The 137,091-nt window shown below is 54.4% G+C and overlaps 6 protein-coding genes, 2 long non-coding RNA genes and 2 other non-coding genes across 14 annotated transcripts; 7 read left to right on the top strand and 3 right to left on the bottom strand.

Annotated features, from left to right (window-relative positions):
* Nucleotides 1-67,630: 67,630 nt before the first annotated feature.
* On the top strand, nt 67,631-77,116 carry PPP1R26 (protein phosphatase 1 regulatory subunit 26). Its single transcript, XM_040083410.1, has 2 exons — nt 67,631-67,720; nt 70,449-77,116. Exon 2 carries the CDS (start codon nt 70,510-70,512, stop codon nt 74,455-74,457), a length of 3,948 nt encoding a protein of 1,315 aa, XP_039939344.1. The 5' UTR covers nt 67,631-67,720; nt 70,449-70,509; the 3' UTR covers nt 74,458-77,116.
* A 1,816-nt stretch (nt 77,117-78,932) lies between these two features.
* On the bottom strand, nt 78,933-79,866 carry PIERCE1 (piercer of microtubule wall 1). The gene is made up of 3 exons (XM_040083411.1): nt 79,731-79,866; nt 79,578-79,659; nt 78,933-79,423 (listed from the first exon to the last, which is right to left on the bottom strand). The coding sequence occupies exons 1-3, from the start codon at nt 79,793-79,795 to the stop codon at nt 79,223-79,225; spliced, it is 348 nt and encodes a 115-aa protein (XP_039939345.1). The 5' UTR covers nt 79,796-79,866; the 3' UTR covers nt 78,933-79,222.
* A 120-nt stretch (nt 79,867-79,986) lies between these two features.
* On the top strand, nt 79,987-81,657 carry MRPS2 (mitochondrial ribosomal protein S2). Its single transcript, XM_040083332.2, has 4 exons — nt 79,987-80,039; nt 80,119-80,184; nt 80,343-80,472; nt 80,770-81,657. Exons 1-4 carry the CDS (start codon nt 80,012-80,014, stop codon nt 81,311-81,313), a joined length of 768 nt encoding a protein of 255 aa, XP_039939266.1. The 5' UTR covers nt 79,987-80,011; the 3' UTR covers nt 81,314-81,657.
* Nucleotides 81,658-82,152: 495 nt separating this feature from the next.
* LOC120761737 (uncharacterized) lies at nt 82,153-85,307 on the top strand. 3 transcript variants are annotated; one of them, XR_005703729.2, is made up of 5 exons: nt 82,153-82,376; nt 82,944-83,053; nt 83,752-83,785; nt 84,375-84,571; nt 85,150-85,307. It is a non-coding gene; the product is annotated as an uncharacterized LOC120761737 (long non-coding RNA). The 3 variants fall into 3 exon arrangements; XR_005703728.2 differs by having other exon boundaries at nt 83,681-83,785; XR_005703730.2 differs by having other exon boundaries at nt 82,944-83,104; nt 83,681-83,785.
* On the top strand, nt 83,292-83,425 carry LOC120761921 (small nucleolar RNA SNORA17). The gene has a single exon (XR_005703766.1). It is a non-coding gene; the product is annotated as a small nucleolar RNA SNORA17 (small nucleolar RNA).
* LOC120761920 (small nucleolar RNA SNORA17) lies at nt 83,816-83,948 on the top strand. Its single transcript, XR_005703765.1, has one exon. It is a non-coding gene; the product is annotated as a small nucleolar RNA SNORA17 (small nucleolar RNA).
* A 1,326-nt stretch (nt 85,308-86,633) lies between the features above and the next one.
* On the bottom strand, nt 86,634-93,063 carry DIPK1B (divergent protein kinase domain 1B). Its single transcript, XM_040083622.2, has 5 exons — nt 92,932-93,063; nt 90,559-90,693; nt 89,254-89,361; nt 88,951-89,127; nt 86,634-88,415 (listed from the first exon to the last, which is right to left on the bottom strand). The coding sequence occupies exons 1-5, from the start codon at nt 92,992-92,994 to the stop codon at nt 87,603-87,605; spliced, it is 1,296 nt and encodes a 431-aa protein (XP_039939556.1). The 5' UTR covers nt 92,995-93,063; the 3' UTR covers nt 86,634-87,602.
* Nucleotides 93,064-103,488: 10,425 nt separating this feature from the next.
* Nucleotides 103,489-111,566, top strand: AGPAT2 (1-acylglycerol-3-phosphate O-acyltransferase 2). The gene is made up of 6 exons (XM_040082954.2): nt 103,489-103,727; nt 106,862-106,995; nt 107,433-107,608; nt 107,775-107,870; nt 109,382-109,454; nt 109,902-111,566. Exons 1-6 carry the CDS (start codon nt 103,540-103,542, stop codon nt 110,051-110,053), a joined length of 819 nt encoding a protein of 272 aa, XP_039938888.1. The 5' UTR covers nt 103,489-103,539; the 3' UTR covers nt 110,054-111,566.
* Nucleotides 111,567-112,011: 445 nt separating this feature from the next.
* Nucleotides 112,012-127,560, bottom strand: EGFL7 (EGF like domain multiple 7). 3 transcript variants are annotated; one of them, XM_040082952.1, is made up of 10 exons: nt 127,422-127,560; nt 124,333-124,401; nt 119,126-119,294; nt 117,492-117,614; nt 117,248-117,360; nt 116,580-116,675; nt 115,145-115,309; nt 114,292-114,356; nt 113,871-114,027; nt 112,012-112,284 (listed from the first exon to the last, which is right to left on the bottom strand). In XM_040082952.1, exons 3-10 carry the CDS (start codon nt 119,203-119,205, stop codon nt 112,262-112,264), a joined length of 822 nt encoding a protein of 273 aa, XP_039938886.1. In that variant the 5' UTR covers nt 119,206-119,294; nt 124,333-124,401; nt 127,422-127,560; the 3' UTR covers nt 112,012-112,261. The 3 variants fall into 3 exon arrangements, with proteins under 3 accessions (XP_039938886.1, XP_039938887.1, XP_058279062.1); XM_040082953.1 differs by having other exon boundaries at nt 117,492-117,608; XM_058423079.1 differs by lacking the exon at nt 112,012-112,284 and having other exon boundaries at nt 113,890-114,027; nt 117,492-117,709.
* On the top strand, nt 121,360-127,428 carry LOC120761590 (uncharacterized). Its single transcript, XR_005703700.2, has 3 exons — nt 121,360-121,680; nt 125,637-125,793; nt 127,101-127,428. It is a non-coding gene; the product is annotated as an uncharacterized LOC120761590 (long non-coding RNA).
* Nucleotides 127,561-137,091: the final 9,531 nt, after the last annotated feature.

Raw genomic sequence — 137,091 nt, 5'->3', positions numbered from 1 at the left:
CCGACACCTGTGAGAAAAAAAAGGTTGAAGAAAAAGACTTTTAAAAATAAGGAATTTGGGGGCTGTGGTTGCAGTCTCTGCTGCTGTTAATGCTGGATAATCCCCAAATTCCTCCTTTTCAGTAGTTTTGCTTTCAGGGTTTTTTAGGGAGGTTCTTGGCTGCCCTAAAACAAATTCCCAGCAAGCTGGGGGTGATGTCCCAGTTCCTGAGGTTCCATTCCCAGTCGCTGAGGTCCCATTCCCAGCCCCTGAGGTGCCATTCCCAGTTCCTGTGGTACCTTTCCCAGTTCCTGAGGTTCCTGTCGGGTCAGGAGCAGATGGCACCGTCATTCCTCTCGTTGCTTTTATAGCCTCAGAAGGGAGGAGAGCAAAGGCCGTTCTCCCTGGTGCTGGAATTTGGGAAGAAGGGATCAGGGGTGGCAGAACTCCGAGGGCTGAGGTGATGTGAGGCTTTAGCTGCTGTCCCCTTGGAGAGGAAGGGCTGGGAGAACCAAAAGCTGTGAGCCCCAGAGGGTGTGGGGTGTTCGGAGCGGCACCCCAAAGACCCCCAGGAAAAGCCCAGTGATTCCTGTCCTGGATTTAGAGCCCCTCCAGTGCCTTTCAGCCGTGCTGTGAAACCATCTTTCTCCAAAAACCCAAATTTACCCTCCTCTCTCCCATCCCTTCCCTCCCCCGGCCAGCAGAGACCCGCAAATTGCACTCTCTGGCCCGAAATTAAAACGAACCTCTCACTGCAGCCTCTCATCGTTAAGTGTTCATCGCTTTGGAGTGTCTCCTAAGGTCAAGAGCGTTTTGCCAGAGCTGTTCATCAGCCCGGATCCCGGTGCGTTCCGCGGGGCTGTCCCTCAGGCACCGAGGTCGGGCAGAGATGTGACCTGCTCATCACTCTGGGAGAGAGCTTTTTGTCGAGGAGCGGCCCTCAAGTGAGCATTTAATTTGGGTTTAATAAGGCATCTAATGTTTGCTTAAAAGGACACCGCACCTTCAAGGTGTTTGTGGTAATTGGATGGAGGATATTTACCCACTGTGTTTATTAATAAGCCCCTCAGAAGATGGAAATTGAAAGCAGCTCCTCTAATGTCTTTGGAACCCGGGAGGATGGTGATTGAAAGCAGAGGAATCCCAGCTCCCAGGGGGCTGGGAATGCTGGACCGGGATCGGCTCTGGCTCTGATTCGTGTCACCTGTGCAGGGACATGGGGACACCTGTATGGGCACCCACATCCAGGGGCTGGGAATGAGCCACCCCCAGCCTGAGCCTGCAGGATCTGCCCTGCAGGGGAAAAAAAAAAAAAAAGGGAAAGCCCCGAGTTTATTTTTGGCGTCTCTCCTTCCACACCTCTTTCGAGGCATCTGTGCCAGGGAGCTGAGGTGCCTCTGCCCCCGTTCCAGGGCTGGTGGTGATGCCTTAAGTTTTATTTTTCGTGTATTTCAGTTTTTGTGCTGCCCAGGGTGCAGCTCTGAGCTCACACTCAGGGTCACTCAGCTCTCTGCACACAGCAGCGACACAAAACAAATCCTGTTCCTGCTGCACACCAAGGACAACTTTCAGCCCCAAAAGCACAAACAAGGGTGGCTGGAGGGAGGAACAAGGATGGGACCTGACAGCCTGGAGCTGGAATGGGACAATTAAACCTCAGTGTGCAAATGGACCAAAACTGATCAAAGTGTGAGACCTCATGACCCTTTGTCCATTTTATGACCATTTTGTGCCCATTTTGTGTCCATTTTGTGACCATTTTGGGTCCCCCTTGGGTGCAGCCCTGGCCAAGCTCTTGTCCTGCCCAAGGTGTGTCCTTAAAGGATTTTTAACAAATCTCTGTTTTATTCTCCAGCTCTGTCCAGTCTCTGCTCCAGCTCAGCCTCCCCAAGGCATCAGTGGTGGCACCACGAGGAATTCCAGGGAGTGTTGTAGAGATGTGCCAGGGAATATCAAAGCCTCGTCGCATTTTTGTTTTCCTCGGGATATGGAAATCTTTAGGACTTGAGAAAATGGAAAGATAATAATAAAAAAAAGGAAAATAACACTTTAATGTGCTGCCTCAGGCAGCATCCCCGGTGAGGTTTGTACTCCAAAGGAGCAGGGTGGGGTCAGGGCTGCACTTAAAAAGGGACAGGATTCAAGGTGTGCTGCAAAAGCCGGGAATATCCCTTTGGGAATGGCACAGCCTGCAGAGGAACCAGCCCTGCACCCATCCCACACCTCAGCGAGGGAAAAAAATAAATGATCCATCTCCCAAATTAGAGCTACTTTCCACCAAGACCCCACTGACCTGGCATGCTCATGGTGGCAGAGCAACAAAACATCCGATCCTCCCCCAATAATTCGCTTTATTTTATCCACTGCGAAGTGACAACCCCTTGTGTGCCATCAACACACACAAAAAAAAAAATTAAAAAATAAATGAGCTGATATTTAACTCCAGAATGACGTTGCCAAATCTCAGAGATTCATCCCGAGGATCATTAGGAAGAGTCCTAAAACAAGCCAGACTAATTTCAGGCTGTGTTTGTTTGGGGAAGCCCTGACAGAGAGATGGATGCTCTGGGAAACCATTAGGAACGGCAGTTCATTTTTAATCCCATTACCCTGCCACACGTCAGTTTTTAAATCAAGGGCTGCACCTTTCCAGATAATTCCTGCTGTTATTAGGTGCCGTCTCTTGCTCAGGGGGTTGGGAGGGAGAACAGGCAGAATTAATCCTAAATATGCGCTATAATGTTAGATTGATCCCTTTATTAGCGCCTTTTACTGTCGGTTCTCCCCGCGGAAGGGCTCTGTCATATCTCCTGCCGACAGGAAAAAAAAGAAAAAAAGAAAAAAAGAAAAAAAGATGGTCAGGATGGCTTCAAACGAAGGCAATAAAAGGAGGAATTTGTGAATGCGGGGTTTTTAACAGCAAATCGTTACGGATGGGCCACCAAACCGGGGGAGCAGGGACTGGACTGAGGCTCCCGAGATCTGACACCTTATTTGCAAGATAAAAAGCAGGCCCGGCTTGGGGACCGATGAATAATTTGGAGGTTTTAGCTGCGTTCCGAATGGTCCCTTCAGCCGCGGGCCGCTTTGTTCTCGGGTGATGAATCACCCCGGGTTTCATTGTGTCCTCCCAGCGCTGTCCCCAGTTTTGTCCTCTCTCCTCCACCCCGTTCCAGCAAAGCGCAACCAGAATTATCCCTCAGATCAGCTCGTATCCATCCCAGATCCCAAGGGCCGCGGGTGCGGCTACAATTTATTAGCAGCATCAGTGTATTTTACTGCTCATCTAAGAATATCATTAATATTCTTTCATCACCTTCTCCACAGCTTTAAAACCTCCTTCATAACATTGAGCTCACGCCTGCTGAGGAGTGAGCGAAATTTCAATTTTTTTTTTATCGCTCAGAAAATCCCCGTGTTTTCACATTTTGCCGTTTTGTCATAACATCTCGGAGGATGGGATGTAAAAATACCCCAAAACCAGATTTCACGCGCCCTGGAACATTTCATTTGTGATTTATTTATTTTTTTTTTTCCCTCACTAGTGCATTTTCTTACTCCAAAGGTGAAATGATTTGGAGGTGGTTGATTCAATTACCCCACTGTCACCGGATTCTGAGTCACTTCAAGATTGGTTTAATATTGAAAAATAATATTTCCCTCCATCAGCACCTTCCTGCTGAGGGTGCCCAGGACCTCGAGGCTTTCGTCATCCCTGTGCTTGGTTTAAAACCCTTTTCTCCCTTATTTTTTTTTTGTGCAGGAAAATGACAATTCCCATGGGAATGTTGTTTCATGCCGTGGATGTGGATTTGTAAGGGTTTATTCCTGCAGTGGGAGCTCCTCAGCAGGACCCCAGTGAGCTGCAGCACACAGGAGGGAGGGATGCAGGGATGCAGGGATGCAGGGATGCAGGGCAGGCAGCTCATGGCCAGGAATTACACATCCCTCACCTATTTTGCACTTGGAGACAGCTTTCCTAATTGTTTTTTCCCCTCATTTTGAGCTCAAAGGGTTTTGTTTTTGTTTTTTTTTTTTTTTTTTTAAGTGGGGATCCGTCCCCATCCTGCAGGAATTGGGCTGCTGGTGGCTCTGGGGTGTGTTTGGGGCTCGGGAATTCTGGCTCAGGATGATCCATGGAGGAAACACGAGGCCTCCCATCTTCCCCACAAGCATCTCTTAGGATCTCAGGGATCATCCCTGATGAGCAATTTCCCTCAGACACCCCCTGGGCTCCCCAAGATCACCCCAATTCCCTTGGGGGAAGCACTGCTCTTGCTCCCTCGCGTGCCGTGGGGGATTTGGGGTGTTTTGGTGGGATTCCCAATGGGAACGGGAAAGGACAACTCTCCAGAGGCCAGAGCAGCTCTGCAATCCGGCAGAAATCCAGGGAGCAGGGATCTGTGTACTTGTCATGTAAATGAGTGTCCTCAGCAAGCCTCGACACGGAGCCGGGTTTTAATTCCAGAACTCGGCAGGAAAGGTCATCCATCATCCTGAGTAATGCATTTCCTCCCGCTAACAGCCCTGCTCCCGCACTTTCCAAGGGCAATGTCTCCACTGTCCCTCCTCCCTGGAGCCTCTCCGGGGAGAGAGAGCCTCCCATGGAGAGGGAGAGGTGGCTGGGATTCCTCCCGGAGTGCAGGAATTGCAGCTGAGCTCCCTGTGCTGCTCCGAGGGAGGAGGGGGAAGAGTTTCCTTGTGTCCTCCTGAGGGACAGGGGAATGGGGGAAGAATTTCCTTGTGCTGCTCAAGGGAATGGGGGAAGAGTTTCCTTGTCTTCCTCCTGTCCTTCTGAGGGACACGGGAATGGGGAAAGGGTTTCCCTTTGCTGCTCAAGGAAATCGGGGAAGAGGTTCCCTGTGTTCCTTGTGTTCCTCTGAGGGACACGGGAATGGGGGAAGAGTTTCCTTGTATTCCTCACGTCCTGATGGACACAGAAATGGGGAAGGAGTTTCTCTGTGTTCATCCTGTCCTTCTGAGGGACACAGGAATGGGGAAAGAGTTTCCCTTTGCTGCTCAAGGAAATCGGGGAAGAGGTTCCCTGTGTTCCTTGTGTTCCTCTGAGGGACACGAGGATGGGGAAAGAGTTTCCTTGTGTCCCTCATGTCCTGATGGACAAAGGAATGGGGGAAGAGTTTCCTTGTGTCCCTCGTGTCCTGATGGACAAAGGAATGGGGGAAGAGTTTCCTTGAGTTCCTCGTGTCCTTCTGATAGACAAAGGAATGGGGGAAGAGTTTCGAGTTTCCTTGTGTTCCTCTGAAGGACAAAGGAATGGGGGAAGAGTTTCCTCGTGTTTCTCGTGTCCTGATGGACAAAGGAATGGGGGAAGACTTTCCTCGTGTCCCTCTGATGGACAAAGGAAAGGGGGAAGAGTTTCCTCGTGTTCCTCTGAAGGACAAAGGAATGGGGGAAGAGTTTCCCTTTGCTGCTCAAGGAAATCGGGGAAGAGGTTCCCTGTGTTCCTTGTGTCCCTCTGAGGGACAAGGGAACTGGGGAAGAGTTTCCCTGTGCGGATCCCTAGGATGGAGATGGGAAGAGCCACAGCAGCAGCGAGCAGGGAGGAGGGCTCCAGCAGGAGCTCGGTGTGATTCCTGCAGTAAAATCATCTCTCTGTTGGAGCCGGGCGCCTCCTCCCACTGAACACGGGTTGGGAAGGGGCTCTGGCCCTCTGGAGTGGGAATGGCCAGCACCTCCACCCACGGGGCTCTGCCCGTCCCCTCCATCCCGGCAGGAATTGGATCTGGTGCCCGGGCAGAGCCTGAGGGAGGAGATTCCACCCCTGGCACCAGCAGAGCTGTGGATTTTATGGATGATCCAGGCAGAAAACCGGGAGTCCCAGGAATTCCGAGGCCCAGCCCGGAATTTGCCCACAACCCATTAATCCCCAGCTCATTCCCATTCCGTGTAAAACCCAGGGACGCTGCTGCTCCTTGGCTTTGCAAGACACGACTGATTCTTGGGGGAGTGCTGCGGGTGCTCTGGGTGAAAGGGAACGTTGTTAATTGCAAAGCAACGCCGTTAAGTGGCAAATTGGATGAAACCTTCCCCTAAACGAACTGCGCTTCAAAACACGGCCTCTGCAGAGGCTGCTCCCGCGTAAAACGAATTTACTTTTTAATGTTTCTCGCTTTAATCCCGGCCCTCAAAGAAGATTTACAGTCTCATCAAGTCCTGAGAGTCAATGTTAAATTATTGTAATTTATTCCACATTATGTTGCGTTAGATTTTGCCACATATGGTACGTTACATTAATTTAGCTAATGTATGCTAATTCTGAGCTAAATTTAAGCCGCAGTACCCAAATAGTGCGGAGATTGATGGCTCAGAAATTAATGTCATAATAGGAATAATTAATAGTAATAATATGGAGGCTTTGGCACGGCTGCTTTGGAATCCTGAGCGTTCCAGCTGAGTTTATTGTGTCTTTGCAGCGTGGCTCGCCGACTACTCAAAGAGGGAAGGAAGAGACCTCGTGTCTCTTTTATGGGGCCATCTATCAGCCCCATAAAACACAACCCCAATCCTCGGCAGCCCCGCTGCAGCAGGAATTGTTGGTCCCCGTGGCAAAGGACCTCCGAGCTCAATAATCTTTTACTCCTCTAAACTCCACAACAGTTGGACGTTAAATCTCTGCGTTAATTCAACAAGTTTCTGCATTTCTCTCCATCCATGGTTTTTTTTTTCTTTTTTTCCCCCCTAGGGAATATTCGATGGCAGGGCAGGGCTGTGGCTCTCTCCAACCCCTGGAGATGGGATTTTCCATCCTCCCCACCTCTCCCAAGGGGGCTGTGCAGGGGTAGAACACCCACCCAGGCTCCTTTTCCCCCTCCTGCCTTTTTCTGGTATTCCTCACTCACCAAATCAGGTGGAATTCTGCACGGGGAGAGCTTAACTGGTCCATTGTGGTGGCTCTTCAGAAAGCCCCAAATCACCCCAAAAACTGCCTTTTCCTGGCTGAAATTCCGCTTCCCATTCAACCTGCCCCGCATCTCCAGAGTTATTAGCGTGCACATTAATTACAACGGGCTTTGATTAAAGGCAGGGACCGGAAAAGCAGATTAACGTCCTCCTGATTTTAAGCTTCTAGGTGAAGCCAGCTCAGAAAGGAAAAATCCCGTTGTTTGTGGACAAATAAATCCTGCACCTTGCTGCGGGCAGAGCCTGACCCACCCTGTAATCCCGTGTCTCTGGGCAGGGCTGAATTAAGGGAACCTCTGGAGGATTCCCTCCGTTGCTCTAAAGCCTTTTCGGTGTTATTATTTTGGAATATTTAATCTCGGGGACAACGAGGAAATAGGAAATCGTCCTTTGTCCCACTTTGGTGGCTGAAATGCTGCTGTTGGCCAGGGGGGTGGGAGGAAAGCCGGGGCAGGGAGTGGAAATCCTGCCGGGAAGGGAAACTTCCAGCGGATCTGCGGCCGAGGGAGAGGAGCTGGAGAGGGCACAGCCCCTCCTGTGTGCACCAGGGGCGAGAAACTGGGGAGAATTTAGGTTGTTCAAACAAACCTGGACAAAGCACGCTCCGAGCTGTGCCCTGGGGCTCTCTGGCCCGTAGATGTGGTGGTGGCAGGGAGGAAGGAGCAAGAGGATGCTCAGCTCCTCTGCCTTCCTTCTCCCCAGGGCATCTCCATCCCTGTCCCAGCCCGGGGAAGCTGCGGCTTTAGGGAGAACCACAGATTTGTTCTTTGATATTTATAACTGCAGGGCAGGTCTCTTGGCTGCCTCAGAGGAATTTTTGGGCCCTGTGCAGGCTTTTTTTGGGGAATGTTTTGACCTCTCACTCCTCTGCACAATCCCAGCTGGCATCGCCAGAGCATCCAGGACCTCCACTGGTTCCTCTGCCACATGGAGAACCCACAGAGCAGCAAAATCCCTTTTCAGCCTCTCAGCAGGAGCCCTCTGAAGCCTCTAACACACATCCCTTTGTTTTTTCAGGTTTTCTTCTGCAGAGGGGGAATGGCTCTTGTTCCAAATATGATATTCGCAAACTCTCAGAAACCCGTTCCCTGGAAGCCCAGGCTGATGTGAATAATGGGTTTTAAAAATTCGGTGCAGGCAACCCAAGCGTGAGGAGGGGGAGAGAAGATGAAAGGAGCAATAAAACTTGGCCTGAGGCCCAGGTCTCGGTGGCCCTGCAGGAACTCGCCTGGTGACAGTGACAGAGATTTTATAAATGGATCTATTTGTTATTGGCAGGCGCCAGCACGAGCAGGAGAATCAGGCTCCCAGCAGACACAGCCCTCTCTGTCGTGCAAAATATTGTGTGAAATACGTGTGGGGACGTGGAGCAGCCTCAGAGAGCGGGGCTCATCTCAGCTGCCTCTTTGGGGGACTGAAAAAAAATCACCCTGAATATCCAGTGTGGGCCTGGCTCCTCCCTTTCCCAGGTGCCGGGTCTGCGCTGGGATGCTGGATTTGCTCCTTGCCCTCGCTGTTGAGGACAGTGAACCCCAGTGAGCGGTTTTTTTAGAACTGCACGCCAGAAGAAAAGACTCTCTGAGCAGCCAGGCTGGGAATAACCAGATTTTCCAAGCTTTGGCCGATTCTCCAGCCTGTGGGGAGATAAAGACCCCTCTGGGCTTGGTTTTTGCTGCAGATTTAGGCACTGACAACGTGGGCTGGAGCAAAGCCTCCTGCTTGCCCGGGCAGCAGGAGCCTGATGGAAAATCCAGCTCCCACCTTGCCTTTATTCCTCCTCCTGGCAAAGCCTCTGATGGAAATGGATTTCAGCTCCTGCTGCCAGATGGTGAAGTGAACCGCTGGCTGCAGACAGAGATCGCCTCCAGGCTGAATTGCAAACGCCTCAGTACATTTTATTTTTGTCCAGGATGCCTCCTAAGAGCCCGGCTCAGCCAGGCCAGAGCAATCCCCAGGAGGAGCAGGGAGCTCTTCCCACGGAGATTTTCCCTGCTGCAGCCGTCACTGGTGGCTTGGATTCCCTCAGATGGCTTCAGTCCCCCCAGATGACTTCTCAGGCTCCTGATATGACAGGACAGCTTTTCCCCCTCTCCTGAGGAGCGGGGCTTGGGCTCCAACCCCTGGATTCCCACCTGGTGCTGTCAAGAAGATCTAAAACCAAAACTCCTTCATCCCTTTGGAATGATTTACAATCCCCTGATTTGTGCAGCTCTGCAGCTTCCCAAGGGAGAGCTGGGGACGGGTCAGAACCTGCCAAAACCCTTCTCCAAACCCCTTCTCCTCCCACCAACCCACTGGATGCCCTGGGAAGGGAAATTCACCCTCAGCAGAAGGGAAAAGGGATTTATGGAAAGCGAGGCTCTGCTGCTCCCTCAGTTTTCCATGTTTCCCTCTCCCCTGCAGGATGTTTGCTCTGGGGCAGAGGCTCCTCCTGAGCTCAGGTGCTGTCACGAAGTCGTGTCCCCACGTTTATGACATCAGCAGTTGCTATGGCACCAGCGTGGGGGAAAAAAAAATAAAAAAAAAATCCTCTTTTCATTATGTTTAAAGGGAATTATTCAGTGCGTCCCAGATCAAAAGCACCGGGATCTTGGGATGTGCCTCTGAGGAGAAGAGAAACTCAAACAGAGCCCCAAAAATAGCAATATTTGGATAAGCTGGGTGACAGCCAGACTGCCCTGTGCTCATTTCCCCGTCTACATTATTCAGGGCCCTTTTTTGAAGCTGCAGGGAGCTAATTCAGGGGATGAGAGGCATCTTCCCGGGAGTTTTTCCATGAGTTTTCCGGGAGCTTTGGCATGGAGCCACCTCTGCGTGGCCCAGGCTGGCTCCAGCCTTCACTTGCTCACCTGCCAGCACGGCTGGACTCAAGGAGAGTCGCTTTCTGTCTGGGCTGGATGAAAAGTGGTCCCCAAATATTGCAGAGAGCAGCACCTGGGCACTGACAGAGTGCAGGAAACTCCTGGAAAACTCATCCCTGGAATGTTCCAGGCCCGGCTGGACGGGGCTTGGAGCAGCCTGGGGTGGTGGAAGGTGTCCCTGCGCTGGACGATCCTTCCAAGCCAACCCGGGAATTCTGCGAATCCCCGTGGTCATGGCTGGGCTCTGGGATCCTCAGCTGCTGCCTCCAAATCCAGGTGTTTTGCTGCCGGAGGCCCGGAGCCCAGGCTGGCTTTAGCAGGAGCTGTTTGAAGCGAGGTTTTGCTGGGAACACCAATCCCAACTCCTTCCCTCCCCGCTCTCTCCCATGGAGCCACCGGAATTTCCATGACTTCCCTGGAGGCCTCTTCAGAAAGTGCTGCTGATAACGAGGATGACTCCTCCTGCCAGGGATGGGATGCCCAGCACCATCCACACCCGACAGCCACCGTGGTGTCCTGCTTCCAAACCCGCTGGAAATCCGATTTTCCAAACGGTTTTGATCCCATGGATGGGATATTGTTGGAAATGCCACCCACACTTCCCAACCCTCTGCTGCAGACAACCCCCAGGGCTGGGTGTAGCGTTCACCAGTTCCTATTTCCTAATTTCCTTTTCCCTGTTCCCTTTTTCCTACTTTAATCCCATCAAAACACGCAGGGCCAGGATCTGTTTCCTCTTTAACTAAAAGCACTAAAGCTGTGTTAACCCAACTCACTCTTGGGCTCCCTTCTCCCAAATCTCCCCAAACTGTCACCCTGGGCCACCTCTGCAGGAAATGGCAGATGCCAACGGGATGGATATTCCACAGCCTCCTAACCCATTGGCGCCATCTGAATTTTATATTTCATATCAAAAAGACCCCCCCCCCCAAAAAACCCCTGCGGCGTTCCAGCAACACAAAAACACACATCACCACCCATAATTTTTTTTTTCCAAGTAATCAGTTGTTTTCTTTCCATAAATGAAGGGTAATTTCTTGCTAAATTAAACCCTTTCCATTAGGAAAATATAAAGTGTGGAAGGCTGGGAGGGTTTGTGTGCACACCGGGGCTTTTTTTTTTTTTTGAGGCAAAACGTTGGAATTACTACTCATCATCAAAAATAGAGAGCTGCTCGGAGGCTGTGGGTGAGAAAATTGCCAGCTCTTATTGAATCTCTTATTTACTTGCAAAGGAAAGGGGAAGGTAAATAAGGAGCTCTGCAAAAGATCTGCATCCCTGGCAATTTCCTTGTGGGCAATCACAGCTCCCACCCACGGGCTCAGCAGCAAATTGGAATCCCAGGCGTTGCCTTCCTCTCCTTCTGTACATCCATTACGTTTCGGATCAGCAATTTTGACTTCCACCCACCTTCGTGGCTGGGCGGAAAGAGCGGGGAGCGGGGAATGAATAAAAATATTTTAAAAACCCCCAAAACGCTGTCGAGTTTTCGGCAGGACAAATCACAGCCGATGTTTTATTTCCAGAGCTGGAGTGTTCAGCGATAAATAAATGTTTGTGTTGTTGTGTCTCCAGTGCGTATCTGGGTGTTTTATCTCAAATTTCCCTGCACAAGGTCTGTGGTTTTGAGTCTGAGCTCAAATCCTGACTTTTCTACTTAAAACCTCTTTATAAAAGGAGGGGGTTTTGCCTTCTGTCCAATTCCATCAGCTTTCTGATGGTCCTGGTGTTTTCCTCCTTTCCACAACCCTGTTTCAGGTCTGGAGCAGGCACTGAGCACGATTTGAAGATGGGCAGGTGATGGAGCCTTGTCTGGCTTGAGACCTCGGCTGATTCAGCCTTGTCTTCACTGCTCTCATTCCAGTCAGGATCAGTTTTCCCACATTTCTGTGCCTCTGGCTGCATCCCACCCAGCCCAGGTTGTTCCATCAGGCCCCCAAATCCAACACATCACCTCAGGTGAGCCCGGCCTCCCTGGGTCTCATTTGCAGCTCTATTAAAATTTGTCAGATTAAAGTTTGCTGAAGAAAAAAAAAAAAAAAAAAAAGATAGGCAGAAACTTGGAGGGATCAGAAGAAGTTTAAATTGAAATCCCATGTAAAACCTGTGCTAATCCTCCCCCACTGACAAATTTTAATTACCCGGAGATGTTAAGGAAAAGCCGTGGTCTGTGCCTGCAGTCTTTAATTATGATTTTAGGCTTCCTTAAAGGGACAGCCCCAAAGGGAGAGGTTTAAATCAGTGCTCTGGGATGAAAATCAGCTTCCTCTCCAGTCCTTTTCCTCATCTCTTTTGCTTGGGTTTGTCTTTTGTAGGATTCCCCTTGCCACTGGATCATTCCCTCAAAAGTCAACCTCAAAACCCATCCAGGCAATGAAAACACCACCAGGAATGAAAAATACCCGGATTCTCAGAGTCTGCACGATAAATATTCCTTGTGGAAATTTCCCAGGTGACCCGAGCAGGGCCCTGCTGTCCCCTCTCCCGGTGCTCCTGGTGGGATTGGGCTGGTGCCACCCTGGCCTGGCACCTCTGGCTGCTGCACAGCGGGAATTTCACTCCCAGCCCCAACAGCCCGGAACCAGAACTGCTCCATTTCAACCCTCCAAGGGTTTCCCCTCGCTTCCCATCAAGATTTTGTGAAGAACCACTCAGCTCTGTCCTTTCCCTGCCGCGCTCCTGGGGCTCAGCCCCGAGCAGGAGTTTCCATACAGGGAAAAGTTGACGTTTCACCCCTGGCCATGTTTATAGGGTAAAAGAGACAGAAACCTCGATGCTCTTTTCCCCATAATCCACCAGGTGCCAGGCAGAGGCACCAGCTGGACACCTGGACCTCAAAACCTGTTGTGAATTTCATTGGGCAAGGTGCCCAAAAGCCCACCTGGACCTTCGAGCACTTAAAAAAGACTGCACAGAACTTCCCTGGGCATTTTCAGACTGCTTTAGCCAGTGCAGGAGCTCTCTCTGTGCTGTGTTCAGATTATATTTCTTTTGTGTGATACTATCTGTTGTTTTTGTCATTATTAATTTTTTTTTTCTTTTACAAGGCACTTCTGGAGAAGTCATCTCGCTATTATTTTAAGCCGTTTCTCTGCTTAAAATTTTAAGCTTAAAATAATTTATTCTTAATTATTTTTATGACCCAAGTGAAGAACCAATCAGCTCTGTTCTTTCTCCCGCTGCACTCCCGGAGCTCAGCCCCAGGCTCTGCCCGGCATCAGGAGCTGACAAATAATTAATTCTTAATTATTTTAAGCATTTCTCTGAGGGCTGGCCACCTCAGAGGTGACGGACCTCACGGGGTTTATCACACCTGACCCCACGCAAGATTCCACCAGAGGTTAAGGAGCTCACAAGACCTGGCAGAATCCTTATTTCTTTTTTTTCCCCTTCCTTTTTGACATTCCGGCTTTTCCCGGAGCTGTGGGAGAGGAGCCCCGTGGGACCGCTGCTCACACACCGAGCGCCCACGCTCGCCCAGGAGGTGGTGGGGAGTTTCCCAGTGCCATTCCCTGCGCTCAAAGGGCGTTTCTGCTGCCAAAACTCCCCCAGACAGAGGGGCAGAGCCTGCCAGCGAGGCAGGAGCGGGTCCTGTGCCCCCCTGACTCCCCATCCCGACCCAGTTTGCAGCTGGATGAGCATCACTGGAAAGCTGCAGCTCCGATTCCAGAGATGTTGGAGGTTGTCCAGCCCTGGAGCCACCTCGCTGCTTTGTTTGCTTGTGTGGGAGCCACAGGAGGGACTTTGAGGAGCCGTCCTGCCTTCTGCAGGCTCGCCGTTGGCTCCAGCTGGAATCCAGTGACGGGGCTTTATTCAGTGATTTACTGCATCCCGATCCAGGCAAAACCCCCGCCAGTGCCTGTGGATGCGCCCCATCTCGTTCATTTGATGGTGGTGGTGTTTGGAGGGAAGGGAAAGGGAAAAAAAAAGGAAATAAAAACTGCCTTTTCCCAATCCGTCTCTCTCCCGCACGCACGAGTGATCCCGAAATTAAAGCACTGCAAGGGCTCTTAGCTTCACATCCTAATTGCTTAATTAAGCTGTCTTGATCCAGGTAATAATTGCAAACTTTCTGTCTGAGGAAGGTTTGCCGAGTTAAGCAGGAATTGATGAAAGGTTTGCGGTTCTGACGGAGCCGCCCGCTCTTTATCTCCTTCTGTTTCCTGGGAAAAGCCCCTCCGAGCCAAAATCTGATTTTCTTTCACCCAAATCGAGGTGTGGGACCGATGCCGGTGCTGGGGGAGCCACAAAGCGCTCCTGGCACTGGCATTCCCTCACCTGGGAGCAGGAACAGCAAACCCAGCCAGCTCTGCACTCACCTGAGAGTTTGGCACTTGAGCAGCAATAAAAACAGATTTTCAAAGGTATTAAAACACCCAGAGAAACGGCGCAGTATAAATTTGTCTGCTGCTCCCCTCCCAAATTAACCAGGCTCCTCTGTGTCGTCAATGCTTTGTGTCAGAAAAGGGGAGGAACAACCAAAAAAAAAATTTTTAAAAATCCCAAATAAGCCCTTGCAGGGTCGGGGGTGTGTTCAGAGACCCCCTCTCAGCTCATCGGTACCCGGCAAAGGGACAACGACACGCACAGGAATTCCCACCGGGACTGTTTGGTCACTTCCCTTGGTTTCCTGCACCTCGTGGCCGCAGCAAAGCCGCTTGGAGTGGGTTTGTTTCAGCCCCGGTAGCAGCAGAAGAGTCAAGAGACAAAATTCTGCCAGTGTAAATTCCAATCTGTCGAAAGGAGGTAGAAGAAGGAAAGAACGGGGCCAGCAGTGACATCCCTCTTGTTTGCAGGGGAAGGGAAGAGCTGCCTGGAATGCATGCAGGAGCATGAGGGAGCCGGCAGAGCAAATATTGGCTCCTGCCCCTGCGTGAAAAGGGAATTGGAGGCAGCAGAAGGGCTGCAAAACAAAGCCAGTGCCTCCTGCATCCCACAAGGTGACAGACATCCCGCTCCCGGGCGTGCCCGGCGCTCCAAATGCCCCAAAGTCCCTCCTGTGGAAGGAGAAAGTTGTGTCCAACACGGGACAGGGTTGGAGAGTGAGAGGAATGACAAGATTTGTCTTCACAAACCAGCCCTGGGTCTGCTGGTGGATAAAACCAGCGCTGAGAGATGAGAGAAACGATGGGAAGGATTCTACGGATTGATGAATGGAAAACAAGAAATTTGCTTTACAAACAAAGTGTAGGTTTTTTTGTAAATGAAATTGAATATTGAAAGATGAAAGCAACAATAGGGAAAAACCCATAAGTCCCATAAAAATTAAAAATTAGGGGGGTTATACATTAAAAGGGGAATCTTAGGCATTTTGGGAAGTCTGTGCCTCTCAAGTGCCTCAGCCAAAAAGAGAGGGAAATGCAGCTGGGAAATCAGGATAAAAAGGAGGCTGCGTCCTCCAAAAAACTGAGAGACCCCAGGGGAAATGCCCCATGGCCTCTCCCTTTATTGGAATAAAGTAAAAGGACTCCTCTGTCTCCTTTTTGGCCATCAACCTCTGGTGTTCATGGGTTAATTTTCCTAACAAGAGTCCTGCCAGGAGCATTTCTGTGCCTGGCAAGGGGCAGAGACAGAGTTTGGGGATGAAAAGGGTCAAGCAGACAAGGGAGGAGGCAGATTTCAGGGACAGAGACAGAATTTGGGTATAAAAAGGATCAAGCAGACAAGGGGAGGCAGATTTCAAGGGCAGAGACAAAATCATCTCCACCAGTTCTCAGTAAAATCAGAATTATCTCAGCGGGTCCCTCCAGCAGCAGTGGGACCACATCAGCACCGAACTCCTGTGGAGTCTGGCAAGGGAAAGCTTTGCCAGTTTTCATTTTATTTGATTTTATTTTCCTCACAAAGGCCATTGAGCAGCCAGGGCAGAGGCAGCCTTAAGTGCTCGCTATAGATTTTCCCCCTTATTGATGGAGCAAGGGAGCAGAGAGGTTTGTGACGAGCTGAGTTCAGCCAGGGCACATTTAAGAACCAGTTGTTGGCTGAAAAGAAAGGCACAGGTCAGGCAAAACCAGGCCACGGAACTCCAAAGCGCTCAGATCCGAGAGGAAATCTGAGAAATCTCAATTTCTCCACCGTAAATCAGGATTTCTCTTCAACCAGGGCAAGGTGGGGTTTTCTTTTTCCCCATTAATCAGGGTGAGGAGCTGCAGAGGCCCCATCCGCGGTGGCAGGGAGCAGCCTCCAGTCCCTGGGGCTCTGGTTTTAACTCCTCTATTCCCATCCTCCCCTTCCCTGTGCCCTGTCCCCATCCCACAGCCAGCCCTGGCAGCGGGTGACAGGAAACTCTCGTCGTCACCGAAGCCACCGCCAGCATCATGAGGCCACTGGGGGCACACGGCCCTGTTTAGAATCTCCCCACCAAGTCCATTGAGGAGGATTTACAGCAGCCCCCTGCCATAAAACCCCGCAGACACCGATGATTTTCACCTGATTTACACCCAGCGGCGTCTTAGGGGAGTTTGGAGTCCGGCACATTCCTGCTTTTCTCCCTCGGTGTGCTGCCCCAGAAAGAAGCCCAGCATCTGTAGGATAACTCAGAGGAACCCCCCTGAGCTGTGGGATTCAGGAAAATCCCTTTTCCAGCAGCTTCTTCCCACTGCCACCACCTTGAGAGCCTGGGGGCATCTCCAGCCCTTGAGAGGAGCAGCCCCAAACCCATCACTGCCACCGCTGCTCCCGGGGAAAGAACCCAGGCACAACACCCCAGCACCTGCAGGGAGAGATTCCAGACTCATCGTCCGTTTCCCAACGATTTTCTACAGCCAAGAAGCCAAAAAAAAATTAAAAAAAAAAAAGCAGCATCTCTTCTCCAGTCGGGCGAGAAGTTCCCTTCAAAACCCGGCCGTCAGGGATGAAATGCAAATAGGTGCACGCAGGGCAGCAAAGAAGTGATCTGATGCCTTTGATTGTTCCTGCCTGAGCCTCGTAAATCATCGCTGCCTCAGTCCTGTGCCCTGCTTGCTAATTCCTGCCATTACTGCTCCATTTATCCGCCAGCGTGGTTGGCTTGAATTCGAAATGTTGGTTTAATGTGGTGCTGATGAGACGGCAGGCATTTACGAAAAGCACAGCGGCAACCTGCTCTGGGGAGAATACAGATTTTTTTTTGTATTTTTTTCTCTCTCTCTCTCTTCTCCCCCCACCTTCAAAACAGTAATAACACAAAAAGAAATAGCATCTCTGGCAGCAGTTCCAAAGGCAATCGGAGCAATTTTGCTGAGGATTTTCTGCTGTCTGTAATCATGTACTTTATTTTTTTTTTTGATTTGCCCTCGCTGTGATGCTCCGAGCTCGTCACTGAAGGCCGTGCCCTGGGGGAACGCGGCCCCTCACCTGATTTATGCGATTTATGTCCCACACGGGGTTTGGAATCGCATTTAAATCCACTCCCACACGTGCTTGGCTTCACTTCTGGGACGGGAGGGATGCTCGGATGGGCTTTGGGAACTCTGACAGCTCTGGGGGTCACTCCTGGTGTCCCACGCCGCCGAGCGTCACCTGAGTGAGCTGAGAACTGACCTGGTGGATGGCGTGAGCGAGGAAAAAAGAGCTCTGGGAGCCACCTCCCAGGGCCACATCCCCTTTTCCCATCTCCCTCCCCGCCCCGCAGCCGCGGCGCTGATGGAGCAGAGTGGAGGTGGCTGCACCCGCTGCTCCCTGCGATCAGGAGCCGTCTGCAGGCTGATGGAAAAGCAGGAAAAAAAGCCAAATATCAAACGGGCTGGAGGCAGCTGGGAGCGGGGGAGTTCATCCCCCCCTGCAGCCCCTTCCTGCCGGAGCAATCGGCCCCAAAGCTCAGTTAATTTCCCATCGACCGCTGTCTCCCGGATTAAAGCAGGGCTTTTGATCCGGGCTGCTGTGAATCCCTCTCACGCAGGAGGGCCGGGGCTGCTCCCCAGGGATATCGATCCCTGTCCTGCCCGCAGGCAGCGGGGCCGGAGGGCAGGGAGCGGGGAATGAGCTGCTGAGCATCACAGCCGGGTGCGATTCCAGTTTTTCCAAGGCAGGAACATCACAGACAGGCGTTATTTCAGTTTTTCCGGCGGGGAGAACATCGCAGCCAGGTGCGATTCCAGTTTTTCCAAGGCAGGAACATCACAGACAGGTGTTATTTCAGTTTTTCCGGTGGGGAGAACATCGCAGCCAGCTGAAATTCCAGCTTTTCCATCAGGGAGAGTATCACAGCCAGGTGCGATTTCGGTTTTTCCAAGGGAGAGCCTCACAGCCAGGTGTAATTCCAGTTTTCCAAGGGATGAGCATCACAGCCAGGTGTAATTCCAGTTTTCCAAGGGATGAGCATCACAGCCAGGTGTAATTCCAGTTTTCCAAGGAGGAACATCACACCCAGGTATTATTCCAGTTCTCCAAGGGATGAGCATCACAGCCAGGTGTAATTCCAGTTTTCCAAGGGATGAGCATCACAGCCAGGTGTTATTCGTGTTTTCCAAGGCGGAGCATCACAGCCAGGTGTAATTCCAGCTTTCCAATGCAGGAACATCCCATCCAGGTGTTATTTCAATTTTCCAAGAGGGGAGCATCACAGCCAGGTGTTATTCCATTTTTCCAAGGCAGGAACTTCACAGCCAGGTGTGATTCCAGCTTTTCCAGCAGGACACGGGCGGGCTGAGGCCGGGGGAGCAGCGGCAGGTCCCCACCAGCCCCTGAGCCGGCTGCCCTGGCAGGGGACAGCAGGCTGGCAGCGTTTCCAAACCGAAAGGAGAGGAACGCTCCCGTGGGGGCTCGGGAGGTGAAGACTCGGAGGCGATAATTCACATCGGGCTGCGCTGCGCCGCCCGCCCTGGGTCACTCGTCCTCCCTGCAGGTCCCGAGCGCCAGCAGCAGCCTGTGACTCCGGATGGGACGTGTCCCTCCTGAGAGGAACGACAAGATTTGTCTTCACAAACCAGCCCTGGGTCTGCTGGTAGATAAAACCAGCACTGAGAGATGAGAGAAACGATGGGAAGGATTCTACTGATCGGTGAATGGAAAAGAAGAAATTTGCCTTTACAAACAAACTGTAGGTTTGTTTGTGAATGAAATTGGATATTGAAAGATGAAAGCAACAATAGGGAAAAACCCATAAATCCCATAAAAATTAAAAATTAGGGGGGGTTATACATTAAAAGGGGAATCTCAGGCATTTTGGGAAGTCTGTACCTCTCAAGTGCCTCAGCCAGTGGGGAAAGAGAGAGGGAAATGGGGCCGGGAAATTGGGATAAAAAGGAGGCTGCGTCCTCCGAAAAACTGAGAGACCCCAGGGGAAATGCCCCGTGGCCTCTCCCGTTATTGGAATAAAGTAAAAGGACTCCTCTGTCTCCTTTTTGGCCATCAACCTCTGGTGTTCGTGGGTTAATTTTCCTAACACTCCCATGTGGCCCCGAAGGTGGGACATTGCCGAGGGGCTGGCGCCTCGCACCCGGCGCTGCCGCGGGTTTCCAGGCACGGCCGCAAAGCCAAGGAGAGCCGGGCTCCCGAAAAGCTGTTGTGTTTTATTTCCTTGGGCTAGGGCCGGGATTAAATGCGCGAGGGGGTGTTTTTTTGTTTCTTTGTGCTCAGATGTTTGATTTTTATCTATATTGCAGTCTCACAAACAATGAGTTCTACAGCGCTTCTAACTAACTAAAAATGGCTTTTATTTCTCTCTCTATGAGGCTTTTTAAGGATCAACTGTCCCGTTAAGAAATGGCACCTAAGTTATTTTTTACTTTTAACCCAAAAACCAACCACTCGTGGTCCTCAATGCTTTTCTATTTAATTACAAAACACAACTTAGACCTGTAAAGAGAAAGGTGAAAAAGAAGGATTAGCTTTGCCCTAAAACCTCTATCTTGTTTTGTATATATATTACTATATTTTAAACCTTTAAACCTTAAGTTTTTCACCCTGTGATATAACACACTTTTTTCAAACCACACACCCACAATCCCAGCTCTGTTATTCAATTTTGGGAGTTTTTTCCAAGGCCTCAGGTCCAATGCAGTGTTTTCTTGGGGGTCAGTGCCTGTCAGCGCAGAAATTCTGAAATCCTCAGTGCCCGGCGTTCCAACGTCAAGCTGCGGGTGTCACCCGGCCGTGACCCTGCAGTGACTCCTGTCAGGTCCCTGTGGGTCGCTTGTCGTGTTCCCTGTGTTTTTTCCAAAGCCCAGAAGCTGCAGGGATTCCTTTTGCTCAGCCTGGAGGCGGTTGGTGCCCGCAGTGCTGCTCCCGGAGGTGTTTCCTGGGATGCTCACGGTGCCAACATCCAGCGGTGCCCCTTCCCCAGGCCAGAAGCAAACCCAGGGAGCAGCAGCCATGGGATAACTGCAATAAATGTCCTGATAAATGCAACAAATGTGCTGATAAATGCAATAAATGTGCTGATAAATGCAATAAATGCTCTGATAAATGCAATAAATGCGCTGATAAACGCAATAAATGTGCTGATAACTGGGCGCAGCAGCCCCTGGCAGACTGGGATGGTGCTCTGCAGTCCCCAGCTGACCTGGCACTGATTTGTCCATTAAAACCTGAGATTCCCAAAGGGAATCTTCAGGTGCCCACAGTGCAACGCAGAAAGGGAAAGCGAGGGTGGGATATTTCCCAGCAGCTGCGTGGCAAAGGGATTCCCCAGGAGCAAACCGAGCTGGGCTCCACCTCTGCCGGTTTAAAATGCCTCAGGTCAATTTGCATCACCCCAAAACCTGCTCCAGGCCGGAACACAAACCTGGAAGAGCTCGCTTTGGAAATAACACCTTCCCCAAAAGCCCAGAACCGGTGGCTTCCCACCTGCCTCAGTTTCCCCGCTTCTCCCACCATCACCTGAGCAGCGCCAAGGGAGACATAAACCACCTCGAGCGTCTGGCAGGAGGTTTTGCATGCAAACATTAATCCCTGCCCCAAGAATGATTAATTAATTATTCTCTATCATTGTTTGTTTTCCATCAGCATCCTTAGCTTTGGTTCTCTGCTGAGTCCCACTCCTGATGCCAAGCCAGGGATATTTTAGGAAATGCAGATTATATAATATTTACATCTGTGCCGCTTGTTTATTCCTCTCTGTCGGTTAATTTTATTACTGCTCCTCTCTCACGAAGGCAGTGATTTGCAGAGCCAAAAGCGGGCTACGTGATTTCAAGGATGCACTAATTTTAATAATTAAAAAGCTGCTGCCTTCCATCTGCTTGGGAAGGGGAGGCAGCGGGAGGGTATGAGGCTCTTGTTGGGAAATCCCCCAAAAAAGTGATGGGTTCTCACCCAGCTGTGAGGGTTTCGCTTGCTTTTCTTCTCTGGGAAGGGGAAAAAGACCCCAAGAAGGCAGAATAAGTAATAATGGGGATTTTTGAGGGCTTGAGGGGGAGACGGACACCTTGGGCTGAAATAAATCTGCGTTTCCCGCTGGTCAGAGCCCTCTCCTTTGACAGAAACGTGACATTCGCAGTGAAGCCAAGGTTCTGCTCCTTGGCGGGGCCAGGAAGGAGCAGCCAGCTGGAGAGAAATGCTCCTGTCCCCATCAGACACACCCTGGGGACCCCAAAATGCAGCCCAGCCCCGAGGGGGCCAGCCCCCCGAAAGGACAGGGACACTGGCACTGGGCCGTTCTGCAGGGGACAGCAGCCCCACGGGGGAACAGCAGGGCACAGCAAAGTCCCTTTGGCACTTCCAGAGCGTGTCCAGAGGGTCAATGAGTGGTTAAAAAAGCCCCAAAACTGTCAGATCTGGACCAGCCCTGGGGCTCCTAGGGCTGCTGTTGGGTTGGGTGAGTGAGTGCTGCGCTGGGGACTCCAAACACCAGAACCAACCAGTTCAGACGGTCAGGGATCACTTTCTGAGGATGGAAATCCCACAGCAGTCCGTGGGTTTGCTCCTTTCCAGGCCGCCCCTCGAGGCCTTGGATTGCTCATCAAACCCAGCCATTCCCACATTCCTGCTCTTCCCTGCTGGAAAAGCTCCAGGCATCGATCTAAAACCCCACAGAGCTGCTCAGCGCCGCCCCAGAGCCCTGAATTCCGCCTCCAGCCCTCTCCTGTGCGCGACAGAACTCCTGCAGGATTCCCGCCCCGCTGACAAAAGCAGCATCTGCAGCACCTGGGGAGGGCTGGGACAAAAAACACAGCGAGAGGAGAACAGCATTTCAGAACATGAACCCCCCTGGCGCTGCTGCCACACCTGAGCAGGGAACGTGGCGAGCAGAACCTGCAGAAAACACAGAAGGTGCAAACCGGAGCGGGCCAGGGGACGGTGGGACGCGCGGCACGGGCTCTTCGCAGAGGAGCAGATGTCCGCGCTGGCAGCCAGGGGAAAGAGGGGATTTGTTTGCCGAGAGGGAAAGTAATCTTCTAATTTGGCTCGTGCATCAAAACCCGAAACTTCATCCCCCAAAGACACAAATCGCTGGCGCTGGCGGCAAAGCACGACAAACGCTGGGCGGTGGCAGCGCCACCAAACATCACCCGGGGGACATTTTGTGGTGCCCAGCACTGCAGCATCCCGCACACCGCTGCTCCAGCCTGATGGAGGGCACAAAAAAAAACCCCTGGGCACGGTGTGTGGCTCCCACCAGGCTTGGATAATTCCTGCCTCTCCTCCTTCCCTGCTTGGGAAAATCAGGAGTGCAGCGAGGACCGCTTCCCCCGGCAGCCAGCCCATAATTACACGCGGTGTTAAGCGCAGGAACATTTCCAAGGCTCTGCTGAGGGCAGGGGAAGAGGGAGGGGCGATGGTTTTAATTAAAATTCCCACCTCCAGCCCCCGGTGTTGGCAGCAGGGCCGGGACAGGGGTGGGCGCTGCCCCCAGCACCACCAACCTGTGCCCCTGCTCTGGCTCAGCTGAGGGGCAGGAGGAGATGTCTGAAGGGGTTTTCTGCCAGCCAGCACGGCTGAGGAGCTGGCAGGGAGCCACAGGAGCTCCATCCCTGCTCTCTGCAGGGACCAGAGCTCTCTCCCTGACCTGCAGCAGGAGCAGTGCCCGGGAGGGTGCCCGAGCCCGTCGCAGCTCTCCCACCTCGTTTTGGCTGGCACAGAATCCCGGAGAACCAACTCCCTCCCCTTCCTGCTCTCCTCAGGTGCTCAGGCTAAACGTGCTGGTGCCCAGCATCCTTCTGGCAGGGTGACCTGCTCCTGCTGCCACCGAAATTTGTCAGAAAAAGCCTTTTTCTCCAAGCACCGCCTCACGTGCCAGCCCCAGCTGAGGGCCAAAAAGCAGCAAATGAAGGACAACCAGAGAGAGGGCAAAGCGCCTGGGCACGGTGGGGCTGTGCCCTCCCCGCTGGCACACACAGTCACAATGGTTTTCCTTTCCTTTTGTTTACTCGAGGGGGAAAAAAAAAAAAAAATCATAAAAATATTTTTTGAGCAGTAATAAAAGGAGAAGTAAAGCTCAGAGGACAGTGAGGTGGTCACTGGCTCCCCCTCCATCATTCCAGGGTGGCAGTGACATCCCACACCCCAAAAGTCTTTGGGGACAAGAGAGAGGACACAGAGACCCCATGGGGTCCCTAGGATGCACAGGAAGGCTCAGAGGAGGCAGCTCTGCTCCGATTTTAATTATTGGAGCTGCAGCAGGAAGATTGGACCAGGTGACCCCACTGCCCCTCCAGCTTTACCCTCCCTGAGATTCTGTGTTACCAATAAAATGAACCCAGAGCCTCTCGTTTTCAAACAAAGAAGGGGTTCACCTGAAAAAAAAATACAAGTTTGGGTTAAAAAAAAAAAAAAAAATCAAAATGGCTTCAGTTTTCCCTCAGCAGTGGAAAAATTTCTGCATTTCTTCCCCTAAAAAAAAGCAGGTGGTGTTTGCCATGAGGGTGCAGACTGCAGTGATGTTCCCCAGCCTGTGTCTATGGCAAGGAGAAATATGTTTGCCAAAGACATTTTTATTCTGCTCCCACACAAGCTCCATCTCTGCTCAGCAAAAGGGAATTTTCCCATTTTACAGGAGGGAAGAAAATCTCTTTGCTGTTATGCCACCCCAGCAATTCCCCTGGATGGCCCCTCCAAAGGAGATGTGACATCAGCTCTGCGCGGAAAAGTAATGAGTTATGTTAATTGAGCTCACCCTTGCAAATTGATATTGCTCCTGCAAACAGACAACAAACAAACCGGGGGAAAAAAAAAACCAAAACCAAAAACCACTTTAAATATGTTTGCACATCATCTGCATGGAGCAGGGTCACCCCGGGGCTCAGCAAACCCACAGAGGAACAGAGCTCTGAGTGACGGCAGCTCCGACCTTCATCCCTGCAGCAGATCAAAAATCCCACAGCCAGGACCTGCTGCAGCCTGCGCTCCCCTCTGCGCCCCCAAACCTGAGCACAGCACCCTCCAGGCTGGGTTTAGGTTTTAAAAACGCTTCTCAGCACGCAGGGACCGGTTTGTTCGCCCCCACATTCTGCTCCTGCCCTCCCTTCTGCAGCCTCAGCCGGAGTGGCCCGAGGTGATTTTGGTGCACTCTGGAGCAGGGTCACCCCTGCGCCAGCAGAACCACCCCAATTAGGGCAGGGAGCAGTTCTGAGCCCAATTAGCGGCGTTTGAAGCTTCGGAGGGTGTTTAATTGGAGGGAGCTGAAGGACGCGAGCCTGACTCGGGTGCTGCCGAGCCCGCAGGCACCGGCAGCGCTGAGGATGGATGGTGAATTTTAAGGGGGTTCTGCTAACCCAGGAGCCTCCTGCCCCCAGGGCTGCCGCAGTCGGGAGATTTTCCTGTGGATGTGACCCTTGCCCGAGCCTGCATTTCTGGGGTTTGTTTCCAATATCAATGAGGAAAAGGCGCACAGCGAAGAATTAGCGCAGGATTCAGGGAATTATTTGGGCTGGAAGCTTAAAGCTCATCTCGTTCCACCCCCTGCCATGGGCAGGGATATTTCCCTCCATCCCACGTTGTTCCCAGCCCTGTCCAAGGTGGCCTGGAGCTCTTCCAGGGGTGGCACAGGGCACTGGGAGGTCACTTTGCAGTGTCTATGACCTCCCTGCCCTGTCTTATTACTCCACTCATTCCTTGGAGCTCCTGGCCCCATTTTTGCGAAGCCGTGGAAGTTTGCCATAAAAGCTCCTGCTTCCAGGTCCTGTCGGTCCAAGGGCAGGAGGAGAGGCAGCAGGAAGGGTTTAACTGGAGACAAGTGAGTGCCTGTGGCTGTGACACGCAGCAGCGCCTCAATTCCAGGCGAGAAAGATAAAAAAAAACCAAAATCCAACCATTTGTTCAATCAGTCATTAATGAAGGCATAAATCACTGGGAGAATAATTCTTCCCAAATTGAATTACTCCTCTCAATTAGCTGCTTTATTTCTTTTCCCTCCTTCCCTTCCCTTCCTTCATTCCCCCAGGAGCTGAGCAGAGCCGGTGCATCGGAATCAGGCTCAGCCCGGCGGTGCTGCTCCAGCACTTGTTGCCTCCTTCCCCTTTTCCTCCTCAGACTGTGGCAGGAGAAAATGGAATCCGTGATGTCAAAGCCCTGTGGCTTCCCGGGAGGATTTCCCCGGTGAGGTTTGGGGCTTTATTTACCTTTGCATGGGAGGAGTCCTCCCGGAAAACCGAGGGCCTTTGATTTTATCTTAACGAACGTTACCGATCCTGCTCGGAGCCTTTCAAACCTTATCAGCGGCTGAGACGCGATAAAGAGACACAGCCAAACAAGAATTTAATCTGCCCGACGTTTCTGCACCGCTGCCTCATCCCTGATGGAATCTCTGCTTGTTTGCAGCCTGGCACAAACAGGGAACGTGCGAGCGGCAGGTGCAGGAGCAGAATCTCCTCCTGGTCCTACCCTGCTGCTGCTCCCAGCCCCAGGGACCAAAGCCCTGGCTTATTCTGAAATGAAAAGGGGAATCCCTGGGGTATTTTTAGGATTTTCCTTTTCTCCGTTTCAGGTTTTCTCCCTGTGATATTTATCAGCTTCTCCCCCAAAACCACTGCAGGTCCTGCAAAGCACAGACGTGGCCGTGACAGATTTTTTTCCCCCACATATTTCTTTTCCTATTCCCCCAGCACTCTTGAAGAGATTAAAAACCATGTCTCAGTTTCTTTCCTTGCCCTCTGCACTGACCAGCTCTCCCAAGCTGCACTTGAAAAAAGAGAAGTTAATTCTTAATTAAGCTCTTCCATTCAGTTTGATATTCATTATTCTTCCCATTACTTCTTAAATCAGCTGAGTTCCTTGCCTTTTTTTTTTTTTTTTTTTTCCCTTTTTAATGCAACTCAGCCTGTTCTCCATTCACTAAATCCTTTGAATCCCTGAACTGTATTTTTGTTATCCTTGCTGTTATTGCTTACATCCTGTCTGGGCCATCGTGGCATTTAGGGTTTGCTGGTTTTGTTGTTTTGTTTTTGTCCCCTGAGGCTTGGATTTGTGTATGTGATGTGTGTATGGATAAATAATCCAGAATTTGCTGAGCAGCATGCAAATTGCAATCTCTGGGAGAATGGCAACCTGCACATCGCCAAAATGAGCATCAGCGAAATGCGGGAAATTAATTTAGTCCCGTGAAGGAGATAATTACTATTTTGCAGATTGAGAAAGTGGGGCATAAAGAGATTAAGGCCTAAGGACCCAATCTAGCCAAAACCCGATCATATGCCTAATTTAAAGGAGATTAGATTGTTCCCTTAAAGCCAGCAGGAGCAGCCATTGCTTTACATCAGGCACACGCGGAATGTTCTGGGCTGGGATGAGGGACAGGGCTCAGCTCAGACCCAGCTCCAACAGCCCTGGGCTGGAATTTGCACCCCCAGCTCCTCCCTGCCCAGGCCTGAGCTGCTGCTGATTTTGCAGATTAATTGCTATTGCCTCCTAATGTGTGTTAAATTCACGGAGGTGCTCGGTTAAGCAGCTTTAGGAAATTATACAAGAATTAATAAATTACAGACTGCTGCTTCCTCGAGATAATCCGGCCACGGCGTTGCTGCCTGTGAAACAGCAGGGAAATGTGATTGTCCCTCCTCCCGAGGCCCTGGGGGACAGGAAAGCTCCCTCCTCTCCATCCTGCTTGGGGCTGGGGTGGTTTCTCTGCCTCCTTTCCAGGAGAAAACAGCCGGAACCAGGAACCCTGGCCACTGATCCGCTTTTGCCACCCCGGGGAGAGAGAAGAGGCTGAAAGTGGCACATCCAGGAGTGAAACCCTCCTGGAATCAGGGATGGGGAGGGTCTGACAGCCCGGCCAGGAGCTGCAGCCAGGATTGAGGATGGAGTGGGATGATGCAGGGGATGAGGAACATTCAAATACCAAACCTGACACGCTGGTGACACATTCGCCGGCCTCTCCCTGAAGTTTCGCCTCAGCTTTGGAGCTGGCCTGACATTTTAATGCTGATTTATTTTATTTTATTTTAATTTTTTTAACACTGTGAGAACAGCCAAAAGCATGGCAGGGACATCTCCTCCTCCTACGGACGCACATCCCAAGGAATCCACGTGTTCCATCTCCACCCTCACCCCCCACGTGTCTCCACAGGCTGCTCCTCGAGCTGCAGCCCTGGCCAAGGCTGCTGTGGTCCATCTAACTTGTCATAAATCTTCCAAACTAATGTACAAATACGGGTTTTCCATAAAGCACCGGCGCAGGAGAGTTATGCCAGTCTTGTGGGAAAGTAATACCCATCTTAATAAAGTGTGTAAATACATATTTATTTGCCAGACTGGAACCAAAGTGGCTGTTCTGGTCGGCTGGAGAAAAGAAATACACATTTTAAGACTGTCTAGGTACATAATTACCTCAGAGAGGGAGCGAAATAAATCATCAATGTTGTCTTGCTCTCCGGGAAGGAGCTGCCCTGAGCTCTCCTTTCCCAGGCAGGAGCATCCGCTGGAATTGTGCAAACCCAGCCAGCGATGATGGGTGGCAGGGCAGAGCCCTCCCCTGAGCTCTGGAAATGCCTCTGGAAAGAGCCCAGGGCACTGACAGAGAGAGATCCCTGTCACCGAGACACACAAAGCAGCCACACGCAGACAAGAGGTTTCGCAGGGCAGAGGTTCCTCCGATCCGGCTCAAAAGCTGAGTCCAGGCGGAGAGAGAGAGCCTCTTTGTTTTATTTCTTACTTTTTATACATTTGTGGGTCTAGCAGAAGATTGGCTTTTAGAGTTTTCACCTCTCAAGCCAACTGGCCAGACCAGCCGTCAGTTACAACTGTTTTCAGGTTAGAAATGTGCAAACAAAGGACAGAGAATGAAAAACAAAGGATTTGTTTATGTTACATCTGTGGGAAAAGTTAGAAAACTGCTCTAATATTCTACACTAACTAAAAAGATCTGACTCCATTTATGGAAATTCAAAAGGCTTTAAAAACCTCAGAAAAACCAGGGTAACAGATCCCGACCCTGTGGGGACAGAGTGAAGTGAAGGAGAATCGCTTTGGGAGCGATATCCCGGCGTTACCTGGCTGCACCTGGGGAGGCAACGGGAGGCTCCAGGTTCCAGCTCCTCCCTGCCTCTCTCCCACCCAGGACACAACCCTGAGGGTGAAAAGCAATGCTCAGCCCTTTCACAGGGTTGGGCCATCCCTTTTTTGTATTAAATCCCACTCGTTTTCCACGAGGAGTTAACGAATAGATGATGTGAGCCCTACAGCCGCTGGCGGCCACCTGCACCCTTGCCTGCAGTACGCTTAGAACCGCTCTTAATTATTTATCAGCCTTTTAGAGAACATTTCCGAGCAGATCCAGGAATGCTGGCTCCTCTTCCCTGTCTCCTTTCTCCCCCTCTCCCTCTCCGTGGATGCGCCGAATCACCACAAACCCCAAACCCGGGGCCAAGCCAGGAGCAGGGGGGACGGAGCCTTGGACAGGGACTCATCTCCCTTTTTTTTTCCTATCATTTTTCAAACCTCTTGGCTCCTTCCTGAGCTGCTGGAAGCTGGATTTGCAAGGGAGATTCCCCAAAAAAAAAATAAAAAAGAGGCTGGAGCGAGGGGGATGCGCGGGGAGGACCAGGCAGGGAGGCGGCTCAGACAGGGATAAACTTAGCACAGCCCTCGCCAGACTGTCACAGCCTCGGGAACACCGAGGGGCCAAGCACTCTGCACGCCCAGATGCCCGAGTTGCTTTTTTTCCAAAAGGCTGGGAGGTGCCAGACTGGGCCCGGGTTGGAGAGAAACATGAATTATTCATCACGGCCCAGCCTGGGGATCCTGGGTGATAAATAATTCTAAGTAGGAGCTTGCTGCATGCCTCAGCTGCAGGCTGCCCCTTAAAAAGCTGGGGTTTTCCTTTCTTTCCTTTTTTTTTTTTTTTTTTTTTAGGAGTAATATGGATTAGGGAGCTCATTTTGATGGGATGAGTAGTTTTTGCAGCGGTTCTTTAGGCTGGAGGCTGCACCTCGTTTTGCAAGGCTGCTGGGAGCGACATCCCGCAGTCGCTGCTGCCAGCTGTGGGTCAAAGCACAGCCCAGGGAACCCAAACCCCGGGATTTGTTCAAACAAACGGATTTTGTGCCATTTTGATGTCAAAAGAGGGTTGAGCTTCGCACCCCTCCAGTTCTCCCCTGCGTCTCCATCCCACAGTTCAGGGAGCTGAGCCCTGGCTGTGCAGCCCCAGGCGCTCAGCGACACCCGCAAAGGGTTAAAAAGCGTCGCTTTAATTAATCACTCCTAATGACCACTTGCAAATGGAGTGCCCAACCTCTGTCAATGCCCCCGGAGCTGCGCAGGAGCCCAGAGCAGGTGAATAAAAGTTTGTGTTCGCTTAAAAGAAATTTCTGCAGAGCAGCTGCGCAAGTCCAGGCTTTTCCTGGGTGAGGATTTGCTGTCCCCGCAGCCTCTGGCAGGGGGTGGCTGACAGGGAGCAGTGGGCTCATTTCCCCTGCTCTGCCTGCACCCCTGCCACGGGAAAAGCCCAAAGGAGCGAGCAGGGCAGAGCTCAGGGCAGCTGCAATTTCTCTGCCAAGGCTCCGGCTCAGAGAGAGCACCAGAGCTCACGGGGTCAGGAACTGCTGCTGTCCACCCGTTTCCAAACTAGCGGGGTCTGGCAGGAGCACCTGCAGTGACAAACGGGGTTTTCTCCAGCAATTGGGAGTGGCTGTGCTGGAGCAGCTGGAATTGCACCTTCTGCCCGCTCTCCATCCCGGCTGATGAGGGAATTCCCTGCTCCTTCTGGTGGCAGTTGGGGACATGAAGGAAGTGCCACCTGCCAGCCTGTTGGACAGGCCCAGCACGGTTATGGGGACGTGGCTGTGCCTTCCCTGCACGCCTCAAAAGTCACCAAATCCCACTAATCCCAAACTCCTGCGGGTTCAGCAAGCCCAGGGGCCACGGGCACGGAGAGAGTGTGGCACAGCAGGGCTGAGGATGAGGTTTGGACCTTGCTGGGGTGAGGAGAACATCTGTCTCACACCAGGATGACTCTGAACGGCTGAATTCCCTTTTATTCACCATCCCAGCAAAGCAGAGGAACCCTGCAAGCTCCTTTCCACAAATCTGAACAAGTTCCTCCCCAGCACTGGGCAGCAGAGCTGTGCACCCAGAAAAACGGAGCAGAGGATGTTTTACAGGCTGTATTTTCCAACTGGTGCTGGAAGCCTCGACATCAGAGAGAATTCTGAGCCTGCACCGTCTCTGAGCGTTTAATCAGACGTGACCTCTCTGAAACAAACCCCAGCAAATTAGGGGCAGAGTTAAGAGCAGAGCCCAGGAGTGCTGATCCTTACCTCCGTCCTTTAATCACAAAACGAAGCTTTGTCCCAATGGGAAGCAGAGGGGAAGCAAAACAGAGCGGGGCTTTGCCAGTTGTTAATCCCAGCTTTTCCCTTCACTCATTCCCAGTCTCAGCCTGCCAAGATGTGGCTCTGCAGGAGCTCCTGGGTGTTGCAACCCTCAGCAAGGAGGATTTGGGAGCATTTTGGAGGCCCCGTCTCAGCCATCCCCTCCCCTGACGCTGTGAGTTTCTCTCACTCGAGCAGGGTGTGCTGCTCGCTTGGGATCGGGGGATTTTCATCCCTACAAATATTAAAGGCAGCTTAACCCGCTCCTGCCAGAGGTGCTGGGCCTGTCCAGAAGGGTCCCTTGACCCTGGGATTTCCCCAAACCAGCTCCATAACCCACAATTAATGTGGGACATCCCACTGTGTTCACAGAGAATCACGAAATATCCTGAGCTGGAAGGGACCCACAAGGATCCTCCAGTCCCACTCCCGGCCCTGCACAGGACAACCCCAAAAATCACATCCTGCCTTATTTTTAAGAAATCCTCCCCCAGCCTGTGGGTCAGCAGTGGTTTTGCTCTGGGACAAATCCCTGCCTGACCCTTTGGGGATGACTCTGTGCCCTGATGTGATAAAATATGAGACATGACACGTTTTTTCCTGGAGGAATCTCCGCCGTGGGTTAGACCCGGGGTTAAGGAGGCTCGGACCACCTGACACGAGCAAAATCTCCCTTCAGAGGATGCATCACTGGAGTGGTTTGTCTTGAGCACGAGGCACTTGGCTTTGCTGTGCTAAGCAGGGAATTGACTCCGTTTCAGCTGCTTTAATTAAACGGAGTTAAAAAATCCATCGGCGCAAAGTTTCCTGCCATGCCTACACAAAATCTGTTCCGTGGAAAAAGGCAAAAATACAATGGCTATTACTTTCTGTCAAGTTCTACAGGGTTTTTCTTTTTTTAAGGGAGGCTGAACAGCTCATCCTGCACCAGTTAAATTCCGGCTGCTGCTCCTCAGCTCTTTATTTCCAACGGGTACATCTTCGTTAAACAAGCCGGGCTGAAATCCTGCCTTCCCCATCCATCCTCGTAAGGAGCTGGAGGGGTGGAACTGCACCAGCACAGCCCCGGGAGCGGGATGGAGGGAGAGGGAAGCGGGGCCAGCGGGGGGGTGGGAGGGGAAGCAGCAATCCTGCACGGAATGAGGAATGAGATCGCCACTTTCCCAGCAGAACGAGGGCTCTGTGTGTCACTGGGCACCCCGAGCAGGGCACTTTTGGTCCCAAACACCATTTAACGCCTCCTCTGAGTGCCCAGGCCCCTCACGAGTGACCGATACATGGATGCAGAGTGAGAAGCTGCTCTTGCCAAGCCCACATTATTTTTTTTTTCTCTTTTTTTCCTCCAAGGAAAGGCTCGTTTGTGCACCCCGAGCCACGCACCGAGTGCTGGGATGGGGGGAGCGTGGTGGGGGCGGCTGCCTCGCTCAGCAAGCGCAGGCACGCGGGATCTGCGCTGCTCTGGATCCCCATGGAATGCCCTGGGAGCTGGGCAGGAAAAGCCTCTTCCAAGCCAGGCTGAGGCATTAATCTCCATTTGCTGCCCTCACTGTGATAGGTGCCGTTTCCGGAGGGGGAAAGGGCAGCTCCTCCACGCAGAAAGAACCACGTGGGGCTTAAAATGCACCAAGCGCTGCTGCTGAGCATCTCTTGGTATCATCTTCCACCAGCAACCCCTGATGGGGAGATTTCCAGGAGGATTAAGCTGCAAAAACCCTTTTCCAGCATCTGCTGCTCGGAGAGAGGGGGTTGCTATGGCAACCACATCTGGCCTATTCACATGAGTTTTATAAGGAGAGAAACAAATAAAAAAACAAAGCAAAAACAACACAAAGGAGAGGTGACTTTGTCTGCCTCCATCAAAGGGACAATCAGAGCAATGAGCAATAATCCAGCCTGGCTGTTTGTTTGTGTCCCTGTTTGCCACCAGCACTCCTGGATTCCCTCCAAAGCTGTGGGGACCTGGGGAGGAGATCCACGGTGGTGATTCGGGTGTTTGTGGGGGAGCCCGGGGCTTTCCTTGGTGCTCCCTGATTCCCAGAGCGGGACTGGCCACAGTGGGGTCTCCCAATTCCAGCCAGTTCCATCACCTGCACCCCCAAAATCTGACCTGTGGTAAGGACTGTGGCTTCTCTGTAGGGCTGGGGCCAACAGAGCCCAGGGGTGGATAAATTAATCAGAGTGATGAAGTTTTTCCAGGGAAAACAAGTGATATGGAAGGGGAGGATCCCAGATGCTCCCAGAGCAGAGGGAGCTCCGGTGTTGCACACACCTCAAGGAGCATCTCCTGCTCCAGCAGGAGGATGGGCCATCACTCTTCCCATCCCATCCCGGGAGAAGATGGGTTTAACAGGAATGCTGTGGGGAAGGTCTGGCCCCACCCTGGCTCAGGCACCTGCTGTTCCCCGCCTTTGGGAATGGCCTCACTTTTCACCAGAGGAATTAAGCCGGATGTCCTCGGAGCGGAGCTTTTCATCGGCTTCAGCTGCATTTCAGGGCAGAAACTGCAGATATTTTGCGGTGGTTCCAAGCCAGCACATTTGGAGCAGGGTCTGGAGGAGGTCCATGGCGGAGAGAGGCACATGTGAACCTCTGGCAGCCGAGCACCTCATCATGGCAAAGCACTGGGGAGAGGCAGAGCTTTTCCAGAACACACATGAGGGCCAGGATTTCCACGCCAGGGGCTCAGGGACGCTGATTCCCAATTCCTGGCAGCTCTGGCAGCCCATTGCACCCTGGACACAGCGGTGGGATACAAAGGGCAGTAATTTACACAAGGACATAAAACACAGCTGGATCAGGGGAGAGATCCACGCTGGCCGAATGCTTCTGGGGGGCTGCTCCTCCTCCACGCCCCCAGGATGGTCCAAAGGCTGATCCAGAGCCCTGTGCCATGAGGCACCAGCGCTTGTTCCTGACAGGAATGACAGATTTGTCTTTACAAACCAACCCTGGGTGTGCTGGTAGATAAAACCAGCACTGAGAGGTGAAGGGAACAATGGGAAGGATTTCACTGGTTGATGAATGGAAGAGACTTGCCTTTATAAAGAGACTGTGGGTTTGCTGATAAATGAAACTGGACATTGAAAGATGAAAGAAACAATGGGGAAAACCCATAAATTCCATATGAAATAAAAATGAAAAGGGGTGTTATGCATTAAAGGGGAATTTTAGGTATTGGGCACTCTGGGAAGTCTGTACCTCTCAAGTCCCTCAGCCAATGGGGAAAGAGAGAAAAATTGGGGAAATTGGGATAAAAAGGAGGCTGGGTCCTCCAAAGGCTGAGAGACCCCAGAGGAAATGCCCCATGGCCTCTCCCTTTATTCAAATAAAGTAAAAGGACTCCTCTGTCTCCTTTTTGGACATAAACCTCTGGTGTTCGTGGGTTAATTTTGCTGACATTCCCAAGGCCAGGCAGGCAGGGTGATCCCAGAGGTCCCACACACCACCCCAGCCCCGGAAACACGGAATATTCCCGTTGTTTTCAGGAGCACACACACACGCGCAGAATTTACCATCTGGCCTGGAATCCTTTGCGCTCTGAGCTCGATGCAAATCAGCCCAGCTCCGCTAATTGCTGGGATGTTAATGATGCCCGCACCGAGGCGGGGCTGGCTGAGCTGGGCAGTGCCAGGGCTGCAGCCGGCCAGATGCCACGGCCCCACCGGCCAGGCAGGATCCACACGCCTCGGGACGCTCCCGGAGCCTCAAATGCAGAGGTGGCGACAAAAAGAGCCGGGAAAAGGGGGAAAAAAAAAAAAAAAAAGAATCGTGATGTAAAGCAGGAATTGAGCCCTGCAGATAAGCTGACCTATAAATGCCTGGGAGTGGAGAGGGTGGGCAGCGAGAGAGCGGAGCTGGGGGAGTGCTCTCTGCAGCAGATGGGCTGAAATCCTCACAGCAGATGCAGGCAGGGAGAATATGGGAGTCAGCGCAGGGAAAAAGCTGCTGCCTGTGGAGGGAGGGGGCACAATCAGCACCAGCACCGGGCAGGACGGACCCTGGCAGGACGGACCCTGGCAGGACGGACCCTGACCCTCCTGCCCAGCACCGGGAATCCCACAGGGCAGCGCTGGGGGCTGGCGGGAATGGGCTCTCCAGAGGTGCTCCAAGGGGCATTCAGCCTTCCTTTTGTCTCATTTAGGGCTCACCGCTGGCCCTGCTGTGCTGGGAAAAGCAGCCAGGGGTGTAAAGGAGGTGGCTGTGCCCTCTGGATGCTGGATTGCTCCAGAACATCCCAGGGTGGGAGCAGGAGCGGGGCCGGCTCATCCCAAAGGATCCCAAAGGATGAGTGAATCCCAGAGGATCTTCACCCCCAGAAGCTTCCCCCTCACCCAGGGCCACTCGTTGGGGCCCTGCCACCATCCTGACCCATCTTCCCCCCCCAGAGGAGGAGACGCTTCCCTGGGAGCGCAGCAGATGGGCCCGGGCAGAGAGAAAATCGCTTTTGCTTTTACAGCTCGGGCGGCAGCTCTTTATTTCCCTATTTATATCCCAGCCCCGTCATCTGCAGACCCGTTCCCCTCTCTGGCAGCAGGAAGGCGGGCGAGTGTCACCAGCTGGCCCCCGCTGTGCCCACAGGCAGCTGCCCACCACCGGCCTTCGGGGTTAACGAAGCCGGATTCCCGGTCTTCACCCCAGAAATTCGGAAAATGCGATGCCAGGCGTGCCCTGCTCCTCCAGCAGGCCAGCAGGTGCCTCCCTGAGCAGCTCCTGGCTAAATCAGCACCGGCTTTTCCCATCACCAGCTTCTCCCAGCATGAGTTTTCCCAGCACCAGCAAGCTGCTGCCTGCTCCAGAGCCCTGTGCCCAGAGCACGCCCTTCTGCCAGGCCTTAACAGTGACTCTGCAGCGCATTAAACACCCTGCACCAGCTGCAGGAACAAATATTTTCGGGTTTTGAGGCCCCAGAGGTGCTGGGCTTTATGCCCAGCGGTGCTGCCAACCTGGCAGGGTCTGGGCACGGGGTGGATTCCAGCAAATCCAGGAGGGGGGTGTGTGTGCCACCCCATTTTTCAGGGAAATATCATGTCCAGGGGGCAATAAATCCCTCTGGCTAAGCTCTAAGTCCAAAAGCTCATGTAGGATTGGTGTAGGATTGGTGTAGGATTGGTGTAGGATTGGGGTAGGATTGATGCCACCGTTCCCCATTACTGAGCTGACAGCACCTCTGCAGCCTGCCCGGGTTCCCACAAAGACCCTCAACACTCATAAAAGGGATTTTTTCATCCCAGCTGCATCCCACAAAGTCCCCAAAAGCACAGGGCTCCCATCCCACGTCGCTGCTGGGACCGGTTTGATTTCCAGGCCTGAGGAACACTTGTCTTGTTCGGGCTGGTGAATAATTTATAATTTGCTTATGAGCAAAGGCAGTGGGGAGTGTGGGGAAGGGAGAATAAATATATATTTATAAAATATGGAAAAAGGTAAAAAAAAAATAAAAATCATAATAATGCCCAAACCACCCCTGTAAACTGTTCCTTTGATCTAATCCAGAATAAATTATACATAATGGAGCTGGATGGGTTTGCTTGCCGCCAGCATGAATAAAAAACCAGAAAGCAAGAGAGCGAGCCAAATCATCTGAGCTAATAACAATGTGTTCGCTGTAGATGCTTCATCTGGGATTATTTTGCAGCAGCCAGCGCAGATTTCCACGGAAAAGGAGCTCATTTTTTAACTGGGGTGTGCTGTGCAGGCAATGAGCTGTGGTAATGCTCCAGGATGCCTGGAGCAGCCAAGGACAGTTTTCTTTTTCTCATTCCCCGATTTCTTCCACTGAGGGATCTGGAGTCGCCAGACCTTTCAAACTTTGCTACAGGGCAGAGGCGTTTTCCAAACTTCTGGAATTCCATTGATTCAACAACAACAAACAAACAAAAAACCCCCACCTTTTTATTTACAAATACACGGGAAAGTGTTGAGAGCTCCAGATTATTTTCCCAATTGCCTTCACCCTTCCTGCTCTTCCTCCTTCCCTCTCTCATGGAAGTGGAGCGAGGCAGCTCCTGAGGACTGATCTGTCCTGAAGAGCTCAGCTGGTGGCTCCAGGACGCAGATCCATCAGGAAACACAATCTATAAAGAGTTCCCAGCCAGCTCAGGAGCCAATTCCCATCCAGAGGCTGATGGAAAATCACTCCCATGCGGGATTCCTGCTGCACGCCTGCCCTGACTTCCTCAGGATGAGGGAGGTATTGACCCAATAGCCAATACTCCAAAAATAAAACCATTCCCTCAGGGCTTGGCTTCAGCCTCCAATTAAAATTCCTCCCAGAACCCGCTTTGGAAGGTGCAATTCCAGAGGCAGGGAATGAGTGAGGGGTGGGAGCTTCTCACTGCTTGTGGTGTGGCCTCAGCCCCTCCTGGACTCATTAACCACGTTTGGGGTTTTGCTTTCTTTAAAGCACTGCCTTTGTTTTTTGGCTTTGTAACAGCCTCGGTTTGGATTAAATGCAGTTTTCGCCAGATTCCTTGATCTGTTTGGGAAAATGTGTCCCCAGCAGCCAGCTCTGCTCTTCTGCGCCCTCACAGCCCCGGCACCACTGAGATGGCTCCAGCCTGGAAAAGCAGGATGGATCAAGAGCTTTGGCTCAGTTCCTCACGCAAGGAAGCCCCAGGGTGAAGCTGAGCTGGCTGCAGAGATCATTTTAACTCCCACACCGTCCTCAGAGCGGAGAGCATGGGGCAGAAATGATTTCCAGGATGAATTTTTCCCTGATCGTGAGCTGCACCTGCTCTGTGTGCACGGGCTCAGCACGGGAACACCACGGGAGCCATGGCCCAGGTTCCTGAGGACAAGGAATTGCATAACACCCGCCCCAGCCTGCGCTGGATCGGCTCCACAGCTGGAATAAATCAAGAGAGATCCATCGAGGTCAATCCTGGCCAATTGTATCCACTTAATCTTCTCCCGGGAAGCACCACTCAATCGATGTGCAGAGCTCCTGCCTCCTCCAGGCCCCACTCAAAACCTCTTCCCAAAAGCGCTGGAGTGGAAACTCCTCCTGCAGTGGCTCCTCTCTGAGAGCCTGAGCCACAGCCCAGCTGGGGCAGAGCCAAGCTGCCCCAAAAAACCAGATGTGGGATGGGAAACTGAACCAGCTGCCCCCAAAAACGTCAGCTTGTTGCAGAGGGACACAGGATTTATTTTCCATTTAATTTGCCTGAAATGGCTGGGGGCTGGGGTGGAAAGAATGGACATCTGGGACGAAGGGTTCTCGATAATTCATATTCCAGGATGGTCCTGCTCCCAGCCCCAGCGGGGTTCTCATATTTAATTAAAAACTGTAAAATATTTATCTCCGTTAAGTGCTCTCCCTCCCCAGCCCCTCTCCCCGTTTGAGAGCCAGGGGGATGGAGCAGGGCAGGGATATTTGTGTGGATCCTTCACAAACAGCGAAACAATCGACAAATTGGAAGTTTAAAGCTGGGTTATTTTTTTTCCTGGGGAATGTTTCCATCCCCGTAACTGCTTACAGCAACTCCCGAATTTAAGGCAAAGTACAAAACAAAGCGGTGGGGAGTGCTGGGGTGTCCCTGGGGCAGAGGGGAGGCCACAGGCACTGCTCCCCATCCCATCCCATCCCATCCCATCCCATCCCATCCCATCCCATCCCATCCCATTCCCATCCCATCCATCCATCCCATCCCATCCCATCCCATCCCATCCCATCCATCCCATCCCATCCCATCCCATCCCATCCCATCCATCCCATCCCATCCCATCCCATCCCATCCCATCCCATCCCATCCCATCCCATCCCATCCCATCCCATCCCATCCCATCCCATTCCATCCCATCCCATCCCATCCCATCCCATCCCATCCCATCCCATCCCATCCCATCCCATCCCATCCCATCCCATCCCATCCCATCCCATCCCATCCCATCCCATCCCATCCCATCCCATCCCATCCCATCCCATCCCATCCCATCCCATTCCATCCCATCCCATCCCATCCCATCCCATCCCATCCCATCCCATCCCATCCCATCCCATCCCATCCCATCCCATCCCATCCCATCCCTCCATCCCATCCCATCCCATCCAACCCATCCCATCCCATCCCATCCCATCCCATCCCATCCCATCCATCCCATCCCATCCCATCCCATCCCATCCCACCCCATCCCATCCCATCCCATCCCATCTCTCAGTACTCTGCTCCTGCCATCAGCCCCCAGCCCTGCTTCCACTAGAGGCTGACCCCGGTGCTTCACCTTCCAAACAATCCCAGCCAGCCTCGTCGGATGTTTTATTGAGTTTTTATAAGCGTTCCTTGCTCTGAAAGGGTAAATGAGGAGTTTGGGGGTCTCTTTTCTGTTGCTCTTGGCAGCAAATCAGCTTTCAAATTATTATTGCCGTAAGGAAACGCAATATTCAAATGCGGGCCTCTCTCTCCCCTTTATCTCCCCTCTCCTCTTCCTTCTGCCGATTGCCCCTCTCTTAAATGCAGATCAGCCCTGGCCCTCCCCATCACTCCCTCCCAGTTTTGGGGAGGTGACAATCGGATTTTCACGAGTCACGGAGGACCGAGGGGTCCTTCTCTCTGCCCTTGCTCCTCCCATTTCAGGGCAGGATCTGGTGCAGGGAAAAGGCAGAGAAGGAGCAGAATTAAGCCCCTGGAACATCACGTCGTGTTCTTGGCTGCCCACACCTGCCTGAGCTGCTGGAGGACAGAGTCCACTGCAACAGGAGAGGAAAAAACCAAGTGGCATGGCCGGGAAAGAAGTGTTAATTCGCAGAGGTTGGAATTGCAGCAGGCGAGGATCCGACAGCAATCCTGGGGCTAAATCACAGCTAAAAAGAGAAAAGGTTGCTCTGAGGAGCGTTTTTAGGCGGTTCACGAGGGGCTGGGGGTCACATTCCCAGGGGACATAAATTGACGCGGTGGCATCAAATCCCAGGAAGCTGCTGACGCCCCGGAGCGCTGACCCCGCTCAACCCCGAGCTCCCAGCCTTGACTAAACCCAGCCTCGGGAGATGCGGCCAAAAAGCACCGACTTTCGTGTGTGAAATTCCCCAGAGCAAACGGCTCCGGTGACGCAGAAGTTGGAGCACCAGAACCCGGTGAGAGGAATGACAAGATTTGTCTTCACAAACCAGCCCTGGGTCTGCTGGTAGATAAAACCAGGGCTGAGAGATGAGAGAAACAATGGGAAGGATTCTACTGATTGATGAATGGAAAAGAAGAAATTTGCCTTTATAAACAAACTGTAGGTTTGTTTGTAAATTAAATTGAATATTGAAAGATGAAAGCAACAATGGGGGAAAACCCATAAATCCCATAAGAATTAAAAACTAAGGGGATTATACATTAAAAGGGTAATCTTAGGAATTTTGGGAAGTCTGTACCTCTCAAGTACCTCAGCCAATGGTGAAAGAGAGAGGAAAATGGGGCCGGAAAATTGGGATAAAAAGGAGGCTGCGTCCTCCGAAAATCTGAGAGACCCCAGGGGAAATGCCCCATGGCCTCTCCCTTTATTGGAATAAAGTAAAAGGACTCCTCTGTCTCCTTTTTGGCCATCAACCTCTGGTGTTCGTGGGTTAATTTTCCCATCACCTGGGTTGACTCACGGAAGGTTTTGGCACCGTCAGCGCTGCGCTCCGAGGTGGGCAGGGATGAGGCAGGAGCGGAGCTGGGCTGGTGGAGGTGGAAGGGAACAGCCTCGCCTGGGAGCCCGGGCTGCCGGGTGCCAGCTGGGCAAGCGGGATTTGCCACGGGCCAAAGGGAGCAAAGGGAGACGCTCCCACCCGCCCTGGGGCTGAGAAAGGCTTTGGTGACCGCTCCTGGTCACCACTCCTGGCCTGGCAGCCTGGCAGGACATCCAGAGAAGCCTTCCCCAGGCTGATTCCAGCCCGGCTCCCTCTGGAGCTGGTGGGGTTTAGGGCTTGTCCGGCAGGATCAGAGCAAGCTCCCAGCTCCTGGGAATAACTCCTGGAGCAGCAGCACTCCATCAATTCCAGCCCCTGCACAGCCAGCTGCTCTTTGTGCTTCTTCCCAAAGCGCCGCAGCACATGTAGATACACAGAAAAACACAAACGGGGATAAATTACCTTCCAGGCAAAGCCTGAGGACTTCAAAATTGCTGAAAAATCAAAGCACAATCCAGGGGGGAAACGCTGGTAAATTGGAAGGGGAAAAACGCTCAGAGAGGCTTTCAATAAAGGCAGAGCCAGAGAGGGAGCCCAGAGCCCTTTCAAGATGTTCATGGAGTGAGCGCCAGCACACTTAGGGGCACAGAGGAGTTAATGCCCCCAACCATTTTCCAGATGGATGTGGATGTCAAAGGCAGCTGAAATCTCCCATCCCATGGAAGGGGAGCACTTGGGGTGCTCTCCTGGGGTGCTGGAGAAGCAGAGATTTCCCAGCTGTTCCCTGAGCCCGGCAGGAACCAGCGCTGAACGCAGCTGAGCAAGCCAAGGATGGCTCTTCCAGGTGAAGGAACGACAACAACAAAATAAGTGTTTTCTAAATGAAAAACATAAATCTAAAGTGCAGCCTCAGCCTTCTCCGCTTCAGAGCGATGAGCTTTTAATGTCAGAAGCTGGAAAGACAACCAGCAAGTGGTGGAGAGGAGGAGGCTGAGGCTGAATTCCTTGCTGGGAACACGGAGATCTTCCCACGACGTGGAGCTGGGATCAATACACTGCAGCAAACGGGGCTGGAAAACCCCTGCTTTAACTACCCACCACCAGCAGCACAGCAGCCGGCCCAGATTAAAGAGCTGCAGCCTGCTGGGGCTGTCGGGAGCCTTGGGAAGGGCGCTGGTGGCTTTGTCCCTGCCCACCCTGCCAGGGTCACCGCTCTCAGGGACCGGCACGGCTGTCACAGGAGTGTGGCGGTGTTTTCCCTCCAGGCCCAGCCTGCTGCTGCATTCCCCAGCCAGCCACAACGTTTTCCTGGCTAATCTTAGCGAAGTTGGAGTTGGGATGGAGATCGATGCGCGAAATGGAATATGTTGAGATATATTCTGCATACGTCGCCGGGAGCGTTTCATGACGGGAAGGCAGCAATGACTCCAGCAGTGGTTTTTTCCCCCAGCCTCAATCTTGGCACATTTTGGCTTTTCCTCCCAAGGACCCATTAGTCACTGCCCTGAATATAAACCAGCCCGAGCAGCCAGATCCCTCAGTCTTGCAAAGATCCCCCACATTGTAATTCCAAAATAACGCCACGCTCCTTTAATGATCAATAGCAATTACTGAGTCATTTATATCCAATAAAGGCTCCAGCAGGAGGTCTGGGTGATATATTACTGTATAAATTCACACTATGAAGCAGATTAACAAAGCATTATGAAAAGCAAGCTTATTATTTGCATGAACATGAGGCTCAAGAGCTAATTGAAGCAATCCAGCAAAATGTCAATGACTCCTTTTGTATATGAAATATTCATTAAAGGCAAGCACTTATTCGTGAGCGATTGTTTATTTATACCTTTTCATTTGCATTCTGCTATAAAACTGGCTGCCTTTCCATTAGGGCACCGCCAGCATCACTTTTCTTGGGAATGGCTGGGACTTGGAAATTGCCTGCTGTCTGCAGAGAGCGGCGGGGGATTTTTCTTAGGCAGCGGATGCATCCCATGGATCAGGGCTGACGGGGAGGGAAGGGGAGCAGCTGCAGGAGTGATAAACATTCTCGTGCTTCCTCATCCTCCCTCTGCCCCGCTCTCCCCTGGTGCTCAGGATTGGAGGTGGCTTTGGAGGAGCCCTCACTTGGATGCTCCCATTCCTTACACCGAGACCCGGGGGAATGGCCAGCCTCGTGATGCCTTTTTTTTTTTTTTTTTTTTTTTTTTCCTGGGCATTAATTTGATGTTTTCGTATTTATTTTATTTTTATTTCTGTATTTTACGTTTATTAATGCTAAGCAGTGACATTTTCCCCTCTGCTCCCTCCAGACCCTCCCTGGGCACAGCCCAGAGGGATGGATCCAGCTTTCCCTGGATTTGTGCCCACTGAGGATGTTGTGGGTGATGCCAGGAGGGGTGAGCCCGAGGCTGGCAGGGCACAGCCTTGCAAAGGAGCCATTCCCAATCCCTCCACCCAGAACCACTGGAAACGACTGGAAATGTGTTTGGTTTCCATTCCTCTTGGCATCGTGTCCAAACACCAGGGCAACAAGCAGTGATGGGGCTGCAGAGGGACAGCGAAGATCCCACAGATCCATGAGGAAAAGCATCCCCAAAAAAAAGGGAAAAACTTGAGCCCCTCGTGCCCCAGGGAAGGAGGCGCAGCTGTTTCCCGAGGCTCTGGGCACCCTTTGCCTGCTGCTTTCTCCAATTTAAGCCCCAAATGAAGTTTTTCCCAGCCCATCCATTTGCCAGGACAGCTCCTGGGCTACAAATCAATGCAACACCGCATCTTATTTGCTCTGCAGCCAGCTGAGCAAAACAATGTAGCGCCAACAGAGACATGAATCTCCCTCATTTGTCTTCCGCTAGAAAAATTCCAAGGCTGGAGCTTTTTTTTCTGGCTCTCTGGCAGCGCTGTCAGGAGGGTGACGCGTTAGGAATGGCTGGATGAGGGCTCGGGATTTGTTTTCTCGACGATTTCCTCGGTCTAAATTGCAGCTTTACCCACGCACGTCCCCAGGCGCCAGAGACAAATGTTTGACCAACTGCTTAGGGCGGGACGTGAGGATCAATCTTGGATCCCGGCTCCGAGGGAGGCTGCAGGGCAGATGGAAATATAATTACACCGAGGGGAAATGCCTCTGAAAGACCCCACGGGTGAGGATTGGCTGGTGGGACTCGGGATTTGCTCCCCCACAGCGCTGGAAGGTGCAGGGATGAATTTCCCTGGGGGAATAAGGCCCATTCCCTGCCCCTGCCTTCTCCCTCCTCCTGCTGTACCTCACCCCCAAAATCCCACTGGACAATCCCTTCCCGACAGCCCCTTTTGGAGATCACAGCCACAGGCACTTCTTCGGGTGTTTTGCTGCTCCCCTGAGCTCTGTTCCCATGGAGGGGCTGCCCTGACCCCATCCCACCCTCAGCCAGAATAAATCAGACCCGTAGCTGACGCTTCCCAAAGCTCTCAGCGCTCAGCCAGAGCAGAGAAACCCAAAAAAGGGCTTATCGGGAACCCCAGAACCCTCACAGGTGTGAGCAGAGCCTCCAGCTCCCAGGAAACGCCAGGCGCAGCTCCATCCTGCCCCCGACAGCCGCTGCCGGTGCCGCTGCCGCTTTCCCAGCAGGGATTTCCAGCGGCACGGAGCTCGCTGCATCCCTGGGAGCGCCCGGCCAGCTCCGCGCACTCCACCAGGGGAACTCGGCAGGGCAGGGTTGGGAAAAGAGCCTGGAAATAATCCCAGATCCCTGTTCCTGCTGTGGGAACCGAGCCCTGGGAGCGGCAGGGTGCTCGGGATGAGCCTGACAGGGAAAGCAGGGGCTGAACCTGCCCGAGGATGCCCAGGGCGCGCAGTCCCCAGGATCTGGGGCACCACGCTGTCCCCTGCATCCCCACCTCGTCTCAGCCCCGAAAGTTCCCGATGCTTTTCCCGGCACAGCCGTGGGAAGGGAAGGATGTGGGAGCTGCCGGAGCGCCGCCAAACTGCTGACAAAGCGCGCTGGCTGCGCCCTTAATGGCTTTTAAATCACGGAGGTTCAACGGGAAAAAAAAAAACAAACACAAAAACAACAGCCCCTAATGTTTACTCACACTTGAGCAGCTTCTTATTTGCATATAATTGCTTCCTGTCACAACGCTCAATCCCCAGCCTCTAAATCCCGGCGATCAGAGGAGCCCTGCGCAGGGAATGCCAGGAATAAATCCTGGGATGCCTCAGGTGTCCCGTGGCCGGGCAGGGAGCGACAGGGACAGACATCCCAGCAGGGGATTCATTAGAGACAGGAACACAGGCCAAAAAAATAAATAATAATAGTAAAAATCAGGCAGGTGAAAACGGGTTTCCCCCGGGATTTGGATGGATATTTGTCAATCCTGGGAATGCCAGGGACACTCACTGCCAGCACGGAGCACAGCTCCCTCCTGCAGCCCTTTTTAATCCCATTTTTATCCCCCTAACTCCCAAACCCCTGTCGCTCGTCCTCCAGAGCAAATGAAAAGATCCCACTGATGGTGGAATGGTTTGGGAGAAAGAATCGCTCCCCAGAGCTGGATTTGAGGGGAGACAGGGATGGCAGGAGATGGCTCAGGGGGTCCAGGGTGTCCCGGGAGCCCCGGGTGCCCAGGGACAGCTGGGAGGAAGCGCTGGCACTCCCTGTGCCTGTCCTACTTTCCTGCTCATCCGACGGTGCACTCACGATGCATTTTTTAAAAACCTCCGTCTGTCTGGAGGATTTAACTCCAGAGACGCTTTCTGAGGACGATGCTGGGGATGTTGGAAAACATGATTTCCAGGGAGGGCCGAGAACCAGCTGAAACCAGCCCTCCGAGGATCTCTGGAGCTCTTAATTAGACAAGAATTAACACCCCGGGAAACATTCGATTGCTAACAAGGGCAGAGCTCCCTTTCACTGGGATTAGCATCCCTTGGACTCCTCAAGCTCTACATCATCCTCCAGCGCACAGATCCGCTCCCCCACTTGTCCCGGCATCACCTGCCTGCGCAAAAAAGTCTCTCCCCATCTTTTTTAATCAGCTTTTCGTAAGTTCTAAAAGGCCCCGCTGCGGTTTTTAGAGCGTTTCTTCAGTCGAGCTTTCTCTGCTCGTCGTCTCTTCCAGCATTCCTCCAGTCCAGGGGAGGCTCCGTATTCCCCAGGCTCCAGAATTCCTCCTGACGGAGACCATGAAATGTTAACGGAGCCCTGTTAATGTTTCCGAGGCACGCTCCGGTTGGGCAGAGCAGGAGGAGGGCACGGTGGATGGGCTGACGAGACACAAGAAAGGGAGCAGACTTCGGCTGCCATGCTAGAGGAGGTTGAGACGAGCTAATTAAGCTCTTGGGGTGGAGGGGGAAGTGCCCTGTATTTTGTTTTGTTCCACTTTATTTTCCCTCTCCCCCCCAGTCCCACGCTCTCCCCTCGCAGACGTCACTGCGGGCGAGCACATGTGTCGGCTCCGATGATTTATTCAGGAGCCACATCGGCTCTGCCTTCCACTCCAGCGAGCAAGAATTTCAATATTTCATATGGAAATCTCCAGCTCTCTGTCCCTATTTCTGCCTGGAGCTGCTGCTCCTCTCTGGGGTGCAGGGGCGTGCTGGGTGCTGAGCTCTGCTGCTGCTCCAAAGTTTTTCCCGAGTTTTCTGGATGCTGTTGAGTCTCTCCCTCTTCTGCATGTGACAAAGCCGGGGTGGCACCGCGTCCCCTGCCAGTGCCACCAGCCCTGGCTGTGCCTGTGGTTCATCCATGAGCCTGGAATTCACCGGGATTTACTCGTTAATGACCCTTTTGTTCAGTCCCTGTAGAGAGAAATTCCCTCCCGGAGATTTAAGCGTTCCCGCATGGAATTCATCAGGATTTACCTGTTAACGACCCTTTTGTTCAGGCCCTGGGTAGAGAAATTCCTTCCCGGAGCTGTCAGGGCCCTTTCCAGAGCAGGTGCAAGGGACAAGGTTTTGTCTTTCCCTGCAAAGATTTGTTTCGTGCCTGGAAAACCACGCCGGGGATTTGGGGGGATGCCACAAGTTCTGCACTCCCGAATCTTCCAGAGGCTGCATCCTGGCTGCCTCAGCCTGGCTGGCACCTGGGACGCTGAGCTGGGCTCCGGTGCCACCACCAGTGACACTTCCCTGGGCTGGTTTTGGGATTGGAAACCGCTCCGAGGATCGAGGCAGAGCAGCACGTCCAGCCTGACTCCTCCTAGGGAGAGGGTAAAAGTCTTAATTAATTTTATTCTCCGTTCAATTAGCGTCATTCTCCATGAATGGTTTTAATCAGCCTCGCACACTTGGCAGCGGGGCTGCATTTCCAGGGATGAGCTGCCCTAAACCTGCCCAAATTTTGGGAGGAGAAATGGGATGGAGAGGGCAAGGGGTGCTGGGATGAGCTGGTTTCTGCCCTGAGAAGCAGCACAGAGCCTGGCCCTGCTGCTGTTGCTGGTGCAGATGGAGCAGAGGGGCTGAGACGTCTCCCTTCTTAGGCTGAAATCTGGGGACTTTCCAATTCTGAGATCTGCAGCACTCAGAAAATAAATCTCTTTTCCAAGCCCACCCCAAATCCTCCAGCTTGCTCCAGCTTTGGAGCTGCTTGGCACTTTTGGAACGTTTTGAACCCGAATTTGGGGTCTGGTTGGAATGAGGGATGTCAGTCAGCTCCATCAGAGCGGGAGGCTCATCCAACTGCTGCTGTCCCGTGGAAAATCTCAGGGATAAGGGGGAGCAGCCGGTGCAGGGGGTGAGGATGCTCTGGCAGCTGATTCCTGCTCTGCACTCCCATCCCACTGCATCCCACAGCATCCATATGGAACAAGGCCCACGGAGAGGGAGATGAGAGCCACCAGAAAGTGATGGTTCAATTGGAGAGAATAAAGGAAACAACCGAGATGATAAATTCATTCCAAGAGGAGCGGGGGGGAAATTCATGTCTTTTACTGCTCTCCCAACAAAAAACACGAAACACAAACAAATCAAAGGGCTGGAAGTGCTTCCAGTCTGCGACATGACCTGACTGAACAAGAGGCTTTAATGTGCAGGGAGCTCCCAGGAGGATTAAACTGCTGATAATAAATTATTGAGAAATATTAGGTGGCGAATGGGCCCGATGCCAGATGGATTTGCAGCAATATCCACGAGGAACAAATAGAAAAACGCAAAAAAATAAAAACCAAAAACCCTCAAAGCAAAGCAAAGCTGAGAGTTTGAGCTGAGAAAAACGGAGTGGAAGCATCCCCCAAAGGCTGTTTTGGGGTGCAGAAGGGATCTGGGCGAGGTTTGTGTCCACACGGAAGATCTGCAAATCCACCAAGGGCAGCACCGATTTTCCTCTGGGTTCTCAATTTGCCTGGAAAACTTCCTGGGTGCCAGTGGTGCCCTGCACATCCTGGAGGCAGGAATATCCTGGGATTGACCCTGCCTGCCGGAACGAAGGGAACAAAGGAGCCAGACACAGCCATTAAAGGCAGCTCAATGGACTTAATTTAATATTTTTTTTTCTGTTAATGCTATTAATCACCACAGGCACACGTCAGCAGCCTGCTGCATATTTAAACTGGGCCAGGAGCCAGTGCTTTCTCCGATGCAATTTCCTAATGTTAATAATGTTTCCATTAACCATATTCAGGGAATCTGCCTTTTTTTGTCCTCTCCTGGCCCCTACTTTTTACTTTTAATTATGGCGCAGTGTCAGCTATTGAATAGGTCGTCGCATTTGAGGCATCTGCAAAGATTTCTTTTTAATAATGCAATTTCTTGGCCGTAATAGCCCTATAACAGCAGTAATTAATGAACCACACATCCAGAGTGCTCTCAGGGGCTGCCCATCCATCCGCAGCGAAATTTGCTGGTGGAAAAGGTGCTCCAAAACCAGGAGAGATCCAGGAAAACTCCAACAGGGACTGCTGCTACCCCTTCCTTCAGAAGAGAAGAGTTGGGGGGCCTTAGAGCTTCCTGCAGCCGCAAAGGAGAGGTCTGCGGTCACTTTCACAACCCCCAAACACTCCAAAAATTCAGTGTCAGGGGAGAGTGGGAGCAGGAAAAGTTCAGGAAGTGACTCCTGAGAGCAGGATTTATCCCTTCTCCTGTAAGGACGTGGCAGCCCATCGCACTGGTGGGACACGAGGAATTCCACCTGCCACTCTGCCGCTGAAACTCTGCCGTAAAACCGGCTGCCTTTCCATCAGGGCAGTGAAAAACATCCAGGAAAACAAGAAGGGTGCAGAGGGAAAAGCCTGGGGAGCTGGAGGGTGTGGGGATTTGGGTGATGGGGCTGGGAACTGCCAGCATCAAATTCCCTGTGGGATCAGCCCCTCCTTCCCTCTTCCCCCTTTCTCTCCCACCGTATGAGGCAGCTGATGGGAGCAGCCGAGGTCTGAGCACATCAGGTTGTGTGGGGGAAGGAATAAAACTTTAGGAGTGGCTGGTTGGGGTTGGCAGCTCTCTGTTATAACGTTCATTATTGTGTTAATTACACAATCCCTGCAGGAGACTGAGCTGCAGGAGCAGCTTTGGGGGTGACGAGTCCTGGGGAACCCCAGGCTCCAAGGCTCGTGTCACCAGCCATGGGGACACCGACACACCTGAGCTTCTGCTTTCCCCAGCCCTGAGCCCACAGCGGCGCCTGGAATCGCTGCCCTGCCTCCTGCCAGCCCTGAGCCCACTGACGGCTGGGAAAGCTCTGATCAAACGTGGTAAAAAAACTGATAAAACTGATAAAAAAGCGGTGGGGACAGGCTGGGAGAGAGGCAGAGCATCCCACTGGTGCCTGCATCCCACCATCCCAGCACCCAGCCACCTCCCGTGGGGCTGACGGAGCACGGCAGCAAACACAAAATTGGGTTTTTGGGGAGCGAACCGGGGCTTTTGCAGCAAAGAGCCGTGAATCAGCCTCCTTGTTGGGAGCTATTAGTGTCTCCCTTGCCCTACTTTCCCCGTGCAGAATTCCGTGCCTGGATGTGTGTTACTAAACCAAAAAGGACGTTAATAAATGAGGAAGGACGCAGCTCCCCCCGCCTGGCTTGAAAGGGAGCTGGGTTTGCGGGGCTGAGGTGTTTAATAAAATCCGTCCTCGTCCTTCCCCCCCTGTCCCCCGAGCCACAGCCCCGTCCTCGGCAGGGCCAGGGCTCCTCCCGACGAGGAACTGGGATGAATCAGGCAATTAGCTCCAGCAGTGCCTCGGAGATGCCAGCGCTCTGCTGCCGCCCCAATGCACTTATCTAATAAATGTTTGCAGGAATTTAAGTGTCACCAGCAGCAGTGACAGCGTGGGGACAGCAGGGGAGGTGCTGCAGGACGCTGCTGCCTCTCTCCCAGAGCCACAGAGGGGACAGGAGTAAAGTCTCCTGTGCCGGGGAGGATGGAGAGGGTGGCACATGGGACATTCCCATTTATCCCTAAACACAGGAAATTTCCCATTGATCCGAAACACACAGGAAGAGCGTCGTGCGCACTCTTCCTTCTAGAAACCAAAATTCCAAGGGGAAATGCTGAACCATAAGATAAAAAATTGCCCACATTGCACGGCACCCACACCCCCCCCCCCCCCCGAGTTCCCTCCTTCGCCCTGGCAGCATCCAAAGCACGGGATGAGGAGAGGAGGGGGAAAAAATCCCACCCTCACCCGGCATCTGCCTCTGCTCGTGGCTGATATTAAAAAACAGAGTGAGAAGGGAAATGAAGAGAGAGAGCCCTGAGAAGCTTGAAAGGTAATTAAGGTAAAACTCGTTAATATTTCAAGGCAGTGCTGTGCCTATTACAGCAAAAGGCCTGGCTGGAGCCGGGGAAGTGACGGGAAGAGCTTGTCTCATTGCATAACGGCACATTATGGGATCAAAGCAATAAAACTTAAGCAACCTGCTGAAAACCCTCACAGGGTGAGGGGGAAAAGAGCCACTGGAAAAGCCTGGGAGAGCAGAAAATAAAAAAGCTGCCAGTTCTTGTTAGATGTGAATAATCAGGGAGAAAAATTCCCGGCGATCCTCTCAGGATTTCACTAATTCTCCCGGCCTGCGATGGTTTTGGGGGGGCACGGGGAAGGAGCTCAGCCCTGGAGGGTGCAGGGGGTGGGCAGAGCCATGGGGACAGGCCAGCGGCTCCTTGGGACCCTCTCCAGCATCCCCCTTGGGTGGGGCAGCACAGCCCCGAGCAGGGTCAGAGGAGCTGGGATAAACACCAGGCTCGGAGGGGCTCAGTTATTGATCAGGGTTGGAGGGGCTGAGCTGATTGTTGGGGTTGGAGGAACTCGATCATGGGGGTTGGAAGGGCTCAAGTTAATTATCGGGGCTGGAGGGGTTCAATTAATGGTCAGGATTGGAGAAGCTCAGCTAATTATCTCTTGCAGTCGTTGTTATTCCGGCTCTCGGGAGAGAGGCTCCATCTCCGGTTTGATCGCCAGGAGGGCAGGGAAAATGGGGATTTTATTTCTGCTTGGACATTTTCCAGCAGTTCCCCAGGGATGGGCAGATCCCTGCTCTGAGACCCTCGGGAGGGGAGGTGGCAGCAGGTCCTGGGGGTCCCCAGTCCTGTCCCTGCCCAGGGATGGCCCATCCTTTGAGGGAAGCAGGAAATCCCAGGAAAGCTCGGTGCTTTGGGCTTCCCGGGATCCCAGCCGGACCTGAGCGCAGCAGAAGGTCCCACAGAAGGGTTGGGGCGGCAAACAGAGCCTGGAAACTGCGGGGTTGTGGATTCCCAAAGCTCCATGCAGATCCTCGGGTGTGGGCTGTCCTCCAACACCGGATTGGGAGCCGTGAGAGCAGGGACCCTGCGAGGTGACGAGTGGATCCCAGCACTCCAGGGCTCCGCTCCCAGCAGTCCACATCCCAGATTCACCGGGAACACATCCGCAAACGTTTGCCTCTACAACAAACGAACCAAACAAACACGAATCCCCCAAATTTCCCATCAGATGGGCCTGAGGGATGCCCACTCCCACCCTGCCACAGCCAGGCGATGTGCAGAGCTGTGAATTCCCAACACGCCGTGATTTATTGATGCCACAGACACCCGCTCGCCTCCTCTGCGGTTTCTCCAAGCGGAATGATTCCCAAATTAAATTGCGGCATTTTTCCCAAGCACCAGCTCCCCTGAAAGCACAAGGAGAGGGAAAGAGCTGAGTTGCTGTGGAGGAATCGCAGGATGGGGAGTTTATTTGTGTTTATTTGTGTTTATTTGTGTTTATTTGTGCTTATTTGTGTTTATTTGTGTTTATTTGTGTTTTCAAACATGGGGCTGGGCTCTCCCCGCTCAGGAAAGCAGCACGGAGCTGTGAGGAAAGAAATTTGGGAGGGAACCAGGCAGACTTGGAAAGAGGCTGTGCACAGGAGAACTTCCCAGAGAGCTTTTAGGAATGGAAAGAAATTTAAAATGCATTGGAGAGATATAACACAGCTTTATGAGCTGGCAAAAGGGAACGTGAAGGAATTGAGGGCACGAGCAGCAGCCCACGAGAGAAAACCTTTCCAGGATCTCCTTTCTAAGAGGGCAAAAGATCCAACCCTCTTGGCAGGAAGCTCATTTTCCTGCTGCACTGGAAACGACACCTGGAATATTCTACTTGGATCCCCCCAGCCTCTGCAAAAACCAATTTCCCTCACGCCAGCAAAACTGTGTTTTATTAACAGCAATTTGAGCTCTCCGATAAATCCCGGCCAGGCATAATTCCTTGGAAAATGGCATGTCTGCATTGTAACTGCCTCCCTGCTCCTTGCTCGGAACCATCTAGGACAATACTGACTTGGAGGAGTCTGTCAAGCAGGATATTCTGGGATGTGCCACAACTGCTGGTGTTAAACCTTCTGGGGGCTGCTCGTTTCCTGGGCAATGGTCCCGAGCAGCAGGAGCAGACAAGAGGATTCCCATCTGTCCATCTGTCCATCCATCCATCCATCCCTCCATCTCTCTATCCATTCCTTCATCCATCCATCATCCATCCATCCATCCCTCCATCTCTCCATCCATCCATCCATCCATCCATCCACCCCTCCATCCATCCATCCATCATCCATCCATCCCTCCATCCATCCCTCCATCCATCCCTCCATCCATCCATCCATCCATCCCTCCATCCATCCATCATCCATCCATCCATCCCTCCATCCATCCACCCCTCCATCCATCCATCCATCATCCCTCCATCCATCCCTCCATCCATCCACCCATCCATCCATCCATCCATCCATCCCTCCATCCATCCCTCCATCCATCCATCCCTCCATCCATCCACCCCTCCATCCATCCATCCATCATCCCTCCATCCATCCCTCCATCCATCCACCCACCCATCCATCCATCCATCCATCCATCCCTCATCCATCCATCCGTCCCAGGTGTCACCACCTCGTTTATGGGATGGACACTGCTCCTGCTGTCCCTCAGTGTCTCAGTCTCAGGAAAATGTAGAGAAATCAGAGCTGAGTTCAGCAGTGAGAGGCTGGGAGAGAGGCCAGAGAGGTGGGAGTTGTGTGGAATCATGGAATCGTGATTTGGGTTGGAAGGGACCTGAAAATTCATCTCATTCCACCCCCTGTCATGGACAGGGACACCTTCCACTGTCCCAGGCTGCTCCAAGCCGTGTCCAACCTGGTCTTGGACACTTCCAGGGATCCAGGGGCAGCCACAGCTTCTCTGGGCACCCTGTGCCAGGGCCTCCCTCCCTCCCAGCCAGGAATTCCTTCCCAATCCAAACCCACCCTTTCAATTTGAGGTACCGCTGGGACCCTGCAGCACCCCAAGCATCGGCCAGGCTGGGGGAAGGGGAAAAATCTCCAAGGGAGCTTCACATGGAGGAAAACTGAGGCTGCTGCAGAAGTGAAGGTTTCCCCTCATTCCTTTGCAAGCTGGAAGTTTAGGGCAGGAGAACACAGGCAGGGCAGGATTTTCACTCCTACTCCACACCCTGACAGATCCCCCTTCCCTTCCCGGGATGGGAGAGAGCCCCAGGATGGATCCAGGCTGGTGGGAGGCGCCTGCTGCTGCCCAGCCCAGCCCCAGCCACCGCCAGAACGCAGCAGCAGCAGCAGCAGCAGCAGCAGCAGCGCCCATAGATCTTTTTTTTAATTTGAAGAACGAACAGTTTCCAGGAACTGCTCCAAAGTTAGAAACAATATGATGCTGCTGGTGAATAAGTCATGAGGGCTGGAGCCTAAATCTACATATTTATGTGCCCGCTCCCTCGTGCGGGGGGATGATTTATATAATTTATACAATGAGAACACTCCCATGACGAAGCGCAGCTCTGCCCAGGGTCCCGCTCTCCCCAGGCTGGGCTGTGCCCCACAAAAGCCAAGCTGCCACCCCAAAGTCCTGCTGGAGGCTGGCACTGAGCCCCCAACCCCGACCCACTGCCCTGGTGGCTTTTGGGACACACAATCCTGCCCCTCTAATCCATGTTTTCCACCTCCCAGCGCTGCCAAAGCCGCCAGCAGGATGTGTCCTATTAGAGAAACTGAAAATATTGCCAGTCAATGATATCTCAGAGCGGGGAATTCAGCAGAGATCTATTTTCATACACTTTCCATATAAACCCTTATTATTTTTTTTTTCTTTTTAATTATTGAAAGTTTCTGCTCCAAGAAGCTCCCCCGTTCTTGGGGGGAGTGGGAAAATTATATTAAAATAGTTCCTTTTGCTAATCTCTGCCTTCTAATGTGCAGCGGAGCCACGCAGTTATCCTTGGGAAAGCTGGATCCCAGAAACATCAGAAAGTCTCGTGTGCCTCCAGGGTCCTCCTGCCACCTCCCCAGCACGAGAGCAAGCGAACCTAATTAAATTGTAAAATCGCAACCCGCACTTTTCCTTTATTTTCTCCCTTTTCTCGCTCCGCGCTCGGCTGTGCCTTTAATTACCACCTTCAATTATGTGTCACTTTAAGGCCCGAGTCCCACTTTTGAAAACTCTTTTTTTTTTTTTTTTTTTTTTTTTTTGGCTTCAGTCAAGGGGGAGTAAAAATAAAAACCCGTGGAAAACACGGGGGGATGGCTCAGGTGTGGAAGCCCAGGCTCCAGCTTAACTCTAATCCGTGCCTGAGCGCTTTGCAAGGCTCAGAGCGTCTCTGTGCCTCAGTTTCCCCAGCCTGTGCCCCTGGGGCTGCCTCGGTCCCTTTCTTTAGGATGGCATCATCGCTGCCCTGCCAGGACACGGCGGAACCCTCTCAGGGACCCGCACAAGCACAAGTTTGGGGGCACACAGAGCCCCGAGCCCCTCCTGCTGGGGGAGGAGATCCTCTGTCCCCTCACCCCAGGAGCAGAAATGCCCCCAGATGCTTTTCCCCCTCCCCGGGACCCCCCTGCCAAGGAGTTTAAAGCCTTTTCCTGAGGAAGGGCTTCCCGAGAGGCGGCTCCCCGGGCAGGAGAGGTCTCACCCCGAACACAGGAACACCGAGGGCTCGGCTGGAGATCAAACGCCTCGGCTGGCTGTGTTCAAAGGCGGCCGGGGCAGCGCTAAGAGCCGGGGCTGCCTCTCCCAGCAGGCAGCCTCCTCCTCCTCCTCCTCCTCTCCTTCCTTCTGAAGCGCCTCCGAGCTTGCATGTCTCTGCCAGTGCCCCCTCCCCGGCCAGGAAAACCCAGAAATGGGATGAAAACCGCTCCGAGATGTTTATGCTGGCGAGGCAGACCTGCCTGTCCCTGCACGGAGGAGGGGATGGGGAAAAGCTCTGCTCCAGCATCCCACTGAGCTGATTTAGGGTGTCTGAGGCTCTCCTAACACTGCAGGTGTTTGAGGAGGGATGAAAGGATTAATCAAAAGGCGAGGGGAGGTTTGAGGAGTTCTGCCTCACCAGGCTGGGCACCCCGAGGGAGCCAGGCTCACATCCCACCCCACAGAGTGCCAGGAGCCCCTGAGCTCCTCCACCCCTCCAGAGAGAGCCCCATGCCCACCTCCCCCTTTGGGGTTTTGGGGCAGGGAGATTATTTTGGGTGCCACCACTCAGGAGATCTCAGTGAAAGGCCAGAAATCAGGATTTTCCTTCTGGGATAGGAAAATGGGTTAGAAATCAGTCCCAGCCCCAAGTGCTGAGTTGTTTCTTCTCTGTCTCCTTCCTCAAGTCAGTGAGGGCAGGATTAAACCCCTTCACATCCCACTTTACGGCTGTAGATTTAAGGAATTGCAACCTGCAGGATGAATTCCTTCCCAGCCACCCTCAGAAAACCCCGTGGGGAATTAAAAACACCCCCACAGCAGCCCAAAGCCCCCCTTGCCACGCCTGGAGGGGTCAGCAGGAGGAGGACCCAAGGGTTTGAGTACAGGGGAGCTGCCCAGGGACAAGGACAGGGACAGGAGGCACCGAGGGGTGGGAGCTGCTCAGGTTTCCTCTGCTGCGGTGGTGGCAGGGTTTGTTTGATGGCAGCAGAGATAATTTGCAGGTATGAAGCTCGTCCTGGTGGGCGTTCGTTTCCGTGGGCTCTTGGTGCCAACAGGATGAGTTCCTCCTCCCAGGCTGATGCTTCCCAGCTGCCCAGACACCACAGGGAAGGGCACGCACCCAGCTGGGAACAGCCCTGCCCCACAGAGCCCGCCGAGGCACAGGCAGCTCGGGGATGGATCCTCCTGCTCCCGCTGTGCCAGGGGGAAAAGTTCTCCCCAGGGCACGGCTTGCTGCTGCCCACTTTTATTTGTAGGATTGGGGATTTGGCTGCTTGGGGCACCCCACAGCGTGGGTTCCTGAGCAGGGAGGTGTCGTGGATGCAGTTGCCATGGAAAATTAAAACCCCCGTCAAGATGCAGAGGAAGCTAATGAAATAATTAGCAAGTAAGAAAAATGAGAGAGGAAGATCGTGGTGGGGCTTCTGCTCTGCTGTCCGAGCTGTGGAGGGGAACTGACCCTGAAAGCAAAGAGATGGAAAAAGCAGGGGAAAAAAGCCCACCTAAATCTGAGCTGGGACTGGAATTGTCTTGAGTTTTTGTTCTTCTTTCTGTCCAAAAAGCAGAAATGATAACTCCAGGACACAGAGAAAGCAAGAGCACAGCTCCCTTCTGACCCAGCTTACAGGGCAGGTGGTGAGGGCCAGGCAGTCCTTGCTCCTCCAGCACGGACCCACAGGATGGAGAGTCCTGGTGGCTCCACAGGACCTTCAGCCACAACTGGGATGGGGCATCTGAAAACTGGGGGGGACACGGGGAGGGGAGCACTGCATGACTCTGAGACACTGTCAGGGAAGGACCAGTTTTTAGAAACTATGTCCAAAATGGCAAAAAGGCACCCACAGGAACACCAAGAGCCTCTGTGGGGTGTCAGAGGCAGCCCTGAGCAGGGCTCTGGCTGGACACCCCATTCCCCTGCCAGCAGAAGGCTCCTTTCCTTTCCCCCACTGCCACGAAGCACAGCACCAGATACATCTCTGCACCAATTTATGCAGCACGGCAAGGTGCTCCCTCCATCTCCCCGAGACACCAGTTGGCAGATCTGTGCTGTGAATGTCACAGCAGTCTTTCATAATAACTTCTCCCACCATCCCATCAAGTGCAGGGAGATGGGAGTACCATCTGCCGGGAGCTGAGCGCGTCCCTCCCTCGCCAGAGAAACCCTGACACCCTTCCCTGAGCCCACTCAGCCTCTCTCGGGGTGGAACAGCCTCACTCGAGTCTCCCAAGTCTCTCCTTGGGGGGCAAACAGGTCCTGTTTGTCCCCCCCTTTGCCTGCAGTGACGGTGTTGGGGGTGTTAAAGCAGCTCCTGATGGGGGTTTTTAGCCCTCAGCCCTAAGATCATCTCGATAGGATCATCTCTGTCTACAAGGCTCCTTCCCTAAAACAAGCAGTGGCAGCACTTGGAGGCAGCCAGGGATAAAAGACACCGTAATCTGATTTTCTCAGGCAGGAGAGTGTCACTCCCCAGCGGGGACAAAGGTCTGATCTCTGCCCAGAGCCAAACCCTGAGACGAGGGAGCCACAGCCAGGCAGTGCCAGGGAGAGCTGGATCACCTGGAGAGGGTCCCGCTGCCTCTTGGGGCTGCACCTCCCAGGCTGTGTCACCTCCCAGCCCGTGTCACCTCCAGCCCGTGTCACCTCCAGCCCGTGTCACCTCCCAGGCCATGTCACCTCCAGCCCGTGTCACCTCCAGCCCGTGCCACCTCCAGCCCGTGCCACCTCCAGCCCGTGTCACCTCCCAGGCCATGTCACCTCCAGCCCGTGTCACCTCCAGCCCGTGCCACCTCCAGCCCGTGTCACCTCCCAGGCCATGTCACCTCCAGCCCGTGTCACCTCCAGCCCGTGCCACCTCCAGCCCATGTCACCTCCAGCCCGTGTCACCTCCCAGGCTGTGTCACCTCCAGCCCGTGTCACCTCCAGCCCGTGCCACCTCCCAGGCTGTGTCACCTCCAGCCCGTGCCACCTCCCAGCCCGTGTCACCTCCAGGCCATGTCACCTCCAGCCCGTGTCACCTCCAGCCCATGTCACCTCCAGCCCGTGTCACCTCCAGCCCGTGTCACCTCCCAGGCTGTGTCACCTCCAGGCTGTGTCACCTCCAGCCCGTGTCACCTCCAGCCCGTGCCACCTCCCAGGCCATGTCACCTCCAGCCCGTGTCACCTCCCAGGCCATGTCACCTCCAGCCCGTGTCACCTCCAGGCCATGTCACCTCCAGCCCGTGTCACCTCCAGCCCGTGTCACCTCCAGCCCGTGTCCCCAGGGAGGGAGGGAAGGGTCTGAACCAGCAGTAACCAAAGCAGACAGAGAGGGAGCAGCGAGAGGAGCAGGGCATCTGAACCCACAGCTGTTGATACGAGGAAAAACAGGTTTCCAAATGCTTTCCAAAGCTGATTCAAAAGCGATTCTTGAAGAAAACGCTTGAAGGGGAGCAGGGATCTTTGCAGGAACGCTGGGCATCGCTGGGGCGGCAAGGCAGGAGCAGCAAGGCAGTTTGTAACTGTGTTTGCACAAGGGGTGAGAAGAGTCAAGGCTGGAGTGGCAATTAGTGCGGGAGAGAGAAATCTCAGGGCACTCCAACACAATTTTGTTGACGCTGCTGCGCTCAGTGTGAGCTGGGAATGGCCAGCGCGGTCCTTGCCCCTGAGGAGTGAACGGTTTCAGCTCTTGGATAATGAGAAAAGGCGTTTTCTGAGGGGAAAGAAGTGAAATGCTTTTTCTCTCGTGAGGCACTTGCTTTCTTTAAGATGCTTGCAACACTTTTCATAATTAAAATACCCCCATAACGTCACACGGTGCTTTTTGATGCTTGCTCTTTGATTTGGTTCAATGAAAATGTCCTGGGAGCTTATGGCAACAGCCTCGCTCAGCATTTTCTCCACTTGAAAGAAACCCAAGAGGAAAAAAAAAAACACCACATTCGTGGCTCTGCAAGAAGAAGGATTTTCCAAAAGGGCTATTCCACACCGTGGAAAAAAAAAAGGAGCGCGGTAATAACCTCACTCCCGAGTTCTCATCGAGGCTGATTTGCATAATTAACACAAAGATTAGTTGCTGTTCTGTCCTTTAGGGGGTATTGCAAAGGGAAGCTGGTGAGAGCAGAGCTTTGCCCAAGGCAAGCTGGGTCCCCCCCGGGATGTCCCCAGTATGCAGCCACAGGTCCCTGGCAGAACCGGGAGTGACTTCATGCCTTGAGATGCCCAGCCCTGAAGGCAGCCAAAGCCTGGCATGCCCAGGCACTCCCAGAGCAATGAGAGGAACCGTTAGATTTGGATTTGCCTGGAGAACACACTGGAATCAAGCCTGATTGGATTAGCGCTGAAATCCCAGCGCTGCCGGGACAGGGAGCTGCCACCTCCAAGCCCTCCTGGCTTTTCAGCCGGGTTCTCTTTGGAATGTGCCCGTCTCCCAGCCGCAGCAAATGTGCTCAGGAGGGAATAATTATGAAAAGGTACTTTGGAGCCGAAGCAAAAAAAAAGAAAATAACTCAAGCCCAGCTCCCAAACCTGCGAAGCCGGAGCCGCGCTCACGCTGCAGCACGCTCGGCTACACGAGGATTTTTTTTTCCCCCTCACCTCCTTCAACAAAATGTCAAAAATATGTTTAATGAGAAGTACTCCTGTTACAAATGAAGCAGTAATCTGTCAGAAGGGAAAAATCTGTAAACTTCGAGCTCATCCCCTGACTCCGTGCCAGCACCAGCGCAGCGCCGGCAGCCGAGCGGGCGGCGGGGCCCGAGTGCCACCTACAGCGGTCGGGGGGAACTGAGCCATCCCAAAGCCTGCTGCCGTCGGGCTTGGGGCTGCTCGGCGAAAAACAGCCCCATGCTGCAGCTGGAGGAGCGGTGGGAATCGTGCCAGGGATGCAGGGCAGGTGGTCCGCAAATTAATCGTCCCTCCGACAAAAATAAAGAGTGTTCTGCAACTCGTGCTCCCCGGAGGAGACTTCCAGAAATTCGCATGGAGGGTTCGTGGCGTGGCTTCTTCATGAGGAAGAGTCAGGGCACAGGGCTCTGATCCTGCTTCCAGGGGCAGCACACGGCAAAACCCTGGCACGGGGAGGAGGGGATCCAGTCAGAGCCAAGCGAAGGCAGCTCCCAGAAAGACCTGCGGGAGAACATATGGCGTGTTTTTAAATGCACCCATAACATTTATTTAAAACACAGGCTCTAAAGCTTGCCAGCAAAACTGAATAAGGAGGAAAGCTTTCTTTATGCTGGAATGCCCGCTGTTGTTTCAGTCAAATCATTGGGCTCCTATTTATTTGGGTTTGGGATAAACAAGCGGGGAGCATTGCAGGCAGAGCTGCCCAGGATTCCCCTGTCTGCAGGATCCCAAATCCAACCTGCCCGGCTCAGTGATGTCCTCCAAACCCAGCCGAGCTCACTCTGCTCTGATGCAATCCCTCAGCCAGAAATGTCCCTCTGCAGAGGAGAGATGGCCCCGAGAGGGAACAGGTCCTGGAGGAGGAGAGCGGAAATCCCAGCGTGCGCCCTCCTGGCCGCCGCGGAGAGGCTGAACTGCCGGTGGGAGCTGAGGTTCTGCGTGTACCCGCTGTCCTGCCCAGCCCCGCGGCGCTGGCAGCCGCATCCCTCCCGTCCTGGGGATGAGTCAGGCGGCGGCAGGCGGGCGGGGGCTCGAACAGAAGAGCACGGTGGCATTTCGGCTCCTCCGGCCGGCCCGGTGTGAACGGAAGCCGCCGGATTGCCGCAAGGCACGGGGGCAGCCCCGGGATCTGTCCCCGCTCCTCCGCCTTCCGCCGCGCTCTGCCAGCGCCGCGGGCACTGCCAGGACGTGCTCTGCCAAGGACAGGGAGGCCAGGAATAGCAGGAGACGGATTTCTCATCCCCTCGGTGCCCACGGCGATGCTGCGCCGCGGGTACCTGGCGCAGAGCCTCGGGCAGGTGACACGTGGCGAGCTCTGTCCCTCAGCTTTGTCCCATCCTGCCAACACGGCGGGAAGGGGCCACGGGGAGAGCCCAGGGCTGGCGGCGCCCCCGGTTCTGCCGCAGGGTCGGGGTCTGGCTGCGCCTGCGGTGCCCAAAGGCAGCTGCACCATCTAGAGGAGAAACGGGCCGCGAGCAGAGCCCGCACCCAGCAGGCACGGGAGCGACGGGAAAAGGGGGACCAGGGCAGCCTGGTCAGGAGCGAGCTGCAAATCCTTCATGGAGGCGCTGTGTGAGCGATTTCAGGGTCTCGTGAGTGAGCCCGAATGGCCCATCTATCCCAGAGAATGGGAACAGGGGGATAGGATCCGCAGATCCTGCCTCTGCCCGCTTCACATGCTGCTGATCTCTGCCGGCTGCAAGGGACAGGGCAAAGGAGAGAGGAAAAAATAAATTAAAAAGCCCCAGCCTGCAGTCAGGCTGACCACACACCCCCGAGCTGGGAATCAACAGCCCTGAAAGCAATTTTGTTGCTCAGCTGGACCCGTATTACTGCTCTGGCTCTGAACAGATGTGCCAGTGACACTCGTGAATCATCACAACAGAGGTTCGAGGGGGTGAGGAAAAGCCCCCCCTCTTCCCACCCTGTATCCAGCTCCCCCTTCCCCACGGTGCTGAGGCCAAGCCGCTGCCCAGCAGCCAAACAAGCGGCAGGTTCCTGATCCCCTGCACTGGGGATGTGTCCAGCCAGAGATTTCGGGGACCAAACCCTCGGGGCCACACCCACAGGTATCCAAAGGAAAGGGAAGCTGCCCTCCATGGGGCTGGCTGTGCTGGCAGCACCCACCAGTCACGGATGGCGCAGCTGCCCGGAGCAGGGGGCTGCCCTGTGCCACCCACCAGCTCGCCCACCTCCTGCCCTGCGGCAGCTGGATGAGCCCATGCCTGGATTTGCAAGGCGAGTGAGGGCCTCACCCTCCCCTGCAGCCTCCCGCAGCACGAGGGGATGTAGGAGCTCCACTCCCACTGATCTCATCTTTTCTATTTGCACCGCTCAGGCCCCCACCGGCTGTGCGAGTCACAAGGGAGCGTTGATCATATCCCAAGCACGACCACTAGCACGTCTCAGCTCTCAATCTGCCTCGTTTGCTGACACCCAGTTTTCTCCTCCTCCTCCTCCCACCAGCTCCTCGCAGCCGGTTCCTTCCTCCCAGCACGTACGGCTCAAGCTGCTCCGGTTTTCCCGTCCCACGCAGGCACACACAGCCCGAGGTGCTGCCTCTGCACCTTCCCTGCCCTGCCCGTGGCTCTCCTGAGCCCCAGCCAAGCAGGGAAGCCTGGCTAAGGGTCACAGCCAGCCCTGCACAGCGATGCAGAGAGGAGAGAGCAAAATGAAAAGCGCCTCAGGGAATGGGAATGGGTTTTTTTCCCCTTTGAGTCTTCCTGGTCAGTTGTGCAGGGACAAGAATTTGTGTGCTGTTGAGCCACATTTGGGGTGAAGGTTTGTATCCCCACATTGCTTTCTCAGCATCTCCGTGGCCCGAAGGGTGTTGGAAGGATCAGAGAGGGTTTGGGTCATTCTCCAAGGAGCCCAGACCACTGCCAAGGAACTCAAGGTCAGGATGAGGAAACATTTCACAAGGATCATCAGCACCAGCAGCACAAGCCCCATCCAGGAGAAAGCACATTTTTCTTAATGCTTACTAGGACAGGATTTGATGTCCTGCTCTGTCTCCAACGCTCTTATGGATCTGTTGTACTCAAGGCATTTGCAGTGCCCAGTCAACACTTCTCCATCACTGACAGCTCTGCAGGATGGGAGGGTGAATCTGACACTGCACCTCGTCCAAAATTCCCATTTGTCATGGCTCTGAAAGACCCATGAACAGCAGGAGGACACATGGAGTGTGAGCAGCTGCACCTTGCATGAAGCTGGGGTGCTCCTGCCCTTCACCTCTCCGGGCTGGAGCACTGGGAGGTGCCTTTGGCCCACTGCGAGAGCAGAATGAAGACTGAGGGAAAAGAAATTCCTCAGGTAACTGCCAGCCTGTTCTCCAAGCACCGCTCTAACCAGCCTGGAACTGCTCCTGGGAGGTCTCCTCACCCTGCAGAGCAGCGAGGAGGCTTTGGCTCTGCACGGCTGCTCTGCTGAGAGCGATTCACTCGGTGCTGCTTCGCTGGAGGAGAACCCAAGTCAAAGCATTGCACAAACCCCCGGCTCAGCGTGTTTTTTCAGCCTGATGAAAATTCAAAACAGCGGTGATCTCTGGCTTGATCCAAAAGTTATTTAAGGAGGCGTTTTAAGCACTGAACCAAACAGGAGCTGTTTGCAAATCCTTGATCAAAGCCGCTTGTGCAAAGAGCACTTTGGCAACAGCAAAGGCGTCCCTGGATGAGGCTGTGCAGCCTGGCCCTGGTGGCACCGGACAGGCAGAATCCCGTGGTGGCTCCTCGGGCTCAGCCTGCTCCACAGGGACCTCGGGGACAACTCATTTCCATCGTGCTGCACTCCAGACAGAGACTTTGAACCCCTGCCAGCTGCCCTGTTGTGAATTCACCGCAGAGAGGTTTCACTTGTTTGCGGCCAAGAGAGTCCGTGGATGCTAAAAATAGAGCGCTCCTTGAAGGTGATCTGAAAAGCTGAAGATGCCTCTTAAAAACACCAGTTTAGAGCTAATGGGGGCTGGGACGGTGCTCAGGACTGCTCTGCTGGGAATCAGGAGTTGCTCCACAGGAGGAATCTGGCAGCCTCTGCCTCAGAGGGGGCTGCGGGGATGCTCCTGGGCTAGCAGCAGGTGAGGAAAAGCACTCTGTAAATGCAGGACCTGGTAACTGCAAGTGGACAAGTCCGTATCTGTGCTGGGATTCCTCAGCAGAGAGTCAGAGGAGCAGTAATGAGGGCAGCTGGAGCATGTTGTGTTTTTCTTTCCCTCCCCCTGCCCCATTAAAGCTCTCAGCAACTGCAGCACAAAGTCGAAGCAGTTTCCTTTTGAAATATAAAGTGAGCGCCGCATCTCTGTTTCACTCTGGCTTTTCTTCATGTAGCAGGGCAAGTGTCTATCCCAAGGTACATCTTTGATCCTGCCCTTTAAAGAGGCCATTTTAAGGCTCACAGACCCCTTTTCATCACCAACCACCTCGACTCGTGACACCAAAATGCCCGTGTTTATATCCTGGCTGGAATCAAAGTGTTGCTGTGGGAAACTGCACATGGTTCATTAAAAAGTAATAAAAAAAAAGCCTGACTTTCTGTCCCTGAATGAATCCCCACGTGCTCAGCCGTGCTCCCAAGCCCTGAGGGGCAGGAAATATCTGAGCCCTCGTGGTGCTGGCAGGGTTTGGTGAGCATGAACTCAGCTCCAAGAGCTCATCCCAAAAGGATGAGGATGGACAAGGAGGGAAGAGGTTGGTCACTGCTCTGACAACAGCTCCGTGACCCCGCAGAGACAAGAGCAGTGTGAGGAGCTGTTGCAATAGGAAGAGCTGACCTCAGGAATGCAGTGTGGCCTGAAACACAAACGTGCTGCAAAACCCGGCAGGTTTAGGGCAGGAGCTGCTGCCTGTGGATGCTCATTCTGCAGCCCAGGGATGAGCCGTGGCTCTGGAGGAATCCCAGCTGGCAGAACCTGGGACAAAACCAGCCCAGAGTCCCCTTTTGGTGAGCACCGGAGCACTCAGTTTGCCCTTTCTGTTTAGGACCCAGGACAGGCGAGAGAGCATCCCAGAAAAGCCACACCAGCCCTGGCTTTCTCATATTCTCGTGTTCCTCTCGAAATCCCAAGAACTGGAGACTGAGCCGATAAGAGTCTGACACCTAATGGGCGCAAGCAGAATTGTGACAAACACAGGAGCCAGCTGGAAGTGTCCTTGTGGGAATACTGACAGCACTGCCTCGGAGCAAAGCCCGCGGAGATGGACAGAAAGGAGGGATTTGTATAAAGAGAACCCTTAAAAGCCCACGCGGCCCATGTCCAGGATTGTAAACATGAAATATTTATCATTTAACCTAGATAGGAATGAGTCATACAAAGAGCATTAAAAGGTTTCAGGTACGGAATATTAAAGAAGGGCTGCAATTTCCTTTGATATCTGAGAGGTCTCTGCCACATGGTAGCAAGGAAAGATTAGGGTCACAGTTGTAACTCTTGGCACTAAATTGGGTTTTTCCCTTTGTGTTCTTATGGCAGATACACTTGGAATTAACAAGGAAAAGGGACATCTTCCAGAGAAATGAGCTGTGCCCCACAGAGACCTTCAGCTGCACTTTGTATAATGGCCAGTGATGAATGGGAAGCCCACCAGGTTTGACTCAAAAACGTTAAATGCATTCTATAACCTGCCTCTGTGTTATAAATACACTTTAATCTGCTCGTGGAGTCAGTTGGTTTCTTTCCTTACAAAAATCTGTCAGCCAAAGTTGATCTACAGCAGTGATGTCTTCCAAGGCAAGACAAAGCTTCCAGGACTGAGCTCCACCAAAAACTGCCCTTGAACCTCCTCCTGCCTCAGGTGCTGCTTCCCTGGGCAGCATCCAGCCCTGCTAAAAGGAAGCTCAGACCATCCTTGTTCCATCCAGAGGGTAAATAGAAATGTTCAATACCCAGCACTGCTTCCTGGCAGCTTTCACAGGCGTCTCTCTTCCCTTTTTTCTTTTCCTAAATTAGATCTTTCTATTATAACTTCAAGGCCTCATGAGTCTCCTTGGCATTTATTAAATAACAAACTAAACTCTCCAATTTGCCATGTTACTACATGATCAAGTTGTTCTCCATCTAATAAATCATCTGAGATCAGACTGAAGGAGCTGAACAGGGCAGGGAGATGTTGGAGCAGGGCCAGCACTGAGTGTCCTGAAGTTCAGCGCAGCCATGTGAAAAATGGACCCTAAACACTGAGGGTGAGGGAAAATCAGATTGGGCTCCATCCACCTCCTTTCTCCGCTGCTTTCTCCCCAAAAAACCTCAATGCTCACAGCAGGATTGTGCTGCTGTAAACCAGCTTTGCCCCAAAACCCGAAGTGGTGCTTGGGGAATGCAAAACTGCCTCCAACAGAGGAAAGGGTTTGTGGAATCCGAGGTTATGGACTTCCCTCCTGCCCTAGACATGGATGTGCCCTCAGCCAGCATCAGTTGTGACCCATATTGCCAAAGAACAGTGGCACAGCAGACATGGCTGGTGTTTTAACATAGCTCCATGTAGGAATATTAATTGGCCACGAAGCCACAGGTTACCCGACAACAAAATCTGCCTGGTGAGTCTTTTTATTCCTGATAATTTGGTTTTAATCTTGTCCTTTCTCTTGCTGGGAAAAAAAAAAAAAGAATAATAAAAGCCATTGCCCGAGCTGTGATTTCAGGCTCTGAGGTATCCAGAGGCACATGTAATGAGCACCTATCCCTGCAAAGAGGAGCAGCAGATCCGGAGGTCGAGGGAGATGTTTCATTTTGGAAATGTGAACGTTCCCCTGCCACTCCAGCCATTTTAACGAGGGGTCCAATTAGTGCTCGTGACTTTGTCATCCGTCCAGCGCGGACGAGGACCACTGCTCTCACTTCCGCCAAGATCAGGGATCAGGGAGACAAATCACTCCTAATGGCACCTCGGGGAGAGGCTCTGCTCTTCTTTCAAGTAAAAGTGGCACAAAGAGCCACAAATGCCACCTCGGCTGGGGACAGCAGAGCTCTCCAGCAGCCTTCCCCCCCCCCCAAGCAACTGCATGTGCACAAAAACATTTATCAGGCTTCTGGCCGCAGCTTTGACTTTAATTTTATTTTAAAAGTGCATTCACATGTAAATTGACTTGGCCCGGGAAGATGCGTGAATACAAGAGCCCTTTCTTTCCTCTGCCGCGGCATTAGGGAGGAATATGGTGAGCGAAGCAAAGTTTCCTCACCTCCAGGCTGCAATTCTGCAGCGAAGGAAAAAGCAAGTCCATTGTTTCCCCTTGCACACAGATGCTGGCTGTGCTGTTTTCAGCAGTCTCGTTCAAGCGAGCCAGATCAGAACATAAAAGCATGTTACATATCCCAGGGACAAGAACACACAGGCAAACGTCTTATCGGCTCTGTTTTATCTGCTGTACGAGCAAGAGATAAATTAATACGAGTTTGTAACTGTGTCTGATGGTTTGAAACATGGTTCTGACCCACATTCCCAGGGTCAGACCTGGTTTGGTAGTAGAGGATTCCTGGGGGAAGGGAAAAAAATTAAAATGTTTAGCTGGAGATGAGGAAAGGGCACAGAAATACATGTGCCCCCCAAAACAAGAACCTCTGTGATAAAAGCAGGTGGAAATTTGTTCCTCACCATATGTCAGTCCCGTATCTTGTGATGTGTTGCCACAGAGTGGGGCACAAAAAGAATGCAACGCTCTCGGTCACCCCATTTCCAGCCTGGGATCTTCCTGAGCTGCTGCTCCCCACTTGACATCACCCAGCCTGAGCATTTCCCCTGTGATTCTGGTGACACCCAGCCAAAAGATGCTGATTTCCTCTGCATGCAGCATCACCGGTGTTCCAGCCCCACGGGAAAACAAAACGCACTGAACAAAGTGAAAACAGGCAGCTTTGGGTTGGGGCACCAGGGTTTCGTTCGCCAGAGAGGAGGAAGGGAAATGCTTGTGCGGATTTATAGACTGAGAGCTGTGACTCACTCTGTATGTTTTAGGAATGAGCAGGTTGAAACGAGTGTCTCGAAAGGAAGCATCCCACAGCTTGGTTCTGCTCTGGAAGCACGGGGATGATAGCACAGGGTTGGCAGTGTATCCTCGGGGAAAACCCGCTTGCCAACAAAACGGGGATGAGTTAGAGCACTAAAACTTTGCTGTTTCGCTATGTGAGACCTCCAACAACACAACAGCGCCGGGAACCCCAGCACCGACCGCTTCAACTGCCAAAAGCAGAGGCCTTGGCTCTCTGCACCTCAGTTCTCGTTCTGCACCCCAAACTTCGTGCCTGGGACATCCAAGTGTTGCATCCCGCCGATATTTTGAGTTTCCCGCAGCCTGGCACCGCCGCTGCACCCCGAAGGGAGCGGATGGATCATCCCCCTCTCTGCGCATAGTTCCGAGACAAGAGCCCCGTACAATCTCGCTCTTTCCGCTGCTGTTTTCCCGGCCAGCGCCGGGACCGCGGTTTGGAGCCCGGCCCTGGCCGCGGGGCTGCTGCGGGAGGCCGCGGTGCCCCTTCTCCCCGGCGGCCCTTCCGTTACGATCGTTACCGGGCTCCCGCCGCCCTCCCTCCGCTCCGCGCCGGCTCTCGGGGCCAGCGGCCGCCGCCGCCTTTGTGCCCCGGCCCGGTGCGGTCCCTCCCCGCCTCCCCGCCGGAGCCCTGCGGCGCATGCCTCTCGCTCCCCGGGGGCAGGGAAGGAAGCGCCGCCCGCCCCTGCACCAGCGCGGCGGGCAGCGGCGGAGCGGAGCCCGGCGGAGCCGACAGCCCGGGCCGGGCGCCGCCGACCCCCGTTCCCCCTGTCGGCCTCCTCTGGGCAGGTGAGCGGCGGGCGGGGGGCGCGGCCGGGCCCCGCCGCGCCGGCGGCCGAGGGAGGCCCGGGCCCGGGTCCGGGGCGGCGGAAGGCGGGAACGGGGAGCCATGGCGGCGCGGGCAGGGCCCGGCCGGCCGCGGGCAGTGGGCGCGGCGCCCCGCGGGGGTCCCGCGGGCGGCGGCTGCGGGCGGCCCCCGAGGGTGGGGGGACCCGTCACAGCCCCTCCGGGGTGTCCTACGAGCTGGGGGTACCCTCGTGTCCCCTCGCGCTGCCTCTGTGGGTGCCCCCCCGGGTTGGTGTCGCTTCATGTCCCCTCGCACAGGCTCTGTGGGTGCCGCCCGGGTTGGAGTCCCTTCATGTCCTCCCACACAGGCTCTGTGGGTGCCCCCTGGGTTGAAGTTCCTTCATGTCCCCTCACGCTGCCTCTATGGGTGCCCCCCCGGGTTAGTGTCCCTTCATGTCCCATCACGCAACCTCTGTAGGTGACCCCGAGTTGAAGTCCCTTCATGTCCCTTCACATAGCCTCTGTGGGTGCTCCCCGGGTTGTTGTCCCTTCATGTCCCCTCACACAGCCCCCGTGGGTACGCACGGGGGGTTGTCCCCTCACACATTTTTTGTAGGTACCCCATGAGTTAGTGTCCCCTCATGTCCCCTCACACCCCCTGTGTGGGAGTCCCTTCGTGTCCCCTCATGCAACCCCTATGGGTCTCCCCGCATTTCCCCTCACACAGTCACAGAGGGTATCCCCCTCCTTCTGGATGTGTGTCCCCTCATTTCCCCTCAGACCCTGTCTGGGTGTCCCCTCATGTCCCCTCACACCCTCAGTGTGTGTCCCATCATGTCCCCTCACACCCTCAGTGTGTGTCCCCTCATGTCCCCTCACACCCTCAGTGTGTGTCCCATCATGTCCCCTCACACCCTCAGTGTGTGTCCCATCATGTCCCCTCACACCCTCAGTGTGTGTCCCATCATGTCCCCTCACACCCTCAGTGTGTGTCCCCTCATGTCCCCTCACACCCTCAGTGTGTGTCCCATCATGTCTCCTCACACCCTCAGTGTGTGTCCCCTCATGTCCCCTCACACCCTCTCTGGATGTTCCCTCATGTCCTCTCACACCCTCTGAGTGTCACCTCACATCCACCCTCAGTGTCTCCATGGGTGCCCTGGGTGGGTGCTGGAACACAAAAATTCCCCCCAATCCCATGTAATTCTTGCAGGACCCCCAGTCCAGCTCTGGGATAGTAAAGGCACCTGCCCCTCCCCTGAAAACTGTGGAAATAGGTTAACAGGAAAAATGTTGGGGTTTTATTTTTTAATGAAGCTGGGAGCTAAAGTGTGTTAATTGCGTTGCTTCGAGGTAATGAGGTCTCCTAATTTCTCTCTTTTTGATCCTTAGCTGCTTATTACGAGGAAAAATGTTTTTAATTTATATTCACCCGAGCAAAGAGTGATGAAGAATTGTCTTCCCTGGTTGTCTGTTACCTTACTCTCAGTAAATAAATAGAAGTTTTAAAGAGTCTAGAGTCATTAATCCTTTAAAATATTTAATGTCTTTGATTAATTCAAAACCAGAACTAGAGAATAATTGACAAGTGCAAGGTCAGGGAGGTTTCAGAGGGAAAATCGTGTCCCTGTACCTTGGCAGAGTCCAGTGCCACTGCAGCTGGGGACTCACTGTGTTTGTGATGATGCTGCAGGTGAAGCCTTCGACCCTCGTGGGACCATGTGGAGGTGTTGAACTCTTTAGGGTGTTAACTGGAGTTTTGTGGGTGGCTTTTTCCACTCTTCCACAAACCAAAGCTTCGTTCTGTCTGCGGTTTCTACTGGAACACAAAGAATAGTTCTTAATCTTCATCCTGCTTTTGTGCACTCCCCAAGACGTGTGTTTGCCAAGAGCTTTCATCCTGCAGTGAGGCCGGATGACTGATGTCTCGGGGTTAATGCTGTAGAGTGTGTTTCAGGAAGAAATAAGTTCCCTTTCCTTCTCTCTGAGCTGCCCCAAGTCCCTCAGCTGTGTGTGCTTAATGCCAAGTCAGATCTAGTAAAAGCTGCTTTGGGATATTGTGTGAGTACTCTGCTCTCTGAGGAGGAGTTGGTTTGTGTCCCACCATCCCAGATGATGGTCCAGGTTTCTCCTCATCCACCTGTCCTGCACCACGTGGACACAGCCAGTGCTGCTTTCGTTGGAAAACTGGAAAGCTGAGCTGCGTGATCCTTCGAAAGGGCAGTTATGCCAAAGGAAACAACGAGCAGAGTATTTTGCTGGGCTCTCCACTCCCACTATGAAAGGATTCCTTAAAATTGTCCCTTCTCTCCTGCCACAAAGTTTTCTGCGAAAGTATTCAGACAACCTCAGTGCATAGGGGATTGCACACAGCAGTGCACTGAATACCATCACGGTGGGTCTTTGTGGGTCTGGGCAGTGCATCGTTATTTAGGAGCACATGCAAAAAGGACTGGAAGGCACAGGAAGAGTTTCAGAAGTGAATTACCTGAACTGGGTTATGATTTTGCCAGAAAATACTACAAACCACAAATGATGAGTGCTCTGCCTTGTCCCCAGTGGCAGTAGTGACTGATTTACCTGTTCAGATGATGTTGAGGAGTAAATCCTGTGATTATCTGGCACAGAAGTTTTGGGTGTTAATAATTTACAGCTTGTGTTACCAGGATTATTACATGGAATTTCTAGAAGCCACGTGCTTAATATTTTCCTTTTTTCCCCTTTGTTTTAGGATGGAGGAGAGACCGGTCTGAAAATCTGTTCCATCTTGGACTTTGCTGTGGCCTGCTAGAATGTTCCTTATGGATGCTCCTCCTCTGGTAGCTCTTCAGACAAAATGGGAGTCCTTTGGACCAGCAAGGAATTGTAGATACCCCGTTTGCTTCCCCGAATCCGACGGCAACATCACCAGATCTTCTGTGAGCGCCAAAGTTCAGATGATCATAAATAACCTGCAGAGCCAAGAGCCTGCCCTGGGTATGAACCATGAGTGTGGCTGTGTTACGCAGAAGAAACAGAAGGGAGAAAAAGGCAGTGGAGCCAGAGTCACGTCCAGCAGCACGCTGCTGCGGAAACGTCCTCAGTACGCCCAGTGTGGGTGCCCTGAGGATTCTGATGGCAGCCAAGTGGAAGAGAATGTCGAATTTGGGACTCTGCTGCTCGATTCAGACAGCGACGACTCTGTGGACCGAGGTATAGAGGAAGCCATCCAAGAGTACTTGAAAACAAAAAGCAAAAGTGCCCAGTCCTTGCCAAGGAATGCAGAGCGTTCTGAGAATGTGAGCAGAGACAAAAGGTTTAAGAGGGAATTCGCCCAGAGCAAAGTGGCCAGTAACCTCCTCCCTGTGAAATTTAAAGCCGAGATGCTGTCTGAAGAGTACCTGTCTGAGCACCTGGGAATTGGGAAAAGGCTCCAGCCTGCCTCCCCTCAGAGCATCAGCAGCGATGACTCCTTTGAACAGAGCATACAAGCTGAAATAGAGCAGTTCTTGAATGAGAAGAAGCAGCAAGAAATTAGTAAATGTGTTACTGAGGAGGGTAAAAAAGATTCCCGTGTGAGATCTGTCCTGAAATGCAACAAAGAAGCAGCAAGCAGAACAAACTGTAGTGGTATAAAGCAAGGTTGTAACGCACTGCTCCTGAGACACCATCCCAAGCTGCAGAAATCCAGCGCCCAGCCCAAATGTCTGCAGTCCAAAATCCAAGCAGAGCCCAGTGATTTCAGGCAGGTGAACCAGGCATATCTGGAAATGGCCACTGCCAGCCAGCCCTGGCTCGTGGAGCAGAATGAGGGGAGTGGAGCTCGTTACTGGGAGCCAAGGGAAGCACTTCTCAAGGAGAGCGTGCACACATCTGACTCGAGCAGCGATGATGGCATCGAAGAAGCCATTCAGCTTTACCAGCTGGAGAAAATCAGGAAGGAGGCAGGTCGTGCAGCAAACTGTGTCCCTTTGCAGAGGCAGCAATTTGATCCAAAGGGTATGGCAGACATTTCTGCCAGCCTGACAATTAGCTCCACAAAAAGTGCCTCACCAGAAATCCATAAAAACCCTATAAGCAACAAGAGAAAAGAAATTAATTCCAAGTCAACAGGATTAGGAAGCACCAGCAATGACTTCAATAAGCTGTTTAAACCACTGAAAAAAGCCAGACATTTTGCACTTCCAGAAAACAAGATTGCTGCTTGTGAGCTCACTTTGCAGGCCTCTTGCAGAGCAGACACATCTGCAGAGCTCATGTGTGCAGAAGCGATCCTGGATATTTCCAAAACAATCATGCCATCCCAAATGGGAAGTGACAACAAATCCCTCACTGCAGACTCCTTCTTTTCTTCCCAGCTTCTCTCATCCTCCCGTTGTGAAAGTGACAGCAGCCTTGTGGACAGTGATGACAGTATAGAGCAAGAAATCAGGGCTTTTTTGGCTCTGAAAGCGCAGTCAGAAAACCTTGGAACAAAGCCTCCCAGCCTGTCACGCTCCATCCAGATGCCTTTGCCTTCTGATCCAAACAGCCTCACCGGGGCCCTTGAGCCTGCTCTGCCCAAAACACTGAAATTATCCCTGAGTCGGAAAAGGAGACTTAAAAGGGAAGGCAGAACAGCAAAGCAAGGGGGGTCAAAACTACCTGAACATCTGGAGACAGGACTTTTCCAGCCAGGTTCCAAATTCCCCGTGCTCCAAGAGGAGTGTGCCCTGAGCAGCCCTGCAGAAATCAGGGATGCTCAGAGTAATAAAGACCCGAGGCAGCAGCAGCTGATGTCTCCTAAATTGTCTGGCTCTGATGGCAGCAGATGTGTGGCCTTGGACTCTGTAAACCCTTTCCTGCAGGCTCAGAGTAGCACAAGAAAACCTATCAAAAACCCCACCCAGACCCCAGAGAGGGAGGGGTCGGGTGATGAGAGCAGCTCTCTGGACAGTGATGAGGACCTGGATAGTGCTATCAAGGACCTGTTACGGTCTAAAAGGAAGTTAAAGAAGAAATCCAAGGAGCAGAAAGCTCAGTGTAAGAAGAAAGTCAGATTCAGTGAGACAGAAACTCAGCTGCTGGATGAGTTCAGTGGCCTCCAACAAAACGAGTGGAAATGTAAAAACCCCTCAATGGTAAAAAGCTGCCTCTCAAAACCTAGGAAAGCTGTGAGGGAGAATGCAGTCAGGAACCCTCCAGACAGCATCAAACTTCCCAATGACAAGCCAGAAACCGTGAAAAACCCAGAGTTTAACTTACAGCTTAAAAAAGGCATTAAACCTAAACCGGTTTCAAACCAGCGAGGGGCTAAAAATAGAAAATGTGCTTTCCCAGCCATGTCAGACGCCAGTGACAGCAGCTCGGTGGACAGCGATGACAGCATCGAGCAAGAAATCAGGAGGTTTTTGGCCGAAAAGGCTAAAGACTCTGCAAGCAATTCGGAGATGCAAAAAGGTGATGCAAGTCTGGAGCTATTTACAGCGACCAAACAAACTGGTAATAAAGGAAAAGCAAAGCAGCAGCCGGTGGAAAACGAGATCGACCTCGTGCTGGGTCAGAGCAAAAAGACTGAGGTCGCTCAGCAAACTGAGGTGAAGAACTCTCAGAGAACAGAAGGGAAAAGTGCAATGTTAGCTGGCAGCGGAAAATGTGCTTCCTCTGCAGAGAATGTTCCTACTACTGGTCAGTCAAAAGCTAAGCAGGGACATGGGGGGGTCAAAGGCAGTGCTGCTGGGGAGTTACCTGGGAATGCCACAGGTAAAAGGAATGTCCGTACCACAGAGCCCCCGAAACCCAGCAGAAATGAAGGGTGTAAAGTAAGAAAAGTCATGAATGCGAAGCCCAGATCTAAAAGGAAGAATACCTTCCAGCTAAAGATCTCAAGTAAATTTATTGCGGGTCTGAAATACGCCCGGGACAGGAAGAAATCCATGCTTTTGAACAAAAAGCAGAAAGCAGAGTGTTTGCTCACCCAGAGCAGTGCCTTGGGAATGGAGGCAGCTTCCCAGGACACAGATGGACTTAACCCCTTGCCAAAAGGCAAATTTAGTGGGGAAATTACAGCAGCAATAAAAGCACCCAGTTCTTCTCAGAGACTCACTGTGGGAGGGGCGAGTCCCCATGTAGCAGAAACCGGTGCAGGAGCTGGGTGTCTCAAGGAGGCAGCCGAGGGTTGCAGGCAGGGTGATGCTCCAGGGGATCAGTCCCACTCCGGCTTCCCCTCACAGGAACAGAGCGTGGCAGCAGGAGAAGCTGATAAGGTTTGCAAAGGAGCCTCCAGAGCTGAGAACACCCAGATGTGGATTGAGGAGGGAGATATCCACCAAGGCAGCCGGGCTGACTCCGCTGCGGATCCCCCACGCCCTGAGAGCGGTGTGGGAAAAGCAGATAAAGTCAGCAGGGGGCCAGCTCAGCAGAGTGCTCAGGTGGGCAGTAAGGGAGGGAATAACCAGCTGGACAAGGGCCCAGATCCAAATTTAGCTTGCCCAAGGCAGGAATTCAATGTGACAGCAGCAGCAGTGCATAATAGTGGAGGAGCATATGCAGATAACACTGTGCAGATGTGCATTAAGGAAGAAAAAGTTGACAGGCAGGAAGAAATTCAGGTATCCAGCTCCAAAATGGAAGGAAAAGTACCTGTCCTGCAGAACAGGGAAGCTGCTAGTGAAGTACACCAAGAGCAGGAATTTTTAACCAAAACCTGTGCAAAATTTACTGATCTACCTGCAAGGGACTGCCCAGGTTCCCTCTTGGAAAAAAAGGTTTCAAATATGTAAGTACTTTTTTTTTTTTTTTTTTTTTTTTTACACTAGCAGTCTTTTTATAAAATAACTCTGATTGTAATTACCTTGATAAAACTTGAGACAGGAAAGAAGAGGCAGTGGGAGATGCTGATACCTGTATATCATACACACACTAATGTGAAGATAATTCTATTTAACAGGGAGATCGCAGACAGACATAGGTAGCTTTTGTAGAATTTTGTAAATTATTTAAAGTGCTCTAAGGAAATATTTTTTATAATGATTTTTAGGGCTTGCATTCCTACAGGATGCTGTAGTTACTGTAGATAAGATATTGGCTAATCACACTTTAAATTATGAGGCCTCTGATTGTCTCTCAAAGGGAAACCTGTTTGCGCACAGAATTTATTTGGGAACCTGTTAAGAGATCTTAGGAAAACACAGCCTTGGATAGCAATGCAGATGATCTGACACCTGCCACATCCCAGCTGCCTCAGGACAGTCCTGTGGGGTGGGTTTTGCTGGGAGCTCAGTTTTCCAGAGCACTGTGGGATGAGGTCCCTGAGCAGAAGTCGGTGCAGCTCTGGGTGTGGAGATCCAGCCTGGAAAATACAAATGCAAATTCAGGTAAATCAAGTGAATGGCTCTGTCCACACCTCCTGTGCAAAGTGATCTCAGCAGCTGCTCAAAGTCCTTTTGAATACCCAGAACTTCCTGCTGGCAGATTATTCCAAATGCAATTGCAGTCCAAGACAAGTGAAGGAGTGTGTCTGTTCAGACAATATGATTTCCCTGGATTTCCCTGGATTTCCCTGGATTTCCCTGGATTTCCCTGGATTTCCCTGGATTTCTGTACTGTCGGGCCTGCAGGGCTCAAACAATTCCTCGTTATTCTCAACTCTCTCATTTTGATGCCCTGCAGTTACCCAGAGATGGCTTTTGGTTTCCTGAATGAACTTTCTGGAACTGAGTGCCCTTAACTTTCCTTTTTCAGAAGTGGTTTTTAAAATGTTACATTTCTGTGAACTTTTCACTGACAATTTTGGTGCAATAAGGCAAAGCTGGGTTTGCTGTAGGAAGTCACAGCCCAAATGGATTTTTTCAGCCACGGATATTTTCAGCACTGTTCTTTCTTCAGGCTCTTTCTCTGCCTCCGTTTCCAGCAGCCAGAATAAAGCAATTTTTCACTACTGTCTTTTTATTTGTACTGACTTTCAGCGGGATTGAAGTAGCACATCACATCACACACACACAAAAAAGTGCCCTCACACTGGTTTCGCTGCAAATTCAAAAGGTATAAATTGGAGCTTGTTGGCTCTTTCATTTTCATTTTTGTGTCGTGAAGTCCTTGGAGGAGTTTGTTCTCACATCTTGTCCCTGTGAATTGATCCGATACTCTCTGTGTCTGCTCTTCTGCAGAACTTCTCTCAGCCAAGCCACCACTTAGCATCACTTTGTTCCTCAGTCACTTCAGGAGTCTTCCTCCAGGCTGGCCTTAAACTTGGAAAATGGAGCAAAATCAGCCAAGACTGGATCCAGAATCCCATGGTGTCCCTGGTGTGATGCAGAATACGGTGTAGCATAGACTAGTAACTGTGGCATGTAGAGAAATAAACATCCTTGGTGTGTTTATGTGCAGCTACGTTTGGAACATGTTTCTAGCGCTCACTTGGCATTTCTGACTGTCCAGCCACCTTTCTGTAGCCCTGGGGTTGGCTGGCCACGTCGTTTAAAGGTCAATGTGTTAGCTCATCTCCATTTTGTGGTAGGATACCTTGGAAAAGTGGTTTTTCCTTAGCTCAGTGCCTGCACTCCCTCTTGACAGGTTTATCTTTTGCCCTGCCCTGATTCAGTTGCAGGATTTGAGCCTTTTGTTTGGAATAGGTCAATAGGATGGTATTTTAAACTAGAAGTTTTCCAAGTACCTTGCTTTGAAAGGATTAAACTGTATACCTAATTTTCCTAGAGATGTTGGAAGCACTCTGTACTGTTTGTATAAAAAGCTGAATGTTTCTCCTCAGAAGTTTTCAGTAAATCCACATTAAGACTTCGAAGGTGTCTCGTGCCCCCGTCGCCGTGTCTGTGTCCTCAGTACCACTCGTGACCCGATTCACTCCCAGTTAAAAACCTTGTGCTTTAAATAAAACCTGATTTCAAACAGCACTTTTTTTTTTTTTCCTAAATTGATGAACTTGATTTGTATATAGGAACTGGTGTACATTGCTGAGTTTCTAATGTTTAATAAATGGGGTTCTCCCCATGGACCGTGAAACCGGAGCGTTCCTATTGTTTGTGTCGTCATCTTGAGTGAGTAATTATTTTTGTGTTTCCTCTTCTTCCCTCCTGACTGAGGATGTTGTTAATTCTTTGTAACAAAAAGAATTTACAAAATACAAAGGGGTGGCTATTGGGACGTGAGAATGGTGCTTGTGGTAGCAGAACCCCAAGAGTTTTCTTTCCTGGTGTTTGTGGTCAAGAAGCGGAATCTTTCTTTGTGTAATTAAATGTGTGTCATGGAGCATCTCTGGAATTGGAACAGCCAGTGGCAGTGTCCTCATCCTGGCCCAGTTCTCATCACTTGTTCAGAAAAGAGAAGTCTGGTGGTTTGGAGCAATAAGAAATCCCTCTTACACATCACTAAAGGCTGACCAGCTGAGGAATAAAAAAGATTATATGGAGTGGCAATAAATTCCCTCACGTGGTACCAAGGTTGGCACTGCAGCACAAATCTCTCAAGGCTGAATCTTCATAAAAGCAGTTCCAAAAGCAGATTTTATTCCTGTTTACAGCCCCAGGGAGGCACAGAGTGGGCACGGACTGCACAGCCCCGCTGCCCCTGTCACTCCAGTGCCAGCTCTGGACAGTGCCCAGAAAACTCCTTTTCCCATTATTCCCACTTTCCTGAGACACCAATTAATCCCTTAATGCAGTGGACACATGGAACCATAAACTCAGCTTTTCTAAAGCTTGTAAAGGTCCCTTTATTTTAATGAGTGCTGGTTCATGTTTTTAAAAAGTGCACGACGCTAATTTCTCTTTCCGGTCAGAGCACAAAACTCGTTAATTCAGATATTAAGTGATTAAGCCTCTTGGTGTTTTTTCTTACGGCTCTGGTGAGTTGCAGATCCTGGCTGCGGTACCACAGCTCTCAGGTAAATCTGAAAAGAGGTTTATTGCTTCATTTTTTACCCCAGTGACTGTTTCTGTGTGCTTTGGGAGCAATCTTTGAGGATCCTCAAGGGACAAGAAGGACTCTCTAAATTTTTTATTCCCTGTTCTTTGCTGCTATTTTAGGAACACGTGTTTTGACGTGTAGCTGCTCTTTATACAAGGCAGGAACACACCATCCCTGCCCCCATTTCTTTTATTAACGTAGCAGCTTTTAAATTTTTCATCCCCTCAGCTGGTGATGGTTCAGCCTCAAATGATTTTATCTGCAAACGTGAAAATCTTCCTTTCAAAAGACAGAGCAGAAAGAGATTGTTTCAGGTAGATCCTGTGTGGTGAAATGAGTCATTTTTAGGATGGTATTTTGAATTTGTACAAGTATTTCTTTGATAAAAAGCGTATTTGGCCTAACCTCTGAACATGCATCCCAAACTCTTCAAAGGAACTTGGTTTCAAGAATAAAATTAAAAGGGAAGAAATTGAGGCAAGAAAGAAGAGGTGGGTGTTCTCAGATGGAGTGGGGAAGTATGTGACAGAATCCACTGTTTATATTTTTAAGAGGCAGCCTTATCCCTAAATTATGCCACCTGCAGAAAAATCCATGGATAAAAATATATGTAACGTTGTCACAACTGTTTCTATTGATCCAGCACTTTGTTATTTTCTCATTTCAGGAGAAGAAAGGGAAGTTCTAAGAAGCTCCAGGTATTGTCTAGAGTCTAATACGAGAGTCACAGCAAACGAAAGAGGGTTTCTTATTTATTTTCAGGTGTTAAATCTTTGAAATGTTAACTTTTCAGGCCCAGTTCTGCTCAGTTTATTTATCTGTTCCAATTTATCGGTGCGTTTGCAGCAGAGGGGGATCTCCCCAGCTCTTACCACATGCCACAAACAGGGAATGTTTCTGACATGTGAAGAATTGGTGTTTGGACGTAATGTTACACTCATTATTTATATTTTTAGCAAACAGTTTGAATAATGTTATGTTCATTCTTAATGTTATGTTACACCTGTGAGGTGGGAATGTTTCTCATCCATAAACAGGCGGAGTAGTTTCTCTTAAAAACTCATTTTTAAGCCAAAAATGTTCAGGTGTTTTTTCAGTGCAGTCACTGACCAACTGATGCAGTTTCTTTGCCTGTACCTACTGTTGTTCCAATAAAACTTAAAAAAAAAAAAAAAATCATCTTTTTGCTTACTTGTCATTTTTTGAATAATTTCTTAAAACTTTGTAGTTTTGAGGGGGAGAAGACATGAACTTTCTACAGGAAATCCAAAGAGTTAATGAATACCTCTGGAAAACTTGCAGGTTGATTATTCATTCAACAGTAGAGAAGCAGTTTAGATTTTAATTTTTAATGATACGTGGTACACAAGGCAAGAGTGTAAAGTATCATTAGCGGCAGAGAAGGGGATAAATACGGAATTTATGTTCTTCTCGTATTTATATGCCGCTGCCAAATTAGGTAAAACGCTTCACATGAGCTGCCTAGCTGACACTGAACCGCATTAAATCTTTACTACATTACTCCTAATAACATTCCCTCTATAATCTAGTGGGTCCATTCAGTACCAAGGCTGGCTGCGGGTGTTTTTCCCAAGCCAGACACAAGCCGCAGCGGTGTCCCGGCTAGGGCGGCTGGTCCCTGCAGTGCGAGGGGCCGCTGGGGTTGTAGCTGGGGTGGAAATCCAGGTGCTCGTAGGCGGTGATGAAGGTATCGGGGCCGGTGCAGTGGCTCGTCTCCAGCGCCGTGTTCAGGCTGTTGTTCCTGTACATGCCAGCCTTGCCCAGGTGATCCGAAAACTTGTGCGGCATGGAGTGGAAGGAGTTCTGCGGGCGGCGAGAAAAGGGGATTGGGGAGAGGAGGGGAGGGATGTTTTAAACGCCACCAGCCACAGCACCCGCAAAGCCCGGATGCGGCGGGCAGGGATGCGGATCAGGGCAGGGCCGTGCCGTCCCCGACAGCCCCGCGGGTGTCACGCACCGGCAGCTCGTGTACCGTGGGGGCCCTGCTGCCGTAGGTCTGGTTGACGGTCCGGAATCGGGGGTGAAGCGGCTGCGGCTGCCTGCGGGGGGAGAGCACAGGTAGCGCGGGCAGCGGGGCGGCGGCGGCGGCCGCGCCCGGGGCAGCGCTCACCCGTAGCCGCGGCAGAAGGTGAGCTCCTGGAAGCGCCGGGGCACCCCGGGGCTGCGGCCGGACATGGCGGAGCCGCCGGAGCGGAGCGGAGCGGAACGGGCCGCGGGGACGGAGCGTTACCCGGCGACCAGGAGCGACCGCAGCGCACCGCGGAACCGCCCCGGGGCGGGCGCGGGGTGCGATCCGCTCCGCCCCGCCCCGCAGGAAGCGGAAAACGCCGCTGACCTTCCTCCCGTCTCCTCCTTCTCCTCCTCCGCCGTGCCCTGCGGCGGGCTCGGAGCATGGCGCTGCCGCGGCTCCTGCGGGCAGGTGAGCGGCGGGGCCCGGCCCGGTTCGGAGCGGCCCGGGTGACACACGCCCGTGTGACACACGTGTTTCTGTCCCGCAGCGGCCCCGCGGCTCTACAGCACCGTCCCGGCCCCGGTCCCGGCCCCGGCAGGCAGCCGGCCCCGCGGTGAGTGCTGCCGGGCACCTCCAGAGCCGGGCACGGCGCCCCTGGTACCCCAGCCCTTGGGCGCTGTCGCCGCCGTGCAGCAGCCGGTCGTGGTGCATCGGGGCATCGTCCCGGCTCGTCCCTCCACACGCAGTGATTATTTGTTTCCCCTCTCTCAGCTGAGGATGACAGGCTGCTGACCGAGCCTCTCAATCACCCCGACTTCTTCAGCGTGAAGGAGCTCTTCACCCTGAAAGATCTCTTTGATGCTCGGGTGCACCTGGGCCACAAAAAGGGATGTCGGCACAGGTGAGTGATGCTTTTCGTGAGCCAGCGCTTGTTGACGTCAGGAATGCTTCCCCAGACCACGTTTTCTGGATTGGTCTGGGCCTGGAACTGCCCACACAGGGCGGGTTACAGGGATCGCGCCAGTGTGGGCACTGAGAGGGTGCGAGACTGGGGCAGACGCTGGGTGTGAGGGCTCTCTGCAGACAGCACCGCTGGTGTCAGGCAGGAGCAGGAGCGTGGGATTGCTCCCGTGGAGCTCTCGCTGCCTGCACACCCCATCCCCATGTCCCCCGTGCCGCCCTCCCGCTGCCCCCGCAGGTTCATGGAGCCCTACATCTTCGGCTGCCGCCTGGATCAGGACATCATCGACCTGGATCAGACCATGCAGCACCTGCAGCTGGCCCTCAACTTCACGGCCCACGTCGCCTACCGCGGGGGCATCATCCTGTTCGTCAGCCGCAAGCGCCAGTTCTGCCACCTGGTCGAGAGCACGGCGCGGGCGTGCGGGGAGTACGCGCACACCCGCTTCTGGCGGGGCGGGCTCCTCACCAACGCCCACGTCCAGTTCGGCCCCGGCGTCCGCCTGCCCGACCTCCTCGTCTTCCTCAGCACCCTCAACAACGTCTTCGAGCCGCACGTGGCCATCCGCGACGCGGCCAAGATGAACATCCCCACGATCGGCGTGGTGGACACGAACTGCAACCCGTGTTTGATCACCTACCCCATCCCCGGGAATGACGACAGCCCCGCGGCCGTGGAGCTCTACTGCAAACTCTTCAGGATGACCATCATCCGTGCCAAGGACAAGAGGCGGCAGAGCGAGGCCGTCGAGGAGCTGCGGAGCAAAGCCCAGGGCAATTAGAGCCCTAGGGATGGGCTCAGCGCCTCTGCTGCAGTTCCACGGGTCCGGCTCTGCATGCAGTGCACCGGCTTTTGGCACAGCTGGCTGGCTGGGGAAGGGACCCCCCAGTCCTCTGCACGGTGATCCCACAGCGGTCACAGCCACGGAGGGTCTCTGGCTCCAAAAAATTGTCCAGAGCAATGCAAGGGAAAATGGAGCCAGGCCAGCCCCTGCTCCTGTGCTTGGGTTTGTCACTGTTGCAGGGAGGTGCCGCTGTCCTGTGGCTTTCCTGAGCTCATGATCTCACTTGAAACCACTTGTATCTTGCGTCTCTTCTTAGCTAATAAAAGGATTTAGCCCTGTGATCGTTTGGGGGTTTTTCTTTCATGGAATGGGATGGGGAGTTTGGCTAGGGCAGTCAAGGCAATGGGAGGGAAAGAATGTCCTTAAGCTGGGGACGTTTCAGGGTGGCTGATGCAGGGCGGGAGGGTCCCCAGTGGGGCTCAGAGGGTTTCCACTTTGTCCCGGGACATGCTCAGAGCCCAATCTTTGCCACCACGGGAGGTGAGGGACTCCAGGAGCAGCTGAGAAAATTAATACCCATACTTTAGCACACCTCGTGTCTCCGTGGGGAGCCCTAGAGCAGTCCTGGGCGGGGCTGCGTCTCCCCTCCCGTGTCCCATCCCATGTCCTGTCCCGTGTCCCCGGCTGCGCTCCCAGCCCCGCCCGCTCCCGGCTTGGATCCTCCCGCCCGACAGGGGGCGCTGGCTGGCGGAAGAGCGGCGCGCACGCACGCCCGTTTCCCCGCACTATATATGCGGGGGGCGTGGCCGCGTTCGCCCTTTCTGCGGGCGCGGGGCGGCGGGAGCGGAGCTCCGCTGGTTCCTCAGCGGAACAGAGACCGGGGCCGGCCTCTCCCTCAGCGGGAAGCCCTGCGTCCCTCAGGCGCAGTAAACCGGTGCTGGTTGAGGCGGCTCCGCAGCTGCGCCTTCCCGCGCCATGTCACGGCGGGGCTCCCTCAGGGCCGGTGCCGCTTCCCCCCGGCCCCGGCGCTGAGCGGCTGCGGCGGGAGGACGCGAGCGAGGTGAGGCTGCGGGAGCGGCCCTTCCCCTCAGCCACGCGGCCGGAGCGGCCCCGGAGCGGCCCCGGAGCGGCCCCGGAGCGGCCCCGGAGCGGCCCCGGAGCGGCCCCGGAGCGGCCCCGGGGCTCTGTGGGCGCCGGGAGCTGCCACGTGCTCTGTGAATCGGGCACGGCATGGAATGCGCCTGAAGCAAAATATCAACACGTATTATTCTATGTGTTATTAATCTATAATTATGGTATTCATGGATCTATATATTACAAACATATTATTATTAATAATAATATTAACAATAATATTATTATTAAGCCGTAATATAAAAGCATACACAGCTGTGTATATTCTAATATACCCCGTGGAAGAAGAGAAGATAATTCAGGGCTTTCAGGTTTTCAGGAAAATGTTTTCAAACATTTCAGTAGCTAAAATGAATCTTTAGTAGCTATTTTTCAGTTACTGCGATTCTCTGGTTTTCAGTTAAATGGCGTGTTGCACAAAAAAAAAAAGAAAAAAAAAAGGTTGTTAGACAATTTTTTTAACAGCACTTTTCTTCTATTTTTCTTTCTTCAGCCTGGCAGTGGACAAAGAAAATGAAGTGACCAAGATGGTGTGATTTCAAAAATGAAGAGTGATCCTTAAGAGAAAAGCTGCCCAAGCAAGCTTCAGCCACCTTTCTAACTGTAAGCGGGGTGCTACATCTATTATCTCCACGTGCAGCAAATACCTTTTGAGTAGGTGATAAAATCTTGTTTTTATAAATACCACAGAATCGTGGGATGGTTTGGCTTGGAGGGAACTCCTTCCACTATCCCAGGTTGCTCAGAGCAGCATCCAACCCGTCCCTAAACGCTTCCAGGGATGGACATCCACTCATAATTACATTTTTTTGGTGTTGATGGGTTGTTTGTCCCCCCCCGGGTTGCCACTGGCGTTGCAGAGATGGCTGCTGTGGCATCTTTGTGTCAATGAGTGGCGAGAGAAACCCAGGCTATGTTCTACGCTCGTTTGCTCTGCACCCCGTGAGCACTCAGAGTGATTGATAGCCTGACATCGTTAATCAGCCTGATGGGAGACTGGGGAGAAATCAACTCTGAACTGCTTCAAGCGTGAGATCTGGGTGTACCAGAATGGGAAGCAGAGCCTGCACGTGGGTTTAATCCTGTGGGTGCCACTTGTGTTACAGAAGAATGAGTTGAAATGATCTGTAAAACCACGTGGCAGCACTGGGAGTCGCCAGCCTTAATCCTATCAGAAAATAAAAATATTCCTGTGCTGTTGATTTAATTATTTTTAATGTCTGTTGTCAGTGAAGCAGTACCGATGCGACCAGGCTTGGGGGTGTGCCTAAACGCTGTCCATGTATTTCCCACTTTTCCAGAGGCCGTGGCAGAGCCGGAGGAGCCCCAGGCCAGGTGAGCTGCAGCGCTGGGAGCTGCCCAGCCCCTGCCCCTCTCGTGTTGCAGGCGTGGCTGCAGTGCCGCGTTTGTGTCATTCGGTGGCAGACAGCAACAGGCGATGTCTTCCCTGGAGCTCTGAGCCCTGTGAGCTCCCAGGATTGCTCAACAACCTGACACTCACTGTGATGGCTTTTCCTGTTCTCTTGCCTGTATGGGGAATGGTGGAGGATGGACAGCAGGCAGCTGACGCTGTCCTTCAGTCCTTCCTCTGTCCTCCAAGCCCAGGTGTCCCTACGTCCAAACTACTGTCCCTTCTGGAGGGGCACCAGAAACCGAGCGGGAGCAGCTCTGGGCACGCAGAGATTGCAACCCTGAGGCTTTGCAGTGAGTAATTCTGGCACTGCTGAATGGGAAGCCTCATTAAATGGCCATTACAGGGCCAAAGGTGCCTCAGTGGTGCAGAGTGAACCCTTTAATTGGCATAAGTCACTAGAGAATGATAATAAAGTCCTGGGGATGTGGTTATGCTTGAGGATGTGGCTCTTTTATTTAAATTTCTTGACTGCTTTTAACCCCGCGTTCTGTGTTTGGGGTTTTTCATCAGGCTTTCCTCACACCAGGGGCTCTGCACGGGCGCTGAGAGCTGATGAGCGTCTCTTTAGAACTTCCCTGTGTGAGGCACAGCAGAACCGTGAGCGTTCTCCTGATGGCGTTTACTGGAACTGCCCGTCCCCTAGCAGCACTCCTGGGCCATGGATATTGCTGCACTGAAGGAAGAACTGGCTCTCAGCTGTGGAAAACGTGAGTGTTTTGCATGAAAGTGGTTTTGAGAGAAATTAAAGATCTCTCTGCACATAGCACAGCCCTTCCTCATCAAGGACTGGTTTATGCAATGCCTTTAAAGGCTGGAATAAGCCCAGATTTTTTTTTTTTTTTTTTTCCCTGCACTATTAATGGCTTGGCTTTGCACCAAGGTTGGCAAACTCACCTTGGATTTTCAGGGAGTGATGGAATAACCCAGAGCAGGCTCCAGCTATCCTGCTCCTAAGTTACCCCTTTCCTAAACTCCCCTTCCAAAAAACCCTTCTGATGTCGTGGCTAAAAGCTTCTCCTAAATTTGTGCCACATCCTTCTGGACTGAAGGAAATCCCTGTCTAAAAGTTTCCTTGTTAACCCTGATAACAGAACCTTAAATGTGGTTTAATTTTACGTTTCATCTGTATTTCCTCTGGGACATGAAAAATCTGGGCACAATCCCAAGACAGTGAGGGCAGCCGAGTCTGGATGGCAGGGGTCATTAATATTGACATTATTGCTCCTTTTTCCTGCCCGTTTTTCAACTTTTCTGACAACCTGGACTTTTTTTCTTTTATTTGCAGATCGTTCCTTGAGCTGCAGAATGTCTGACAAATGTGGCAACTGAGAAGTGGTTGGCAGCATCCACGTCTGATGGAGATTCCTAAAACTTGATCATCTGTGTTTTCTCTACATGGTTAAGGATTTACATTTAAAAAAAACAAACCTAAATAAAGATGCCACCTACAAAACTGAAAGGATTGTGCTGTGTATTTGTAGCACCCCAAGTAATGCTATTTTCAACCATTCTAGGATATAAGACTTTGTGGTTATGAGAATTTAGGATTGTTTTAAGGCATTTTGAGGTTTTATCTCCATCCCCTTGGGCACAGAGGGGACCCAGTGAGATCAGATTGTCAGCCTTGAAACGTCCTGGCTTTTTTTGCCATCTGCTGTGGGGAATCTGGAGGAATTTGAGTGTAAAACAGCTTTGCCTTGACTCATTTCTCCCATATATCCCGGTGTGGTTTGTAAACTGCACTCACTCTGCTTTTTATTAGCGATGAGCAGAATTCCTGGGAGTGTCCAGAGCCTCGAGGGGCATGGATCAATGGAACAGTTGTTGTCACAAATGTCTTTATTTCAATTAAGCTGTCAGGGTCAGGTCTCTCAGCTACAGGAGCCACCTCTTCATAAATATTTAGAGAGGTTTTGATACTGAGGAAACTCTTTTCCTCCACTTTTCCAGGTGCTTTAACACTGATTTGAGGGAAGGGAACAGCAGGGATTTAGTGGGAGTAAACAACAGAGGGAAGGATGAAAAATGGCTTTTCTGACGCCCTGAGGAGGGGATTTTGGCAGGGGCGTTGGATTGCTCTGCTAATGGCAGGAGGAGATGGATTTGTCGGGGGAGCTGTTGCCATGGGGATGCAGGACACGGACGAGGAGCCGGGGTGGCTCCCTGCAGCCCCTGGTGAATTCCAGTCAATTCCAGCCCCGGCTTTCCCTCCCACGCACCCGAACCTGCGCACAGGACCTTGGCAGTGTCCACTCCAGGCTGAGGAACCCTTCAAACGGAATCCTTGGGAATGCTCAACTTTTCCATGGATAAATCGCATTTCAGAGGCAGCTCCCCAGCAGGGAGTGAGCTCTGGTGGCTCTGCTGGGTACGGAGCGCTCCTGACACCAAACATCCCCAGTGAGAGGTGATGAGGATCCTAAAGAACCAACAGAAGGAAAACCCTGCTCTTTCTCCCCAAAGGGCTCCTGAATTTGCAGCCCTGGCGCTGCAGTGTCAGGTGTATTTTTATTTCGTGATTGCGCATCAGCTGCACGCTCACCTCCCTCAGGAATTGCTGGCAGGGGAAGCAGCACGTGCTCCAGCAGCAGGAACACGGCTGTGCTGGGAACAGAGCAACCTTGGGGGAGTTGATCCAGCTCTTCCTGCCTGCCCAGAGTTGTAAGATTGCTATAACTGAGCATTTCAAGGAAACAGCCATAGCTGGAGCCCTGAGAGTGTAAACACAGCCAAAAAAAAAAAAAAAAAAAAAAAAGTCTGGAGACCTGCTAAAATCTTTGCCTGGAAATTCATTTTAATAATGAGAGAAGCACTGGATTATTCCGGTATTAACCTTCAACTTCTGCAGGGCCAAGCCCAGCTTAGTTTTTGGAGAATTAAATGGAGGGGTTGGCTTATCCCTGCTCTGAGCGTGGTGGGCAGTGACACCCGGAGCACACGAAGGGGTCACAACGGTTCGTGTTTAGCCCTTTGCCTCTAAGCCATCCTTGGCCTCGGCCGCTTCCAGAGCCGGCACGAGAGGGGATGGCTTGTGCTGCCAATTCCAGACCGGGGGCAGGAGCAGCCGGGGGGAGCCTCTCACAAGCCACGGCATCGCTGTCAGGGTCAGGCACTTAAAAACGGAACCAAGAACTGCCACGATTCTCCAGGGCGCAACAGACAGCTGATCTGCTTCCTGTGTGACAGCTGGATCTGATGGCAGATGACTCAGACACTTAAGGAGAGACTTTTGAATGGGGAAATCTACCTTTTCCTCCTTTTTAGACCACAAACAAGCCGGTACTGAACAGGCTGCTGTTTGGCTATTGATGGACGGGTGCGATTCACGTAAAAGCTGTTTATTTACATCAGAGCCGTTCCTCAAAGGGAGATGTGACAAGTACAGCGTGAATGATTCATTCCCATCGCTTTGCTCTGCTTTCCTGCTCCTCAAGGAACAGTTTGATGCATCGAGATGGGCTCTGCCTCCTTATCCCTTTGTGTCTTCTTCCTCCCCCAAGCCTGCTCAGCCCAGCTCCATGTCCCAGCTCCGCTCCTGCCGGCCCATCCCTGATCCTGCTGGGTGGTGGAAGTCATGATGCTCGATTTTCCATGAAGGAGAAGGGGCTGCAGCTCTGCTGAACTCCCTGTGCAGGGTGTGTTTTACCTGGGGGGGAGAGGATGGAGAAACAGGCCTTCAGCCCCTCGGACCTCGCTCCAAACTCACAGATTGGAAACTCCAGGGCCGCGCTTCCCCCGTTAGGAATATTTGGTGTTGGAAATCTTCTTCCAGAGCAAAGTCTTGAGGTTGTTGAGCACGAGGGAGTGGTGCACTTCCATCTGGCTGGCCAGGCCGCTGAGGGTCATGCAAGTTCGGAGCTGCTTCTGCAGCTCTTCCTTCAGCTCCAGGGGAGCTCCGTAGAGCAGATAGTCCTGCAGCAGCCCACACACCTTGGCCAGGTTGGGCTGCACCACGTCGCTCTTGCACTGCTTCAGGAGCTTGTCACACGTGGCCGTGCAGTCCCGCCCGTAGGTGCAGTCCCCGTTCTGCTCACAGTGCCGGCCCTTGAGGAAGCCTCTGATTGTCATCTCGGTCGCCACCTTCCTCAGGTTGACCATTTTGAAGTCGTACTTGTCGTTGTAGCCCACGTTCCTGAGGCTGCTCTCGCAGATGTAGAAGCTCCCGTAGGTCCCGTGGAAGATCTCCTCCACGAACTCCAGGAGGCCGATGGCGATCTTGGCGCGCCGGGGCCAGGCGGGCGCAAACCACTGGTGGAGGAGCTGGTGGGCGATGGAAGGCAGCAGGGACTGCAGGAAAGGGGGGACATCCACCCCGTAGAGGGAGGTGTGGGGGATCTTCTCGGTGACGTAAAGGTCCCCGCAGTGCCCCAGCAGCTTGGCCGTGTGCTCCTTCTCGTGCAAGGAGAACATGAGGAGGAACTCGTTGAGCTGAAGCAGCGCCCAGATGGATTTGGCCTCTGCCAGGGACACTTTCCTGTCACGGTTCACATCTGCCATGGTGATGATCCGGCTCACCAGGGTGGGAAGAGACGGCTGATCCCCCAGCTTGGACTGCAAACACGACAAGAAGTGGCATCAGACCCTCACAGCTCTCCGTGTTTGGGTGTCACGTCACAAAACCGAACTGGAGGAGCAAAGAGCTGAGCTGGGGAGAGGAGGAAATGGTGACACTCCAGAAAACCCAGCGCCACACCACGCGTGGGCAGATCCAGCTGCAGCGGGATTTTACCAGCCTCAGGGCTGCTGTAGATCCTCCTGCCAGAGCTGCCACCCCAGCACTGCTGCAGAAGCCCCAGCAGGGGTAACAACCAGGCCACCAAATCAGCTCTGCCAGGCACAGGTGCCACCACAGCCCTGGCACAGCCACCTGCAGGGCTGCTGCTGCTGAAATCTCCCAGACAAGAACTCATGGGAGAGAATGGGAGTTTCCCTCCACTAACCCAGTGCATGGCACTGGCACCCAGCAGCGGCTGGGGGGCACGGGCAGGAGGAGCTCTCCTTCAGAGGGAAGGAAAACCACGATTGGTGTTTCTGCCTCACAGGAACCATCCCAGGCCTGTGGGATCACACAGGGCCCTGCACTGACCTTCAGGAAGTTGAGGAGCATCTCCTTGAACTCGTCCATCGAGGTGCCCCGTGTGGGTTTGTCGAAGAGCACCACGTCCCTCCTGGGCACAGAGTCGGGGCGGCTGTCGGCCCTCAGGGCCTCCCCGATGCCACATTTGATGATCACCTCCCTGTCCCTCCAGAGCCCTCTGTAAACCTGCAGCACAGGGAGGGGCACAGCAGTGGAGGGAGCGGGGTTCTGGTTTAGGGTGGGCAGAGGGGGAGATCGGCAGGGTTTGATGCCGGTGCCCAGCCCCTGGCACGGGTGGGGGCACAGACCTACCTGCTGGCTGGGGGAGGAGGAGAGGCAGTGCTGGAACAGGAGGCCACGCTCCTCGCACAGGTCCTTGCACGTGGAGCCAGAAATGATCCCTTTCTTGTACTGGTCACACTGGGGAGGGCAAGGAGAGAGAGGAACTCAGCAGGGACAGATTTCTACTGTGCCTTGGGTGTGGTAGGGCTGGGCTGGCAGCGACCCCGGTGCTGCTGGAGGCATCTCAGGGATTTGTTCCTGGATGCTGCTGCTGCTGCAAATCCAGGGATTTGGGAGAACTTCCTGGGCTGGAGGAGGGCGCAGAGTGGATTTGGGTGAGGATGCAGAGGCTCAGGCTGCTCAGCAGAGCAGCAGTCCTGCTGTGAACCACGCTGGCCTCAGTCCAGGGGGTGGCAGGGGCAGGGACAGGGACAGGGACAGGGACAGGGACAGACAGTGGCTCTGCTGTACAGCTGGGCTGGAGCTGGAGACATCCCGGGGCAGGGGAGGCTGCAGCTCTGCAGCTCCTCAGCGAGGGCACGGCAGCCTCGGGGCTGAAAAGCTGGAGCTGCAGACATCCACTGCATCCTTTCCCTTTTTTTTTCTTCTGCTGTGGATGGGAATTAACCCTTGGACCTGCTCACAGGGGACACGGCGTCTGGAAGCCCCAGCTCCGAGCAGGAATTAGCGCCCGAGACCCCGCGGTCGGAGTCAGGCAGAAAATCAAATTAAACGATCGTCGCTGTTGTTATGGCAATTCCTGCCTCCCTCCTCTGCTGAGGGGTTGCTCAACGAGGCTTGTTCTGACACAGCCCAGCTCCCCCTCCTCGCCTGGGCTGGCTGAGACCACGCCAGGGGCACACGCAGCAGTCCCGGGGACACCCCGCCACGGGGAACGCGGAACGTGCACCGCACTGCAAACCCCAAACGGGCAAAACGCCCGGAGCCAGGCTGCCACAGAGCTCTGCTGCTTTCCTTAGGGCTCAGCAGCAGCCACGGAGAGGCACCAGGGACTGAGCGCTGCCCTTTCTCCTCCCGCTCCCCTGTCCCTGCCCACAGGTCCTGCTCCCTGCCCTGACATTCCAGCTTCACCTGCACAGGCAGGGATGTGCCCACGGCTGCCCTGGCTGCTTCCCTCTGACATCTCATTACACTGGCAGGGTAAGGTCACCCCTCCCGCTCCGAGCTCCATGTCGGGGACAGCGCCAGGGCAGCAGCTGCCAGGGGGGCTCCTCCTCCCGGCTTTGGGGTTTTGGGAGGCTGGAAATGGGGCTCCCACAGCCCCACTGAGCCCAGCCCCCCGAGCGGCAGCCACGGGGCTGCGGTGCCACTCACGATGATCATCCGGCAGACGTGGCCGCGGCACAGCTCCGAGTAGGACGAGTAGTGCATGTAGGCCACCCAGCTGCCCACGAAGATGCCCAGCCACACCACCAGCAGGTACTTCACCTTGATCCCCGGGAGGCGGCCCTGCAAGGCAAAGGAAACGCTTTTGAAAGCCTTTTCGAAGGGCAGGGCTTTGCCCAGGGCCGAGGACGGCTTCTGCCACGCAGCGCTGGGGAAACCTCCAGCCTTTTTTATATATATTCATCAGTCTCTTATGCAACTCGTGCTGCAAGTAGGTCACTTAAAATTCCCTAAAAGCAGGGGGATTACCGGGCTGGGCTGCAAGGAGCTGGATGCTGTGCTTCCCCGGGAGCTGTGGCCACGTCCTCCCACTCTGCTGCCCTCTGCCAGCCTGGGGTGCCCCAGTGGGGCTGCAGGAGCTCTGGCCCTCCTTGGGGAGACCTTTCTCAGCAGAATTCCCCCTTTACAAAGCCCCACGGGCAGGGGAAGCTCCCAGCAGCAGTTCCCGTGTGGGAGCGGGTGAGTATCAAACCTGGGAGCTCGGGGGTGATGCTCTGTGCAAACAACTCGCAGGCTCTCAGCAGGATTTTGTTTTGTTGGCTCTGTTTCTTCCCCCTGACCCTGGCACAGCAGCACTGCTGCCATCTGGCCTCCTGCAAGAGAGGCTGCTCACCTGGCTCGTGTAACGGAGCAGATCCCGGCAGCTCCAAAGGGCAGGGGATGAATCCTTGCACTAAACAAACAGTTCCACCCTGCTTCTGGAGGAAATTCTGCAGAACCCCTGGCCTGACCACCTCCAAACCCTCCTCACGACCTGCTGCTGGATCTGAGTGGGTGCAGCACCTTTAAAACCTGCCAGGGATCCTCGCTTGGGTCTTGTAGCCCAAAAACCACTCCCCATCTCCAGAACGCTCCTCCTCAGCCCCACTCCAGGAGATGACGGGGTTCTGGGAGCAGTGAGGGTGAGAGCAGGCAGGTCTGCCCCGAGATTGTGACATTTCTCCTCTTAACTGGAAACCCCGAAGTGTGAAGCGGGCCAGGGTGCCCGGTTTGCCTGTCAGGCAATGGCACCGCTAATTAACGTGAAATTAAATTAAAGAGAAGCCAAGCACAGCCAGGACTTGGCAAAGGCAAAGTGTGGGTGGCTGCTCCTGTGAGCTGAGAACTGGCTCATGGCCCTGGAGTCAGACACACTGAGATTCACCCCCAGCACAGCAGCCCCCCAAAACTGCCTAGGGTGGGTGCATGAGCCCCCCCCGCCCTCAGCAAAGGGGCTCTTCCAGAGACTTCCCACTAGAGATATGTCTTGGAAAACCCTGGAATAGCCAAAATGTCACTTTTTACTTATTCTGACTTAGAATCCATCATGCTCCTGTGGCAAAAGAGGGTCAGGACAGCAGCCTGAGCATGGGATGGGGAGCTCCAGCTTCATCATCCCCTAAATGGTGGAAAGAAAGGTGGGAGTGGGGGATGCATTTCAGTGAGAGGTCTCCCTGAGCTTTGCCTGGATTTTGCATTGTGAGGGTTCTTCCAGCGCCTCAGTCTCGAGGCACAGGGGTTTCCCTCGCCCTTGCCTGCCCTGCGCTGAAGGGTGTTACCCTGTGGGAGTTGCTATGTTCAGTTTTAGAGTGACTCTGGAGGATCTGGAAGTGACTTTGGGCTGGGGCTGACTTCAAAGGCAAAATGGATGCAGCATCAACAAAATCCTGCTCCATCCCTGTGGCTCCCCTGGGAACAGGGGGGTTGTTTCACGACAGTACCAGCTCTGCACCCACCTCCTGCCAACACCCTCTGCCCCCCGGGTATCCCCTCCCGTGTCCCCTCACCCCCTCCGGGACAACCCCTCTGGTCCAGGATCCTTGCCACAGTCAGGGTTTCTCATCCCGCGGCGGCAGAGAAAACACCCATTCCAGCAGCATCCCTGACATCCCCGGAGACCTGAGGCAGGTGCCCGGCCCCTCGGAAGCTCAAGGGATGGGAAGAGGAGGGAAAATAAAGAAATAAAGAGAAGGAAGGAGCCATCCCTGCCCTGCTGCATCGGCGGCTTCACCCAGCGCTGCGGGCTGCCCCGGTGCTCCCGGGCTCCGGCACGGCGGAGTTACGCAACCGCTGCGGCCCCCGGAGCCGCTCCAGACCCCCGGAGCCGCTCCAGACCCCCGCGGTGCCGCTGCCAGGCCCCCAGCTCCTTGCAGCGGCGTCGGGGAGACCGAGGCGGAGCGTCCCTTTGTGCACGGCCGGTGCCAGGATGCGGAGACGGGCACCCCCCGAGCCCGCATCCCTCATCCCAGCGCATCCCCCGCCGGCCCGGCGCATCCCCGAGCCCGCATCCTCCATCCCGGCGCATCCTCGCTCCGCCGGTACCTGCAGGCCCTTGGAGAAGGGGCAGAACAGCACCAGATGCACCAGCCGCCGGATCCTCCGCATGCTGCGGGCGCCCCGCGGCCGCGGGCCTCAGGCTCCGGGGGGCATGGCCGGGGGCGGCCGCGACCCCCGCACCGCCGCCGGGGCCGGGGGGGGGCCGGGGGGGGGGCCGGGGTCCCGGGGGAAGGGGGGCCCAGCCGCGCCGCCCGCTCCGCTCCGCCGCAGCGCCCGGCCCGGCCCGCGGGGCTCGGCGGCTCCGCCCGGCGCGGGGCGGTGCGGGAGGCGGGGGCGGCGCTGGAGGCTCCGCCGCAGCCCCGGGGACCGGGGGGATGCTGCCCGGCACGGCCCCGCCGGGTCAGGCCGGATCCAGCGCTCCTTCCCGGGGGTCACAGTCACAGCCCGGGGGTCACAGTCACAGCCCGGGGGTCACAGTCACAGCCCGGGGGTCCCATGTCACAGCCCGGGCGTCACAGTCACAGCCCGGGGGTCCCATGTCACAGCCCGGGGGTCACATCCACACGCGCGTCCCACTCCAGGATCTCATCCCCACGGCCGGGGTTCCGCCCACCCGGGGATCCCATCCCCAGGCTCACCCCACCGCACAGGGGCTCTCCCAGCCCAGATGATCGTGGCAGAGCAGGGAGGGGTCTGTGGAGACGCTGATCCCACCCGGCCCGACGCACTCACAGAAACTCCAGGTTTATTAAAAGCCGCTTTGGGTGACAGACGGTCAGAGTCCCTCCTTGTCACCCACAGCAGGTAAGCTGTGAGCACAGCTCGGGGGCCGCATCCTCTCAGGCCTGAGCCCTGCATCACCGCTGCTCTTTCTCCTCCTCGCTGTGTCCTTTCCCCACCCTGAAAGCAGCAGCACGGGCTCATCCTCTGTTTGCCCTGCGGCTGGGCAGGGAAACCTCACAAGACAGGAGATGCTTTGTGTCCGACAGGCCAGGGACAGCCCCGTCCAGGGGGATCCCATGTGCACGGGGGACAGAGAGCAAGGAATATGATGGGAAATGATCTGGGAGACTCAGTCACGAGGTCATTGTTCAGATAATTCCTTGCTTGCTATCAGCAAATCTTCAGATTATCCATTTGCCCCCTTTTCATGGTTCAGGTTGCTCCTTCCTTTTGAATTTGGCTCAAAATGACCTTTGAAAACAAGCTGGTGACTTCGAGCCCAGATCCCTGCTCAGTGTGAGTGCCAAGCACCGAGTAATCAGGGCCTAATGAGCAAAAGCCTTTGCTGGACTAATCCGAATAGCGGTGATGAATGAGGAGCATCACACAAAAGTGACTGAAACCTCCCAAACCCTGCAGCGTGTTTGCTGCTGCTTTTACCCCCGAGGAGGTCCCTGCTGCTCCAGTGCTGTGCCCTGACCTCTGTGTGGGCTGGGCTGACACTGCCCACGGCGCTGCTGCGGTGACTGGGACGATGAACGTCGCCTCCGCCACCCACAGCCCCCAGCCAGGCAGGTTTTACCATCCCACTGAAGCCAGGATTCTTATTTTTGGTGTTAATTAGGACAGGAAAAAAAGAAGAGCCTCTGAGATGTATTTTTGGTGGTGGGGTTGGTAATTTGGGAAACATCAGAGACAGGAAGGTGCATTGCTGGATGCATTCCATGCTCCCTGCTCACCCTGCTCCTGCAGCTCCTTGTGACTTGAACCCGGATTTTGGAGGCCAAGATGGGGGGAAGAATCCTCCATGGAGATGGGAAATGACACACCTGGGCCAAGGCTGAGGGTGGCTTGAAATCCACAGAACTCTGCTGTGGAGCTCTGCAAAATTCAGGGGTGGACTGTCCGGCCAATCTAATTAGGAACGAGCAGACCATCCCAAGCTGTAATACGCCAAGTAGCTAAGTGATTAGTATTGATTGTTAGAATGCCTAATGAGCAGTTATCACTGAATGATTAATTAATCCAGTCAAAAGAGTAATAAAAATTCTGCAGGTGTGATGATCCCTTACATTCCATGCGAAGGGAAGCGAGATCTCTCCCCACGGTGCCCATCTCCTGTTTCTATCCCAGGCACCTGGCACCAGGGGTGCACTCCCTGGGCTGCTGCCCCTGTGCAAGGGATCTCTCCACTGCCCAAAATTCCCCTGGCACTGCCAGGATAGGCTCAAGCATCAGGCAGGCACCCAGAGCTGTGTAGCTGGAAGGTGAGGAAAATGGTCCTGCAGGCGCTGTCAGCATCCAGAAGATGCCGGGATCAGTCGATGCTCATCTCCTCCCTGGGAATTCTTTCACTCACTGCCTTGATTAAGTCGCTTCAGTTTCTCCTGGCCAAAGCCCTGTTAATCCCAGCTAAGCCCGCGGCGTGCCGCACGCTGGCCTGTGATCATTTCCCTGCCAGGCGGTGGCTCTGCGGGCACGGCCCCAAGAGCACGGTGCCCTCGGGACACGGGAGCTCGCAGGGCAGCCACAGCCCTGGAGCGCCATTTGCTGGCCCGTAATATTTACCTGACTGAATGATAGTGAGTGCATGGTCTCCAGCCAGAGCTAACAGCAGTGCAGAGCAGCCCTGACTCGTGAGCAGGGAGCACCCATCCCCTCGTCCCCTCCAGAGCACCCCGTGCTGCCCACCTTCCTCTGGGTGGGATGTCAGAGTTGGGTGACAGCAGGGGACAGCCCAATGCCATCACCCGCAGTGCCCAGAGCTGCTGCTCGGCAGTGGGGTGCAGGACCCCGAACCAAAATAGGGGCTCACGCTCACCCCCCTCTCCTCTGCCATCAGGATCAGCCCCACGGACACAAATCAGAGGGATTTCTGCCCCGGGTGGGCTGCGATGGCACCCGGCATTCCCAGGCAGTGCCGCAGCTCCGGAGATGATGGATCCAGGCTTTAATGCTCTTTTCTGTGCATCTTTGAAGGATTTGAGGCTGATCGCCCGCGCTTCCTGCGTGGCATCCACAGCTGGCTCTGCACAGCCCATCAGCTGCCTCTGCTGCCTGCCGGGCCCTGCCGGGCTGAGCGCAGCGGTTATAATTAGAAATGCTAATCAGCTCTTGTGTTTCTGGCTTGACAGTCCTGCCACCCCCAGCACAGTCTTCCCTCCAATCTGTCCTGTGCTCGCCCCCTCCGCTTCCTCTCCAAATCCCCGCTACTTGTAATTAAGCACTACGAAGTTTGGGGGGGGTTGAATGGGCGTGCTGGGGCTCGTTGGATGCTTTGGGTCAGGATTGCAGCCCCCACAGAGCTCCTGGCTTGCTGGGAACAGTTTGGGGGTCTCACCCTTCGCTCACCACCATCCCCTTGGGCTGGGGACACACCAGGGCTGTCCCTGGGCCTGAACTGTGAGGTGGAAGAGAGGGAAGCTCCAGGGCTCTGCAGGCAGTGCTGGGGTTAAAGGCAAAGGGTGGTGGCTGTGGCTGGGAGCCCTGCGGTGCTGGCTCTGGAAGGGGAGCTTCTCTCCTTGGGACTTCCATCATGTGCCAACCGTGGGCGCTTCCCCGCCAAGGAGAAAAGGGAGCTTGCAAATGAGCTCGGAGAAGGGGGCTGAGCAAGCACAGCCCTGCACTGGCCTAGATTATGGAGTTATTCATCATCAGGTCTTGTTCTGGGAGACACAGCCCCAGGGATTCCTCCCTCAGCAGTGCCCACGGACAGCCCCTGGCAGCCCCCAGCCCCTCCACACGAGACCCAGGGCATGGCTTTCAGCCTGGGCTCCCAAAGTCAGGCTTGGCCAGGGAGACATTCCTTGGAGCAGGCACGGGGCTCAGCTGGCCTCAGAAGAGACAGAGGTGCACAGCTGGGACAAGCAGCTCTGGACACAGCTTTTAAGTCAACCTTCACCCTCCAGGCTCTCCGTTTATCAGCTTCGGTGAGGAGAGAGGCTGCACTTTGGAGGGTTGAGGTGCAGGTTTCCAAGACGGCAGTGGCTGTCTGAGCAAAGGAGAACCTACCCCCTCACCTCCTCTGCTCAGGGACCTCACGCTTCACCTGGGACACATCTGCTCACTGCAGCATCTCCCAGCATGTGAATCAACAAAGGGCTCTCCCTCCTCAGCACGACTTCTCCTGGAGAAAGGGAAATAAGAGAAACAAGGAGGTATCGCAAAAAGAGCGCGGGAGGGACGGGCCATGGTGGCTTCCATGATGATGCACTTGTGAAAAGGCACCAGCAGCACAGCAGCTGACTGGGAAAGCTCTGGGGAGAAGTCAGATTGGATTTGTCATGACTAATTGCCTCCCTCCAGCACTGTGGTCCAGCTTTCATGCATGGCATGAGCAGGGTCCCAAGCATCCAGGAATTAATGAGGGTCTGACCCTGCCTGCTCAGCCACTTGAGTTTTGCCAGTGCAGACAGCTGGCTTAAGAGGCCCTTTTATCCTTTACATATCAGATCAATTTGGATAGTTATAATCTAGTTCTGGTGAAAGCTCAGAGCAGACTTTATTGCCCAACCAGCTCAAAGAGGAAAAAAGCAAGCAAGAGGGAGAGGTCATGCTGAACTATTGATTGTGCTGCTTCCAGATTGGCCTCAGCAGAGAGCTCACCCGGGACAGTTTGTCTCTATCTCCTGTTAATGTTGCTCCATTGATCTCCTGTGACAGGCGGCAACTACAAGATTTTTGGGTTGGAGTCATTAAGAGGCATTAATCAATAAGAGAGGAAACAGAGAAAGAGCAACTGTTTGTTTCATGCAGACATATTCCCCGTGTGGATTTTAGCCCGCTGAGGTGCACGTGGTTTATTTCCAGGGAGGTGTGCCAGGAAAAGAATTCACCTTGTGCTGGACTCCGGCACTTGGAGGAGATCCTGAGCCAGTTGCAACACACTGGCAGCTCCAGCAGGGCTGTGCAATGAGAGGGCAGTACCTGGGGAGTTTGTGGCATCCAATTCCAGGTATCCTAGCATCCTGCCCAGCAATTGCCCAGCCCCTCTGTTCCCACACAGCCACCTCAGGGAGAGATGCCTACTGATTTCACATGCCCAAAGACCTGGGTGTTGGTTTCACGTTGTGCTTCTACTAAACAAAGCTGCTGCCTGGCCGTGGCGCAGCCAATCCCAGCAGCCTGTTCCGGGATCCAGCCCTGTGTGAGCTCAGCCACAGCCCAAATTCATTCCTGTGGCAAGACTGGAGTTGTTCACAAGAAAAACGGTCTTTGTGCTGAAAGCACCCCAGGCTGCTCCGCTCCCTCCCGCCCTGCCCAACGGTGTCAGTACATTTCCACGGCTCCATGGTGGCAACACGCCTTTTTCTTCTCCAGCAGCTCCTGTGCTCAGCCCCAGCAAGTGTCTGTGAGGTGCTGGAGCCCATTTTCCCTTGGAGACGCAGAGAAGGGGGCAGGAGACCAGCTCAGGAGCAGGAGCACGGGATCATCTTCAAAGGTCCTGGTCCTGGGACCAGCAGAGCAGCCAGCGGCCTTGGGGTGACCTGGGGCTGGGGCGGTGCTGCAGCTGCCCACGGCTGAGCTCAGCTCCAGGAGCAGCCCCATGACACAGAAGTGACATTTCATTGTGCACCTGGACTTAGCCCAAAGGCCCTTTAGCCCTGCTGCGCACCACAGAGCTGGCACACCCTGTGGCACAGTGCTGGCAGGTCTGGCAATCTGGGAATGCCGCAACGGGGCCTGCACCCAGAACGTGCCATGGGATACTTCAGAGGAAGGGAAACGTCCCTCAGGAGGCAGGGATGGAAATCAGCATCCCTTTCTGGGCACACCTTGCCTCGACTCCCAGAGCACCCGTGTCCCACTTTGCAGTGGTCATACTGCAGACCCCAGGGAAACAGGATCTTCCCAGTTCCTGTAACTACAGCCACACATCCACAGCACAGGGATCAAGGGCTGCAGGAGAGGAGGGGGTGAGACTGCCGGCTCAGGTTGCACAGGTGGGGCACACACAGCCCATAAACACCTGGCAGTCCAACCCTGGAGGCACACCCAGAGCTCAGCACGGCTGGCTGAATCCAGACTAGGTGGGAATCCAGACTCGTTATGGGAGTCCAGACCAGATGGACTCTTTATGGGAACCCAGCCCAGCTGGGACACATTATGCTGATGATGAGCAGGGGCCCCCTGAGCTGAGCATCTCTGATGTGGGGGATGCAACAAACTCCTCTCTAGTCCCAGGCTGTCCACCAAGAGAAGCCCATGGCTCACAGCTCTGCCTTCCCTGCTCAGTCCATCAGTCTCCAGGTCAACCACCCAGCCCCTTCCACCCACACAAAATCCATCAGAAACAATTTGATTTCCTTTATTTACACATGACATTTGGGAGAAAGCCTAATCGTATTGCAGCTTGGAAAAAAAAAAAAAAGTGATTCCAATTTTACATCCTTGTGCCTGAAAGAGCTCGAGAGCTGCAGCCAGACAAGGTGTCCTGTACAGGGCACACTCTCATTTCCGAGCAGAGAACGTGAGGTGCAGGGGGATTTCCAGCCTGTGGTTACAAATGTAAATGCAACAGTAAGATCTGTAAGTCTCGTGCTTTTGCTACCTCCCATTTTTGGCAAAGTCTACCAGAGGTAAAAAAATAAAAGCCAGTGCTGGGAGGTTTGGTGGTGTGTGAACCCCAGCTGCAATCCTCGCCCGATGAGCTCTGGCTCTGCTAACACCAATCTTCATCCTCACTGGTAGCCCTGGCGCTCTGTGGGCTGCTGCTGTGGCGTTGTTCAGTGGATCAGCATCCTGCCTTGTGTCCTGAACGGATTTAAATCCACACCTGGCTGGCATGAACGGCCCAGCAGGTGATGTCTTACGTTTTCAACAGTGTTACTTGTAGGTGAGTAAAGGTTATAGGAAGGAAGTTTCAGATTATTTAACAGCCTTTTAAAACATGTTTCTGTCTTAATTGCCTGCTCCCAGAGCCAAAGTCCCTTGGGCTCTTTGCCTTTCCAGTGGCCAGGGGAGGCTGTGCCTGCCGAAGCTCGGGCAGTTTAGCAATCTCATGCTTCTGGTTCTTGTGCAAGGCTCCGTTGCGAGCGGGGAACTGCAGCGCTCACATTGAAACCACGCTGAGTCACCAGCCGGTTCCTCCCTGAGTGTTTACTCTGCTGTCACCAGAGCGCTGACGTGTGATTACCGAGGAGCCCAGCAACCACAGGGAGCGTGGCCATGGAGCAGCAGGAGCCAGCATGGAGGCTGAGGGTCAGGCTGAAGCTCTGGCCCCGTGACTGTGGGCTCATCTTGAGCTTCCCTGATGCCCACACAAGGAGCAGCAGGAAAATTTCACCTCCCGTGTGCCCTTTTACGCGACAAGGAAATGAGCTTCACCCACATCCTTTGCACAAACTGCTCTTAGCAGCATCCTCGCCAAGCAGACTGTGGTGTTCCCGACCAGGGCAAACCTCTTCGCTGTCTTTGCCAGGGCAACACTTCCAGGAAAATTGATGCCAGCCAGTGATGTCAGCCCTTGGGGCAGCCTTGCTTATGGATGCAAACAAGGTCCAGGTTCCCAGCCTGCAGCCCTGCGCGTGTGGGAGTGTTACACAGGGTAAAAACGTCAGTGCTGTGATGTTGGGCTGTCCTGTGTACCCTGAGCTACACGGGGGTGAAACACAGTGACACCAGACTCTGACACATCTCCCACAGCCAGCGGGTGATTCAGACAGGTGAAGAGGGCAGAAGATAGGTCAGTGGATGGATGGATGGATGGATGGATGGATGGATGGATGGATGGATGGATGGATGGACTGGCTGACAGAGGTCTGGAAGGAGTTATAGCAGATGTGTGGATCACCTCACTGTCCCCAAGCCCCTGACAGTGGAGGCTGCTGTGCAGCACCCAGCACGAGGGGTTGGTGCTGAGGAGTTTGCAGAGCCCACAGCTTCGTGCTGTCAGCCCTTCCTGTGAGGGCTCCCAGCCTCACACACGCATGCCACAGAAAGGCCACGAACCAGGATGATTGGCCGGTTGCTTCCTCCTCCCCCCTATTTTAATGTCACCAAACCCAGCTGCTGCTTTCAACACACAGCCCTTGGCAGGAGGCAAAGGGAAGCAGGCCGATGAGCTGCCAGAGGCGCCGTGGGAGGCCAAGGACAGAGGCAGGGTGAGGCAGCACGAGTGAGATTCTCCACAAATCCAGCCTTCCTTCGGCACAGCCGGCATCTCCAGGGGGTCCCGCAGAGCACCCAGCCAGCCAGCCTCAAGCCTCCTGCTGCTCTACAACCTGCACAGCCAGGAGACAGACACGTTCCTCCTTCCTTCCTACCCCTCCGAGCATTTTCCCTCTCTTCCCTTCTCCATATGTGGGAGATATTCTCTCTGGCTCTATTTCTTTTCCAGTCAGGAGCTAGTCATCCACAGGGAGGTCACATGCTGTTGCCAAGGGAAGCAATAAATTTAGGCAAATAAAAGATAAAAGAACACAGCCAGATTATTCTAAGATAAGGATAATGCTTTGGGCTTCATGGTTCTTCTTGGACCCAGGCACAGAAATCCCACCAGCAGTGATTCTGCGTGGACCCTTCTGCGTGGCACTTGATGGGTTCTTGCTCTTGCCAGGGATTCTGGGCCCCGCTCAGCTACACTGCCTGCAGGGTACCCTTCTACCATGTTTCAATAATCCAGTCAGTAGTTTAAAGGTGCAAAACACACAGCACAGTCTAGCGAACCAGGGGTTTTTGAGAATTTGGGACTGCTTCATCCTGGCAGCTGAAGCTCGGGAGGACAGGGATGGGGTCACCTTTGCCCCGAAATGGCCATGTTCCTGGGTGATGAGGTGATCCCTGTGTTCCACAGCGGGCAGAGGCTCTCGGGCCTCCTCCATCAGGCAGTTTGTTATGAAAATGTTAACGCACAGGCTGTCGTCATCTGGCAGCACCACCGCCTGCCTTATGAAATAACTCAGCGTGACAGCTCTGCTTGCTCGCAGGCAGGCCCATGTCTGGCTTCTAATCTGGCATCAGAAAGCGCTCCCCTTCCTTGAGCTCCAGACTAATATTAAATGTTTCATTTGCATTACTCCAGATAACGCGCTGCAGAGCGTGGGGAGAAGGGGATGGCAGCCAAGCTCCTCCAGGAGCCCACACGTGGAGCATTGCACCAACCCCGCCATGCCGGATCCGCTCACTCCGCTTGCCGCCGGCACCGCGGCCCTGCCGGAATTTTACATTTCAGATTCCCAACGTCAGCCAGCGTTTATGAGCTCCGCGGATCGGCCCGCGCGACGCCCCGGTGACAGATCACCCGGGACTTTCTTTCCGTGTCAACAAAAGCGAAAAGTCATGAGGATAACGCAGAATCGCTCCGGGCCCAGCGTCTGCTCAGGTCTCGGTGGCTTCCCAAGCATATGTTGGCTGGCACGGCGCTGGAGCCAGGCTCCCTGAACAGCCCACACGACACAGGCAGCGGGGATTAATCTAATGCTGTGTGGACATGATAATACAATAAGGGCTCTTTGTGGCATTAGCTGCAATCATGAGACCAGCTCTGAGATGTCATTGCCTGGCAGCTGTAGGGAGTGGCGGCCAGGAGCTCTCCGTAGAGAAGGAGCTTGTCTCCTGATCCCATCCCTAAAGCTGCTGCGGGGCAGGGAAAGTGCAGTGAGCCCTCTCTTTTCTGGCAACAGCTCACCTGGGAACAGCACGCAACCTCTGTTGGTGAATCCAAGGACAGCTGAGGGAACAACGGTTATTTTACCAGGGTTAACACTTTTCCTTGATTTTTCCAGGAGCTGCAAAGCTGTGGATGCCAAGGGGATGCTCAGAACCACAGGGTCACATGTTACCCCAGCGGAGTCTCCATGGAGACTCGCGGGACTTGGGTTTCGATATAAAAAGTGTTGCAAAACCAGCCGAGGTCAATGAATGGTTTGTGTTGGTTCCAGCTGACACTTTCATCTCCTGTATCAGCTTTGTACCCACAGAGCTACAGGGACTGATCCTATCCCAACCCCAGCACCAGCAAGGGAAAGCTCCATCCTGCTCAGCACGTTTGTGCTGCTGGAAAACCAGCATCAAGCACCAGCGGAGAAGGTGGGCGAGAGTCCATGAGGGTCCCCAAACCTCACACGGTTCCCTGAGGGACACAAACTCCCTCGTGGCATGGAGGACCCCAAAGCCTTTCCACGGCACCACACAGGCAGTGAAAATTCCCCATGTGGCACCATGAGGATCCCAAAGGCACACAGGGCTCCATGAGTGGACCAAACTCCCCACAGGGTTCCATGAAGGGACAAAATTCCCAGAGGGCTCCATGAGGGTCCCAAATGCCCACAGGGGTCCGTGAGAGAACAAAAACGTCCCCAGGGCTCCAAGGCGGGGAGGGGGGCAGGTCCTAAACTCCACATGGTTGCACGAGGGTCCCAAACTTCCACAGGGGCTCCATGAGGGTCCCAAATTCCACAGCCCTCGACGAGGGTCCCAAACCCCTACAGCGCTCCACGAGGCGACCGAACCCCCATATTGGGTCCGTGAGGGAACCAAACCCCCACAACGCTTCACGAGGGGAACCAACGTCCTTCCTCCGCTCGCCACGGCCACCCGGGCCGGCCCTGCCGCCTGAGGAATCCCCGCTCCGCAGGGAACATTCCCCGGGCCCGTCCCGCCCCGCTGAGGGAGCGGCGGGGCGGGCCGGGCCGCCCACATAAGGCGGGCTCAGCGCGGGCTCTCCGGGGGGAAAGGCGGCAGCGAGCGGCTGGCCCGGGTGGAGCCGTCATGGAGCTGGGGTGGCTGTTATGGGGCACGGCCGTGCTGCTGCTGCTCCACGTCCTCATGGAGCTCAGCCCCACCGTCAACTTCGCGCTGCGCATCGGCTTCTACTGCCTGCTGTGCCTGCTGTCCTCGGCGCTGGCGGCCGTCGCCTGCCTGCTGATCAACGGCGGCCGCACCGTCAAGAACATGAGGTGAGGGGGCGCCGCGGGGATCGGGCGCCGGGGACAGCGCTGTCACCCCCCCGCCGCTGCCCGCAGCCCCTGGGCTGGTGGCGGCGGCCTCTGTCACATCGGTGGCAGCGCAGCCCCGGGGGTCTCCTCCAGGCTCAGGGGGGGCTGTCCTGGCCCGTGGCAGAGCCCTCGGCAAGCCGCGCTTGGGGATGAAACGCCTGGAATGTGGCGATGGTGGCTTTTTTTTGGGGGGGGTGGGGGGAAAGCTGCAGGAGGACAGTGTTTGTTGAGAGTGGCACAGCGCTGGAGCAGGCTGCCCAAGGAGTGTGAGGAACTACCTGTCTGGAGGCATTCCAAACACGCCTGTGTCACTGGGTGACCCTGCCTTGGCAGATGTAGCTGATCTCTGGAAGGTCCCTTTTGAGCCTAGCAGTCGGCTGGTTGTGTTTGGAGTGTTTCCTGCCCCAGGAGCAGAGGCTGGCAGGCTGTGTGCCATGTGCTGCCGGGGCACAGCTCTCCTGCAGCTGCTGTCCGGCCCTGTGTCCCCTGACAGGACATCAGTGGCAAGGGCCAAGGGGCCGCTGTCACCCAGCACCTCCTCTCCGTGCCAAGGTACATTCTAAGGGCAGAGCTGGCACTTCTGCCGGCAGCACAGGACAGCTCACTTCCTGGTTTTGCTCTTCCCTAGGCAGCTTTTTACCTGTGCTGGCCGTGTTATATGGATGCAGGAGGAAGGAAAGGCTTTAGGATCAAAGGTTGGCAGCATCTCAGCAGGTGGAGCTGGACTTTGCTTTGCAGTGTGGCTTTCACACGTAGGACACAGGGCGGAAGGAGTGGGCACAGGGCACTGATGTGCTGCCTTGAGGGCTGTGCCCTGCCCATCCCAGCTGGTGCCGTGGCCCCAGGCAGTCTGCTCTTCGATCTCCAGCCTGGATCTCTCTCCGGCTTTGGTTGCCTTGGTTCACTCAGGAGCAGCTTTCCAATGCCCAGCCAGCTCTGCAGCTGGGAGAATTGATGATGTCAGTGATGGAGACACTGTCTTTTTATTTCCCCCCCCAAAAAAATAAACCCTCTAAATTTTCTGTAAACTTCAAGGAATTATTTGGGAACAAGAACTTGCATTGGATAACTCCTCGTGTTGAAACCCAGGGCTGAATTTTGGCCAGAACTGCCTTTTTCCTGTAACTGTTGTCGGGCCTGTTGTTTCCATGTAGTGGCACTGGCTGAAGATCCTGGTGGATGTATCCCAGCCCTTGGGACGTCCATGGCTGAGGCGATCCAGTGCGTTCCTTATTTCTCCAATATCCCAGGCTGCTTATTCCAGCTTGGGAAAGGGGGCTGGAGCAGAGCATGTGCTGGTGGACAGACAGTGATAATGGTGTTGTTGCCTGGCGCAGAACACCCCGTTCTCGCTGTGCTGCTGGCTCCAGTGTCAAGCTGGTGTGACTTGGAAGAGGTTACCCAGGGTGTCTGATAGAGATAGAACTGTTTATTTGCGGTAAAACATCTTGCAAGAGCTTCTAATCTGGTGAGCAGACTTCAGCAGTCCTTGAAAATCAGAGTATCCTAAACAAGCCTCTGTGACTGGCTGTGGAGGGGAGCACGTGAATCTGGGGGCTGCTGGCTTTCCTACTCACACTGTTAGGGATGCACTGAAAAGTCCCATCCCCGGTTATTTTTGTGTTCCTTGTGTCTGGCAATAAGTGCACTGGTTTTGCGGATCTCTGCTCGGGTTGTTGATTCCAGCTAAGCCGCTTTTCGGGTCGGAGGGGACTCAGATCCATCCTTTAACCCTGTGGGTGATGTGGCCAGCCCAGCAGGGCTGCTGGTCACCCCATTCTCCTTTGCCTGCTCTGAGCTCTGCCCCTTTGCCTCTTTCAGCGTCTCACACCACATCTTGTGCAAGGAAAGTCTGTCCCCGGGCTGGCAGGAGGAAGCTGGATGGTTGCTCTTGAGTAATGTGTAACCAGCCTCTCCCAGCAGCCACCGAGCACTGTGACTTCCAGAGCGGTGACCTCTTTTTTGGTTGGCAGTCAGAAGGGAGGAGAAGTGTGATTTAGGTCACCCCGGTGGCCTGGCATCCCCTGTGACCTCACTGGTTGGTGTCACCCTGCCCCTTCTCACCTGTAACCCCGTCTCTTCACCTGGACTGCACCCCTGTAACCTTGGAGCGGGCTGTGGAGCCCGGGAGCTCTGCGTTCCACACACCTCCCTGTGTCCTTTGCCTAGGTGTGGCTCTTTGCAGCAAGTTGAAATGAGGACTGATAGCAGTGTCACCTCGGGGCAGCGGCCTGGCCTGAGCTCCGGTGTCACAGCCAGCTGGGGTGGCCTTTGTGGGGGGACACCCCACGGAGATGTGAACCCTGCTGTGGGTAGGAGCAAGCTGGGAGAAGTCCTGTGGCTCAAGAGTTTATGGAGACTTTTGGAGAGCAGATTCTAGGAGCTGCTGCCAGGCCAGGATGAGGTGCTGTCCAGGTGCTCACCTCCCACCTGAGTGGGACAAGGATGCTTCTCAGGGGGATGGTGCTGCACGGTTCCCCAGCTGGACCCTTTGGAGGGGACAAAGCTGACACTGTCCCTCAGTCTCCTGCTGCAGGAAGGAAAGTTCCATCCCCTGTCTGCCAGGGAGGAGGTGGTCCTGAGGCAGGACATCCAGGTGCTTGCTGCGGAGCAGGTCAGCTCTGGAATCAGCTCCAAGGGAGAGCAGAGCCAAGCTGGTGACCGTTCCTGGGAGCGTTGTTCACGTGCAGGCTCCTCCGCCACCTGTCCTGGGAAATGGCTGCTCCCTTGCCCAAAATAGCCCCTGTGTTCTGCCAGCTTCTGCCTGTGTCCTTTGGCCTAGCTGGAGAGTCCCCAGGTCAGGGGGTGGCACAGATGGGCCCTGCTCCCGTGGGCTGACAGGGGCATGGAAATGTGCTCCAGTGTTGGCATGGCTGAGAGGAGCTGCTGGAGTCTCCCAGCTAGGAGCTCTGTCAGACCTGTAGATCTACTGGGGAAGGGTAAAAGCTCGAGCATGGGTTTGCATGGGTGGACCACAGCATAAATAAGACTGGAGGTTCTCTGTCCTAGAGCTCTTCTTGTCTGCTCCCACCCCCACTGGGTATAGCAGCTCCTGCCCTCCCTGCCCTGCTGCTGACTGCTTTTCTCTTCTGCAGAATCATCAGAGCTTTTGTCAGGACCTTCAAGTATTTCTTTGGCCTGAGGTTTGAGGTGAAGGGACTGGAGAACTTCAAGGTGGAGGGCCCTGCTATCATTCTGTCCAACCATCAGAGCATCCTCGACATGATGGGTGAGGAGCTGGTGGGAGGGAAGAGAACATTTCTCCTGCTCACCCCTGGGAGAAGTCCTGCCTGTGCCTCCTGGACAAGCAGCCCCTGGTGCAGCTTCCCCATCAGCGCTGGTTGAGGGGAAGGTCTCCTGTCACTCTGAGCAATCCCACACCCGTGCAGCAGCCCAGGCAGTGCTGCCCTTGAGGTGCTGGCCCAGCACGTGTGCCAGTGGCCCTGCTGGACTCCCTGGGGCTGGGGAACGAGCTGCCTCTGGGGGAGTCCTGCTGCTACCCACAGCCACCCTGCCCCACCAGCTCTGCAGTGTGCCGAGCCTCCTGCTCTCAGAAGCCAGGAGAGAAGCAAGGCACCAGCCTGTCCCTGGTGCCCCTGTCCTTGTCCTACCTGCGTGCAGGCACGGGGGGTGACTGCTGGGTCTTGCCCTGTGCCATCCCATTAGGGCTGATGGAGATCCTGCCCGACAACTGTGTCCAGGTGGGCAAGAGAGAGCTGATGTACATGGGCAGCGTGGGGCTCATCACGTACCTCGGCGGCGTCATCTTCATCAACAGGAAGAGCACCAGCAGTGCCAAGATGGTGATGTCCGAGGTGGCCAAGACTATGGTGGCTGAGAACGTGAGTGTCACCGTGGAGCTGGGTGGGGTGGCATCAGGGGGTTGTGGTGCTCCTGGTGCTGGCTCCCCTGGAGTTCCTGCCACCTGCAGCTCTTGGCAGAGCTGGCTGGTGTCTCCCACCACTGCAAGTGGATTTCTGGAGCAGAGCCTCGTCTCTCCACGTGCAGGTGAAGGTGTGGGTATACCCAGAGGGCACGAGGAACTGCACTGGGGATTTGCTGCCGTTCAAGAAAGGAGCGTTTCACCTCGCTGTCCAGGCACAGGTAACGCTGCTTTGCCCCTGCATGGGAATCCTGAGTGCTTTTGTGGCAGCACTGCACACGGACCATGCAGTGTGTGGTTTGCTCTCAGATGAGCTGTGTTCCCAGGTAACACCTGCTCAGGTAAACCACTGGTGTCAGAAGTGCTGCCCAGCAGCAGCCAAGAGCCTTTTCCATCCCCTCTGGGAATGAGCTGACCCTGGGCATGAGTGGCTGGAGACGGTGGAGAATTGCCCTGTCCTCTCTCCTGCCTGCCCCAGTCCAGCTCCGCTCTGGAGGGAGGAGTGTGAGGGACAGGCACACTTGATCCCTATTTCCAAGCTTTCCTGGAAGCATGGCAAGGCAGTGCCTGTGCCCAGGGGATCCTGGGGGCATGGCTGCAGCCCAGAGCTCGCTCCTGGCAGGGAGCCCAGTGGATTCTTTCCCGGGGAAGCCCAAAGCTGTCGATTCATTCCTCAATCCCCCAGGTTGCAATAGTGTAGTGGTGATTCAGGATTGTTAATTCTTGTGCTTTAGAGCAACATCTGGGCTTGCTCTGTGTGAAAATAGCTGCTGCCTCCCTGGCAGCCTTATGGCAGATCTTGGTATGTCTTTTCTCTCAGAAATGACAGCATCCATGAGCTGGGGAGCAGGCAAACAGCTTCAGCCAGCCAGGGCCTTCTCAGGAGCAGGGTGCAGGGCTGTGTGCCAGAGACTGGGATGACTCGAGGCCTCAGGAGAAACTGGATTCCCCGGGAGAGGTGTTACAGCAGGGATTTTGGGAAAGGAAGAGATGCCAGCTCTCTGGCTGGGTTCCTTTGGCCAAGCCCAGGGTGTAGCCTGTGTTGTACCATCCCCATTCCTGCCTGAGTGATGCAGCCAAGGCAGAGCCTGGCAGCTGCTGGGAGGAAAGGATGACATGGAACTGGTCCCTGCCTCTGCTACACCCCCCTGAGTCACCAGCTGTAGATCCTGGCTGTGTTACTGGTGCTGGAACAACAGCTCTGCCTGTCCTCCTGGCCCTCTGTCTGTCTGAAGCTTCCCCAGGAGAAAATTACAACAACTGGTGACTCCTTTTCTTAGAAACTGAAAGCAGAGCAGCCACCCTGCCCCAGTCATGTGCCTGTACAGCAGGCAAGGCCTGTCAGAACAGGCAGCCTGCAAGTGTTTGATTGCAGGACAGAAAATACCTGGGGTTTGAAGCCTCACTTGGGTCAAGGAGCCCTAAAAGGCAGTGCTGAGCTGAGGCTGGAGTGGAACATGGCCCTTGTTCCTTGACTATATCTGTGCCTTGGGTTTTTGGGGAGTGGTTTTGATTCTGTTTGAGTGCTGATTTGTGCCTTGAGTTTTTGGGGAGTGGTTTTAATTCCGTTTGAGTGCTGATTGTCCCAGCCTTTCTTTGTGGGCCTGTGTGTGCCCTGTGTGTCCGAGAGCCAGGCCAGGTCAGCTCTGCTGTGTGGGATTTGCTGCCTGTCTCTGGCCTGCCCTGAGCTGCTGAAGTGCCAGTAACTCCTCTTTTTCCTCCCTTCCCCAAGGTCCCAGTGATCCCTGTGGTGTATTCCTCCTTCACCACCTTCTATAACCCAAAGACGAAGTTATTTACATCAGGTAACGGAGAGTCACTTGGAGACAGGGTTGCTGTTGTTCTGTGTGGAGATTTGGCTCACAAGGGTGTGGGAGGGAAGCAGAGCTGGGGTGAACAGGAGGAGCCCTGCTGGGAGATGTTTGGAGGCAGTTCAAAGCACTTGGCACCAGAGCCTGGGTGAACTCAGGAAAAGCTGTAATTAAATACACTGAGGGATGTTTTCATTAAAAATTGGTTACCACCCCCTGCTCTGGGCAGGCTCTGGCTGGGATGGCAGTTTGGGGCACAGGGGGATTACTCTGGGTAGCACAGCTCTTGGAGCTGGGATCTAACCCTGCCTGTGCTCCAGGGGTGGATGCCTGAAGCCCTGGAAGGGGTCGAGGGCCGTGCTGGGGCTGTCCAGCGTGGGGAGCAGAGAACAGAGCTCCTGTGGCGTGTGGGTTTCTCACAGGCTCCTCTCTTGTCCCCAGGCAAAATCAAGGTCGAGGTTCTGCCTCCGATCGAGACCAAAGGGATGACATCAGACGATGTCACCGACCTCACTGATAGATGCTTCAGCACCATGAGGGAGACCCTCTTCAGGCTGTCAGGCCGTCCAAGCAAGGCCAAGGACTCATCCTAGAGGCTTCTCCAGTCATGTCACCACGTGGTGGTGGCTGAAGGGACTTGTCTGTTTTTGCCAAATACTGAAGGAACTTCTCCTCTGCAGTGATTTCTAACTCTTGGGAGCACCACAGACTGGCACATACAGGGTGTCAAGCCAGCACTAAGGTTCCCCTTTGAGTGGATTTCTCTTCATTTTCTCACTTTGAAATTGTCTCCTTTTTCTGAATTTCTCAGGCATCAAATTTGTGCAACCAAAGGGCTCAATGACCAGAGAGGTGAGTACCCCCCAGCTCTTGCAGCTGGCTCGGGGTGACAGCAAAAACCTGCCTGGAGCCTGAGCTCTGCCTCGTGTGACTGTCCCTGCACCTGTGTTCCTGCAGGCTCAGCTCGTGCTGGCCTGGCCCTGTGATGTCCCAGGTGGGAACCACCAGGCAGCAGTCTGTATCAGCACAACCTTGATGCTCAAACGGGGCTGAGAACTGGGTGAAAATCCAGAGTTTTGGCTTTTTCGGCAGCGCTGGGAGTGTGGCGTCCTCCCCGGACAGCCCAGAGCACTCCCACCCGCCAGTGGGACATCCTCTTTGAGATGCCCTTGTGTCACAACAGCATCACGCTGGGAAACTGCTGCCAGCTCCGTGCCGTGGTGGTGGCTCAGCCTGGGCACAGCCCGCTGCCTGCAGTGCCCCTTATGGAGGCAAAGGGCTCTGTCGTGCTCCTTTTGTCACTTGTCATGGTCAGCGCTGGCCAAAAGATGGTGCCTGTCCCGCGTCTCTGCTGCTCTGCGAGGCGGAGCTGCCGCTCTCCAAGGCCTGTAAAACCCCTGCAGAGCCGCAGGGTGGGCGAGCTGCGGCCGGAACGGGGCTGGGAAGGCTTGCGAGGCTGCAGCTCCCTTTTTGGGGGGCTTAAACCCCTTTCCCAGACAGATAAAAAGGGGTTCCCCTCTGCTTTGGGGGTGATGGACCAACAGAGCTCCTGGATCCCTCCCCGGGAGCTGTGGAATGTTGATGCCCTCGGAGGCTGGGTCAGGCCCAGGGTTCCTGTAGCTTGAGCTCTGCTGTTCGTGGCACGGGGGGACCTTGGGATGAACCACCTGGGGCTGCTCAGGTAACCAGCACAGCCAGCTCCCGCAGCCTGCACTGTGTTTGTCTGGCGTTTTGGGGCGAAAGCCTCAGCTGGGGAAGGCAGGGAGCTCCATGGAAGGGGCAGCTGGTGCTGCCAGGGCCTTCATTGGAGAGGCCTTAGAGTACAGACTCAGGGGATGGGAAGGGTCGGGGTGGGAGGATGGGAACCAAACCAGCACTTTGTGAGAGCGGCAGATGAAGAGCTGTCATAGAGGGTCAACCCAGGAGGGCCTTGGGAGGGCTCCTGGGGAGGGGAACCGTGTCTGACCCTTCCTGGGAGGAGGGAGCAGTGCCTCTGTGTGCAGTTGTCTGCTGTTCACTTTTAATTGGGCTGAGAATGTTATGTGCTTTACAAAAAAATCAAGGAAAAAAAAAAAAGAGAGAAAGAAATTACACCTTTGGTTATTTAAATAAAGAAGCCTCTTGGTCTTGTGTGGGGGCTGAGGGAGGAGGATGTGGGGCACTAGCAGGGGGTGGGTTTGGTGATGGAGGGGCACGAGGACAGTGCCTATCACAGCCTCGCTGGTGAGGCACCATCCCAAGTGCAGGGCTCCTGGAGAGCAGAACAGGAGCTGCAGGGATGGGCACCAGCGTTGCGGGCACATGGGGCACCTGCCCCGTGCTGTGACACCTGGCTTGGGCCTGCAGGGACTTGTCCCCACCTTCTCCATGTGACAAAAAGTGCAGGGAGAGTGGAGAGGCAGCTGCCCTGCCTGAGCCAGGTCTGTGCTCCACAGGGCAGCCAGCCCTGTGTTCCCTGGGAGATGTTATCCCAGGATGAAGCTAAGGAAAAGTCAGGTGAAGCTGAACACCCCCCCCAGGTCACACACAGCCAGTCTGGCACAGCCAGGCACTCATGGCACGAGGTAAGGCATTTATTTGCTGCCTCTCCAGCAGGGAGAGGGCTCGGAGTCCAGTTTGGAAGGAACTGCGTGACCTTTGATGAGGTGAGCTGGAAGAGAGGACGATGGAGATGCTGACGGCAGCCCAGCCTTCTGCTGCTACCCTGTGCCACCCTGTAGGTGGTGTGGCTTCACCCCCAGCCTGGGGCGGGACAGGGGGATGGGAGCTGTGCATGCACTCGGCTTGCTCCAGGCACTCTGCTAGAGTTCGTTCTTGCAGGAACCTGGGTAGAGATTGGGGGAAAAAAATAATTCAGCAAGATAAATTCAGTCATTAGCCTGGCTTTGGTTTGTGTCTTTCCCAGGCTGAATGAGACTGGCCTGAACCTCTGGAATTGTCACCCACACTTGCTGCTTTTCTTTTGCCAAACAACCCCAGGCTGGCTTCATTCCCCCACACTCAGGGGTGTCACTCTCGCCTCCCTGGCATGTCACAGTCCTTGCCTGTGCCCTGAGCACAATGTCCCCAAACCCAGTGACAGTGACAGTCTGTGCTAGCTCAGACCTAGAGGGGCCAAAATCATCATGGCTTAAAGAGCTCCGACCTGGTGCCTCTGCTGATGGCTTAAAGAAGAGAAAATGGGGTTTTGTCATTGTACATATCCCCAGTGAGCAGTTAATTCGGGAGAGCAGTTGTAGGGTAGCATTCAGCTGGGAAATGCTCCACCAGGCACCCCAGAGCTTGCTGGAGTGTGACAGGACAGCTTTGTGTCCTGCAGGGATTTGCAAGACCATGAAAAGAGACAAAAACAGGTTTTGCTTGCTGAGACAGACTTGGCATAAATTATTTTCAGGACTTTGGAGTCATCTCTTGGAATGAATCCATGTTACCTTGTGATACTGCTCACATTCCTCTGTGCTGTCACTAATAATATGTGCAGGGCACTACCAGAAAACCCAGCCTGCTGGAACGCTCACTGGTTCTGGTAATTGCCCCCTTCTGAGATGGTTTTTAAGTGTCAATTTGCAGCTACTTTGTCTTCAAGCAAGTTCTTTGAATTCTTTTTCTCTCTCAGCCATTACTTCGAGCACTGAACTGGGACTAGATATGCCCCCAGCCAGTTTCTCCTGAGTCTTTCCAAGACTCAGCAGGCTGCTGTTGCACACCCCAGCCATGCCTAGTTTCTGGAATTATTTAATGGGAAAATGAGCTGCAAAGAGCTGCCTATCAAAATAAAAGAGCTCAGACGGTTGTGCTCTGCTTGGAGTCCAGGTGAGCACCACAGGGCCCCGAGGGGAACCTGTCCCTCTGCGTGGGGGGGACACCAGGCAGGAGCCCCCATCTCCAGCATTTCACACACTCATTTCACGGCTCTCACTGGGCTCCCTTCCTCACTTTGCTGCTTCAGAGACTGTAAACTTCCAAAAGAAATGCCTAAAACTTCCCAGGCTCGTAAATCTGCCAGCTTCTGCACGCTCCCTAAACTTCCCTGATTGACTTTTTTGGACTGTTAATTTCCTAAGAGCAGGGGGTTCCTTCTTGAGGACCGATTTATCAGGCAGGGACAGCAGCTGTGAGGTGCTGCCTGCCACACGTCACCCTCAGCTCTGCCCCACAGTTTCCATGTGCCAATCCTACAATTTCTGGCTGCTACGAGGGCAGTCAGACGGTGCAGCCGTAGAAACAGCTTTTAGGTGAAGCTAATGGGCTGTTTGTGTTCATCCTTTATTAATTACAGGCTGCTGGGCTTGAGGCAGATCCAGATTAACAGCGGCACACGCGTTAGCGATCTCGCTGGCCCACATCTGCTCCCCGTGGCCAGGATGGCTGCGGGGAGATCCTTCCCCTCTGCTTTTTCCTGGCACTTACAGGTCTCCAGCCGCTCCTCCAGGAAAGAGATCTGCTCGCTCAGGGAGTCGATCCTGTCCAGCTGCTGGAGGGAGTGGGACAGGCGGCTGATGGGGTCTGCACCGACATCCTCCGGAGGCATCAGGTTGTGGAAGGGGGCCAGCACCAGCTGGAGCTTCTGCAGGGAGAAGGGGAGCTGTGAGCGCAGCAGGACCACCCGGGGGGATGCAGCACCCACCACGGAGGGCTCGTGGGGCTGCGGTTGTGTTCAAAGGGCTGGGAAAGCCGCGGTGTGGGCGCTGCCGGCGGCGGGGAGCGCAGCTGGGGTTGCTGCTGGGATGTTAAAAATAGAGCCGGGGAAGGAGGGAAATCCTGGCTGCGAAGAGCCCCGGGTGGGAGCTGGCTGAGCAGGAGCAGGGCAGGGGGACGTGCTGCAACTCGCCTGCTCCAGCGCTTCCACTCTGCTCCTCAGGTCCTGCATCTCTTCCTTCATTTCACTGGAGGGATCTGAAAAAGTGACCGAGGGAACGTCCGTGAGTTAAAAGCCCTTTGCCGAGCTGAGGTGGAAGCTGCTGGGGAGAAAGAGGTGGCTGCAGGGCTCTGGCCAAGCTCTGCCCTGCTGGGATCATCCCCCAGAGTGGCAGCTGGACCAGCTGCCAAAGGCACAGGCTGCTCCTGCTGCTGCAGCACCTGCAACAAAGTGGGGAGGGTTTCAAACAGTGGGGCGACGCTTAAAGGACAAGAGATCTGGTGGATCCTGGCCTTTTGTGGCCGTGCTGCCAAAAAAGACCCAACTCTCCTCTGTGCTGTGGTGGGAACAAGGGACTGTCCCTGCTGAGGGCTCTGGGCAGGGATAGAGGCAGGTGGGGCACGTGCAGGCCGTGCCCAGCTGTCCCAGATGTTTGCTGCATGATGCCCGTGCTGGCCACAGCGCATTATTACTCACGGTACGAGTTTGAAGTGTCACAGCGCGTACCAAAAGTAATAATGAGCCGTCACCAGCGGCGCCCGCCGCTCCTCGCGCCTCCGGACCTGCCCTGCAGGAATGAGGATGATGATGATGGAGAGAGCAGACACATCCCAGACACCTCCAGCCACAGCCAGGCGCTGCCACCCTCACAGATGGGTTTGTGCTCAGGGGGAGAGGTTTGGGTGGGAGAAGCACTCGTGGGTCAGCGGGAATAAAGCCGAGGGGTTCTGGCTGTTGTCCCCTCTCCCATCTCCTGCCACTCCTGCAATGCTCAGCTCTCGCTGCAGGCCCCCAGCAGCTGGGGCTCGATGTGGGGACAGGTTACCTGCTTGGCTGGGAGTGTCTGTCCCGGGCACTGGCCCCAGGGGCTGGCAGCCCTTGGCATCGGCAGCGAGGCTGAAGCCGTCCTGGCAGGCGCAGTGGAAGCTCCCGGCTGTGTTGATGCAGAGCTGGCTGCACCCGTGGCTCTGGCTGGCACATTCATCCACGTCTGGAACACAGGGACAGCTCAGTGAGGAGGGGGACAGGGGGGCAGCAATAGAACCCCCGTGAGTGCCCCCCAAGTGAGCTGGTGTTTGATCCGGGCACAGCTCTGGGTGTCTCAGCACCACCCGTGCCTGGGACAGCCCTGGATAAACCTGGGCTGAGCTGGAGGGGGTCTGGCCTGCTCCCCTCCTCCTGCTCCCCCCACAACACAGCCAGAAGTAAAAGCTGTGGTCAGATATGTCCCAGCTCTGGCCGGGCGGTCGCAGGCAGAGCTCGGCTCTCATCCCGGATTTATGGCCGGGGTTTTGGTTCCAGCCAGCTGTGGCGAGGAGCTATCAGCCTTTCAAGTGTGTACAAAACCCAGTAACCTCTCCTCACACGGGGGAGTTATTAAAGCTGTTCCCACAAAGCAGAAAGAGCTGAAGCGCTTCCCACGCCCGGGCAAATCTGTTTTAGGCAGTGGGAAAATCCTTTCCCCCGGAGCCGGAGCTGTCAGCGATGGGCTCAGCCCTGCCTGGCCCAGCATGGGTCAATGCCACACGCTCCTCCTGTGCCTTACAGGAGGCTGGAAAGCTGGGAAAAGCTGGGAAATGCCATGGCAGGCCTTTGCAGCCCTGGTGTGCACCACGCTGCCCGATCTCCCTGTGCTGTGAGGAGCAGCGAGCCGATCCTGCGCTGCAGAGGAGCCTGGACATCACCAGGCTTCCCCTCCACCCCCGGATATTTTTGGTTTATGGATTTTTAGTCTCTGCACTAAAAGGGCGTTTTAGTTTACAGCAAGAGTTTACAGAGCCTGGGAGGGACGATCACAAACACACGATCTCGGGCCGGCCCCACAAGGGCTCTGTGCTGCAGAGAGGCTTTTGCTGGCGTGCTCACAGCTCTGCTCACAGCTCTGCTCACAGCTCTGCTCACAGCTCTGCTCACACTGACCCAGCACGGGGCAGTGGGCAGACAAAATGGGGGTACCAGAGCTGCACAGGAGGGCTGGGAGCACTGAGGCAGCCAAAGGGAGGTCAGACCTCTCCTGGGAGCCACGCTTCCCATCCTTCCCCAGAGTAGGTGTGCACGTGTGTGCAGAGGGACAGAATCAGACACGGCCCAAGGTCTGATAGGAGCCACAGCGCAGATCCCTGTCCCCCCTGAGGGGCTGGGGTAAGGCAAAGGACACCCAGAGCCCCATGGCAGCTGGGATGCTCCCAGGAGAAGCTCTGCCAGCAGCAGCAGGGCAGGAATGGCACAGGGAGCAGGGACAGGGGGGATGTGGCCAGTACCTGTCTGGCAGGCTCGCCCCGTCCAGCCTGGGGGGCAGGAGCATCTCCCGGGGAAAGCGCAGCTCCCGCCGTTCTGGCACGGCTCCCAGCAGAGAGCTGTGAGAGGGAACACCAGCACAGCGTCACCCAGCAGCTCCGGGGGTCCCCAGATCCATCTCTCCCACCCCAAAACACACCCCAAAACACATCAGCACCGCACAGCGGGGTTGAGCTGCCCAGTGGGAACAGGGCTCAGGATGGGTGGAAGGAAGAGGAGCTGGAAAGAAGCTGAGGGGGCTGCAGGCAGCAAGGATGGGAAGGAGGAGGGAAACAGGCAGCAGCAGTTCCTGGTGCCACGCTCTGAGCTCATCTGGGGATAGACTGGCTGCTGCTGTGCTTTGCATTTGTTGCCTCCTGAAAGCTTTTCTCATCCATTCCTGCTGATTTAGATGGGAAGGACATTTTATTCATCCTCTGCTAACTATAAAGGTAATAAGTGATCCCAAAGGAAAAAAAGCCCAAGAGGCAGCAGAGAAAAGCTGTGAATTAATCAGGTATTGAACCGCATTTGGCTGAAGGTGTAATTCAGGGAGAACCCGCCTGACAGGCAGAGGGTTGGTAAATGAGAGATGCGGTCCTGGGGCTCGAGGGGCCTGGGGATGGGCAGTGGTGACCCAGCAGCTCCTTACCTCTGTTACAGCCGAGTCTGTGGCCGTTTGCTCTGCTCCAGCCAGGACAGCACGAGGCCGTGGGCTCGGGCAGCTGCCTGTACCTCTGCCTGTAGACAACCTTGTAGATGGTCCTGCAAGGCAAGGACGGGCTGAGCCGGGCGCCCCAAACCTCGGGGCGCTCCCAGGGGCTGGGACCCCCGCGCCCCTGGATGGAGCAGGATGCGTGAGGCCGCAGCCCCGCGGCACGGGCGGCTGTGCTCACCTGTAGGTGCTGCAGAGGCGGTGGCCCTGGCAGGTGGTGAGGTAGGGCTGGTACACGGGCTGCACATGGGACTCGGCGCGGGCGCTCGGGCGGCTCGGCGGTCCCGCGGCGCACACCCTGCGGCTGGGCACGCACAGGTCAGCCCCGCAGCCGGGACACGGCCTCGGCTCCCCTCTCCGGACAGCGGTGGCTGGGCGCCCCCGAGGCCTGGGAAACCACTTGGAGCCGTTTCGGGTTAGCGACGCAGCTCTGGAGCGCCGTGAGCGGCGCGGGCGCTTCCTCCCTCGTCCCGGGGGAGCGGTCGGGACCCAGATTTAGGGATGATTTACTCATTACATTTGTTGTCTCCCTTCCCCTAAAATGGCTCCCTTTCTGGGAGGATTTTTTCCTTTCTGAGAGCTTTTGCGTTCCCAAAACGGATGCTCTTGTGGTCACCGAGAAATTAATGATTTCACAGGAAGGGTCAGGCTCACCGCAAAGAAAATAGAGGTTGGATGAAAGGCACTCCCCAGCCTTCCTAAGATAAGTGTTATCCAGGCAAAAACTTTCCCAAGGTTAACAGCCAAAGCTGTCTTGGTTAAACATCCTTCTTTTTCTACAATTTCCAGCCCAAGCAGGTCAGTCCCACTGAGGAACCCATCTACTTGTCTCAGCCTCCCAGCTCAATTAGAAACTAAAATGAAAAGCCTGGGAATGAGCATGGACATCAGATGGCTTCCATTAACTCCAGAAAACTCCTCTCAGCCTCATGATTAATGTTATAGAAGATGCAATTTTTAAATGGCAATTGTTTGCTTTGTAAAATTTAGAATGAAGTTTTAGCTGCAGCCTGTGCGTGTCAGCGAGGAATTCAGCTGCGGTTTCAGTCCTGGACAGAATGTGAAAGGTTTGGTGCTGGAGGAGCATTTCAGTGTAAAAACAAACTTTGTAGAAAATGTGAGCTGTGTCTGGGGGAGGGTTTTGAGCTCCAGCTCCTCTCGGCTGGGGAAGAAACTGGGGCCCTGAGCTCTGGGCTTGCTCAGACCCAGCAGGAGCTGAGCTGTGCCTGCCCAGGCACTGCTGGGATCCAGGGAGTTCTCCCAGAAAGGGAAGGGGAATTGCTGGAGCTGCCACTGCTGGGCTTGCAGGGCCCCAGCAGCACCCCGGGGAGCACAAAGCACACCCCAGCGCTCTCCATCCACACCTCTGTCCCTGGGGGTCCATCAGAGCTGGGAGCTGCATCCTCCTCTGATGGGAGCTGCATCCTCCAGTGACAGCTTGTTCACGAGGTTTGATGTGTGTGCTAGCAGGATTTCACACATATTTTCATGGAGGATGTGCTTGAAAGAGACTGTAATAATTCCTGAACAGCTCAGGGCCTGGTGAGCTTTTGACTCTCCTGGACAAAAAGCCCAGAGCGTCTTTGTGTCCCTGCGTGGAGTTAAGCAGAGCTGGGACATTTCCTCTGAGAGGTGTTTTAGCTCCAGAAAGAAAGCAAACAACCAGCAACAGGCTGCTGGGCCCTGGGAGAGCTTTTTCCACCTCCTCCCCAGCCCAGAGAGCCACACAGGGCTGTTCCCTCCACGGAGAGGACGTGCCTCGCCCTGAGGGGTGGAAAAAAACACCTGAGAGGTGCAGATTAAACACGGCCTTACCCTGCCTGGGCAAAGCCCTGGGTGCTGGTGGTGCTGAGGATGAGGAGGAGTCCCCAGAGGAGGCAGCCGAGGCTCCGCATGTCCCGTCGCTCCTGCGGCACCGCCGGGTCCCGCTCCTCCCTGGGATGTGCTGGCTCCTACTGCATGGCTCGTCCTTCAGCGGGGATCCCTGCGAGCAGGAGGGCAGCGCTGTGAGCACGGGGAAATTTCAGGAAAAAGAAATTCTTCGCTTGAAAGAGCGATTGGGCAGCGGGATGATCTGCCCAGGGAGGCGGTGGTGTCGCCGTCCCGGGTTGTGTTTAAAAAAAGAATGGATGTGGCACTCGGTGCCGTGGTTTAGTTGATGAGGAGGTGTTAGGTCATAGGTTGGACTTGATGATCTCCAAGGTCTTTTCCAACCCAGCTCGTTCTGTGATTCTCTGAGGTGGCCCTGCCCAGGTGGTGACACCCGACAGAGCCGTGGGGACAAACCCCCGGCAAGGTGGGAGCTGCTCCGGGCACAAACACACCTTGCCCAGCTCCTCTCATCACTGTGGCACGATATTAATTCAGGCATTATTCCTGATTTACCCCTGGAGGTGCTCCCAGGGCAGCAGGGGCTGTGCAGTTGTGTGTGGATCAGGGAAGGGACGAGTTTTGCCTGACACTCGCTGCCAGCTCCAGGCAGCCAGGGCAAAACAATGGCCCATCATTTCTTAATGCATACAGCATTGTAAAGCTGTGTTTTCCCACCACATAAAACACTGAAATCTGATCTCCTTCTCTTCTAAAACACAAATTCGTGACAGAGAAAAGTGCTGTAAGGGCCATATGTACCATCTGCAGAGTCGGTTCTGAGGCACAAACAGAGAGGTTTTGATTTTCTAGCGGAGGACAAATAAGAAACAAGGCTGAAGAGGGTCAGTAACAATATCCAATTTAAACAATATCTCATTTAAACAAACCACTTGGCCTCCGGATGGCAGCAGCTGAAGGAGAAGGAAATGAGACCCACCTTAAATATGCACCAATTAAAGACTCAGACTTCTGATTAAACTATCTGAAAGGGGAGGTTACACAACAAGAAATCTCCTGAGACTGCAGATATAGTGAACTGCAAATCAACTTTCTAAAATCTCCACGTGCTGTGGGGAAAATTGCAGTTCGATCCCCAAACTCCATTGGGAAATCCCAGCTCTGAGACAGGTTGTTACAAATACCCATGGCAAATCTGCAGGACCCTGCAGGTCTCCAAGGCAGCCAGGACTGTCCTTTCCTTGGTGCAGGAGGAGAATCTGAGGCAGGGAGAGATGGAGATTCACATCTGGAGAGAAACCAGCCTGGTGCCTTCCTGCCCCTTAATATCAAATGGCAAATATCAAATATCCCAGCAGATTTCCGTGCAAGCCCAGCCCCAAGGATGGAAGGAGGGTTTTGGTGCTTTAGAGCCTGTAATCCTCCATTCTCCTTCAAACACAGCAATTAGTTTAATTTCCTAATGATGAATTTATGGTACCACCACCATCAGGAAAGCAAACGTTGCTTGTCCTGCGGGAAAGGTTTTTAAAAATAGTGAAGAAGCTTTCCCTCTCCCCAGTCCTCCTGGAGACATTCCAAGGACACTGGTGCACAGGCACACACCACCTCCCCTTTGCTCCATCAGCCAGCTTTTCCCAGGGCTGTGCTGGGACACAAAGCTTCCCTACAATCCCAGATCCCGGGCTCTCAGGCTGCTCCTGAAGTGTGGAAGTCAAACTCTGCCATCCATCTCCATCCTCCCACAGGATTCCCGTGGCTGCCATGGGAGCTTTCCTTGTGGGGAAGGCAAGAAACACAGAGCTTAAAATACAGAGAGTTTGTTTTTTCACTTGGAGCTGGAGCAGCTCTGCCCTGCCTCGAGCGCTCAGAGGATCCCTCTGGGTCATAAAATTATGGTTGCTTCATACCAGAAAAAGCTGTAAAAGTAGAAAATATGATAGTCTAGACTTGTCTTTTTTATGGGTTTACGAAAATCAACATCTTTAAAGCTGCTGAAGATCCTCACACCTGTTGCCACCATCTATTCCATGCTTTTTTAAAAGCACGGAACTTAAGGGGAAAGAAATTACGCTCAAGGAAAAACAAATACTTTTTTTTGTCTCTGCCTTTCAAGCCTCCCAAATGATGAGGTGAAGCCCTGTGGTCTGACAAATGAAATTATGTCTCAAGGAGCCAGCAAACCCTCCTTCGCTGGTGCTCCTGCGAGTCTGGGGCTCCCTGTCCCACCAGCCAGAACCATTCCCAAAATTCTCCTGAATTCCCAAAAATTCTGCTCTTGCCTCACCTGCCACAGCAACTGAGGGGACACAAAACCCACGGCGCAGGCAAGCAGCGCTTTCTCCAGCTCTGCCCACGGAACCACGGCTAAAAACCCCAGCAGGAGGACTCGTGCTCTGGCTGCAATGATGCGATGGATGCGATGACTCTCCCGGGGCCGCCACGGCCGCACTTTTCCAGACAGCCTGGCCTGGTTGTGCAGGTGAAACGGCAGCTCCAACCCCGGCCTGTGCCCGCAGAGCCGAACCCTCCCGGAGAGGGTGAGCGCCGGCCCAGGGGGATGGATCCCCCCTCGCAGACACCTCCAGCTGCTCCCCGGGCGGGCTGGGATGGAGCGGGACGCGGGCGCGGTGACACGGCGGACGGGGCGGTGGCACTGCCCGGCGGGGCACGGGGACACGGGGGCTGCGGGGGCACCGTGACCGTGCAGACAGCCCGTACCGCCGGGGGTGAGGGGATCCCGGGGGGCTGCAGCTCCTGCAGGGACCCGGCTACCGCGGGGCGTCCCCGGGGGGCTGTAGGAACACGGGTGTCCCAGGGGGCTGTAGGGACACGGGTGTCCCAGGGGGCTGTAGGGACACGGGTGTCCCGGGGGCTGTAGGGACATGGATATCCCGGGGGGCTGTAGGAATATGGATATCCCGGGGGGCTGTAGGGACACGGATGTCCCAGGGGGCTGTAGGGACACGGATGTCCCAGGGGGCTGTAGGGACACGGATGTCCCGGGGGGCTGTAGGGACACGGATATCCCGGGGGGCTGTAGGGACACGGATATCCCGGGGGGCTGTAGGGACACGGGTGTCCCAGGGGGCTGTAGGGACATGGATATCCCCGGGGGGCTGTAGGGACACGGGTGTCCCGGGGGCTGTTTGGACACGGATATCCCAGGGAGCTGTAGGGAAATGGATGTCCCGGGGAGGTGTAGGGACACGGGTGTCCAAGGGGGCTGTAGGGACACGGCTGTTCCGGGGAGCTGTAAGGAAATGGATGTCCCGGGGGGCTGTAGGGACACCTCTATCCCGGGCCAGGCAGAGACGCGATGTCCCGGGGATGCTCCCCGCGGCCGCAGCAGCCCGAGCCCCTTTCCCCCGGCTCTGCCTCCTCCCGCCGGCCCAGGCTCCCTCCCGGCCGCTCCCCCTGGCTGCGGAACCGAGCCCCGCTCCTCCGGCACCCCCGTCCGCCGCCCCTCCCCGCCGGGGATGCGGCCGAGCCCCCCCCCCGGCCGTGCCGAGCCCCGGGCGGTGCCGAGCCCCGGGACTCACCGGTGGCGGAGCCGCGGTGTCGCCGCCGAGCCGCGGCCCCCCGCGCATTTCCTCCCCCGGCCCGAGCCGGTCCCTCCGCCCCGGCCCAATGAGCTCCCGGCGGGGAGGAAAGCGGAGCCTCCCGGCCGGGGGGAAGCGCCGGGGCCCGGGGATCTCCGCCCGCCCCCGCCCCGCCGGCCGCCACCTGCCCCCGGCTCCCCGGGACACGGCGCGGGCACGGGGCAGCACCGCCGGAGCCCTCGGGTCCCGCGGGGAATGGTGCGGGGACACCCCCCGAGAGCTCCCGGGGTGAGGGGACACGCTGCTGTAGAGTCCCCAGTGTAGTGGCTGCCCCACTAGATGGGGACAGGACAGCGGGGGAACCCTGCCCTGGGGGGATCTGGAGCCTTACCTGGTGAGCCCACGGTAGGATGAGCCCCCAGCCCCACAGCCCGGCCCCACAACACCCCCTCGCCCAGGGGTGTTCAGGCTCCCCGGGGGAATCGCCAGTGCCAGCGCAAATTTAATTCCCTGTACTAAACGTTACTGTCCTGCCCCGCGCTCCCCAACACGAGAGGATTTTAGGAGGAGACATCGCCTCTCCCTGGGTTAGAGACCTGCTCCAGACCCTCCCGCTGCGCCCGTTAATCCCCCTGAGCTCATTCCAAACCCCTGCAGGAGCCGGTGATGAACCGCCAGGTCTCCAGCAAATCATAAAAGACGCTTAGAGAATTCCTTGGAATCCCCCGTGCCGCAGAGGGACTCCGGGGTGACACTCAGAGCTCAGCCCCGGCTGCCCCACACCTGCCCCGGCGCGGCTCGGGCAGCCCGAGCCCAGCTGCCTGCAGGCTTCTCCTCTTAAATGCCCGGTTATTTATCAAAGCCGCTCGGTTTGTGCCAAATTGCCACTTGCTTTGTCTACATTTTTGTCTGGAAAATTAGAGCACAGAGGGTTATTGTTTCTCAAATGACTTAGGCGCCTGCCCGTGCACAGAACCATTCTTAAAGATAGCAGGGATCTGATGTGCAAATGAATGGCAGGATGCAGCCCCCTGGGAATATTTGTTCCCATCAAACCCCGTACTTTTTTTTTTTTTTTTTGAAAGCATGTAAGCGTTTAAAGGAAATATTTACCACTTCAACAATAATGGCTCCAAGAGAACAACTGAGATCACTGGCCCACCCCTTCTGTTTCCTCAGGGATATGCTGGGGCTGCTGACGGAACTGGAGCTGCCTCGGGCCCTGCTGCTCCCTCTGGGGAAGCTGATGGGTGCTTGGGGCTCTCCGTGCTTGGGTGGGAAGGGAACAGAGGGGGAATCCTCTCTGGTGGAGATGGAGATCCCTCCCAGCAGCAGGGAACGGTTTGCTGGTGCTGCTGGAAGTGCAGCTGCGTGTTGCACGGCGTCTCACGCGGGTTTGTTCACCCTCTGAGCCCATCCTGCCTCTGGGGAATGATTTCAGCTCCCTTCATTTCATCAGCACGGGCAACTTCTCCCAAGAGCCTTGGAAGCACAGTAATTATCTTGTTACGCAGGGAGCGTTACTGGGGGGTTTTTTCTGGTGCACGGGGGAGATGAACAGAGCCTGAATTATTGTCTAATAATTGCAAAACACGTGTGGAAGCCACCGCTGCTGTGCGTGGATCCCGTTCTGCAGCTGAGACAACTCACCCCATCCACGGTGCTCCCTCAGGTGTCCTGGGCAGGGATCCTCTGCGTAAGGAGCATCTTGGTTTCCTCCTGTGAGGACAAAGCCCAGAGTTACACTCCCTTTGTCAGGCAGACAGAGAGCAGCGAGCCAGCCCCCGGCCAGGATGGACCTGGAGCTCCCTGGACACTCCCCAAACCCCTGCAGAGCGGGCAGGGGGATGAGAGCAGGGTGGTGGCCACTGTGGCACTGAGCTCACACCGCTGGTGTGACGGGCACAGACACCAGGAAATCCATCCCCATCCCACCGTGGGTGTTTTTGGAGCATCCTGATCCTCCCTCACCTTGCTGCCATCCCAGAGAGGATGCAGGCAGAGCCAGGGTGATTTTTTAGGGCTGAGGAAGCCCAGGAACAAGCAGGGGCTGAGCAGAGCAGAAGGGATTTGCCGAGCAGGATCTATCCCTCCCTGCAGCTTTGCCAGAGCCCAAGGCTGGGATTTTCCAAGAACCCAGGAGAACAGGAGTGCACCTGGCACGCTCTCCCAGGTGTATCCAAGCTCACCTCGCTGATTTGTGATCCCATCTGCTGTCCCCCAACGCTCTATTTTACCATTACGCTATTTTTTACCATTACACTCTATTTTACCATTTACCCTCGTTTAAGGACAAACATCCCTCACTGCCTTGGAAACCTTTGCACAAATCCCTGGGATTCCAAGTGCAAATCTGAAGGTGAGGAAGAGGATGGACTCATCCCTCAGCTCCTCACAGGACACCACCACACCGCACAGGAGCGAGCACGCTCCTTCCAGAGACTCCACTGAGCCTTCTCAGCAGCAACTCCCTAACCGCACTGAGCATTTAAAAACCCTACCAGTATTTTAATTGCAGAAAGTTTCCTTTCCAGTTCCATTTTATTGGGTCAAACCTTTGCTCCAGCAAGTGCCCGTGTCAGCTGCTAAAGAACTGCATCCAGCCCATTAAAAGAGCATTTAATCCTCCGCTCTCAGGGAGGGTTCTGTGTCTTCTGTGCTAATATTCATTATGCTGGGAGGGAAATCCCCCAGGACAAGGCCTGGCAAAGTTCCCTTGGAAGCAGAGGAGTTATGCCAGTCCGGAGTGGGGGAAGATCAGATCTCTTGGCACTGTGAATGTCAGTGTGATGAGCTCCTGACAAAGGCAGCAGGGGATTTTGGCTCCTGCCCGCGTGGCCGCCTCAATTCAAAGTCCTCCCTTGCCCGATGTTTTACATTTTTCCCCCACAGCTTTCTCCCTTGCACACCAGAAATGTACTCCCACGACATCTAATATTAATGCTTGTCTCCAGGCCAGGGAAGAAATGTTTCTGGGCAGCCTCCCTCTTGGATTCGGCAATGTCAAATCCTCCTTGTGTCGCTCTGGTTTTACCACCAGCGTGAGCAGGGAGGGACGGCGAGTGCTGGCCCCGAGCAGACCTCAGGCTGAGCGCCAGGCTGGCTGGGCAGGTGAGATTTTCGCCTACCTCCCGATTCCCAAGCCCACTGCAGCTGCCTGGGCATCCAGCATCCCCCTGAGAGCATCCGTGGTGGGTGGAGGGCTGGAGCTGAGGGCTGGAAGCGCTTCCCTCTTTGGTGGGAGAGCTTGGAGGGTGGGAGGCATCTGGGGCATGGAAAGGGAAGGATTAACAGTGGAGAATTGATAGATCAGCATTAAAGTCCCACATCAGGAACCTGCTCTTTAGAAAGGAACGCTTCCAGGCCCTCACAGAAAATGGGACGTGCCCGGGCACACGAGCTCTCCCCAAACCGGAGAGCTGGAGTGAGGGATGGATGGATGGGGACACAGGCAGGAGGGTGACACGCATACAGATGCAAAACTTCGCAGCCCCAAAAGCCGTGGCTGACCCCATACCTGCGGCACACAATGGGCTCTCACTGCTCTCCATGGGGGGCTGGCACAGGACTGGAAGCAAAAGGGAATTTTTTGGTGCTTCTCACACAAAAAAAAAAAAGAGGAATGGCTTTTGCTGTTCTAGGACAAATTCTTGTGTTCAGGCTTTTCATGGGGCTGTTTGTAAACTTTACACTTCTTCAGTTTAAGCTTTGGAGCAGCCCCTGCTCTGCAGAGCTCTGTGAGGAAAACGACCTCCCACTATTCTCTCCTGGCCCATATTGTTCTCAGCTGCGTCAGCTGCGCTCCAGCTATCGCAGTGGAAATCTAGAGGAGTCCACTGATGGCAGTGGGATAAAACCAAGTCAAACCAAGAAAAGGACTTGACCCATAACTCTCGCTCTGCTGTCACCAGTGGCTCAGGACTCTGCCTATTAAAACTGAGACCTGAGCCCCATAAAGTGATTTTTTTTTTTTTGGCCTGAGTAAGGACTTCAAAAGCATTAATTGTCTCAGGACCAGTGTGTTATAATTTAAGGTGCCCATGGGGACAGCCAGCAGCTGAGCTGGAGCTGTGCAAACACAAATGCAGGAACAGGGCACCATCCCATAGCCAGCTTTATTTTCCCTCACACGCACGCTTGAATTGTTATTTACATTTAGAGGAGGCTGCAGCGTCAAAACTGGGAAATGATTCATCCCACCCGAGAATAAACTGAATTTTGCGGCTTTCTGTAAAATTTCCCTGGCAAAACCCGGCAGCGGCCCCCGGCCCCACTTTCCCAGTGAATCAGCCCACGGGAAGTGCGGTGGGATAGCTGGGAGCTGCAGGGTGGCTCGGCCCCCTCGCCGTCCCAGGGAGCAGCTCAGCAGAGAGCCTTTCACACAAGAAAGTTTTGCTCTGATTGTCCTTCTCTTCCAGGGGAAAGTCTCCAGCCGCAGGAACCTGCCCTAGGCTGCGGGCAGGACGGGGATGCCGGCGCTCGCTTTGGGAGAAAGAACACTTCTGATCCCCCCCTTCTCTTTGCAGAGACACTTTTATTTCCCTGTCTGCTCTGGGATCTGCTCCCCGGTGTTCCTCCCAGCCCTCCTGCTGCTGCTGGGACCGTGGGGCAGTTCACCCCAATTTGCTGCAGTTTGTAAATCTGCCTCCCCGGGGCCGGCCCCGTCTGCGTCTGCGGCAGCAGAGCCTGGGAAAAGGCTCAAACGAGCCTCCGGACAAGATTCACTTTCTCACCCTTACCTCCAGGGAAATTTGGGAGAGCTGGCAGTGGAACAGCAGACAGAGGGGCAGTAGCTCCATCGGCAGATCCCAGGGAAGAGCAGTGAGGATCTGCCGAGGCAGATCCGTGTTTTCCACTGCTGCCCAGAGGTGAGGCGGATTTTTTGAGGATGCTCCAGCTCCAGCCACAATGGCCTTCCACATCCTCCCAAGCACTTCCAGACCTTCCCAATCCAGCTTGAAATTAATTTAATCCCTGACAAAGCCTTGTTGGTTCTTTCTGTGTTTGATTCTCTGCTCAGGGAGTTGGTTCCACCAGTGCTGGACCCTGGGAAAAAATACGCTGGGTTATTTCTACCAAGAGCCCTTCACTGGCTTGGTTCTGCTCCATAATCCTGCACGGTGCCTGGGTATCCCAGCTGCTCCTTCATCCCAAAATACCCTGGGTGCCTCACCGAAAGCCTCCTGCCTGCACTGCGCAGTGTCACGGATGAGGAGAGCAGCACCCACGGGCAGCTGCAGACAGCACGAAAACCACGCAGCTCCCTGGTCACAAATCTGCGAGGCTTTGCTGAGCTCCTGCAGTGATCCAGGCTCGGCTGCCAGTCAGGGCAAGCCTCGGGGGGAGAGCCAGGACAGCCCCTGCCCACATCCCCGTCCTGCCCCACATCCCACCCGGCTCTGGGGCTGGGTTCTGCAGCGCACAGAGGGGAGCAGAGGGCAGGGAGCAGAGCGGGGAGGATGCACAGCGTGGGGATGCATCAGAGGTATCCAGAGAGCAGGCAGAGGGAAAAGGAAGGGAGTCACGGGAGGAAGAGAGATTAGCTAAGAATTTCCAGCTATCTCCCAGGAATTTGTGCAAGTGTTTGCAGCCTCTACATGCACAGGAGGTAAAATCCCTTTGGCTTCTCCTCCCCGTGAGAACAGCCGGGGTGCCGGTGGGGTGACTTAAAAATAACAGCGCTGGAGGCCGGGCTCTGCTCAGAGCAGAGCCGTGCTCAGCACGTGCCTGACAGCGGATCCAGCCTCGCCCGGAGCAGGTGGAGGCTGTGTCACACACCCGTGTGCCCCGAGGGACACCTCACACACCTGTGTGCTCTGAGGGACACCTCACACATCTGTGTCATCCAAGGGACACCTCACACACACCTGTGTGCCCCGAGGGACACCTCACACACACCTGTGTGCTTTGAGGGACATCTCACACACACCTGATTGATCCAAGGGACACCTCACACACACCTGATTGATCCAAGGGACACCTCACACACCTGATTGATCCAAGGGACACCTCACACACACCTGATTGATCCAAGGGACACCTCACACACCTGCTCACTCCATGCTGGATGTTCAACCATCCCCAAGGCTCCCAACATCATGAACTGGGGCAAAACCCACCGAGAGCTCACAAGGACGCGCTCCCGCTGCCCGCAGTGCCAGCTCCCCATCCCACCCCTTCCCATCCCACCCCACCCCATCCCATCCCATCCCATCCCATCCCATCCCATCCCATCCCATCCCATCCCATCCCATCCCATCCCATCCCACCCCATCCCTGCTGTGTCTCCGTGGTACCTTGGGTGCCCCGCTGTCCCCCAGCGTGCCGGGAGCAGCCCTGCCGCGCTCCCCGGTGGTTCCCGGTGCCCATCCCTGCCCGGCCACCCCGGCTCCAGCGGCCCCGGGCACGGCGGCGGTGTCCCCGGTGCCCGCGGTGTCCCCGGCATGGCCGGCCGCGCACAGGCAGGAGGGTGGCTGCCGAGGTGGAAGGGCGGCTTTTTATGCTTTTCTTCCTGTATAAATCAGGCCGGGGATGGACAATCCCAGACAGGACTTCCTGTGTGTGTTGCGAGCTGATAACGGGGCTCCGCGAGGAGAACAAACACGGCCGCCCCGAGGGGGAGAGGGGCCGCGGGGCGGGACCCCCACGCCGAGCCCACCGGGGACGGGCACGGGGGGCTGACACGGAGAGGAGGCAGCCACGAGTCCCTGGGGACACGGGGAGGGACAGGGCCAGGCCTGAGATGGGTGGGACGCGTCCCGGGGCAGATTTTGGCAGCTCCCCCTGCGGCCACCTGCCATCGCCCCTCTCAGGGGGACGCTGGGGACCCCCACAGCGGCAGGGACCTGTGCCAAGCGTGCCACCAGGGCTGGCGGGCACCTCCTCGAGGGCAGCCACGTCGGTGTTGACGGCCAGTGCAGCGCTTTCTGGGGTATTTGTGACCCCCCGAAATCGGGGACGCGGGGCTGTGCTCGGGTTATTGTCACCCTGTCGCGCCACGCCTGTGTCGGGAAGGAGAGAGGTGCAGGGTTTGGGCCACCAAACCTGCAGGACATCACCCGGCAAAGGTGATCCCTTCAGGGCCAGCCAGAAGGGAAGCGTGGAAACGACTGCCCTGATGCCCTAATTTCCATTTTGCACCCATTCAGGTGCAAAACTGATCATATTTCAAATTTAACCTCTGTGTGTGTGTGGCCTCAGTTGAAAGGAGAAACAGAACGGTTTTTAAAGGGATTTTGGGACTTTGATCCAGACTAAAAACAGAGGAATTTTGAAGCACCAGGGTTGTGGCAGTGGCAATAATTTCTCGACTCTCCAGACCCCGTGGGTTCTGCTCCTGTCCCAGCAGAGTGACACGGATTTGGGGCCCCGTGCCACCTGGGGCTCCCCTGCGTCCCCAGCTCGTGCCGGCAGCTCCTGCGCAGGCTCGCGGGGAGCAGGGAATTACTCCCACCCTGATTCAGCAGAACAGCGCTCTGGGCAAATCCCCCGGGAGCTGCAAAATATTCTCGTGTTTATTTACATAAATGCATGGCTAAAGAAAGCCCCCTCCTGTTTTCCTTGGCAGAGAGGGTTTCAGAGGCCGCCCATCGCCCTCCCCAGCGCCAGCTCGTTGTGCGCCCCGCGCTTGTGAGCGCTCCCAGCGGGCAGGAATTCCCAGCTGAGGGAATCTTTGGGAGCACGGCTGTCCAGGGGAATCTCCCCGAGGCAAAAAAACCCGAGAGCCTGGGTGCTCAAATTAACAGCGGGGAGGCTCCATCTCCCTCTCTTCTGCTGGCTGATGGGTTTGAAGCAGCGGCTCCCTGTGGGAAGGCACAGGGGATGAGGGCTGGAAGATCCAGAGCACACACACACACACACACAGCCCTGTGATGCACAGCAGCTCCCGAGCTTGCCCTAAAACTCTCCCCCCAAATGTTATCCTCTGCAAGAAGCCCCGGCTGGCGCTGTGCCTCCTGTCCTGGGATGGATGCAGGTCACAGGGCGCGGCGGGGACATCATCCACCCTCACCTCTGAGCACGCAGCGAGCCAAGCACGGAGCGGGATGGCAGCAGTGGGATGGGAGGTGTGGAAAACCCTTCCTGTTTACGTGGGGTTCGGAGCCCTGAGCCGTGCGGGAAGCGGTCAGAGGGGGAGACACGAGTGGAGAGGTTTCAACCTGAAATCGTGACGCCTCGTCTTGTCCTCCCAGGGAAATCGGTGCTGGGGGAAAAGCTGGAGGCAGCCGAGGCTCAGTTCGGTGGGAGGGAGGGAAGGAGCCAGAGGATGTTGGTGCCACACACTCGGCCACGCCAGCTGTGCCCACACCTCTGCCTGCACCTCCCACTGTCCCCCAAACCTCCTGCTGGCATCTCCAGTGCCCCAGCCCACCCCAAGGTGACCTCCTGCGCAGCCCACAGTGGCAGAACAGCCACTCTCTTTGTGCAGGCTCTCGTTCCCCCTGGAAGCCTCCACTTCTGCAATGAAGGCATTTTCCAAAGTCTCTGACACCCACGAGGCCTCCTCTCCAAGCAGCTGCTCATTAACACCAGGAGCTAATTGCTAGCAAGTTGTTCATTAGATATTTGACATGGCATTGCGCAGGGAGCCGGTGCTGATCCCGTTTTCCAGGTGTGGGTGCTTCAGCGGTGTCTTGGGACAGCGCTGGTGGGACGCAGGGCGGGCAGCTGCTGTGCAGGTGGGCAGAGTGACACACACCACCTCTGGAATGCTTCATCTGCACACTGAGCCTCCCCTCCCGCTGCTGGCACACAGCTCGAGGAAAGCCCGACGGGAGAAGGGGGGAAAGTGAGGGAGACGGGGAGCAGAGGTTCGATATCGCGCAAGTGTGTGTCTTGAACACGGGCAGCAAAGGATGGGAGGGAGGAAACTCTCCTGGGACCCCAGGGTGGCCAGGGTGGGGACACGGCCGTGCCCTGCTGCTGCTGCTGTGCCTGCAGGGAGCACAGAGGTGGGAAAAAGCCCAGAGCCTGCCCTGGCCAAGGCAGCGTGGTGAGGGGCTCCATTATCTGCCTTTTGCTGGGAGATAAGGCTCCAGCGCTGTCCTGGGGGAGCAGCTTGTATCGCTCACAGACACTCTGCTGGCTGCAGAGAGCGTTCAGGCACTCAGGAAATATCTGAGCAGGGCCCTGTCTTCGAGAAAGCTGCGTGCAATGGAGACACACGCAGGAGGGATCAGCCCTGCGCTGCAGGGGTGCAGCGTCTGCCGCCCAGAGCGCGTTTCCTCGCCCCGTGAAACCGCACGGCGTCTCCTGCCGCAAATCCCCGCCGGGAAAAGCTGTCACAGACCGAAAAATGGTAGCTGGGCTTATTGCTGGGCTGGGAATCCTGCCCATTGCCCCCGAATTCCCTGAGGTGGGATGTGGTCCTTGCACACCCCTGGCGTCTGCCTTGGAGCCGGCTCCCACGGCCACAGAAAGATGGGGAAAGGTTTTCCGCTGCAAAAAATTGCACTCTGTTAATCCAGCTGGCCCTTTCTTGCACCAGGAAACATCTCTGTGGATGCATTAACAATCATTAATTTATGTTTGCTGTTACTTGACAACAGGGTCCAAATCCTAAATGCAGAGCCTCGCTTTCAGCAAAGATGCAGAACACTCATTTTGGATTCTCTGCCAAAAGTATCAAATTACCAAATTATCGATCAGGTAAGGACTCCCACAGACCTCCTGTTTATTTCATGGGATCCCAGGCTGCTTTGGGTTGGAAAGGGACTTAAAGCTCGTCCCATTCCACCCCCTGCCATGGCAGGCACACCTTCCCCTATCCCAGGTTGCTCCAAGCCCATACAGCCTGGCTTTGGACACTTCCAGGGATCCAGGGGCAGCCACAGCTTCTCTGGGCACCTGTGCCAGGGCCTGCCCAGGCTCACAGGGAAGGATTTCTCCCTAACATTTAATTAAAACCTACAGTCCCTTCAGTTTAAAGCTGCTCCTCCTTATCCCGTCACTCCGTGTCCTTGGAAAGGTGACTTCTGGGCTGTTCCATCCCCAGCAGAGCCCTGAAGGCTGAGCCCTCCTCTTCCTCTTCCCTGCCTGCAGCCAACAATCTCTTTCCCAGCAACTCTTACTGGTCACTGCAGATGACAAAAACTGACACTTTTAATCTTCCCAGTCGCAGAACAAAACACCCGCAACTGATTAAAAAAGCTTTTTTACCTAAAAAAAAAAAAAACAAACCAAACCAAACCAAACCAAACCAAACCAAACCAAACCAAACCAAACAAAAAAAAAAAAAAAAAAAAAAAAAAAAAAAAAAAAAAAAAACCACAACCAAAAAAAAAACCAAACAAAAAAACCCCCAACAACGCAACTCTGTGCACAGGAAAAATGCACTCCAAGGGCTGGTGGGACAAAGTCCAGAGGAGGTCTCCATGGAGAAGACCTGAAGAATGGACAGGACTTTAGTGGTGCTGCACAAAAATCATCCAGCCAGATAACACCCAGCTGAACAGAGCTCCAGGGCCTTTGGATGAAATTAATAAGGCGTGCAAGAGATAAGTGTCTCCCATTAGTGGATTTAATACCTCGGCTTAAAAGTGCTACCCAGGAAACTTCCCTGGCTTTTTCTGCTGACTTTGCTGGATTCCAGCAGCGTAAGAGAGAAGTGGAATTCAGCCTGAAAGTCAGACAGTGAATGCAGAAGTCAGGACTTAGGAAAAAGAAAAAAAAAAAAAAAAATCAAAAAAAGACCTGCTGATATTTCTCCTCTCTGACACGTCGCAGCCTGTCAAAATGGCCACTGCCTTTATTTTGTTTAATCACTTATCTCCACGGAGGGAAGAGGAAATTCCCAAGAACGCGCGGTCGTTAAAAATATTAGCCAGGGCCTGGCGATTATTTTTGGTAGCTAAGAACTTCCTGGCCGAGGGGTCTGGGTTTGCATTGGACTCGAGTAAATGTTTTAGGATAACTTTCATAAATACCCATTATACTCAAACCAGTGGGCAGTTTACAATTCAGCTGGGAAGGGCGGGGACATGTTTCTCTTTCTTTTGTTCTGCCTGGCCGCATGCTAAAGTGCATAGATCCACACTGAATTAGCATTTAGCTATTTTCTTGTATCCTTAAATAAAGGACCAGTTCACACAGTCAGAAATCTCTGTTTCCTTTCGGGCAGGAAAAAGGAAGTGAATGCGAGGGGCAGATTTGGAGTTTGCTTGCAAGAACAATTGAACTCCCATCCAGAGGGGAAGGGGATCTGCGTCAAAAGGAATTCACTTTTTTTTTTCTCTCTCTCTCTCTTTTTTTTTTTTTTTCCCCTCCTCCCCCCTCTGGAAGGGAAGAGAAAAATGACCTTTAGTTTAAAAGCCTGAAAGAATAAAGGTCTGAGCCTTCAGAGCTGCCTGCACAAATATAGCCATAAAGGGTTTTTCCTGACAAAAATCCTTCAGCGACTGCGGACGCGGCTCCGGCTGCTCCCCTCTTACTTATCCCAGGTGAAGGGCGGCCCCCGAACCTGTCAGCAGTTCCTGCCCACCAGGGACAGGCCCTGGGTGTTTCTGAAAAAATATCTGCCATTTTTCTCCCTGTCCCTCCCCACTGCTTGCCCATGCTTCTGCGGAGGACGAGGCTTGGTGGATGGGATTTAGGGGATCCCCTTGCCTTGCTCCCCCAAAATCTTATTTACAGATGTGTGTGCGAGCAGGCAGGGCGTTGACTCGACCTGTTAACGTGGCCAGCTCCTCACACTGACCTCCTTTTGGTCCCTTCACTGTACACCACAAACCCTCTCCCAGCTTCTCTGGGCAGAGGATGTGCACGGAGCTCCCTGGGGACCTCAAGGAGCGTCAAAAGGTGATCTGTGTGCTCCCACCTCCACGGTCTCACCCAAACCATGTCAGTCCTCAGCGCTACTCTCCATTTAGTGGGCTTTAAACATCCACAGAGGATTTTATCTCTGTATTTTTCCCCACCCCATGCAAGGCAGATTTCCAGGACAAGCTCCCAAGGAAGCCCCAGAGCTGGAGAACACAGGGGCTGAACCTTGTTAGGACGTCTGAGCATCTCCAAGGGCATTAAGGACCTCAGGATGAAGGCCAGTGCCACAGGCTGGGGTGTCCCCACGGTCCCCAGCTCTTGCCAGAGCAATCCTGGGAAAAAAGGGACTCATTGCCCTTCCCTCCTCCCTCCCAAACCCCAGGCACAAACCTGCCCGAGGGTTTCTACCCCAAACCGGAGCCAGGCCCGCAGCTCCCACCCTGCATCCTGCAGAGCATCGCTTCCCTCCAGGTAATGCCCAGGGGCCCGAGGGAGCCCTGGGGATCCAGCTGCACTTTGGGTTCCCACACACTCACAAAAGCTCCTTGGAGCAGTTTTCCTCCCATCCAAGGAAAATATTTGCTCGGAGCGTTGAAGCCGCGGCTGGGCAGCGTCAGCGGCAAATGTCAGCGAGCGGCGGCAGGACAGAAACTAATCGGGCAAAATGGGGCGGATTTCTCCCGGGAGGAGCTGCTCTGAGATGGCTGCAGGAAGGATGGATGTGGCCTAATGGTTAAATTGATCATTTTGCGCTCTCTCGTTGCCTCGCTCCCGGTTTTATCTCGGCGGCTTTGCTGCCTGCCGAGGGCTGAGAGGGGCTGGTGACCCTCCTGACAGCACAGCACCGACACCTCCCAGCTGAGCTGGGCTGAAATCACCTCTCAGCGCTAAAGCTGTGGCTCTCCAAATGCATTTTGGCAGGTTTCCACTTTTCTTTTCCAGAGCTGCTCATCCCCAGCGAGCGCAGCTGCAGGGATGCCCCCGCCAGCGCTCCGAGGGACAAACACAACCGGTCCCAAAGGGTCAGGCATCACCTCTGCGAAGGTCAGATGTGTGCAGAGCCGGGCATTAGGCAAAGGTGCATCTGGGAATGCCGGGATGAGTCAGTGCGTGAGGAAATGGTGTCACCTCCAGCCCCGTGCCGCAGCTCCGCTCCCTTTCTCTGTTTCCAGCTCCGCGCACGGTTTTAGCCTTTACTACCAAAACTTCCTGAGCAACCCGCCCCGAGATGAAGCTTGAGTGAGGTTTTGTGTCCTGCTTATGGTTCTGTGACATTGAGGGAGCCCAAACCCAGGTCCAGCCCGGGATGGGAGCAGAGCAGCAGCGGGAGAGGGGAGTGGAGAAAGGGAGGATCACACCAGACACACGGGAATCCGCCAGCCCCGCGGGTTTCTGTCCTTATTCCTGTTCCTCTTGAGCTCCCAGCACGGAGCCTGCACGGACTGCACCTCGGTGCATGAAGGTAATTCATTAACCCGCAGGAATGAGGAGCCTAAACTTTCCCCCAGTCCCCGTGACAGCAGCAGCTCCCCGTGGCGCTGCCGGGGTGGGGACAGTCCCCCGGGGTGGGGACAGGCTCCCGAGGTGGGGACAGTCCTCCGGGATGGGGACAGTCCCCCGGGATGGGGACAGGCTCCCGGGCAGTGCCAGCCAGGCGGGACAGTGCACGCAGCTCCCCAGGAGTGCACCCTCCCAGCAGGAGCTGCAGAGCAACAGTGGGAAGGCGAAAAGTCCAGGAGAGCCCAGCTGGATGCGTGGGGCTGGGTACCAGGGGCGGGTTTGTTCCCTTAGGTCGGGTGTAGCAGAGTCACAGCGCTGGCTTTGGGATTCCAGGCCAGACTGGGGCACTGCGGTGGTCCTTCCCGAGGCAGGGCAGATTGTGACGGGGTTCTGGGTGCTTGTGGAAGGCCAGGGGTGGTGGCGGAGCTGGAACTGTGACCCCACAGCACACACGGGGCTGCCAAGTCCTGGAATGAGCTGGAACAAGCTCATTCCCTCCCCAGCCCTTGATTTGCCCACCAGGAGCAGCAGAACCAGTCCCAAAAAAGGGCTGAGCAGATTTACTGCCCTGAATGTCACCCGAGTGCCCTGACACACTTGTCTGCAAGAAACACCCGGAACAACACAACTTCAGTTTACAAAAGAACATTTTCCTTCTGCTCCTGGAGGACCCAGGGCTCAGGGATGCTGCTGGAGGCTGTGCCAGCCCTGTGAGGAGCCTTCAGCTGCTTTATTCATTGAAATCCAGGATGCAGAGCAGCCCTGGAGCTGCTGCTTCCCTGGCAGCAGCCCAGAGAGGGTCCGTGCTGCGAGGAAACGGGCAGGGCAGCACAAGAGCAGGGCCAGTGTCCCGGCAGGACCGATAACATCTGCATCAGCCAGAAAGAAATGGAGCCATTGGAGCAGGACCTCGTCACGTGCCCAGTTCCTCCTGCTGCACACATGAACGGTTAGGGTTGGATCATCTCATTTTTCCATAAACACACCAGGTTTTTAATCCTGGATTTGCAGGACAGCTCAAGTGTCAGCCTCAAACCCGAGCTTTGCTGAGATCAGAGCCAGGTACAAAGCCAGCAGCACTCAGCAGGTTCCATATGAGCACAAAAATTGGTTGGATCACGATTCCTGTGGCACACAGTGAGCGAAATC

Source organism: Hirundo rustica, chromosome 20 (genome assembly GCF_015227805.2).
Source record: "Hirundo rustica isolate bHirRus1 chromosome 20, bHirRus1.pri.v3, whole genome shotgun sequence".
In the NCBI taxonomy this organism is placed as follows: domain Eukaryota; kingdom Metazoa; phylum Chordata; class Aves; order Passeriformes; family Hirundinidae; genus Hirundo; species Hirundo rustica.
The sequence above is the reverse complement of the archived record's forward strand: the minus strand, read 5'-3'. Positions and strand labels throughout refer to the sequence as shown.

Coding starts and splice junctions, on each gene's coding strand:
- MRPS2 (XM_040083332.2), top strand. CDS start 80,012: ATGGCGCTGCCGCGGCTCCTGCGGGCAG. Junction 80,040..80,118: donor GCCGCGGCTCCTGCGGGCAG/GTGAGCGGCGGG, acceptor TCTGTCCCGCAG/CGGCCCCGCGGCTCTACAGC. Junction 80,185..80,342: donor GGCAGGCAGCCGGCCCCGCG/GTGAGTGCTGCC, acceptor CCCCTCTCTCAG/CTGAGGATGACAGGCTGCTG.
- DIPK1B (XM_040083622.2), bottom strand. CDS start 92,994: ATGCGGAGGATCCGGCGGCTGGTGCATCTGGTGCTGTTCTGCCCCTTC. Junction 90,694..92,931: donor CCTTCTCCAAGGGCCTGCAG/GTACCGGCGGAG, acceptor TTTGCCTTGCAG/GGCCGCCTCCCGGGGATCAA. Junction 89,128..89,253: donor CCTCCTCCCCCAGCCAGCAG/GTAGGTCTGTGC, acceptor CCTGTGCTGCAG/GTTTACAGAGGGCTCTGGAG.
- EGFL7 (XM_040082952.1), bottom strand. CDS start 119,205: ATGCGGAGCCTCGGCTGCCTCCTCTGGGGACTCCTCCTCATCCTCAGC. Junction 117,615..119,125: donor CAGGGCTTTGCCCAGGCAGG/GTAAGGCCGTGT, acceptor GTGCGTGCCCAG/CCGCAGGGTGTGCGCCGCGG. Junction 117,361..117,491: donor CGCCTCTGCAGCACCTACAG/GTGAGCACAGCC, acceptor CTTGCCTTGCAG/GACCATCTACAAGGTTGTCT.
- PIERCE1 (XM_040083411.1), bottom strand. CDS start 79,795: ATGTCCGGCCGCAGCCCCGGGGTGCCCCGGCGCTTCCAGGAGCTCACC. Junction 79,660..79,730: donor ACCTTCTGCCGCGGCTACGG/GTGAGCGCTGCC, acceptor CTCCCCCCGCAG/GCAGCCGCAGCCGCTTCACC. Junction 79,424..79,577: donor CCACGGTACACGAGCTGCCG/GTGCGTGACACC, acceptor CGCCGCCCGCAG/AACTCCTTCCACTCCATGCC.
- AGPAT2 (XM_040082954.2), top strand. CDS start 103,540: ATGGAGCTGGGGTGGCTGTTATGGGGCACGGCCGTGCTGCTGCTGCTC. Junction 107,609..107,774: donor AGACTATGGTGGCTGAGAAC/GTGAGTGTCACC, acceptor CTCCACGTGCAG/GTGAAGGTGTGGGTATACCC. Junction 109,455..109,901: donor GACGAAGTTATTTACATCAG/GTAACGGAGAGT, acceptor TCTTGTCCCCAG/GCAAAATCAAGGTCGAGGTT.
- PPP1R26 (XM_040083410.1), top strand. CDS start 70,510: ATGTTCCTTATGGATGCTCCTCCTCTGGTAGCTCTTCAGACAAAATGG.